Below are 144179 nucleotides of genomic sequence, written 5' to 3' on the forward strand. Positions count from 1 at the left end.
ACTTTACAGAAATAAGCACAGCACAAGGGAAAATTATAGTAAGCAAAATGTTAGCTTACCATTGCTGGCAGAGATGAATTCTCAGGTTGTGCTGTCCTGTTCTGTGTCTAAGCGATGTCAGTAGAGTTTCACTTTCCGGTCCGAAGGACCACTTTGACGGGGAAACCCAAAACTCATGGGTTTCAGTAACATTTTGACTGCTGAAGCCAGAATGAATGGTAGATGTTTATTATATAAACATGTAGCTAGAACTACATACAGTGAGAACAAAATAATACATAGTGTGGATTCAAAGTAATGTTCTAAACTGCCTTGGAAAGCTAATAAAATTTATATGTTCTAAGATGGGTGAGAATCTAGCTATCTGACTGCTTTGAAGTTACATTTTGGTTTCTGGTGGAGATTCACACAAGCATGTTACTTCTTCTAGTTCCTTTAGATAGCAGTCTTCCCAGCTGGAGGTGTAAAGCGCATTCTAACACAAGAAATACAGCTGTTACACACTAAGACTTCTAATAACAAAATATACATTCAAAATATATCCACTTAGTAAAAACTAAATGTTTGATATATAAAATGGCTGTTCCATTTTTCCTTTCACACCCAGTAAAGACAACCCTCAGTACACACACATTTGCTATGTTGATGATGCTCTGGTCAAAAAGGTCCTGCTGTCTGTCCTCCATAAAGGGGTATACCTCCTTCCCCGTTTTACAGTCGAGACAGCGCACACAGACGGGACAGCAGTGCAGAGTTCATACTCTTCCAGTCCCCTAGAAGGATCGGCCTCAAGCAGAAACCTACCTAGGTGAGGGATCAGCTGTGAGTGATGCAACCTCTAGGGGGTGCTGAAACAATATAGAAGCACCGTAAGACTTTCACATCAAAGCAAAAAACCATACCATTTTGGGAACACAGTGCTCTGTAAATTATGGTACTATCAGGGTTCTTGGAAAGGGTACTTTTCCACTACATCGACTTTACAGAAATAAGCACAGCACAAGGGAAAATTATAGTAAGCAAAATGTTAGCTTACCATTGCTGGCAGAGATGAATTCTCAGGTTGTGCTGTCCTGTTCTGTGTCTAAGCGATGTCAGTAGAGTTTCACTTTCCGGTCCGAAGGACCACTTTGACGGGGAAACCCAAAACTCATGGGTTTCAGTAACATTTTGACTGCTGAAGCCAGAATGAATGGTAGATGTTTATTATATAAACATGTAGCTAGAACTACATACAGTGAGAACAAAATAATACATAGTGTAGATTCAAAGTAATGTTCTAAACTGCCTTGGAAAGCTAATAAAATTTATATGTTCTAAGATGGGTGAGAATCTAGCTATCTGACTGCTTTGAAGTTACATTTTGGTTTCTGGTGGAGATTCACACAAGCATGTTACTTCTTCTAGTTCCTTTAGATAACAGTCTTCCCAGCTGGAGGTGTAAAGCGCATTCTAACACAAGAAATACAGCTGTTACACACTAAGACTTCTAATAACAAAATATACATTCAAAATATATCCACTTAGTAAAAACTAAATGTTTGATATATAAAATGGCTGTTCCATTTTTCCTTTCACACCCAGTAAAGACAACCCTCAGTACACACACATTTGCTATGTTGATGATGCTCTGGTCAAAAAGGTCCTGCTGTCTGTCCTCCATAAAGGGATATACCTCCTTCCCCGTTTTACAGTCGAGACAGCGCACACAGACGGGACAGCAGTGCAGAGTTCATACTCTTCCAGTCCCCTAGAAGGATCGGCCTCAAGCAGAAACCTACCTAGGTGAGGGATCAGCTGTGAGTGATGCAACCTCTAGGGGGTGCTGAAACAATATAGAAGCACCGTAAGACTTTCACATCAAAGCAAAAAAGCATACCATTTTGGGAACACAGTGCTCTGTAAATTATGGTACTATCAGGGTTCTTGGAAAGGGTACTTTTCCACTACATCGACTTTACAGAAATAAGCACAGCACAAGGGAAAATTATAGTAAGCAAAATGTTAGCTTACCATTGCTGGCAGAGATGAATTCTCAGGTTGTGCTGTCCTGTTCTGTGTCTAAGCGATGTCAGTAGAGTTTCACTTTCCGGTCCGAAGGACCACTTTGACGGGGAAACCCAAAACTCATGGGTTTCAGTAACATTTTGACTGCTGAAGCCAGAATGAATGGTAGATGTTTATTATATAAACATGTAGCTAGAACTACATACAGTGAGAACAAAATAATACATAGTGTGGATTCAAAGTAATGCTCTAAACTGCCTTGGAAAGCTAATAAAATTTATATGTTCTAAGATGGGTGAGAATCTAGCTATCTGACTGCTTTGAAGTTACATTTTGGTTTCTGGAGGAGATTCACACAAGCATGTTACTTCTAGTTCCTTTAGATAACAGTCTTCCCAGCTGGAGGTGTAAAGCACATTCTAACACAAGAAATACAGCTGTTACACACTAAGACATCTAATAACAAAATATACATTCAAAATATATCCACTTAGTCAAAACTAAATGTTTGATATATAAAATGGCTGTTCCATTTTTCCTTTCACACCCAGTAAAGACAACCCTCAGTACACACACATTTGCTGTGTTGATGGTGCTCTGGTCAAAAAGGTCCTGCTGTCTGTCCTCCATAAAGGGGTATACCTCCTTCCCCGTTTTACAGTCGAGACAGCGCACACAGACGGGACAGCAGTGCAGAGTTCATACTCTTCCAGTCCCCTAGAAGGATCAGCCTCAAGCAGAAACCTACCTAGGTGAGGGATCAGCTGTGAGTGATGCAACCTCTAGGGGGTGCTGAAACAATATAGAAGCACCGTAAGACTTTCACATCAAAGCAAAAAAGCATACCATTTTGGGAACACAGTGCTCTGTAAATTATGGTACTATCAGGGTTCTTGGAAAGGGTACTTTTTCACTACATCGACTTTACAGAAATAAGCACAGCACAAGGGAAAATTATAGTAAGAAAAATGTTAGCTTACCATTGCTGGCAGAGATGAATTCTCAGGTTGTGCTGTCCTGTTCTGTGTCTAAGCGATGTCCGTAGAGTTTCACTTTCCGGTCCGAACGACCACTTTGACGGGGAAACCCAAAACTCATGGGTTTCAGTAACATTTTGACTGCTGAAGCCAGAATGAAAGGTAGATGTTTATTATACAAGCATGTAGCTAGAACTACATACAGTGAGAACAAAATAATACATAGTGTGGATTCAAAGTAATGTTCTAAACTGCCTTGGAAAGCTAATACAATTTATATGTTCTAAGATGGGTGGGAATCTAGCTATCTGGCTGCTTTGAAGTTACATTCTGGATTCTGGTGGAGATTCACACAAGCATGTTACTTCCACTAGTTCCTTTAGATAGCAATCTTCCCAGATGGAGGTGTAAATCGCATTCTAACACAAGAAATACAGCTATTACACAATAAGACCTTTAATAAAAAAATACACATTCAAAATATATCCACTTAGTCAAAACTAAATGTTTGATATATAAAATGGCTGTTCCATTTTCCCTCTCGCACCCAGTAAAGACAACCCTCAGTACACACACATTTGCTGTGTTGATGATGCTCTGGTCAAAAAGGTCCTGCTGTCTGTCCTCCATAAAGGGGTATACCTCCTTCCCCGTTTTACAGTCGAGACAGCGCACACAGACGGGACAGCAGTGCAGAGTTCATACTCTTCCAGTCCCCTAGAAGGATCGGCCTCAAGCAGAAACCTACCTAGGTGAGGGATCAGCTGTGAGTGATGCAACCTCTAGGGGGTGCTGAAACAATATAGAAGCACCGTAAGACTTTCACATCAAAGCAAAAAAGCATACCATTTTGGGAACACAGTGCTCTGTAAATTATGGTACTATCAGGGTTCTTGGAAAGGGTACTTTTCCACTACATCGACTTTACAGAAATAAGCACAGCACAAGGGAAAATTATAGTAAGCAAAATGTTAGCTTACCATTGCTGGCAGAGATGAATTCTCAGGTTGTGCTGTCCTGTTCTGTGTCTAAGCGATGTCAGTAGAGTTTCACTTTCCGGTCCGAAGGACCACTTTGACGGGGAAACCCAAAACTCATGGGTTTCAGTAACATTTTGACTGCTGAAGCCAGAATGAATGGTAGATGTTTATTATATAAACATGTAGCTAGAACTACATACAGTGAGAACAAAATAATACATAGTGTGGATTCAAAGTAATGCTCTAAACTGCCTTGGAAAGCTAATACAATTTATATGTTCTAAGATGGGTGGGAATCTAGCTATCTGGCTGCTTTGAAGTTACATTCTGGATTCTGGTGGAGATTCACACAAGCATGTTACTTCCACTAGTTCCTTTAGATAGCAATCTTCCCAGATGGAGGTGTAAATCGCATTCTAACACAAGAAATACAGCTATTACACAATAAGACCTTTAATAAAAAAATACACATTCAAAATATATCCACTTAGTCAAAACTAAATGTTTGATATATAAAATGGCTGTTCCATTTTTCCTTTCACACCCAGTAAAGACAACCCTCAGTACACACACATTTGCTATGTTGATGATGCTCTGGTCAAAAAGGTCCTGCTGTCTGTCCTCCATAAAGGGGTATACCTCCTTCCCCGTTTTACAGTCGAGACAGCGCACACAGACGGGACAGCAGTGCAGAGTTCATACTCTTCCAGTCCCCTAGAAGGATCGGCCTCAAGCAGAAACCTACCTAGGTGAGGGATCAGCTGTGAGTGATGCAACCTCTAGGGGGTGCTGAAACAATATAGAAGCACCGTAAGACTTTCACATCAAAGCAAAAAAGCATACCATTTTGGGAACACAGTGCTCTGTAAATTATGGTACTATCAGGGTTCTTGGAAAGGGTACTTTTCCACTACATCGACTTTACAGAAATAAGCACAGCACAAGGGAAAATTATAGTAAGCAAAATGTTAGCTTACCATTGCTGGCAGAGATGAATTCTCAGGTTGTGCTGTCCTGTTCTGTGTCTAAGCGATGTCAGTAGAGTTTCACTTTCCGGTCCGAAGGACCACTTTGACGGGGAAACCCAAAACTCATGGGTTTCAGTAACATTTTGACTGCTGAAGCCAGAATGAATGGTAGATGTTTATTATATAAACATGTAGCTAGAACTACATACAGTGAGAACAAAATAATACATAGTGTGGATTCAAAGTAATGTTCTAAACTGCCTTGGAAAGCTAATAAAATGTATATGTTCTAAGATGGGTGAGAATCTAGCTATCTGGCTGCTTTGAAGTTACATTTTGGTTTCTGGTGGAGATTCACACAAGCATGTTACTTCTTCTAGTTCCTTTAGATAGCAGTCTTCCCAGCTGGAGGTGTAAAGCACATTCTAACACAAGAAATACAGCTGTTACACACTAAGACATCTAATAACAAAATATACATTCAAAATATATCCACTTACTAAAAACTAAATGTTTGATATATAAAATGGCTGTTCCATTTTTCCTTTCACACCCAGTAAAGACAACCCTCAGTACACACACATTTGCTGTGTTGATGGTGCTCTGGTCAAAAAGGTCCTGCTGTCTGTCCTCCATAAAGGGGTATACCTCCTTCCCCGTTTTACAGTCGAGACAGCGCACACAGACGGGACAGCAGTGCAGAGTTCATACTCTTCCAGTCCCCTAGAAGGATCGGCCTCAAGCAGAAACCTACCTAGGTGAGGGATCAGCTGTGAGTGATGCTACCTCTAGGGGGTGCTGAAACAATATAGAAGCACCGTAAGACTTTCACATCAAAGCAAAAAAGCATACCATTTTGGGAACACAGTGCTCTGTAAATTATGGTACTATCAGGGTTCTTGGAAAGGGTACTTTTTCACTACATCGACTTTACAGAATTAAGCACAGCACAAGGGAAAATTATAGTAAGAAAAATGTTAGCTTACCATTGCTGGCAGAGATGAATTCTCAGGTTGTGCTGTCCTGTTCTGTGTCTAAGCGATGTCCGTAGAGTTTCACTTTCCGGTCCGAACGACCACTTTGACGGGGAAACCCAAAACTCATGGGTTTCAGTAACATTTTGACTGCTGAAGCCAGAATGAAAGGTAGATGTTTATTATACAAGCATGTAGCTAGAACTACATACAGTGAGAACAAAATAATACATAGTGTGGATTCAAAGTAATGTTCTAAACTGCCTTGGAAAGCTAATAAAATGTATATGTTCTAAGATGGGTGAGAATCTAGCTATCTGGCTGCTTTGAAGTTACATTTTGGCTTCTGGTGGAGATTCACACAAGCATGTTACTTCTTCTAGTTCCTTTAGATAGCAGTCTTCCCAGCTGGAGGTGTAAAGCGCATTCTAACACAAGAAATACAGCTGTTACACACTAAGACTTCTAATAACAAAATATACATTCAAAATATATCCACTTAGTCAAAACTAAATGTTTGATATATAAAATGGCTGTTCCATTTTTCCTTTCACACCCAGTAAAGACAACCCTCAGTACACACACATTTGCTGTGTTGATGATGCTCTGGTCAAAAAGGTCCTGCTGTCTGTCCTCCATAAAGGGGTATACCTCCTTCCCCGTTTTACAGTCGAGACAGCGCACACAGACGGGACAGCAGTGCAGAGTTCATACTCTTCCAGTCCCCTAGAAGGATCGGCCTCAAGCAGAAACCTACCTAGGTGAGGGATCAGCTGTGAGTGATGCAACCTCTAGGGGGTGCTGAAACAATATAGAAGCACCGTAAGACTTTCACATCAAAGCAAAAAAGCATACCATTTTGGGAACACAGTGCTCTGTAAATTATGGTACTATCAGGGTTCTTGGAAAGGGTACTTTTCCACTACATCGACTTTACAGAAATAAGCACAGCACAAGGGAAAATTATAGTAAGCAAAATGTTAGCTTACCATTGCTGGCAGAGATGAATTCTCAGGTTGTGCTGTCCTGTTCTGTGTCTAAGCGATGTCAGTAGAGTTTCACTTTCCGGTCCGAAGGACCACTTTGACGGGGAAACCCAAAACTCATGGGTTTCAGTAACATTTTGACTGCTGAAGCCAGAATGAATGGTAGATGTTTATTATATAAACATGTAGCTAGAACTACATACAGTGAGAACAAAATAATACATAGTGTGGATTCAAAGTAATGCTCTAAACTGCCTTGGAAAGCTAATACAATTTATATGTTCTAAGATGGGTGGGAATCTAGCTATCTGGCTGCTTTGAAGTTACATTCTGGATTCTGGTGGAGATTCACACAAGCATGTTACTTCCACTAGTTCCTTTAGATAGCAATCTTCCCAGATGGAGGTGTAAATCGCATTCTAACACAAGAAATACAGCTATTACACAATAAGACCTTTAATAAAAAAATACACATTCAAAATATATCCACTTAGTCAAAACTAAATGTTTGATATATAAAATGGCTGTTCCATTTTCCCTCTCGCACCCAGTAAAGACAACCCTCAGTACACACACATTTGCTGTGTTGATGATGCTCTGGTCAAAAAGGTCCTGCTGTCTGTCCTCCATAAAGGGGTATACCTCCTTCCCCGTTTTACAGTCGAGACAGCGCACACAGACGGGACAGCAGTGCAGAGTTCATACTCTTCCAGTCCCCTAGAAGGATCGGCCTCAAGCAGAAACCTACCTAGGTGAGGGATCAGCTGTGAGTGATGCAACCTCTAGGGGGTGCTGAAACAATATAGAAGCACCGTAAGACTTTCACATCAAAGCAAAAAAGCATACCATTTTGGGAACACAGTCCTCTGTAAATTATGGTACTATCAGGGTTCTTGGAAAGGGTACTTTTTCACTACATCGACTTTACAGAAATAAGCACAGCACAAGGGAAAATTATAGTAAGAAAAATGTTAGCTTACCATTGCTGGCAGAGATGAATTCTCAGGTTGTGCTGTCCTGTTCTGTGTCTAAGCGATGTCAGTAGAGTTTCACTTTCCGGTCCGAAGGACCACTTTGACGGGGAAACCCAAAACTCATGGGTTTCAGTAACATTTTGACTGCTGAAGCCAGAATGAATGGTAGATGTTTATTATATAAACATGTAGCTAGAACTACATACAGTGAGAACAAAATAATACATAGTGTGGATTCAAAGTAATGCTCTAAACTGCCTTGGAAAGCTAATACAATTTATATGTTCTAAGATGGGTGGGAATCTAGCTATCTGGCTGCTTTGAAGTTACATTTTGGTTTCTGGTGGAGATTCACACAAGCATGTTACTTCTTCTAGTTCCTTTAGATAACAGTCTTCCCAGCTGGAGGTGTAAAGCGCATTCTAACACAAGAAATACAGCTGTTACACACTAAGACTTCTAATAACAAAATATACATTCAAAATATATCCACTTAGTAAAAACTAAATGTTTGATATATAAAATGGCTGTTCCATTTTTCCTTTCACACCCAGTAAAGACAACCCTCAGTACACACACATTTGCTATGTTGATGATGCTCTGGTCAAAAAGGTCCTGCTGTCTGTCCTCCATAAAGGGGTATACCTCCTTCCCCGTTTTACAGTCGAGACAGCGCACACAGACGGGACAGCAGTGCAGAGTTCATACTCTTCCAGTCCCCTAGAAGGATCGGCCTCAAGCAGAAACCTACCTAGGTGAGGGATCAGCTGTGAGTGATGCAACCTCTAGGGGGTGCTGAAACAATATAGAAGCACCGTAAGACTTTCACATCAAAGCAAAAAAGCATACCATTTTGGGAACACAGTGCTCTGTAAATTATGGTACTATCAGGGTTCTTGGAAAGGGTACTTTTCCACTACATCGACTTTACAGAAATAAGCACAGCACAAGGGAAAATTATAGTAAGCAAAATGTTAGCTTACCATTGCTGGCAGAGATGAATTCTCAGGTTGTGCTGTCCTGTTCTGTGTCTAAGCGATGTCAGTGGAGTTTCACTTTCCGGTCCGAAGGACCACTTTGACGGGGAAACCCAAAACTCATGGGTTTCAGTAACATTTTGACTGCTGAAGCCAGAATGAATGGTAGATGTTTATTATATAAACATGTAGCTAGAACTACATACAGTGAGAACAAAATAATACATAGTGTGGATTCAAAGTAATGCTCTAAACTGCCTTGGAAAGCTAATAAAATTTATATGTTCTAAGATGGGTGAGAATCTAGCTATCTGACTGCTTTGAAGTTACATTTTGGTTTCTGGTGGAGATTCACACAAGCATGTTACTTCTAGTTCCTTTAGATAACAGTCTTCCCAGCTGGAGGTGTAAAGCACATTCTAACACAAGAAATACAGCTGTTACACACTAAGACATCTAATAACAAAATATACATTCAAAATATATCCACTTAGTAAAAACTAAATGTTTGATATATAAAATGGCTGTTCCATTTTTCCTTTCACACCCAGTAAAGACAACCCTCAGTACACACACATTTGCTGTGTTGATGGTGCTCTGGTCAAAAAGGTCCTGCTGTCTGTCCTCCATAAAGGGGTATACCTCCTTCCCCGTTTTACAGTCGAGACAGCGCACACAGACGGGACAGCAGTGCAGAGTTCATACTCTTCCAGTCCCCTAGAAGGATCGGCCTCAAGCAGAAACCTACCTAGGTGAGGGATCAGCTGTGAGTGATGCAACCTCTAGGGGGTGCTGAAACAATATAGAAGCACCGTAAGACTTTCACATCAAAGCAAAAAAGCATACCATTTTGGGAACACAGTGCTCTGTAAATTATGGTACTATCAGGGTTCTTGGAAAGGGTACTTTTCCACTACATCGACTTTACAGAAATAAGCACAGCACAAGGGAAAATTATAGTAAGCAAAATGTTAGCTTACCATTGCTGGCAGAGATGAATTCTCAGGTTGTGCTGTCCTGTTCTGTGTCTAAGCGATGTCAGTGGAGTTTCACTTTCCGGTCCGAAGGACCACTTTGACGGGGAAACCCAAAACTCATGGGTTTCAGTAACATTTTGACTGCTGAAGCCAGAATGAATGGTAGATGTTTATTATATAAACATGTAGCTAGAACTACATACAGTGAGAACAAAATAATACATAGTGTAGATTCAAAGTAATGTTCTAAACTGCCTTGGAAAGCTAATAAAATTTATATGTTCTAAGATGGGTGAGAATCTAGCTATCTGACTGCTTTGAATTTACATTTTGGTTTCTGGTGGAGATTCACACAAGCATGTTACTTCTTCTAGTTCCTTTAGATAACAGTCTTCCCAGCTGGAGGTGTAAAGCGCATTCTAACACAAGAAATACAGCTGTTACACACTAAGACTTCTAATAACAAAATATACATTCAAAATATATCCACTTAGTAAAAACTAAATGTTTGATATATAAAATGGCTGTTCCATTTTTCCTTTCACACCCAGTAAAGACAACCCTCAGTACACACACATTTGCTATGTTGATGATGCTCTGGTCAAAAAGGTCCTGCTGTCTGTCCTCCATAAAGGGGTATACCTCCTTCCCCGTTTTACAGTCGAGACAGCGCACACAGACGGGACAGCAGTGCAGAGTTCATACTCTTCCAGTCCCCTAGAAGGATCGGCCTCAAGCAGAAACCTACCTAGGTGAGGGATCAGCTGTGAGTGATGCAACCTCTAGGGGGTGCTGAAACAATATAGAAGCACCGTAAGACTTTCACATCAAAGCAAAAAAGCATACCATTTTGGGAACACAGTGCTCTGTAAATTATGGTACTATCAGGGTTCTTGGAAAGGGTACTTTTCCACTACATCGACTTTACAGAAATAAGCACAGCACAAGGGAAAATTATAGTAAGCAAAATGTTAGCTTACCATTGCTGGCAGAGATGAATTCTCAGGTTGTGCTGTCCTGTTCTGTGTCTAAGCGATGTCAGTAGAGTTTCACTTTCCGGTCCGAAGGACCACTTTGACGGGGAAACCCAAAACTCATGGGTTTCAGTAACATTTTGACTGCTGAAGCCAGAATGAATGGTAGATGTTTATTATATAAACATGTAGCTAGAACTACATACAGTGAGAACAAAATAATACATAGTGTGGATTCAAAGTAATGTTCTAAACTGCCTTGGAAAGCTAATAAAATTTATATGTTCTAAGATGGGTGAGAATCTAGCTATCTGACTGCTTTGAAGTTACATTTTGGTTTCTGGTGGAGATTCACACAAGCATGTTACTTCTTCTAGTTCCTTTAGATAACAGTCTTCCCAGCTGGAGGTGTAAAGCGCATTCTAACACAAGAAATACAGCTGTTACACAGTAAGACTTCTAATAACAAAATATACATTCAAAATATATCCACTTAGTAAAAACTAAATGTTTGATATATAAAATGGCTGTTCCATTTTTCCTTTCACACCCAGTAAAGACAACCCTCAGTACACACACATTTGCTATGTTGATGATGCTCTGGTCAAAAAGGTCCTGCTGTCTGTCCTCCATAAAGGGGTATACCTCCTTCCCCGTTTTACAGTCGAGACAGCGCACACAGACGGGACAGCAGTGCAGAGTTCATACTCTTCCAGTCCCCTTGAAGGATCGGCCTCAAGCAGAAACCTACCTAGGTGAGGGATCAGCTGTGAGTGATGCAACCTCTAGGGGGTGCTGAAACAATATAGAAGCACCGTAAGACTTTCACATCAAAGCAAAAAAGCATACCATTTTGGGAACACAGTGCTCTGTAAATTATGGTACTATCAGGGTTCTTGGAAAGGGTACTTTTCCACTACATCGACTTTACAGAAATAAGCACAGCACAAGGGAAAATTATAGTAAGCAAAATGTTAGCTTACCATTGCTGGCAGAGATGAATTCTCAGGTTGTGCTGTCCTGTTCTGTGTCTAAGCGATGTCAGTAGAGTTTCACTTTCCGGTCCGAAGGACCACTTTGACGGGGAAACCCAAAACTCATGGATTTCAGTAACATTTTGACTGCTGAAGCCAGAATGAATGGTAGATGTTTATTATATAAACATGTAGCTAGAACTACATACAGTGAGAACAAAATAATACATAGTGTAGATTCAAAGTAATGTTCTAAACTGCCTTGGAAAGCTAATAAAATTTATATGTTCTAAGATGGGTGAGAATCTAGCTATCTGACTGCTTTGAAGTTACATTTTGGTTTCTGGTGGAGATTCACACAAGCATGTTACTTCTTCTAGTTCCTTTAGATAACAGTCTTCCCAGCTGGAGGTGTAAAGCGCATTCTAACACAAGAAATACAGCTGTTACACAGTAAGACTTCTAATAACAAAATATACATTCAAAATATATCCACTTAGTAAAAACTAAATGTTTGATATATAAAATGGCTGTTCCATTTTTCCTTTCACACCCAGTAAAGACAACCCTCAGTACACACACATTTGCTATGTTGATGATGCTCTGGTCAAAAAGGTCCTGCTGTCTGTCCTCCATAAAGGGGTATACCTCCTTCCCCGTTTTACAGTCGAGACAGCGCACACAGACGGGACAGCAGTGCAGAGTTCATACTCTTCCAGTCCCCTAGAAGGATCGGCCTCAAGCAGAAACCTACCTAGGTGAGGGATCAGCTGTGAGTGATGCAACCTCTAGGGGGTGCTGAAACAATATAGAAGCACCGTAAGACTTTCACATCAAAGCAAAAAAGCATACCATTTTGGGAACACAGTGCTCTGTAAATTATGGTACTATCAGGGTTCTTGGAAAGGGTACTTTTCCACTACATCGACTTTACAGAAATAAGCACAGCACAAGGGAAAATTATAGTAAGCAAAATGTTAGCTTACCATTGCTGGCAGAGATGAATTCTCAGGTTGTGCTGTCCTGTTCTGTGTCTAAGCGATGTCAGTAGAGTTTCACTTTCCGGTCCGAAGGACCACTTTGACGGGGAAACCCAAAACTCATGGGTTTCAGTAACATTTTGACTGCTGAAGCCAGAATGAATGGTAGATGTTTATTATATAAACATGTAGCTAGAACTACATACAGTGAGAACAAAATAATACATAGTGTGGATTCAAAGTAATGCTCTAAACTGCCTTGGAAAGCTAATACAATTTATATGTTCTAAGATGGGTGGGAATCTAGCTATCTGGCTGCTTTGAAGTTACATTCTGGATTCTGGTGGAGATTCACACAAGCATGTTACTTCCACTAGTTCCTTTAGATAGCAATCTTCCCAGATGGAGGTGTAAATCGCATTCTAACACAAGAAATACAGCTATTACACAATAAGACCTTTAATAAAAAAATACACATTCAAAATATATCCACTTAGTCAAAACTAAATGTTTGATATATAAAATGGATGTTCCATTTTCCCTCTCGCACCCAGTAAAGACAACCCTCAGTACACACACATTTGCTGTGTTGATGATGCTCTGGTCAAAAAGGTCCTGCTGTCTGTCCTCCATAAAGGGGTATACCTCCTTCCCCGTTTTACAGTCGAGACAGCGCACACAGACGGGACAGCAGTGCAGAGTTCATACTCTTCCAGTCCCCTAGAAGGATCGGCCTCAAGCAGAAACCTACCTAGGTGAGGGATCAGCTGTGAGTGATGCAACCGCTAGGGGGTGCTGAAACAATATAGAAGCACCGTAAGACTTTCACATCAAAGCAAAAAAGCATACCATTTTGGGAACACAGTGCTCTGTAAATTATGGTACTATCAGGGTTCTTGGAAAGGGTACTTTTTCACTACATCGACTTTACAGAAATAAGCACAGCACAAGGGAAAATTATAGTAAGAAAAATGTTAGCTTACCATTGCTGGCAGAGATGAATTCTCAGGTTGTGCTGTCCTGTTCTGTGTCTAAGCGATGTCCGTAGAGTTTCACTTTCCGGTCCGAACGACCACTTTGACGGGGAAACCCAAAACTCATGGGTTTCAGTAACATTTTGACTGCTGAAGCCAGAATGAAAGGTAGATGTTTATTATACAAGCATGTAGCTAGAACTACATACAGTGAGAACAAAATAATACATAGTGTGGATTCAAAGTAATGTTCTAAACTGCCTTGGAAAGCTAATAAAATGTATATGTTCTAAGATGGGTGAGAATCTAGCTATCTGGCTGCTTTGAAGTTACATTTTGGTTTCTGGTGGAGATTCACACAAGCATGTTACTTCTTCTAGTTCCTTTAGATAGCAGTCTTCCCAGCTGGAGGTGTAAAGCGCATTCTAACACAAGAAATACAGCTGTTACACACTAAGACTTCTAATAACAAAATATACATTCAAAATATATCCACTTAGTCAAAACTAAATGTTTGATATATAAAATGGCTGTTCCATTTTTCCTTTCACACCCAGTAAAGACAACCCTCAGTACACACACATTTGCTGTGTTGATGATGCTCTGGTCAAAAAGGTCCTGCTGTCTGTCCTCCATAAAGGGGTATACCTCCTTCCCCGTTTTACAGTCGAGACAGCGCACACAGACGGGACAGCAGTGCAGAGTTCATACTCTTCCAGTCCCCTAGAAGGATCGGCCTCAAGCAGAAACCTACCTAGGTGAGGGATCAGCTGTGAGTGATGCAACCTCTAGGGGGTGCTGAAACAATATAGAAGCACCGTAAGACTTTCACATCAAAGCAAAAAAGCATACCATTTTGGGAACACAGTGCTCTGTAAATTATGGTACTATCAGGGTTCTTGGAAAGGGTACTTTTCCACTACATCGACTTTACAGAAATAAGCACAGCACAAGGGAAAATTATAGTAAGCAAAATGTTAGCTTACCATTGCTGGCAGAGATGAATTCTCAGGTTGTGCTGTCCTGTTCTGTGTCTAAGCGATGTCAGTAGAGTTTCACTTTCCGGTCCGAAGGACCACTTTGACGGGGAAACCCAAAACTCATGGATTTCAGTAACATTTTGACTGCTGAAGCCAGAATGAATGGTAGATGTTTATTATATAAACATGTAGCTAGAACTACATACAGTGAGAACAACATAATACATAGTGTAGATTCAAAGTAATGTTCTAAACTGCCTTGGAAAGCTAATAAAATTTATATGTTCTAAGATGGGTGAGAATCTAGCTATCTGACTGCTTTGAAGTTACATTTTGGTTTCTGGTGGAGATTCACACAAGCATGTTACTTCTTCTAGTTCCTTTAGATAACAGTCTTCCCAGCTGGAGGTGTAAAGCGCATTCTAACACAAGAAATACAGCTGTTACACAGTAAGACTTCTAATAACAAAATATACATTCAAAATATATCCACTTAGTAAAAACTAAATGTTTGATATATAAAATGGCTGTTCCATTTTTCCTTTCACACCCAGTAAAGACAACCCTCAGTACACACACATTTGCTATGTTGATGATGCTCTGGTCAAAAAGGTCCTGCTGTCTGTCCTCCATAAAGGGGTATACCTCCTTCCCCGTTTTACAGTCGAGACAGCGCACACAGACGGGACAGCAGTGCAGAGTTCATACTCTTCCAGTCCCCTAGAAGGATCGGCCTCAAGCAGAAACCTACCTAGGTGAGGGATCAGCTGTGAGTGATGCAACCTCTAGGGGGTGCTGAAACAATATAGAAGCACCGTAAGACTTTCACATCAAAGCAAAAAAGCATACCATTTTGGGAACACAGTGCTCTGTAAATTATGGTACTATCAGGGTTCTTGGAAAGGGTACTTTTCCACTACATCGACTTTACAGAAATAAGCACAGCACAAGGGAAAATTATAGTAAGCAAAATGTTAGCTTACCATTGCTGGCAGAGATGAATTCTCAGGTTGTGCTGTCCTGTTCTGTGTCTAAGCGATGTCAGTAGAGTTTCACTTTCCGGTCCGAAGGACCACTTTGACGGGGAAACCCAAAACTCATGGGTTTCAGTAACATTTTGACTGCTGAAGCCAGAATGAATGGTAGATGTTTATTATATAAACATGTAGCTAGAACTACATACAGTGAGAACAAAATAATACATAGTGTGGATTCAAAGTAATGCTCTAAACTGCCTTGGAAAGCTAATACAATTTATATGTTCTAAGATGGGTGGGAATCTAGCTATCTGGCTGCTTTGAAGTTACATTCTGGATTCTGGTGGAGATTCACACAAGCATGTTACTTCCACTAGTTCCTTTAGATAGCAATCTTCCCAGATGGAGGTGTAAATCGCATTCTAACACAAGAAATACAGCTATTACACAATAAGACCTTTAATAAAAAAATACACATTCAAAATATATCCACTTAGTCAAAACTAAATGTTTGATATATAAAATGGATGTTCCATTTTCCCTCTCGCACCCAGTAAAGACAACCCTCAGTACACACACATTTGCTGTGTTGATGATGCTCTGGTCAAAAAGGTCCTGCTGTCTGTCCTCCATAAAGGGGTATACCTCCTTCCCCGTTTTACAGTCGAGACAGCGCACACAGACGGGACAGCAGTGCAGAGTTCATACTCTTCCAGTCCCCTAGAAGGATCGGCCTCAAGCAGAAACCTACCTAGGTGAGGGATCAGCTGTGAGTGATGCAACCTCTAGGGGGTGCTGAAACAATATAGAAGCACCGTAAGACTTTCACATCAAAGCAAAAAAGCATACCATTTTGGGAATACAGTGCTCTGTAAATTATGGTACTATCAGGGTTCTTGGAAAGGGTACTTTTTCACTACATCGACTTTACAGAAATAAGCACAGCACAAGGGAAAATTATAGTAAGAAAAATGTTAGCTTACCATTGCTGGCAGAGATGAATTCTCAGGTTGTGCTGTCCTGTTCTGTGTCTAAGCGATATCAGTAGAGTTTCACTTTCCGGTCCGAAGGACCACTTTGACGGGGAAACCCAAAACTCATGGGTTTCAGTAACATTTTGACTGCTGAAGCCAGAATGAAAGGTAGATGTTTATTATACAAGCATGTAGCTAGAACTACATACAGTGAGAACAAAATAATACATAGTGTGGATTCAAAGAATTACACCCCAAAATATATTCTGCTACTTCTACCGAGTATGAGGATACCACACGTGTGAGACTTTTTGGGAGCCTAGCCACATACAGGAGCCTGAAATCCAATGACCACTTTGAAAGCCTGAAGGTGCGTAACTTCTGCATTTCACTTCCTCACTACCTATCACACTTTTGAAGGCCCTGACATGCCAGAATAGCACCCCCCCCCCCACCCACCAAATGACCCATTTTTGGAAAGTAGACACTCCAAAGAATTTAAAAAGAGGCATGGTAAGTATTTTGCAGATCTCATTTTTTCTCACAAGGTTTTGAAATCTAAAAAGAGAAAAATTTTTTTTGTTTTTTCTTCACTTTCCAAAAACCTGTGGCAACATACGAGATCTGAAAAATACTCACCATGCTTCTTATTAAATTCCTTGGGGTGTCTACTTTCCAAAAATTGGTCATTTGGGGGGGATGGTGCTATTCTGGCATTCCAGGGCCTCCGAAACTGTGATAGGTAGTCAGGAAGTGTAATGAGGAAATAAAGCCCTTTAAAAGCCCGAAGGTGCTTATTGGATTTTGGGGTCCTATACTTGGCTAGACTGCCAAAATGTCTCTCACATGTGGTACCCCCATACTCGGGAGAAGTAGCAGAATGTATTTTGGGGAGTAATTCCACATATACATATGGCATGTGTGAGAAATTATTTAAATGACAATTTTGTGTAATTTTTTTTTTTTGTCATTTTTCCAAAAACTTGTAAAAAAATAAATTCTTCTATTGATTCAACATGCCTTTCAGCAAATAGTTTGGGGTGTCTACTTTCCAAAAAGGGGTCAATTTGGGGGGTGGGGGCATTTTATGCCCAGCATTAGAAGTTTATGCCACACATCACTCACTCTTCTAACCACCTGAAGATCAAGCCTTTTCTGACACTTTTTGTTCACATTAAAAAAAAAATCAGTATTTTTGCTAAAAAATTAAAGTGAACCCCCAAACATATATTTTTTTAGAACAGACACCCTAGTAAATAAAATGGCGGGTGCTGCAATTTTTTATCTCACATATTACTTACACAGCGATTTTTCAAACGCAATTGTTTTTAAAAATATCCACTTTTTTAAATTTTAATGCACAAAAACACAATATATTGGCCAATTATTTGGTATGATATAAAAGATGATGCTATGCTGAGTAAATAGATACCAAACGTGACATCCTTTTAAAATTGCGCATGTCCTGTGCAATGGTGACAAACCGCATACATTTTTAATATCTATAGGCAACGCTTTAAAAACCTTTACAAGCTACCATTTTAGATTTACAGAGGAGGTCTAGAGCTATAATTACTGCCCTTGATCTGACGTTCGTGGCGATACCTCACATGCATGGTGCAATCGCTGTTTCCATACTGGCACAGGGTCAACGCTCACGATCACAGGTGCGTACGAGCGAGGGTACTTTTTTTTTTCTGATTTATTTAATTATGTTTACACTGTCTCTTTTTTTTTATCACTTTAAATGCTATCTCAGGGAGGGGGGCATTTTCTCCCGCTGCTTGTAAAAGCAATCCTGCAGCTAATTAGCCACTAGGAATGCTTTTACAAGAAAGCCCATCGCCGGCTGAAAAAAATGATACCAGGATGATGCCTGCAGGCATCACCCTAGTATAACCATTCAAAGTCCAGTGATGTACCAGTACGTCGCTGGTCCTTGTTGGGTGTATATGCTATGTTCTTTTTAACTTTATGCAGCCTGTGGGCTGAATGGGGAAAAAAAAGAGAAGAAATATCTGCCAGAAAAAGTGTGTGGTATGCCCACCATTAGAATACCACCCTGCATCCACCCACTTCTAATGGTGGGCACACATGAAATGTGCCAACAAATATAAAATATACCAAAGCATAGGGACCATCCACCCACTGGCCACCCCAGGCCCCCATGCTTCAGCATATATGCTCTTTTTTTTTTTTTTTCTTTTTTTTAACTGCGGATGAAAAATCTCATCCGACAGCACTGCACACACCTACTTATATCTATTCTGAAAGCAAGACCCTATTGCTGTCAGAATAAACAAGTCGGTGCTGCAGTTTCTGCAAAGAAATCAACAATGGTTAACAATAAAACATTAACTCAATAAAACAACTTTATAATTGAAATATCTCTGCAAGGAAAAGTGTGTGGTGGTATGCCCACCATTAGAAAACCTCCCTTCATCCACCCACTTCTAATGGTGGGCACACATGAAATGTGCCAACAAATATAAAATATATATGCCGAAGCATAGGGGCCATCCACCCACTGGCCACCCCTGGCCCCCATGCTTTGGCATATATGCTCTTTTTTTTTGACTGCGGATGAAAAATCTCATCCAACAGCGCTGCCCACACTGATTTATGTATATTCTGAGAGCAAGTTCCTGTTGCTGTCAGAATAAACAGGTCAGTGCTGCAGCTGAAAGTATTCCTGCAAACAGAAATGGTTAACAATAAAACAGTAAAAGTAGAACAATCACAAAAATGACAACGAAAAAAACTATAACTATTTTTGGTTTTTACATTTTCTTATTTTTTGGGGGATTTGAACTTTTAATTTTTTTTATTTTAACTTCTTTTTTTTTCAAACTTTAACCACTTGCCGCCCAGCCACTGTAGATACATGGCGGCAGGGTGGCACTGGCAGGCAAAACCACGTTTTAAAACGTGTGTTTTGTAAACAAATAGGGGGCGTGCGAGGTGCGCCGCCGCCCTATCTGTCCCGCCGATCACCGCCAAAGATGTGAGTCGCTGGGTCACAGCCGGTCCTTACCGTCTATCTCCCGGCGATCGGCGGCAAACAGTGGCAGACAGCACAGCTGCGGTAGCTGTGCTGTCTGTCACTTCCCTGTCAGCTCGAGGATGAGCTGATCGAGAAAGAACAGTTTCTCTTTCTCGATCAGCCTTGTCCCGTCCAGTACACCCCCCCGCTTCCTAGTAAAACACTCCCCTCACTCCTATAACCCTTCCCTGCAAAATAAAGTTATCCCCTTCCTCCCCATTGCCATTAGTACAGTGTCAGTGTTTGTTTTTTTTTTTTTGCACTGATCACTGTATTAGTGTTTTTGGGGATGTCAGTGACCCCAAGTCAGTACCCCCCAATGTCAGAATGTCCGCCGCAGTCCCGCCATAAGTCGCTGGTCGCTGCCATAATTCTCTGATCGCCGCCATTATTAGTATAAAAAAAAAACCCTAAAAATCCCAGTATTTTTCCCGCCATTTGTAAACGCTATAACTTTCCGTAAACCAATTCATTTAGACGTATTGGGTTTTTTTTTTAGAAAAGACGCAGAACGCATTTTGGCAGAAATTTATGACTAAATTTTGATTTTTGCATTTTTTTTTTTACTGGACATGTTTTATAGCAAACAATCCAAAATATTGTTTTTTTTCCTCAAAATTGTCAGCCTTTTTTTTTTATAGCGCAAAAAAATAAAAACCGCACAGGCAATCAAATACCAACAAAAGAAAGCTCAATTTGTGGGTAAAAAAAAGGATGTAAATTTCATTTATGTATCGAATTGCATGACCGCGCAATTTTCCGTTAAACTAGCGCAGCGCTGTATAGCATAAAAATGGCGTAAATTGCAGTATTTATACCATAGTTTGTAGACGCTATAACTTCCACACAAAGCAATCAATATACACTTATTGGGATTTTTTTACCAAAAACATGTAGCAGAATACATTTTGGCCTAAATTTATAACCAACTTTGAGTTTACTATATATTTTTTATAGCTGAAAGTAAAAAATATTGTTTTTCTTCAAAATTTTTGGCCTTTTTTTGTTTATAGCGTGAAAAATAAGCGCGCAGGTGATCAAATTACACCCAAAGAAAGCTCTATTTGTGTGAAAAAAAGGACGTAAATTTCGTTTGGGTGCAGCATTGCATGACCACGCAATTATCAGTTGAATTAGTGCAGCACCGAGTAGCAAAAAGAGGCCTGGTCATTAAGGGGGGTAAATTCTCTGGAGGTCAAGTGGTTAAACATTTTTAAAACAGATGGTAGGGTCTCTCCAAATGCGATAGCCAGTTTCCTGACTACCTAACCTCTTTCGAGACCCTGTGTAAATGTGCCCTGATCTGTGCCATGCTGTACCCTGTACTAATAGTCCACTAGTGTATGGTAGAGGCGGAAGCAGGGCTTGACGCAGAGGCCAGGTTGGCCAGGACAGGAGGGACAACAATAGCTGCTGCCACGCCTAATTCCACGTTTGCTACAGACACAACATCTTTTTTGGGGTCTTCTTTGGGTTGGGATACCAGGAATGGTATCGGGAAAATGTCTCTCATGCAGCCGGCTAACTGCATCTGGGATGGGGGTTTGGGGCGCAGCACCTTCTGGATACAAAAGGGCCCTGATGATCTCTAACTGGAATTTTAGGTAGGATTCACTATGTCCAGTTGCTTTGTAGAGAACAAAAGCGTTATATAAAGCCAGTTGAAATAAACAGACACTTTTTTGTACCGGCGTCTGGTTTTTCGGGAAACTAAGTACGGCTTCATCACCTGTTCGTTGAAGTCCACCCCTCCCATGTTAAGGTTATAATCGTGGACAAAGGGGCTTCTCAACAGCACCAGCTGCCGTGGCAATTTGGATGGTCATATCTGTGTGAATGGAAGACAGGAGGTAAACATCCCGTTTGTCCTTCCACTTCACTGCGAGCAATTCTTCATTTCTCAAGCAGGCCTTTTCCCCATTTCTAAGACTGGATTTACAAGCCGTTGGGGGAAGCCCCGCCGATTAGATCGCACAGTGCCACATGCGCAAATTCCAAGATTGAACAAATGTCTAAATAGTGGCACGCTTGAATAAAAATTGTCCACGTATAAGTGGTACCCCAAATGGAAAAAGGATGACACTAAGTCCCAAACTATCTTGCCACTGCTCCCCATGTAGTTTGGGCATCCGGGGGGCTCCATGTGACTATCTTTTCCCTCGTAAATCCGAAAATTATATGTATAGCCTGTTGCCCTCTCACAGGTCTTGTACATCTTGACCCCATATCTGGCATGCTTGCTGGGTAGAAATTGTTTGATTACAAGGTGGCCAGAAAATTGAATGAGGGACTCATCGATGCAGATGTTTTGCTGGGTTGTATACACATCTGCAAATTTTTGGTTAAAGTGATTTACGAGGGGCCAAATTTTGTGGAGCTGGTCAAATTCAGGGTCACCCCGAGGACAGAGTGTGTTGTCATTGAAGTGCATAAAATGCATTATCGTCTCATATCTATGCCTCGCCATGGCAGCAGAGAACACGGACATATGAACAAGCGGGTCTGTGGACCAATACAACCGCAATTGATTTTTTTTTATTAATGCCCATGTTGAGGGTTGGGCCCATAAAAACTTTAAATTCGGAAACCGTAATGGGTTTCCATGCGAATGGTCTGGCAAAGTTTGAATTTGGGTTGGCGGCGATAAATTGTTGTACATATAAATTGCTTTGATCCACAATCAAGGCATAAAGATCATCTGTGAAAAACTGCTAAAAAAAAATCAAGGGGAGTATTTAAATTTGCTGTTTCCACCTGAATTCAGGGTTGGGCAGTGAATGGGGGAAGTAAGTGTGCTTCAGAATTTGTGGGCTGCCAATCGGGATTTGCAAGCACATCCGGAAAGATACTAGGGGCTCTACGGGCCTGTCTGCTAATTCTTGGTGGCTGCGGGACACTACTTGTGCTCACCACCGCACCAGCTTGTACTGCACTTATGGGACTCGCCACGTCACCAAGTGATACTGCAGTGCTGGTATGTATAAGACCAGGATGGACTAGGCCGCTGGTGCTCACCAGTTCACCAAAAGGTAGTGCGGCACTAGTACTGACACTCTGCTGCATATGAGAGTCATCATGCATTTGTACCACCTCAGCAACCTGGGAATGGGGTCGGGTACACCTGATCTTAGCAGGGACCTCTTCTCCATCGTCTGAGCTATCTGTCAGGGTGCCGCTGCTATCTACAGGTTCGTATCCTGAGCCCGATTCTGTCAGGGAGCCTTCCCCTTCGCTCTAACCTGACATGCTCAGAATCCTGTAGGCCTCTTCACTAGAGTACCTTTGGTTGGACATTTTGGCCACTAAATTTACAGGTACCTAATGCGACTCACGGGAAAAAGAGCGCCTGGCTGTCAGGGACTGCTTGAACCGCTACAAAAAATTTACCGGCAAGTGCTAACAGAGATCAGGTCTCATTCTGTGAACACTGCGGTTTTCTGTTTAATGTATCAAGTGACAGTTATCTACTGACACTGCACTTACTGGGGGAGAAGAGGGGGGGTGTAGGGGCTAAACGCAGGTGGTGGCAGGTGTCGGGGCTGATCCCGCTAACACTGCGTTTTTTGGGATACTATAGTAATGTGAACGCTGGTATAGCACTGATCTGATCAAAGATATTGATCCAATCAGACACTATACTAGCAATGGAGGTTTAGCGTGCAAGTGAGCGTGTTCCTGGCAATTAAGGGGTCAAATGTGATTACTTGTGTACTAGCGGCAATCTGACGCTATCTGGGAGGGGCGCAAACTGACACTAACACTATTGGAAGTCACCAGTGACACTAATACAGTGATCGGTAAAAATCTGTTCACTGTAATCAATGACATTGGTGGCAGGGCAGTGAAGGGGTTAACTGGGGGGGGGCGATCAAGGGGTTAAATGGTGTACTAGCGGGCAAACTGGCGCTATCTGGGAGGGGCGCTAACACTATTGGAAGTCGCCAGGGACACTGATACAGTGATCAGTAAAAATCTGTTCACTGATCAATGACACTGGTGACAGGGCAGTGAAGGAGTTAACTGGGGGGGCGATCAGGGGGTTAAATGTGTCCTAGGTGTGTTCTAACTGTAGTGTAGTGCTTTTTACTCACAATTCTTCTGTCTTCTTCTCTGTCTGGAACGGAATGTGCCCAGGCAGAGAAGGACATCATATCCTATCCTGTGTAACTGTCAACACAGGACGGGATAGGACCGGGACCGATCATCTGGTTTCAGCCAGACATCACTGGCTGAAACCGAATGATTGATCCCTCGGGGATCAAATGGTGACACCCGCGGGTCGGCAGGCGTGCGCGCCCCCTGCCTGCGAAAACCTCGGGAGAGCGGAACACGTTTAAAAACGTGGTTTTGCACAGCCGTGCCACCCTGCAAACATTTTAATGCAGTGGCTGGTCTTCAAGTGGTTAAGGGGGGATATGATCAACATGTATAAATACATCAGTGGTTCATATAGTGAACTTGGTGTATAGCTATTCACCCTGAGGTCATCACAGAGGACAAGGGAGCACACTTTACATCTGGAGGAAAATAAATTTAATCTCCAAACACAGAGAGGTTTCTTCACAGTGAGAGCTGTGAAAATGTGGAATAGACTGACTCCCTCAAGAGTTGGTTCTGGCCAGCTCAGTGGATTGCTTCAAAAAAGGCCTGGATTGTTTCTTAGATACTCTGAACATAACTGGATACTAACATTTATAGGTAAAGTTGATCCAGGGAATATCCGATTGTCTCTCGGGGGATCAGGAGGGAATTTTTTTCCCTGCAGGATCATGCTTTGCTGGGTTTTTTTTTGTCTTCCTCTGGATCAACTGTGGGTATAGGATTATAACTTTTTTTTTTCCTCTTTTTTTTTTTTTTCTGTGGTTGAACTGGATGGACTTTTTTCAGCCAGACTAATCAAATTTTCTTTTTTACCAAACACATATGAGCTATAGCAGAATACATTTTGTCCTAAATGTATGAAGAAATGTGATTTGGATATGTTTTATAACAAAGTAGAAAATACTTTGTTGTACAGTACAGTGTTGCATGACTGAACATTTGCCAGTTAGTAGCGCAGTTCTGAATAGCGTAAAATTCCCAGGTCAAGTGGTTAATTTTGGGTCCATGAATCAAAGTACCTAAATTGTAGACAACCGGCATTTTTAGAAACAGATCAGCTATGGCAGCCCTCAGGTTCTGGTTTTCTTTAACATTTCTGGTGGCAGCAGACTACTTTTTGTTGTGTAACACCTTATGACAGAAAAACTGGTTGAGTAAGTATAACGAGATGGCCTGTAGGCAAAGGTGAATATGTTTTTACACACCACCAAGGTTTTGGAATTTGTAATGATTATTTTAAATATGTAGGTTTCTCTATTGTTTTCTCCTGTAAAATACATATGCATTTTTTTATGTTTTCACAGGAAGCCTAGGGTCATTCGTTAACAACAAACTACTTTATTTGACCCTTTACCACCCCCCGAGAAGATGTGCGTGTTACAACTGGGTGTAGAGAGGTGTGGCCAAACTGCAGGTCTACAGAATGACTTCAGGACATGTGAGAAGTGTGGACACTGAAACGACTGCTTCCCAATCAAGACTTGTTCATTCTTACCATTCCCATGCAGAGATATTTATTTTCACTTGTAATTACTTTTTTGAAGCTATTTCATAAATACTTTATTATATAATTATACTAAAGCGGTTATTAAAAAAAACAGCTCATTTGTTTCATTTATATTTGTTGCCTTTTCATGATTTTTAAAATTTAAGCTTATCAAGAATCACTTTTTAAAGTTATACAACAGTTGCATAAATCCCATCAGAAACCAGCTGAGGAGATTGAGTCTGGCACATACGCCCAAAAACACTTCATCAGATTGCACGTGTAGCCAGCAAAGTGCCGCCGATCTGCGTGCATTTGTCAAAATGATTGTAAATACAGCGGTTATTACAGCCCCTGTTCTCAAAAAACAGACCTACCATCTTTATAAACACTGTTCAGATGAAGTAGAGACAGGGTGGATTTGATTTAAATCACTAGTGAAAAGGCTTGATTTTAAATCATAATTTTTAAAGAGCAACTGTCATCTTTGTCCCGCAGTGTTACGGTTGGTAATGCGACAGTGACACAACAAGGTGGGGGACGTGGCGGCAGCAGGTGAGTGGATGCCCACTAACAGGCGCTGCCATGATGAATCTAAAATGACAGGTGCTCTTTAAATGTAAGGCATTCGACTCATTCTTGCTGGTAGTTAGAATCTTTAATATTTGCAAACCAAATGAAGGTTTCCTTTTTAGAATAATAAGCTGTCAGGTTAGTAAAAAGGTGCCCCCCTGTGCGCCTTCATCCATAGTGGGGGACCTTCTTATTCGAAGGTGTGTTACTGACCCGATCACCAGGTGAGAAAACAGCGGGGGGGGGGGAAGCCTAAAAGAAAACCAATGCAGCTTTCACATCTGATTGATAAGCTGCAATACTGAGTTTTGGGTATAATACCACTTTTTTTTTTTTTTTTTTTAGACAGAGCTTTCTTTTGGTGGTATTTAACCACTTACCCTCCAGAGGAGTTACCCCCCCCCCCCCCCCCTCCTGACCAGGCCATTTTTTGCGATACAGCAAAGCCTAGATCCTCCTCATCTCAGGTCCCTCGCAGGCTCTCCTGGTTCCTCCTTTCAGTTGCCCCCATAGCAAGCAGCTTGCTATGGGGGCACCTGCTGCTCCATGTGTTCATTCACACACGGAGCCCTGGCTTGGCCCCACTCCCTCTCCTCATTGGCTGAGTGGCTGTGATTGACAGCAGTGGCAGCCAATGGATCCTGCTTGCGGTCTCTGCCAATGAGGAGGCAGAGACTGAGGCTGTTGTGCACATCGCTGGATCTCGAGCTGAGGTAAGTATTGAGAGGGCTACTGCACACAGGTTTTATTTTTTACCTTCATGCATAAAATGCATGAAGGTTAAAAAAAACCTTCAGCCTTTACAACCACTTGCCCTCCAGAGGATTTAACCCCCCTTCCCCCTCTCTCTGTCTTTCAGGATAGCACCTTGAGATCTCGGCTCCTCCCCACCTGAGGAAACACCTCCACCCAAAATAAAAGGCCTGCCTCTCCCCTCACAACCTCAGTTTCGGTGTTTCCTCTGGTGGGGAGATATGCTGTGGAAGCCAGTCCAGGTGCAGTCAGAGGACCGGGGGAGCCTGGTAGTCGGAGAGGGGAATGGCAGTGGAGGTGTGTGGGCCAGGTGCGTCCTGGTGGCTACCTCCCACGACCTTCATTGACCAGCAGGCCCCCTCCGTAGGAGACTGGGGGGGCTTCGCTTACCTATCATGCTTCGTCCCGGCCCCCACCGAGGGAGGGCTGGGGAGCCAGGCACAATCGTGTCCTGAGGGACCAGGGGAGGAGTCCCGCACTCCCTCGCTGTGCCGGTATCAGGGCCGGATGACAGGTGACGTCACTAACGGCGGAAGAGGCGGGACTTCTCCCAAGACACGGCTTCTGGCCGCGTCCTAGGAAACGAGGGGGAGCTCCTGCGGTGATATGAGTGCTGCATCCTGCAAAGGCAGGTGCCACAGCACTTCAGCGACCACCTCCTGAAGATGTCCTTTTACCCTACCTGTGGGCCCCTAGCTTCAAGGGGTGTGCCCAGCCCTCTGGTGGTCGGAGGTGCCAGGGCACTGGGGGGGAGGGAGGGAGAGTCCCAGGTTGTAATCTTCCACTCCCTGCCGGAGGAAACAGCGGGGCGGTCAAGGCATTCTTTAAGGTAATGGGTCATCTGGGTCTCCTCTTCTCTTTACGTTGCAGGTAAAGGCCCGTGAGAAGCCCAAGCCTCTGGTTGAGAACTTAGCCTTGCCTCAGACACGTACCGCACCCCCCCCCCCCCCCCACTGACTGAGGTGGGCCCTTTTACTAGTAGAGGGACGGGAGGCCAGGGGAGCAAGGTGACAGAGGGCGACCCATCCCTGGGCTCAAATTCAGAGGAGGATTCAGATGGGGAGGGCCCCTCTAGATACAAGTTGTCCCTGGAGGAGGTTGACGACTTGCTAGGAGTAATTTATGCCACCTTGGACATTGAGGATAAGAAGCCCCTGACATTACATGACCAAATGTATCAGGGCATGGAGGAGCAAAAACAGTTTTTCCCGTCCATGGGTGTTGGTGGACACTTTGAAAAGGGAATGGCAAGACCCCGAAAGGAAGCCTTTCTTTGCCAAATCCCTCAGACATAGGTTTCCATTCGACGAGGGCCCTTCTACCTTATGGAATAAGAGCCCCAAGTTGGACACTGCCTTTTCTCAGGTAGCCAGGAGGATGGACCTGGCCTTTGAGGATATGGGGGTCTTGTTGCACACAATGGACAGGAGGGCGGATTCCCTCCTTAAGTCCTGGGACTCCACACTGTCCAACTTAAAACCTGCCATGGCCACCAGGGTAGTGGCCCAGAACATGGAGTATTGGCTTACGCAGCTGCAGGCACCTGTCGTGGCTGAATCCCCAAAAGAGAAGATTATAGCCTCCTTTCAGACTTTACTGCAGGGAGTGGGCTACATAGCGGACGCTTCTGCAGAGTCTGTTAGAATGACTGCTAGGTCTGCGGCCCTAACTAATTCAGCCCGTAGAGCCCTCTGGCTCAAAACGTGGCAGGAAGACATTGCCTCCAAGGTTAAACTTTGTGGCATTCCATTCACAGGGGATTTCCTTTTTGGCCAGGTCTTGAGACAGTGCTGGATCACACTGCAGACAGGAAAAAAGCATTTCCTCTTAAAAGAAAGCTGTAGAGGGCGAAAAAGTTTTGTTCCCAAAAGAAAATTCAGGCCCTTTGGCCAGAAACACAGAAAAAGCACTGGGGGCAGAAAGGAAGGGGTAAAGGAGGAGCAATTTTCCATCTTCCTGAGCAGCCCCAGAAGTTGCAATGACTTCATTCCACCAGTGGGAGGAAGGTTGGGGGTCTTCCTCCCACAGTGGGAAGCAGAGATCTCCAGCCCCTTTGTCCTGGATATAGTGAGGAGGGGGTACTGCCTGGAGTTTTGTAGAGCACCACAGAGATTGTTGGTGACGAACCTGCCAAGGTGCGCACAAAAAGCGGCAGCCTTACTCTCTTCTCTACAGGAGTTAGAGGAGCAGAACGTCGTTGTCAGAGTCCCCATCTCGGAGATCGGGAAGGGATTCTACACGCACGTCTTCGTCATCCTAAAGTCCTCAGGATCATACAGGCTGATTCTAAACCTGAAGCCCTTGAACGAGGCCATCAGGTACAAGAGGTTCCGGATGGACTCTATCTTCACGGTCAGATCTCTTCTACCCCCCTACTCTTTTCTGGCTTTGATAGACCTAAGGGATGCTTATTTGCACATTCCCATTGTGGAGACCTGTCAAAAATTTCTCAGTAGTTCAGAGTCCTGGGGAGGATGTCACCTAAAATTCCAGGCCTTGCCTTTTGGACTTTCCTCCTCTCCCAGGATCTTCACGAAGATTATGTCCGAGGTCCTAGTGCCACTTCGGCTGCAGTGGGTCTGAGTGGTGGCCTACCTGGATGACCTCCTGTTGTTCACGAGTGCGGAGGAACAGTTGTCGTGCCGTGGCGAGAAGGTATCTGGAAGATCTGGGCTGGCTGATAAACCTGGCCAAATCCAGTTTGGTCCCGGCCCAGAGGATGGTATGCCTGGGCTAAGAACTAGATTCCACCCATTAAAGGACATTTCTGACTCCGGAGAAGATCCTGAAGTTAGATAGGGGAATCAGGCGGTTGCTAGGAAGCCAGGCAGTGTCTGTAAGGAAAGCCATGTCAATTCTGGGCCTTCTAACCTCGTCTATACCGGCGGTACAATGGGCAGGGTTACACCTGCGGCCCCTCCAGCTGTTCATTTTGAGAATCTGGGATCGTCGACTGGCATCCTTAGACTCCTTAATACTGATACCCCCCAGGGGGAAGAGAACCCTCTGGTGGTGGAGGAGATCAGCCTATTTTACCCAGGGGTTGCTTTGGGTCTTCCCCGTTGCCAGGGAAATTACAACGGACGCGAGTGCCCAGGATTGGGGAGCGCACCTGGGGGAGTTCATGGCGCAGGGCTCTTGGTCACTGGAAGAAAGGAAGGGGTCCTCAAACTGGAAAGAACTCAGAGCAGTATTGCGGGCCCTTTTGACCTTCCAGGAACTGATACAGGGCCAAGACGTATGGATCCTCTCAGACAATTCTTCTGTAGTGACGTACGTGAACAGGCAAGGAGGGACTTGAAGCAGAACCTTATGGGTCCTGACCGCAAGGTTGCTGTCCTGGGCAGAGACAAATCTAGCCTCCTTATCTGCCATCCACCTAAAGGGGGATTTAAACTGGGTAGCAGATTTTCTCAGCAGGAGGCGGCTGAGGAAATCAGAATGGGTGCTCAATGGGGAGGTCTACCAAGCCATCATAAGGGAGTGGGGGTCTCCATCCATAGACCTGTTTGCGTCAAGCCAAAACACCAAGGTTCCAGTTTTCTTCTCACTAAACCTGTGGGATGGGGCGTTGGCAGTGGATGCTCTAGCGCAGCAGTGGGATTTTCCCGTGTTATGCTTTTCCCCCAGTCCTTTTGCTGCCGGCAGTACTGAGGAAGTTCAGATCCGAGCAGACCTCCCTGATCCTAATAGCTCCGTATTGGCCCCGACGAACATGGTTTTCGACGCTGGCGGCCCTAGCGACCCGCCCTCCTTGGATATTACCATTCTGGAGGGACTTGCTATCTCAGGGCCCGGTCCTGTGTCCCAGGGTAGACAGAACCTGTCAGCTTGGTTTCTGAGGAACAGATCTTGTTCAGCAAAGGGTTCTCAGATAGGTTAGTTTCCACACTCCTGAATAGTAGAGACCCAGGCTATTCTAGCTGAAGGTCTGGAAATGATTTAATAGATGGTGTACTCAGGCTTCCATGGAGACTTATACCTTAGTTTCAGTCCTGGAATTTTTGCAGGCAGGGGCTGACAAGGGTCTAGCTGTTAGTACACCAAAAAGCCAACTATCGGCTCTGAGTGTTTATGGAGTCCCCTTTAGCCAAGGAGGTGCTGGTAGCAAGATTCTTTAGGTCCTTGACCAGAGACCCACAGAGGGTAGACCCTTTGCCAAATGGAATCTGACGACGGTTCTTAACCTCTTCCATACAGGGCACTTTTACCACCTTCCTGCCCAGGCCATTTTTCAGGTTTCAGTGCTCTCACACTTTGAATGACAATTGCACGGTCATACAACATTGTACCCAAACTAAAATTTTATCATTTTCTTCAAACTAGAGCTTTCCTTTGGTGGTATTTAACCTCCTTAGCGGTATTCCCGAGTGTAGTTCGGGATACAATTTGAGTACCAAGAGCGGTAACCCCGAGCTATACTCGGGCTTACCATGTGGCATTGCTCAGGGAGTCCCTGCAGTACTTACCTTGTCCTTCGCTCCCACAATATGTCCCCTGCAGCGTCCCCCGCGATCTCCTCCAGCCGATGCCGGCATCCGGCTTCCGTGTTCCGGTCCCTGTGACGTCGGGACGTACGGGCGCCAGAACCGGCAGCAAATTTGACATTTTTTAAAAATGTCATTTTTTAAAAAATTATTATTACATAGTAAAACATTGCTGTTTCAATGCATTTTGTCCCTACTGCTTTGTCCTGTGCCCTGCCTGCATTTTGACTGTTCTTTCTGCCTGGAAACTTACAAAAGTCCATGGCATCCAAAAAGCGTCCCTTTACGTCAAAAGCGGTTTTAGACCAGCTAGAGAACAGAGATAGTAAATCAGAACCACTTGCAGAATTGAGTGATAATGATTCGTGGGGAAATTCGTCATCAGACACTGAAAACGATTTTGCGACTTTGCTCAGCGATGTGCGAATTTGCCTCTGTATTTCAAATTTCAGTGTTTTTGGTTTGATTTTATTATTAAATTAAATTTATTATTATTATTTTTTATGATTATTTATTAAATTATAATTTGATTTCGTGTTTCAAATGTTATCCTACCCGGGATGTTTACTAGACTCTTGTTCGTACAGATTTCAGTGAGTTATTCCTAAAAATTACAGCCTACGATAAAAAACTATATATTTCCATGCAAAAAAAATGGTACCGCTTTCAGCACAAAAAATCGGAAATAATCATACCGCCGAGGAGGTTAATCACCACTGGGTGATTAAATTATGACAAAAAAACACGTTTTCTTTGTTTCTGTTATAATAGATAATAAATAAATAATTGTTCTTCATAAATTTAGGCCAAGATGTATTCTGCTACATGTCTTTGGTGAAAATAACCCAAATTAGAATGTATTATTTAGTTTGTAGAAACGTTTTAGAGTTCACAAACTATGGGATATATCTAAATATTGATCAATCCTGAAGTACTGACAGCCAATCTAATTTCTTGAGGTCCAAAAATGTCAGAACAGTACAGATATCCCCCAAATGACCCCTTTTTGCAGAGTAGACAGTCCGACGTACTTCATAAGAGGCATGGCGAGTTTTTTGAAGTTCTATTTTTTTTGTCATTTTTCGGAAAATGAAAAAATTTTAAAAATTATTTTCACTATTTTTTTTTTTACATACTGTCACCAGTGCAGTACAGAGTCATCATATAACTGGCATGGCGGTGATCAGGGACACTGACTGGTGACAGTGTGAAGAAAAAAAAAAAAAAAAAAAAAAATATTTTTAATTTTTTAGTACATTTGTTTTCTTTTAAGGTTTTTTTTTTTTTTTCAAATTTCACTATGACCAAAGTAGTACAATGTTACCATAGTAACATTGTACTACTTTGGGGAAGTGATCAGTATTTTTTTTTTTTTTTTATACACAATTTGCTTATAGCAAAGAATTAGTTTGCTATAAGCAAGCATTTACCTGAATGACATGAATTCATTCAGGGTTTTTTTTTTTTTCGTGTGCTTAGCTGTGATTTGGCCACGGCTAATCACATGACACAGCTGGGCTGTGATTGGCCCAGCTTGTGCATGTGATCACTGTGACCATTCACAGCTAGACACACTAGTATACAATGGATGGCATGAATGAAGCCATCCATTGTATACAACTGTCATGTGACCTGCTGTGATTGGTCACAGCAGGTCACATGGTACCGGCAACGGGGCCGGTACTCAGATCTGTCATCAGCCGTGTCCGAGGTACACGGCCGGTGACAGATCGCACCGCTGCACGGCTCTGCAGGCGCGCAAACTGTGCATGCCCGAAAGGACGCCATACAGCGTCCACCCGGAAAGGTGAGGGTTTTTGCCGGCCGCCATTCGGCCATAGGCCAGGCAGGAAATGGTTAATGCGCTGACAGGCTCCCCGTTGAACCTCTGGATTCGAGCTCCCTAAGGTCCCTGACTCAAGATGGTTTTCCTTGTAGCAATTACAACTGCAAGAAGAGTGAGTGAATTAGAAGCTCTGTCAATTAGAGCCCCCTTTTTTCAGGTATTTACAGATAGGTTTACATTTAGGATGGACCTGGCCTTTGTACCCAAGGTGGCCTCGATATTTCATAGAGGTCAGGATATTACTTGGCCTCCTTTTTGTGCTAACCCCTCGTGTGACCAGGAAAGGAGGTGTCACACGCTGGATATGAAAAGATGTGTTCTCCTTTATTTAGAGAAAACGAAAGAGCTCCGAAAGTCAGATTTGTTTTTTGTTTCTTTTTCAGGCATAAGGAAGAGCTACAAGGCCTCCAGATGCACTTTAGCTAGTTGGCTAAGATGGCTAGATATGCCTGACCGATTGCTGGCATTGTCTGGGTGATCCCAGAGGAAATGTGTCCCCCTCCTCACCGCCTGCAGTCTCCTGGGACACTTCAAAGGTCCTAGGAAGCTGCAGGACCACTCACAGATCACAGTGCAGCTCATGCATGCATGGTGGGGAGCCACCTGTGAAGCCGCAAGGAGTCCCAGCAGGCTTAAAACAGTCAACATGGCAGCACTTGGGACCCGAAGACTGGCAAAGAACCGGTCTGGGTGAGGACAGTGCTGGATTCCTAGACAGGGAGATATCCGTTTTTAAAAATTGTTAGCTGCAGTATTTGTAGATGCTTTTTTCTTTTTATGACTGTAGATCCTCTTTGAGAAGTTTACAAACTATAAGCCTCATCCTTTTTCGCATGCATATCACATACAATACCGTACCATACCGCTTTTCTGCACTTTGGAAGAACAGGTCTTGCTGTCTGTTCCCCATAAAGGAGTATGGAGATCGTCTGAGCTTGCTGCAATAAAACGGCCAATGGTTTCTCGCTTGTCTGGCTAACCTTGATTTTCCACCACCCTAACAACAGTGGCTGTTGTGTAAAGAATGATGGGTTCACCACGCCCATGGGAAAACCACACTTTAGGCGAACAGGTCCTGCTGTCTATCCTCCATAAAGGGGTACACCTTCTTCCCCGTTTTACAGTCGAGCGTGCACACACAGACGGGACAGCAGTAAAGAGCTTTGTAGTATTTTGAGGGGGCGTTTACTAAAAAGGGAGAAGACAGAATCTGGAGCCACTGAGTATGGCAACCACTCAGCTCCTTGTGTCCATTTCAAACCTTTACTCAACAAGCTGAAGTGAAAAGCTGATTGCTTACGATGCACAACTACTCCGGATCCTGTCTGCACCCATTTTAAGTAAATTCCCCTCGAAGGTAGCCCAAAGGAGGACTGTCTACAAGCTCTCTTTAGCCCAACGCACAGTAAATCCATGAACTTTTTTTCTGACAGGTACTCTTTAATGAAACATCTGATCTCTCCCCTGTGCTCCACTTAATGGAATCCAGTGCAGATCGCATTGCATTAGTCTTTCCCGGCCATACTGGTATACTTGTCAGATATACAGACGCCCTCATCCACAGACCTGGCAGTGAAAGGGTTAAAAGGTGTCCAGTATGTCCCCCAAACCGAATCCATTGAACAAGCTATACAGGAATTTGAAGCACCTCAAATAATAACTAGCTTTTGAAGTAAGGTGCACATGGGAGGGCATTGCACAGTACAAACAAACTGAAATTTCCCAGCACGCTTACCAGCTAGCCTTAAAACAAAACACAATTTGACCCTAAAAATATACATTACAAAACAGAGGTTTTAGTTGTACACGTATGTGGAAGCTGCACTGCCTCCCAGCATCTTCTCCTGTGTCAGGCTATCTTCGTTGGTCAGCTTGGGATGAGGCTAGATCAGGGGTGGGCAAACTTTTTGACTTGAGGGCCGCAATGGGTTCATATATTGGACCCGGGGGCCGGACCAAGAGTGGATGAATGATGTGTATGTGTCATCCATAGTAAGTATAGTAATATTCCCCCATAGTAAGCATAGTAATTAATCCCCCATATAGTAATTCATCCCCCATAGTAATTCATCCCCCATATAGTAATTCATCCCCCATAGTAATTCATCCCCCATATAGCAATTCATCCCCCATAGTAATTCATCCCCCATATAGTAATTCATTCCCCCTATAGTAATTCATCCCCAGAATAGTAATTCATCCCCCCCTATAGCAATTCATCCCCCCTATAGTAATTCATCCCCCCTATAGTAATTCATTCCCCATATTAATTCATCCCTCATATAGTATTTCATCCCCCATAGTACTATTCCCCCCCAAGTAGTAAGCCATGTCCCCCCTGTGTTAATTCACTTACCTTTGCTCCGCGCGTTCCTCTCTGGGTTCATATATTGGAGCCGGGGGCCGGACCAAGAGTGGATGAATGATGTGTATGTGTCATCCATAGTAAGTATAGTAATATTCCCCCATAGTAAGCATAGTAATTAATCCCCCATATAGTAATTCATCCCTCATAGTAATTCATCCCCCATAGTAATTCATCCCCCATATAGTAATTCATCCCCCATAGTAATTCATCCCCCATATAGCAATTCATCCCCCATAGTAATTCATCCCCCATATAGTAATTCATTCCCCCTATAGTAATTCATCCCCCCTATAGTAATTCATTCCCCATATTAATTCATCCCTCATATAGTATTTCATCCCCCATAGTACTATTCCCCCCCAAGTAGTAAGCCATGTCCCCCCTGTGTTAATTCACTTACCTTTGCTCCGCGCGTTCCTCTCGCCGTGTTCCTGCGCCGTTCCGGTCTTCAGGGCGGACTGTGAGAGGAGCCTAGCTCCCCTCACGTTCGTCACGCTGGCCCGTCTACACACATCCTGACAGCCAATGTATCACGCTCCGCTGGCCGGATTAAAAGGTCCGCCGGGCCGTAGTTTGCCCATTGCTGGGCTAGTCATTCTGGCATACAGAGACAGGCCCAGTGCTGTAAGCTGAGCTAAGTATGTGCAGCTCAGGTGACAGGACAGGGAGCAGGCAGGGGCATTGCATAAGAATGTGCAGGGGGGTGGGGTGATGGTAAACACATCAGGATTACCAGTCCCTTCCTTTCTAGAATGAAGACAGTGAGCAATCTCTGCTGTGTTTATTCATCACTGAAGCATAGTTTTTACTATTCTATGCTTCTGTTTATAAATAAACAGAAAGCAGAAGCTTCCTAATTATCTGCGGTGCACCTGAAGCTGCAGAGAAAAAAAAGTAAAGACTCCATCCTCAGTCCCTTTTTCTGTGTCTCAAAAAAGATTTTGGTGGTCTATTTGGACCCCTGATATTTATTATTATTTATTTATTTCAGGTACTTATATAGCGCCATCAATTTACGCAGCGCTTTACATATATATTGAACATTCACATCAGCCCCTAACCCTCAAGGGGCGTACAATCTAAGGTCCCTAACTTACATTCATACATACACATACATATACTAGGGACAATTTAGACAGGAGCCAATTAACCTAGCAGCATGTCTTTGGAGTGTGGGAGGAAACCGGAGCACCCGGAGGAAACCCACGCAGGCACAGGGAGAACATACAAATTCCTGGCAGGAGGTGCCGTGGCTGGGATTCGAACCAACGGCCCTAGAACTGGCCAGGTGGAAGTGCTAACCATTTAGCCACTGTGCTGCCCACTGATATCTCGCCAAAGATCCCCCAACAGGGCTGTAATAATAACATTGCAACACAAAAAAAAAAAATGGCCTTATTCACAGGGGGCATCCCACAGCAAATACCCATGAGAAGCTGTTTTAACCTGCTTGGAGATGTACAGATGTTCAATGCAGGCAGTCCGACTGCTATCCAAATGGACATCCATGAGGGATCCATAATAGATAAAACAAGTAATAAATCAAATAACAATAATAGATAATACATAAAATATTGACTGTAGCAATAAAAATTATAGGTAAAATACAAAAAAAAATTGAGAAAACAATAAAAGATAATAATAAACAATCTTAATAATAAAATATTAACAACATATATAATCAATAAGCTAAGACAATAATAAATAACAGATATAATAGTAATAAAATAGTAATCAATACTATATTAATAGATATCAATAATAATAAAATGATAAATAAAAGTCAATAATAACACCAGATATAATCAATAATAATAGATAATAAATAAAATAATAGCAATAATAAATAATCAATGCAATAAATATTGATCAATAAGCTAGATATAGATTATGTCTACATGCAATATTGTTCATTTATTTTTATGCTTTATAATAAAAAAATAATAGATATAAATATATTCAATAATAAAAATACATTAAATCAAAAATAAAATAACAATACCAATTCTCATTGGTATTGATAATGATAATCATTGATAATAACCAATAAAATTATAGCAATATTAGTTAATCAATAAACAATAATAAAATATTAGCTACAGATAAAATCAATAATAGTATTGATAAAATAAAATAATCATAATAAGTATAATCAATATTATTATTATTTATATCTTATTATTTTATGTATTGTTTCATCGCTATTTCTTGTTTAAATCTATATTGTTATTTTATGTTTTATATAAATAGCAGTTATCGCTATAATCAATATTAATAAACAATAAATAGAATAGTATTACATATAATGAAGAATAATAAAAGAATAATAGATATAAATAATAAACATCCCAATAGAAATCAAACAATAATAATAGTACATCAAATATTAGCAGTAGATAGAATCGCTAATAACAGACAATAATAAAATCCCCCCAATCACAGATAGAAGAATAATCGGAGATAGAAGGGGGGGAGCAGTGTCAGTGATATGAAGGGATGGTGTGGGGGGAGGGAGGTGAGAACAGTCTGCAGCGATATATGGCAATATTAGCCAGTGTCAGTGACATGGGGGGGAGCAGTCTGCAGCAAGATCAGACAGTTTCAGTGACGGGGGGGGGGGGGTGTTACAGTCTGCAGCGTCATTCATCTGGTAGCATCAGACAGTGTCAGTGACATGGGGGGGGACAACGTCGGTGACATGGGGGGGCAGTGGCAGTGATATGGAGGTTGCAGTGTCAGTGTAGTGACATGGGGGGGGGCAGTGTCAGTGACATGGGGATGACCGTGTGATTGACACTGCTCCCCCCCCGATGTCACTGTCCTCCCCATGTTATGACCCCCCCCCCCCACGTCACTGCCCGCACATTTTACGGCCCTCTATGTCACTGTCCGCCCCATGTCACTGACCCCCCCACGCCACTTTCCTCCCTATGTCACTGCCCCCCCCATGTCACTGTCCTTCCCATGTCAGGCCCCACACATGTCCCTAACCTCCCACATGTCACTGCCCGCCCAATGTCAGCCCCCCCCATGTCACTCATCCCCCCATGTCAGTGCTCCCCCATGTCACTGTCCTCTTCCCATGTCACGGCCCCCCCATGTCACCGTCCTCTCCATGTCAGTGCCTCCACTTATGTCACAGTCCTCTCCATGTCACTGCCCCCCCCCACACGTCACAGTCCTCCTCATGTCACTGCCCCCCCACATGTCACTGTCCTCCCATGTCACTGCCCCCCTCCCCACGTCACTGTCCTCCCCATGTCACTACCCACATGTCCCTAACCTCCCACATGTCACTGCCTGCCCAATGTCAGCCCCCCCCATGTCACTCATCCCCCCATGTCAGTGCTCCCCCATGTCACTGTCCTCTTCCCATGTCACGGCCCCCCCATGTCACCGTCCTCTCCATGTCAGTGCCTCCACTTATGTCACAGTCCTCTCCATGTCACTGCCCCCCCCCCACGTCACAGTCCTCCTCATGTCACTGCCCCCAACATGTGACTGTCCTCCCATGTCACTGCCCCCAAACATGTCACTGTCCTCCCATGTCACTGCCCCCCCACGTCACTGTCTTACCATGTCACTGCCCCCCCACGTCATTGTCCTCCCATGTCACTGCCCCCAAACATGTCACTGTCCTCTCATGTCACTGCCCCCCACATGTCACTGTCTTCCCATGTCACTGCCCCCAAACATGTCACTGTCCTCCCATGTCACTGCCCCCCCACGTCACTGTCTTACCATGTCACTGCCCCCCCACGTCATTGTCCTCCCATGTCACTGCCCCCAAACATGTCACTGTCCTCTCATGTCACTGCCCCCCACATGTCACTGTCTTCCCATGTCACTGTCCTCCCATTTCACTGCCCCCCCACGTCACTGTCCTCCCATCTTACTGACCACCCCACATGTCACTGCCCCCCCCTGCATTTGACAGTCCTCCCCATGTCATTGGCCCCCCCATGTCACTGTCCTCTCTCTGATCCATTATGCTCCCCAATACACAGCTTCGGTCCATCTTGCGGCAGCGTCGGCGGCTAGTGATCCGTGGAATCAGCTTCTGCGGTGCAGCCTGTAAGGGGTTAACTGTGGCAGTTCTGTGCTAAAGTTGGCGATCGGCTTCTTCTGTCTGAAACCGGAACATGCGCAGTTGCTTCAGGGGAGACATTTCTTCATTGGATACACGTCTTGCCGCTGCTTCTACAAGGACCCCCCCCCTCCCCCCACAGTGGCAGGGTGGACTGGCCATAGAGGGATTACTTTGACGCAGTTGGCCAGCTTAAGCATGTATTGCAATATGTGTGAACTAAATATCCCTATTTATTGCATAGTCTGCTTGAAAGGGTATATACCAGTGTGCAGTAGGGTAGCAGGCACACAGTGGCGGGGTACAGGGAGGAGTAGTTAGTAGGATAGCAGGCGTACAGGGAGGGGTAGTTAGTAGGATAGCAGGCACACAGTGGAGGGGTACAGGGAGGGGTAGTTAGTAGGGTAGCAGGCACACAGTGGCGGGGTACAGGGAGGAGTAGTTAGTAGGATAGCAGGCGTACAGGGAGGGGTAGTTAGTAGGATAGCAGGCACACAGTGGAGGGGTAGTTAGTAGGATAGCAGGCACACAGTGGTGGGGTACAGGGAGGGGTAGTTAGTAGGATAGCAGGCACACAGTGGAGGGGTAGTTAGTAGGATAGCAGGCACACAGTGGCGCGGTACTGGGAGGGGTAGTTTATAGGATAGGATGTTAGGATGCCCGGATGGAGAGGGGCTCACCTACAGGCACAGGACCCCGTAAGATAATTTGGGACTTCTCCTGTCCCCTGAGAGAGGCCCACCTGTACAGCAGGGAAGGAGCGGCCCAGCTAGAAGGCCCGGTAGCAGTCACCGGCAGCACAGGAAGGGACCAAGTGAAGAAGCCTGCACCCTGCCAGTAAGGGAAGAGGAGCCCTCTGGACGGAAGCTGGATTTGTTCTCTTACCCGGGACTGTACACTCTGCAGTGACAAGCATTGGATTCCCTGCCCAGTGATGCTCCCAGTACATGTGGATGAGGAGAGGAGTCCTCGGGGGCGGTCCTCGTGGACGCTGGCTAGCTCTCCAGAAGAGACATTTTGCTGTATAGACTTGTACATCATTGCTAAGGAATTTGCCTTCTGTTGCTGTTCCCTCGGCCATCCTATACGCCCCTCACCCCATCCAAGTTCTAAACCCCTTAATAAAACTTCAAAACGAAGCTCAAGGACTGGTCACTGCCTCCTGATGCAAGTCCGAATGGAAAATGTGTGTTGCCTGGCTGTGCAGGACTATAGGGGGACCCAAATCTATTGCAACTCCTAAGAGGGTAGTGCTACATTATGTACAAGTCAGAATGTTGAAGCCCAATGCTGGGTATGAGCTGAAGAGAAGGACCTTTGTTCTATGTGTGGAAGCAGTGGTCTCTCTGCAATGGTCCAACACACAGGGCCCCTGCTGTGTCAGTTACTGCATATGGCTCTGCAATCAGTGAAGCATGAGTGTCCTGCTGATTGGAGAGTACTGGTTCTAACTCAGCAGGGGGTGTGTCACACCCCAGGAGAGAGACCACTGCTTCCACACACAGAGCAAAGGTCCTTTTATAGGACTGCTACTCCACTCAGGCCGTGGCTGCTTTGAAAGGAAATGGAACTAAGATTTTGCACACTTGTTTCTATGAATGTACTTTCCATCTTTTTAAACTGAATGTTCAGAACAGTGTGTGCGTTTGGGGACCCGCAACCACATGTCATATAGGGCCACAGCAGCTGTATCCATGCAGCCGCGTGTCCCGATAGACTAAAATGGGACGCTGGCATGGGGATGGATGCAACACTTGTGCACCCTCATGCCTGTAAAAGACGGGACATTGAGTAATTTACCTAAACCCCGGTCACATCGGGTGCGAGTTGCATGCCAGGCGACTTGCAAATCGTAGGCCAAGTCACAGCCTATTGTCTGCTATTAGAGCGGTCATATCGGTGCGGTTCCGACTTGGTCAGAGACGTACCGATTTCTACAGTACTACATGCACTACTTTTGGTGCGATTTACATTTGTGTCAGACGTCTTGCAAATTGCAAAGAAATCAGCAGGTCACCCGACTTTGAAACCGTGCGACTTCACTGTAAGTCGCACAAATTCAAAATCTGCTTTTATGTGACCGGGGGGGGGGGGGGTGTTAAGGCCCCTTTCCACTAATGCACTTTTTCTGTGCTACAACGCATCTCTCCAGCACAACAAAAGCACATGAAAATTATTCCCCTTTAACCACTTCAAGTCCGGGCACTTTCACCCCCTTCCTGTCCAGGCCAATTTTCAGCTTTCAGCGCTATCACACTTTGAAATGACAATTGCGCAGTCATGCAACTCTATACCCATATGAATTTTTGTGAGACATAAAACTTTATTTTGGTGGTATTCATCACTGGGATTTTTAATTTTTTTTTATATATATAAATGAAAAAGTCCAAAAATTTTGAAAAAAAAGAGTTTTTCTTATAAAATTTTGCAAATAATCTTTCTTTGTAAATCTTGGCCAAAATATATTCATCTATCTTTTTAGTTAAAAAATAATCCAAATTAGTTTATAACCAAAAATTATATTTTTTCTACATTTTTTTTACATTTTTATTTTATTTTTTTATGGAGGTTTTTTTAACATACTGTCACCCTAGCAGTACAGTGTCACCATAGTGACACAGTACTACTTGTGGGGGGGTGATGAAGATTTTTTTTTTACACTGATTGCTTTTACAGCCAAAAAGGCTATAAAAGCAATAATTTCTCCTTCTCTCTGGCTGCATTCTTGCAGCCATTGATAAATACTGTGAGAGCTGTGATTGGTCACAGGTTGGCACATGGTAAAAGGCTGTTGTGAATAGCCCTGTACCATGTGATCTCTGTGATCATTCACAGATTTCACTAGTAGTAAGCAATGATGTCAAAAAGTGACATCTTGCTTACTACTATTCATGTGATCACTGATTGGCCAATCAGTGATCACATGATCGGGACCTCACACAGAGGTCCCGTAAAGCGATCAGTGTTCTGGATCGCGGTGCCTCGCGTTTCCAGGGAGAGCACACAGGCTTAAATGGTGGGTGCCGTTTATGAACGGCCACCCGCCCCTGCACTGCCACCGTCCTGCCGTTTATATACATGGGCCGGACCGGAAGTGGTTACATCGTATGTAGCTGTTCACATTAGTGTGTTGCATTTGTGCTTCGGTTTGAAAAGTCCTGCACCTTCCATAGAATTCAATGGTAACACAACAAAAAACATTGAAAATGCACTGCGTTTTTGGGGTCACATGTTCAGGCTTCATGGGTGCATTGCTGGGAGTCAGGAAATCCTGTTTTGTGCAGTGAAGAGAGAGAAAGCCATGAGCCAGCACAGGACCATGGAGCGCGGCACAGCCAGTCACCGTAACATTGAGCATGGGGAGTATGAGTACTGAGCATGGGCACCCCGAGCGCTACAATACATTCTTTCATCATTCTATGTAATATTGTGCCTAGGTAAGTCCCTTCCAAGTTTGCCAGTAGTCACATGTATATGCTGAAGCTTTTTTCAAGTGTCTCATTCTTGTAATTGCATTTGCTTTTAATTTGCATTTGCACTGAACTTTGACCTCTGTACATCTTGCATTGATTGCATTTGCTGTTCCAGTGTAGAGATATGCTGCCCTCTAGCGTCTGAATTTGTAAATGCCTGTAAATACAGTGGAGAAAATAATGATTTGATCCCCTGCAGATTTTGCAAGTTTTCCCACTTACAAAGAAATGAAAGGTCTGTCATTTGTTTTTATCAGAGGTGTATTTTAAATGACAGAGACAAAATATTAACCAAAAATCCAGAAAAAACATGATACAAATTATATAAATTGAGTCGCAGTTCTGTGAGCAAAATAAGTATTTGATCCGCAAACAAAACGTACTTGGTGGAGAAACCCTTGTTGGCAAGCACAGAAGAGGTAAGATGTTTTTTGTAATTGGTTCCCAGGTTTGCACACATCTCAGGGGGCATTTTGGTCCACTCTTCTTTAATGATCTCTAAATCCTTCAGGTTTCTTTGCTGTCACTTGGCAACTCGAAGTTTCATCTCCCTCCATAAATTTTCCATAGGATTAAGGTCTGGAGACTGGCTAGGCCACTCCAGGACCTTAACCCCTTGGCGCCCGCACCTCCCGATCCTTTAAGGGTTTCAGAAGCCGGGAGGCGGGTGGGGTTTTAGGGTCACGTGACTGCCGTGATTTGCTATCACATGATCGGGAAAGGTCCCGATCTCCTCTGTGGACGCGCGCACTCAGCATCTTTTTTTTAATTGCACGCAAATGTATGGCCACTCGGCGTCAAGGCCCAGATGTTTGCTTGCGCTCGGCGTGAAGAGGTTAATGTGCTTCTTCTTGAACCACTCCTTTGTTGACTTGACCGTATGTGTTGCATCATTTTCATGCTGGGAGACCCATCTTCAGTGTTCTGGTTGAGGGAAGAATACAATACATGGCCCCCGTCCATTGGCCCCTCAATGCGGCAAAGTCGGCCTGTACCTTTAGCAGAGAAACAGCCCCAAAGCATAATGTTTCCACCTCCGTGCTTCACTGTACAGATGGTGTTCTTAGGGTCATAGTCAGCTATTTTCTTCCTCCAAACACAGCGAGTCAAGTTAATGCCAAAGAGCTCAATTTTGGTGTCATCTGACCACAGCACTTTCTCTCAATCCTCCTCTGAATCATTTAGATGTTCATGGTCAAATTTCAGACAGACCTGGACATGTGCTTTCTTGAGGTGAGGAACCTTGCGGGCGCTGCAGGATTTTAATCCATGGCACTGTATTGTGTTACCAATGGTTTGTTTGGTGATTGTAGTCCCAACTGCCTTGTGATCATTCACACGCTCCTCCCGTGCAGTTCTGGGCTGGTCCCTCAATTTTCTCATGATTATCCTCACCCCTTGAGGCGAAAACTTGCATGGAGCTCCAGACCAAGGGTGATTGATGGTTATTTTGTATATCTTCTATTTGCGGATAATCGCTCCGACAGTTGTCTCCTCCTCACCAAGCTTCTTGCTGATGGTCTGATAGCCCATTCCAGCCTTGTGCAGGTTTACAGTCTTGTCCCTGATGTCCTTTGATAGCTCTTTGGTCCTGCCCATGAAGATGAGGAAGAAGGATATTCTGTGGACAGGTGTCTTTTATACACATAATGTGTTGTCGTTAGGAGCACCTTCTTAAAATGACAGGACTAATCTGTGAGCACATAGCCAGTCTGTGGGAGCCAGAATTGGTTGGTAGGGGATCAAATACTTATTTTACTCAATGAACAACAACTCAATTCATAACATTTGTATCGTGTGTTTTTTCTGGATTTGTGGCTGATATTCTGTTATTTAGAATACATCTATGATAATAATTATAGACTCTTCATTTCTTTGTAAGTGGGCAAACCTACAAAATCTGCAAGGGAACAAATAATTATTTTCCTCACTGTATATTATGTATGTACTTCCTGCCCTTGGTTGCTGGCTTTGAAACCCCCCAAAGGAGGAAGGGGGGAGAGATAGAAAGTTGCAGCCACATGTCCTGTCAATGCTGCTAAATGCTGAACCATAAAAGACTATTGTACACTACTAGGTAGGGACCAAAGCACAGAGTAGATAGGCTGACTCATTCCAATGCAATATCACAGTTCCTGTGGGTGAGAAGTTCTATTCCAGGCTGGTCGGACTACCCCTGTGACCACTGATCTGGTCTTCAGGTCTCCAACACAAAGACAGCATCACCCTCAGGGGCCCCTGCAACTGGACTTTGCTGCAACATTCATCTGGTGATATCTTTATTAATACACTGTGTGCACAATTATTAGACAAGTCAATGTTTTTGACCAAATCATCATTTTTATGCATATTATCCAACTCCAAGCTGTATAAACTTGAAAGCTTATTGGATGTCAGCATATCAGGTGATGCATATTTGTGTAATGAGGGAGGGTGTGGCCTAAGGAGATCAACGCCCTATAACAAGCTGTGCATAATTATTAGGTAGCTTCTTTTTCTCAGGCAAAATGGGCCAAAAAAGAGATTTACCTGACCCTGAAAAGTCAAAAATTGTAAAAAGTCTTTCAGAGGGATGTAGCACTCTTGAAATTGCTAAAATAATGGGGCGTGATCAGAGAACCATCAAACGTTTTGTTGCAAATAGTCAACAGGGTCACAAGAAACGTGTTCAGAAAAACAAAAGATGCAAATTAACTGCTAAAGATTTGAGAAGAATGAAATGTGAATCTACCAGGAACCCATTATTCTCCAGTGCAGTCATATTCCAGAACTGCAACCTACCTGGAGTGCTTAGAAGTACAAGGTGTTCAATGCTCAGAGACATGGCCAAGGTAAGGAAGGCTGAAACCCGACCATCACTGAACAAGACGCATAGGTTAAAATGTCAAGACTGCCGGCCTTTTACTTTCCAGTGCAGAGGTAGGCAACCCCAGCGCGGCGATCCACTTTAAAAACAGGGAAGAAATGAAAGATCACCATGGGGGCCATATGTTTAAAAGGGCACGGGCAAACTCAAGTGGGCGTGGTCTGTGATGAAAGGGCAAGAAGATAAAGCATGCACTGGTTGTCTGTATATCCCCCTCCCCCCACAATTAATACTTTCCTTATATTGGTGGCTAGTAGGGAGCCCCAGTAACATCCTCTAACAATGGTGGTCAGTAAGCCCTCCCATCACAGTACCTTCTTTATACAGCAACTCATCATTAAATTATTAGTAAGTACCACCAAGTGCCATCCTATCCCCTGACAGACGTGATGCCCTTCTTGCCTTTTCAGCAGCAGTTAGGGATATTTAATAAAACTGGAGAGTGCAAAAACTGGTGCAGTTCTGCATAGAATCCAATCCGCTTCCAGGTTCTATTGCCATAGCTTGCTTGAACAAGCTGAAGTTACAAGCCGATTGGCTACAATGCACAGCTGCACCAGTTTTAGTAAATCTCCTCCATAGTGCCCAACCCCTCCTTCCCAATCCATCTCTTATATCTTGTCCAGGAGTTAATATGCAACATCACAAAGTGTTTGGGATGGATGCAAGAGGAGTAGCACAGGCATGGCAGAGTATGTAGCTATCATACTGCTGCTTCTCTGAGTAGAGAAAGCATTTCCAATGGCGGGGGTGCGATAGACCTGTTGCTGACCCTCACTCTAATATTAACCTCTTCACGCCGGCTGAACACAAATGTCCGGCGTCTGGGCCTAGACAGCGAGTGGCCACACATTTGCGTTCTATTAAAAAAGAACATATGTGCTGAGAGCATGCGCCCTACGCACTCCCAGCTCACATGTCCGGTACTCACGGAAAGATCCCGATCTCCTCTTTCGATCGGGACCTTTCCGGATCATGTGGCGGCGTTTCACATGACCCTAAAGCCCGCCCCGCCTCCCTGCTTCTGAAACCCTTAAAGGGCCGGGAGGCGCCGGCGTGAATGGGTTAACACAGGGAAGGTGCTCAGGAAGATGGCAGAGTGTGGAGACCTGATTGGAAGGACTTTGTTGCTTCTGAGAATGAATGGTTGTCTGCAGCTACAGAGGTCAGTGCAGGTTTGTTTTGCTGATTGGTAAGACTGTGTAAATATTTAAAAGTTCATAGCCTGGTCATAGTTCCCCAAAAGCCAAGCAATATTCAGAAGGACCGCTCCACAAAAGGACAGCCTCTGTGTTTATTTCACAAAGTTTCCTCCATGTGAAATTTTCTTGTTTTTTACCATTTTCAATTTCAACTTCATTAAGTCATATAGGAAATTCATATACACATTGCTTTTCAATTTTAAGTAAGGAGACATTGTTGGTACGAGACACCAAGATCTAGACAGCCAGTTGCTACCATGATCCACCAGTCTAAGGCAGAAAATTCCCTCTTGAAATGCAAATAAAGTACGCTGCATCACACTACAGGCGTACCTCGGTTTACAAATTTAATGCGTTCTCCGGGACTTTTCGTATTGCAAAAAATTCGTAAACTGAAACGTGATTTCATATAGGAATGCACTGAAAACCAATCAATCCGTTCCGGAGGTCAGAAAAAAGTAAAAAAAAAAAGTCTTTTATTTGTTCAAAACTCTTTATAAAGTGCACTTTCTGGAGGGCAGCATGGCACATTCTACCTATGCCATGGCAGCCACACATGATGAGCTGGCCGCTGCTTCCCTGGGACAGATCTGTAGAGCTGTGACTTGGTCCAGTTATGGCACCTTTGTCAAACATTACAGACTCAACCTGCTCTTGGTGCAGGAGCAGGCCTTCGGATGCAAGGCTCTACAATCAGTGGTCCTGCCATAGGGGTGAGTGCTCGCTTATCCTCTCGAGGTGACACTTACGGTAATGCCTTTTCCAGGAGTCTTTCATGACAGCACCGGTTACCTACCCTCTGTTGCATGGTTTTATAAGATACGGTTTATTGTGCTATTTGTGTCTGCCCAGGTGACTGGAGGTGCTAGATCATGAACTGAGATCGTGAAGGGAGAGGCAGGCATTTTGTTTTTGGTGGAGGTGTTTCCTCAGGTGGGGAGGAGCCGAGGTCTCTCGAGGTGCTGTCCTGCAAGACTTCTGGAAAAGGCGTTACTGTAAGTGTAACTTTGCTTTTTTTGCAATACAGCACTGCGGTACTTTGACAATTGCGTGATCTTGCAGCACTGCACCCAAATAAAATTTATGTCCTTTTTTCCCCACAAATGGAGCCTTCTTTTGGTATTTGTGTTTATTTTTTGCGCTATAAACAAAAAAAAGTGAGTTTTGAGAAAAAAAAAAAACCAATATTTGACTTTTTGCTATAAAACATCCAGTAAAAAAAACTTAGAAAATCAAATTTCATTATAAATTTAGGCCAAAACATATTCTGCTACATGTCTTTGCTAAAAAAAAAAAAAATTCCCAATACATGTAAATTAATTGGTTTACGTGAAACTTTTAGCATCTACAAATGGTGGTATATATACTGTAATTTAAAAAAAATTTTAATACTAGTAATAGCAGCATTCAGCAACTTATAGCGGGACTGCAGTGGGCATTCATTCTTCAGAAATTTAGGGCAAAATGTATTGTTACATTTTGCTGGTAAAAAATAATCCAACTCAGTGAATATTATTTAGTCTGTGTGAAAGTTAAGAGTCTATAAACTATGGTGTGTGTACATATACGTATATTTGAAAATTTCTCAATCCTGCTGTACAGACTGGTATCTCATTTCCTGAGCACCTAAAATGCCAGGACAGTACATACACCCCACCACAAATGACCCCTTTTTTTGGAGAGTAGACAGTTCAATGTATTTAGTATGAGGCATGCAGCGGTTTAAGTTTAGTCACAATTTTTTTGAAAAAGAAGAAATTCAAATTTTTTTTTTTTTTCACAAAGTTTCACTTTTAACAAGTTATTTCTCATACATAGAGCATGAGCATACTTAACAATTAAACCCCAAAACACATTCAGTCTAGGTTCACAGCTAAGCATTTTGTGGTACATTTTGCAGAAATGCACTAAAGTCCATTTAACATGATTTCCTATGGGGCACGTTCACATCGCATTTTCACCCAGTGCATTTTTTTGGAAAGGGTCAGGGACTTTTTTTTTTTTAATGCAAAATGTTGCATTTTGGTTCAATAGACTTCAGTGGAGATGCTGCAGAAATGCATGTAGTGTGTTTTTGATGTGTTTTAATCTGCCCAGGAACAAGTTGGCAAAAAAGGTGAGAAACTAGCCTCCAGGAGCACTTTCAGGGGTATAAATTACACATCTAATTTTTTACCCTGGGGCACCAGGACAAGAAAAACACAGACAAAATTACCCCGTTTTAGAAAGCAAACTCTCTAATACATTTTTCAGAGGCATGTTGAGTCTTTTGAAGATCTCATTTTTTGCCAAAAGTTTTTGGAAAGAACTTTTTTTTTTATAAAAAGTTGGCAATTTAAGATATTTCTCACAGCATGGACATACTTTTTATTATACCCCAAAACACATTCTGCTACTCCTCCAGTCTATGGCAAGACCACGTGTGAGACTTTGTGTCTGGACTGATTATGTACCAGATATTGTATCTTGTGTATCACACAAATCCACCAAGTGCTGCAAAACCAGTGTACTGTAATGGTTGTCTCAGTCTGAATGATCAGGGAATTTAGCTTAGTGCAGCATCACCTAAAGCAGTCCTAGTTCCTATAAGCCAAGCAAGCCTAGCTTACTGGTACATGGCTGCCCTCAGAGATGCCATGTACACTGGTCAGGATGTACTGGAGGCTGGAGAAAGAAAAGAGTTCCTGTTCCAGGAGTGTAGTCTGCAGGGGATGGCTGGGACTGGTGTCTCACAAAAACATAGCGGGATATGCAGATGGGTCAGTGCAGGCTGCACACAGACACAGTTAGCAAGCAGGCAAAGGATTGGTCCAAACAGCAGTCAGAATTGTGATCAATAAACAGGCTGGGATTGGTGCAAGCAAAGGCAACTCTCTAGTGATTGAGTGGTGCACCAGTGATTAGTAACACTGAGTTTAAAGAAAAAAATTATTAGTTTTTTTTACAGTCTTTTATAGTGGCAGAGTACTACTCTGGTGAGCCAGATTTTTTTTTTTTTGGGATTGCCTTTACAGCTATGATTGCTGTAAAAGTAATAATTTCTCATTCTCTCCAGTCATTGAGAAATACTGTGATTAGCCACAGATATCATGTGGTACAGGGCTACTGTGAATAGCCCAGTACCATGTGATCTCTGCGACTGATCACACAGTAGTAAACGATGACAGAAAACAGCATATTGTTTACTACTGTCCATGTGATCTCTGCATAACTACAGCGATCACATGGTATCAGGGCTTCCCACAGCAGCACACTACAATGAGCAGTGTTCCACTGTGTCCAGTGGACACAGCACGAAGTGGCAAATCCATGGGGATGTAGGAGTACATTCATCCGCAACGGTACTGCTTCCTTACAGCCATTTATGTACAATGGCCAGATGAGAAGCTGTTAAAGCAACCTGACAAAAAAATAAATATTTAATAAAATGTGTTTCTATTCTGTTTCCCTACTAAAACCTAATAATGCCTCATCTAAAAAGGACTGGTCTGTTAAAGGAGAATTCCATGTTTCAAAAGTTTAAACTTTATATAAATATAAAACATATTTGCAGAGAAATGTGCTTTTTTTTCCCCATAGGAGCCTGCAAAACATCCATTAATTGTGCGTGCAAAGCCAGGCTTCTGCAGACTATGCCTTCAGTTCTCTGTCCATACTGAGGGAGAAGCTTTCAGTTGGAGAGCTGGAAGAAATGTCAATAGACTGAATGTTATGAATACCACGCTCGTGTTCGATTGATTGCTGTGCTAGAAGATGGGACTTGTAGTTCTTTTCATTCCCAGATCTCTCTAAATGAGTGATGCAGCTGTGTGGGTGAAGCCCCACGGGAGGAAAAAAAAAATAAAACCCTCAAATGCTGTCATGAAGGGGGGAGAGAGGAGTTCACATTTGCACCATGTTACATCCTTAATGCAGATATAACATAACATGGTGCCAAAAGGTACATTAAGCCTTTAACCACTTGCCGACCACAGATAGCCGAATGACGGCTTCGCTGCGGCTGGCCAGTTCTGGGAGGGCGTCATACGGACACAGCTGATCAAGTGATGTGGTAAAATGCCACTCACAGGGGCCTTTTACCACGTGATCAGCCGTGTCCAATGACAGTTGATCAACGGTAAATACAGTTGCTGGTTATCGGCTGCACTTTCCTCACGCTGCACTTAAAGTACTGCCAATAACCGGCAATTGTCAGAGGAGGGATCAGTGCCCTGCAGTGCTGCCCACGAGTGCCCAGCAGTGCCAGCTCATCTTTGCTGCCTATCAGTGCAGCCTCATCAACACACATCAGTGAAGGAGAAAATTTACCTGTTTGCAAAATTTTATAATAGAAACAAAGAAAATGTTTTTTTTCAAAATCTTTGCTTTTTTGTTTATAGCGCAAAAAAAAAAAAAAAACCACACACCAAGCGGCAAGTACATACCACCAAAAGAAAGCTCTATTTGTGTGAAAAAAATTTCATATGGGTACAGGGTTGCATGACCACGCAATTGTCAGTGCGACAGCACTGAAAGCTGAAAACTGGCCTGGGCAGGAAGGGGGTGAAAGTGTCCGGTAGGCAAATGGGTAAAGTCACTTTAACTCGCGGTCACGTGACCACAACTCCCAAGTCTTCTCTTTTGTTTACTTCCTGCTTGGGATCCTTCTTTAGGTGTCCACATCACTGCCTTTGTGACCTGGACACCTTCTATTGCCTGCTGGTGGGTCATCTGCAAAAAAAAAAAAAAGACAGATGTTCAGCTCCTGGGGACAGTAAGGGACTAGTAGTCTTGAAGTGCCATCGCATTGCTGGATTAGTGGTCCCCTAATTCATGGAAAAGGGTCCTGAAATGGATGACTTAGGTCAGTATTGCTGGCTTCACAAGGTAAGGGGAGGGGGGTTTGGGGGAGACTGTCAGAATAGGTTAGAGGTTGGTGGTAAAAATTTATATTTTTAAGAAAAACGTATACAAAAGACTTTTTCAATGAAAAATTTATTATTCAAACATTTGTTCTGTGATTGTCTTCACATTTGAACATTGTCATATAGGCTTTATTACAGGAGAGATGAGAACCATATGATCAATGCACAACTAAACAATACATTTCTCATAGTCATGCCTACTATCTATGGCAAATTAGATTGTTTTAAGGAAGCCATGTAACATTTGTATATCACAAGATGATCCTACTAGTCAGACTTGCTTTTGGGATTGGTCACAACAGGCTTTACGGCCTTCTTAGTTGCCACTCCCAGGAAGCATCAAAATATTTCACTGTGCTACAGCCAGCTAAATAATGTTTTCTTAAGTAATAGTTTCCTAATCTATAGTGCAAATTTTACTTAAAGTGTATCTAAAACCAAAACTTTGTCCTGTAGTTTTGAATTGAGTAGGCAACTGTTTAAAAGCAGTCAAGTGTTTTCACTGAAAGACTTCCCCTCTCTAGTCCTGGCGACAACCTGAAATTCAGGATTTTTTCCTTTACTTTCAGCCCCAGCAGTCACCAGGACAGAGAGTTTGAATATTCCAAGTTGGTTAACAGACAGAAACACAAACCTGACAAGGTCTATCAACCTGAGCACTTTATCCAAAATTAAAAGGCTTTGGTCACCCTTTACCTGTCATCTTAAAGCTCTGTTGCTTATGGATATCCATTCATCTTAAACTGGTTGTAAACCTCAGATATGAATTATGAACAAAGCACATCCTTCTATACCATGTACTTTTCTTTATCCAAAGCTCTGAGTGTCATTTCTCTTTGCAGCCTTGTTCCTCTGTTACTTCACTTCTGACAAATTCTGTGTGTTGGAGAAGGCTGTATATGACAGATGACCGCAGATAAACAGGTACAACTTGTGTATGAGAATTTGTTTTAGGTCTGTGTATCACCTGAGGCTTGTTACTAGTTATACTGTAAGGGTTTTCAATCGCTCTAACAAACCTTATGGGACAAACCTCACCTGTAAGGGTTTTTTTTTGTTTTTTTTTCTAAGGCTGCCTAAGCCACATCTTCCTTCCCTCAGGATGTTTTATGGAGTACATTACAGTGACTGAATAGGATATGTAATTCAAATGCTTTGTACTGTGCTCTACAAAACGGCCATATGCACGAGGAATGACTGTTGTTTGATCTCAACAAAGCCTGATGCAGGCAAGGTCCTTCACCAATAAAGAGATTGTCTATTACAAAAAATGTTTTGCAGAGCTTGTATAATTAGAGATCAATTAAATCCTAATAAAAACTGACAATAACTTCATGGTGTACTGTAATAATAAATGATCATTAAAACAGGCCAACCATACAAAAAAGAAAAAGACTTTCCTTACCATCATGCAACAGAGTCAGAGCACTGCATTATATGTAAGCATGGGCCCTGTCTGCTGGAAGCCGATATACCTACTGCTGAGAGAAAGGCCCCAGCTTTGACTTCTATGGAACATCAGACCACAGGCAAGAGAGGAACTGCTTCCACAGAGCAGCCGTCAGGCTCTTCTGAATGATGGTTGTGTACCTTTGAATGACAAGACTTTATTCACTATTAGGGCTCGTTCACACTATGGTGCAGAGACGGCAGTTTTTATGCACGCATTCTGCAAGGGCACAACAAAATCGATTGTTCTCTATGTGCCCTGTTCACATAACACATGCATCAAGTGCAGATTGTTGTGCAATGTGTATAAAAAACTCATTGAAGTGTGATGACTGATGCATATTTCACTTGCAGAGACATCTGTTTTCACGCAGTTTCCCTGCACATATAGTGTGAACAAGGCGTAGTGAGTATTGTCTGTTTTATACTAGAGTTCAACTAGGATTTAACACACAAGGAAAAAAAAATTCTCCAAGGTGTAATCTAATACAGAACCCATAATAACCAACCAGAACCCAGATTCAGCCTATATTAAGGACTTGAGAGCAAGCCAATCTTCTGAAAAAGTCAGCTTGACACAAGTCATTTATAGTCAGTTGCACTGATACTATCTGTAGGCATGATTGCAATCCATATCTGCGGTATATAAATGACCAAGTGTAAAGGTGCCTAAGGTCATTTGAGAATGTACCAACCAGCTTTAGCTATAAACAGCAACACTTAGGTGGTAAAAGCAGAATTGTGGCTCACAAATTGCAAAAACTGCCAGCATTTTTTTTATTTTTTTTAAATTGTGACTTCATCCCCCAATGTCACTTGCCCAGACACTCAGAAGCTGTTCAATGGCATGAGACAATTTAATCTATATGGGAACTTTTTACAGACGAGTGCTGGTAAATTTAAATCTATAGGGCATAAAGGTTTGCAGAGCTTTGCCTTAGGTGACACACACAGGCAGGCAAGTAGCCTGATACAAAAGGGGCATTGGTGTTTCCTGAGGAGCTGATTGGTTGCTATCAGTTCATCACATCAATGGCGTCTGCAAAATTATGCAGAGGTTAAATTATACCTTTTTTTATTTGATGTACATCACGTAAGAGATAAACATGATACTGTCTGTTGAGTATTATTACATTTGCAGTAAGTATCAATGCAACCAAAATTGATTTTTTTTTTTTTCAAGATACTAAGCCCAAAACTGGGTTCTATTGCCCCTACCTTAACCCCCTTTGTGGCCCCCACTGGCTGCATGTTACACTTTCTTGCTTTTAGACTCAAGACCAAAGCCTTCAAGTAATGATGAGGGCAATCCTTACCAAAGTTTATCCCATAGTTGGGCTATGGTTTTCTTGGAGACCACAGTGGTGAGACCTCTGCAGGCCTGGTGCAGTTATGCATTTGCTTCAATAGAATCCATGGAACAGAGCTCCAAGGCACAGGGCTCAAAACTGGGGCATGGAGATCTCACCTTTGGAGACACCAAGAAACCTAAAACAGCACATAACTCAGTCAACTTGACTTACAACATAAACATCTTTATGGGGTAAAGAGACCTTTTTAAAATATTTGCTCTGAAAAGTTGCCTACTTGCTGAAAAAAAAAAAAAAAAAAAAAAGTATATATATATATATATATATATATATATATATATATATATATATATATATATATACACACACACATACATATATATATTATACACATATTATACACATATATACACACACATACATATACATACACTATTCTACATTCTGCCGTGGCAAACAAAAATAGAAATTTGCTTTTGGATGGATGACAAAAGAGAGAACTGTTGAGTAAATGATAATCACTTCACTTCTTAATAATTTCTATAAAAATAATTCTTAGGTTGTTAGGCTCATATGGTTAGTAAATAAATCACTATAAAAGCATTTCAGCATTAAATATTGCACATTAACTTCTTTGTGCTATGAACACAATATCAAACGTATAATTCAGACTGTACAAAAGTTTACAAAAAAAAGTAACATAAAAATTTAAACACTCTGCATGTCAACAGAAAAACTGCAGTTAATATTCAAAATCCAGCACATAAAACAAGAGGAAATGTTACGACATGTTGTAGTTTTCACATTTTACAAGCAATTCAAAATTAAAACGTCCTTTCGTACAAATCTATATTCCCATGTCAATACACAAAATATATATATTAAATAGGCACAGAAGCAAAGCCATATGAAGATCAGAGAGGTCACATTCTACAAATACAGGTGACTAAATTTATTCTCGTTAAGTTTAACCTAAAGCTTAGAGTAAAATATTTTATATTCACTGGAGTGTACTGTATGAAAATCTGACCTTTTAGTGCCTTGTCTGCAAATGTGGAGACAAACTTGGAAGTAGTTTTTAATATCCGGGCTTGTATTCTAAAGCTAAACCCATCACAAGCAAAGGCCACAGATCCTTAACAAGTATGTAAGGTCTCTAAAGCAGAATCAAAAAGGAGAAGATATATATATATATTTTTTATTTTTAAAAGAAACATTACAATAAAAAGAGGTTTTCCAGGGTAACTGCTGATGCTAAACTATTTCCAGACCCCTCAATGACAATAATGAGGGATCTTTGTGCTTCTCTGAGAATGCCAGTTTCAGAAGTACCAGTAATGGCAGCTGGTAGTGAGGTTCAGTAACTGGGAAATGCCAACCCGTCACCAAAAGGTAAATGCTAGGTTAAGGTTAGGTTCCCAGCTGTGCGCGGGTGGTGCTGCTGCTGTGGGACTCACACAAATTCCCGTAGCTGCAACCATCCACACATTGAAAGGTGGGTGCCATTAATCTTAATGACACGTTGCCCACACAGGAAACTGTATCCACACTGGGAACCTCAGTTCCCGTGCGGGCTGCGATTTCCAAAGTCGTGCAGGGACTTCTTTCCTGCATTTCACTGGGCATGGCAACCCATTCAAATGAGTAGGCTGTTGTGCACATGCAAACCGCAGGCATGGCCACGTAGATGTGAAAATAGCCTAAGTGCAGGAAGTAAATATGTGGCGAGCAAGACACCCCCCCACCCCCCCCAATTACATACATATAAAGATTTTATATGGGAGACAGTCTCTTTCTAATAAGGTTTTTAGGGTTTGCCAGCAGAGAGAAAACTTTAGTTTACCCTGGGAAATTCTGCAGAATACTACAGCCACTACTCTAATAGGTGTTCAATTAGCATACATTCTAAAATCGTCGTCTTTGACGGTCTTCAGATTGCATAGTTGTGGCACCCTTGAAGCATTATCTTGGGAAGCCCTTGTTTTGCGTAATTATGATAGAATTTACCCATATGTCCTGAAGAGGTGATCACTCAGAAAAGATATATGTAGCATTAGTGAGGTTTCTCTAAGCTTATAAAGCTAACAGAAACTCTTACAGAAAGATGAAGCCAATCAATTAATGAATATTAAAACTATGGGATTAAGGCATGTAGTCATATTTTACATATGCTGAATGGGGCTGCCATGATGGCATCTCTTAAAAGCACATCCAAGCCAAAAACAAATATATTATACTGCAGCTTACCAGACCTTAGGGTGTGATGACTGCATTATCTTACTTTTTTCATGTTTGTTTCCTTTACAGTCTCCTGGTGATTTTTCCAGAAACACGTTGGGGGAGATTTACTAAAAACTGGGGCACTCTGCAATCTGGTGCAGCTGTGCATGGTAGCCAATCAGCTTTCGACTTCAACTTGTTCAATTAAGCTTTGCATTTGGCAATAAAAACTGGAAGCCGATTGGTAGCCAGGAGTAGCCAAAAGAAACCAACATTTTTTTTAACATTTAATTTCAGTGTACAGAAGGTTACACTGAAATGTGCAGGAGTGAAGTCATTGCAGCTCAGCCATTTACGTGGCTGAAGCCTGCAAACCCAGAAGGAAGACTGGGTAAAGATGTAAGCGCCATGATAGCACGCTGCTGGAGTGCTGCAGTTTCAGTTAAGCCTGTCATAATGTGCTAGTACTAGCACATTATGACTAAAACCACCCAGGGGCCCATTTTTTTTTCTTCTTTGGTGCAGTTTATTACTGCTTTAAAGTGATATTAAACCCTCCATTAACAAAAAAATAATAATAATTCCCTGCATCTGGATTTAATTAGGGTATGATTATGCAGCTTTTTATCTTTTAATCATTGCCTAGGTTTCAGTTTAAGCTGGTGTAATTTCCACTGCCCCAGGTTTTCAGCTCCTTTCTCTTGTAGCATCCTATGGAGCCACCCTTGCATACAGGCACTCAAGTTGTGTCTCCCTACCTGGTGTCCATCAATAGAACTACATAGCCTAGGACGCAAAGTCCCCACCTCCCGTTTCCAAGCTAACAGACTGACTGAAGACTGCACCAACCACTGTTAACTCTTCTCCAACAAGAACAGAATTTCAGGAAACCAGCACTGAAACAGCATAGAAAGTTCCAATTGCTTGAGTAAGAATTTTATCAGTTTACTGGAGAATGTTTTTTTTTTTTCTTTACTCAATTATGCTCATCTAGAAAAAAAAAACAAAGGTTTAATACTACAAGTCTTGGCTATATAAAATTTAACATTTTTGAAAAAAAGGCTGCTGCAAACAAATAGTATACAAACAAGGCTCCCAAAATGCCTGTAATGTGAATCATTTTTATACCAACATTTTCTGTTTATTAATCAAGAAAGATCTTACTAAAGACCACAAAAACTTAAACCAGGAGTTGGCTTATGTCCACTTCTACCGTGTAGCGGTGTAAAATCTTGACTTTCTGAAAGGCAAAAGCTGCACAGGTCCAGCAGGTTCCTCACCATTCCATGTGAGGATTCTGGGGCCCAACAACTGGTCAAATAAAGACCCAAAATTGAATTTTGAAAAGGGAGAGGAAGTGTGACATCTCCCCACATACCTTAAGTACAAGGTATTTCTCAGGATTCTTGCAAAGAACTGGGGCTGCAGAGGAGTGTGTGCAACGTAAGGCCCACCTAGTGTGCCTCCTATGTAGCAGACCTGTTATTTTGCTTAGCATTGACAAACAGGTTCACTTTAGAAGGGGACATACACTCTGATAGGAAAACTAACTTTAATTGTAGATAGAAGGCATTAAGGCTGTGAATGTTATCTTGTCATTATATCATATCTAATACCACACCTATTGTGCCCAGTCAAGATCTTTAGAGGGACCCTAGTTGTGTTAACCAGAAAATGTATGCTCAGGGGCCTTATGACGTCTAATAAGTCAGTGTGAAAATGCCCACTGCTCACCACTGACAGCTATGACATGCTGAAGACAAAGAAGTTTGCACTGCTTTTGTTGTTCTATTATCACAGCAACATCCATTTTCACAATTTACCCCTTTGTTTTTCCATTCAGGTGATGACATTTTTCCCTCACAGGTTCTCAATAAATGTAGTTTTCTTATCACAACTAGTAGTGACCTATGAAATTGTGCATTGTAGACAAATGTTGGGTATCCCCACTCTCCAAAGAGGAGTTGTTTTCCTAAACTGACATGGAGTTACCTTGTTACACTGTCAATTTGTAAGCAAGACTTGCTTCACATAACATCTCATCTGGTGAGCTTTTATACCAGTCATTCTCAAACAGTTTCTGTGGAACCCCAAGGTTCCTCTAGCGGTTGCTAGGGGTTCCTTGAGCTGTGGATGACCAACCTTTAAATTGAATGGTGCCAGTGAGACATCAGCAATGACACCAATGATCTTTTTGGCTGTTTGTATAGGTGGCACTCTGACCACCACTGTAAGGAAGACATTCTTCCCATTGACCCACAATGACTATGTTTTCCCTGAGAACTATAAATTATTTCAAGGGTTCCTCTGTGGTAAAGCAATTGAGAAAGGCTGATCGATACTATGTATGTGTAGATTATAATATAATGCACTTATATTTTTACTTCCCTAATAAAACTTACGCAAGCCAACTTGAGCTTTAAGTTTACTGGTTCTTTCATTTTATGTATTTCACTAGGAGAGTACACATGTTGAAAGCTCAAAAAAATAAATAAAAATATATAAACAGGTAAAAAGGTTAGATTTTTTTTTATCAGTTTTGTCATCTGTGGCTCTGCTGGGGAGAGGGGGTTAATGTGACCGGAAGGCACAAACAGCAATAAAAACCTGATATTGTGTTTGGCTGGCGTTGGGCTTTAACCAGTTGCAGACAAGAATGTGTTAAACACGGTAAAGCACTGATTGTGTAACATTCACCCTCACCGATTTACTAAACCTTATTCCAAAACACTGTCTTTGGGAGATCTGCAGTACATGGAGGAAAATCACTACATTACTCCAAGCTGAATTCTTGGCCAAACCTCTGTGAGCCTAAAGATTCAAGGATGCAGCTTTAAGTCATACCAATATGAGAAAAAGGTGCTTTTTTTCTTTTTACAAAGAAAGAGGGGAATTGTATAGATTTTCACAGCAGTTAGATTTAGAAAACAGTGCATTAACATTTTCTAAGACATTTTATAAAAGGAGGTAATAAAACTAGATTTTTCAAGTCATGGACATTAAAGCTGAACTCCAGGCAGATAGAAAAGACGCAAACAATGCAGCTCTGTATTCAACGATATATCCTAAATGTTGTTTTTTTTTTTTGTAAACCAAGCAGTGTAAGTACCTGAATTTGGCATCAGCCTTTTACAGACTATTGTACAGCACACCTCATATTAGGAGAAAGAATCTTTAAAAGTTTCCAATCTGTTTTGGTTTGGAGTGCAGTGAATTTGCTTATAGGATAGAGCAGAGTGACAGAGATGGGATCAGTCTGCTGCTGTTCCTTGCATTAACCAGTCACTGGCTGGGCAAGGAACAAAATTTGTAAGTTTTGCTTAACTGCAGCACAGAAAAATCAGGTATTCTGCCAAACAGGACTGTGCTGTGTAAATCTTAGGACTGCATGAACTGAAATACAAATCCTCTAGCAGGTAAAGCAGCTCCAATATGTGTATTTAGCAGTTTTCCTGGAGTTGAGCTTTAAGTGGGTCCTGTCATGATTATTTTCGAAAGAGCACAATTTGTGCTTGCATAAAATATAGGCTGTCATAAAACAGATCAAACCATTTTTGAGAGTAATATACCCTAACAGTCTCCCAAAACCATAGATATCATAGGCTTTCTTGAGTAGCAAGCAAATACAGGTACACTTTTGTGTACATAAAGTCAACCCGTTTTGCGTTTTCTATTCTATATTTATTTTCTAGATTTAGACATTATATTCTACTGCAGAGATTTAGTATTTCATATGCTATAGCTGTGCTTTTAATAGAATCTTGAAGTTCATGTAAAAAAAATACAAAGTCTTTAAAAAATTTAAAATAGAGAATTTTCTTTACCTGGATTAATAACAAACACATATATCTATATATATATATATATATATATATATATATATATATATATATATATATATGTTGTGTGAATTACCTGATTAGAGAACTAGTGGACTAGATTTTGTGCATTTTTATAATTAGTGTTTCATTTAATGTGAGCTCCAAAGAGGAGAAATTAAGTTTCCTCCTAGTTACCTATAAACAAAAGGAAATTAAGTGACCTCTCTCTGAACGCTTTGACCGTCTACAAAACAGTTACATGTATACAGCTATTGTCAAAATCAGCATAAAAGTACAAGATACCATTAGACCCAGGCAATGTGCAAAGAAATACCAATATGTTATGAGGAAGTCAGGAGGGAAAGTTACCAAGTAAACAGCTTGTTTAAGTAAGCAGTTAAAACCTCATCTGACTTGACTTCATTCTAGCATCAAAATGTTTGTTTAAAGCAAGTGTACTGCTCCCCAGAGCTGAGCTGAGCTGGCTCTGTCCTGGATATTATCCAAGCTGACCATTTAGAACACTCCACCTGGAGTGTTTCACCATTTCAAAAACGCAAGGCCTAAATGTCTATCTATTACAAGGTACACTTCCATATGACATTTTTGTTCGTAATATTGTGTTATGACCATTATCCAAGGTTCTAGGGTAGGAAGGTTCCATGAAAGATTCTGTAACTTGTAAGTGACCAGGGTCTCGGTGGAATGCAGTACTTTCAGTCATATATACCTTTGGCTTCTGGTGGTATTTTAGCCTGTATGTGTCAGTCATACAGTTGTCCACAGAAAAGTATGTTGTGAGTGAAACTGTATCATTACCATGGGAAACCTGATCTAATCCCAAAGGCTGCTGAACCATCTTTGACCGATAGTCGTACGTTGAGGAACCAGACAAGTGTGGTGTGTGCATGTCTAGGTCGCTCCTGTGAAATGTATCTTTTGCTGGATAGTAGTCTATATCAGAGTCGGGCCTCCCAAAATCACCAGATGAAAGTCTCTCAGTGCTAGCTGAATGAACATATGACAAGGTTTCTGAAAGGGCAGTAGTGGTGGCAGGTGCAAAATTTTGCTCAAATCGTGAAACTGCACTCCGAGAGTATTTCTTTGGGGGCAAAGGAGGCGGTAAGCTGTTAAAGTCCTGATTTTCTGTGCAGCTACTGTCATCTCTGTGGCATGAGAGGTTTTCATTAGATGCAAAGAAAGGCCCATTCATATACTGTATTCGGTTGCCCTTTGGGATGGGCTGTGAAGGACTGACAGGTGCATGGATCAGCAGAGCATTGGTTAGCCCATTGTGCTGTGACACTGGTGACACTGGTGAATAGTCACGGTACAAGCAACAATTTTCTGAAGATGATGAGGTCAGACGAAGAGAACAATCCCTCGAATTTTCCTGTTTGTTCACAGGTGTCTCTTTAACACTGTACTCTTTTGAACCTCGAGCTGAAAGCGTTGGTGAACGAACATCTCGTTTTACATCACCAGTATGTTTCCTTTAACGAAAAAAAAAATAATACAACTGTTGTTGATTGAGGTGGAACTAAAGGCTATATTATTTATACATACATATTAGAAGCCAAAAAAGTATCCCCTTTTAAAGTGCTTGTGAACTACACCTAAACAAACCAATTTTATGACAACACACAATCAATGGAATATAAAAAGGGGTTCATATTCTATTACTCTATCATTTTTCTCTTGAAATTTTCTCTTTAGCTTCACAATCCTGCAACTTGAAAGGAGTATGGCACTCTGCACCAAACCCTAAGGAGGGTGCCATTATCAGATTCCACTAAACATTTACATTTAGAACTACATCCAAATCTAGTTCTGACAGTTTTTTTTTCTCCTTGTAAAATACCTTCGGCCAGAGGGGCTAAGCGATGGCTCTCGAGGACCTGGAGACAACCTATCTTCATACCTACTACGTTCCAAACCATTACATTCTTTGCTGAAACCTTGAAAAGAAAGCATATTGATTACTTTAGATACTCTTACATATAGTTCACATAATACTTTCCAAACATATATCTTTTTATAAAATGTTACCTGCATCTGCCTAGTCTATGAAATTTTGGAAATTAAGTTGCAGTAAGAAGGTGGCTGGTTCATATACAGTCTCAAATATAAGCCTCAGGAGCGTCGAAATTTTTTTCAAGAGCATAAATGGCAAATGCAAGCTCCATATAAAGCCCACTTAAAACAAAAAATGAATCACATTATCCCATGGAGAGTCTTAGATGCAATTATAAAGACATCACAACAGATGGCAGCAGTGAACCATTTTACACACTTGATCATGTGAAAGTCATGCTTCCCAGGGAGTAACATTCACCAACACCAGAAGGGTTTGTCTTCAGGATTCCAGCCCATTTAAAAATAGAAGCGTTATTTTTCTCTTCTGCTGACACAGAAAGCCATGCATGGCTAAAACTAGCTAGTGATTCGATTGAGAACCTTGGCCCAAGGCTCTTCACAAAACTAAATATGGCAGATGTTCATGTTCAGACCTGTACATTCACTGCAGTGTTATTAAGGGCAATGAAGCAATTTTATTACTTTTTGGTTTGTTTTTTTTAATTCTAATACTCTATAGAAATAGAAGAAATAAGTCCACTTCCTAAAATTACATACAGACACGCTCTCTCTTCAAAACAAATATAAACACACTGAGCTGCTCAACTTCCACTTACAAGAAATAGAGGAATGGCACAGTTCAACAAAACAAATTATTAAAAAAACAAAGCAGCTTACCGTGCAATGGACTTCTACGGTGTGGAGAGGTAGAAAGGTACCCATGTGCTGGATGTTGGTCACTTCGAAACAAAAAAAAAAAAAAAAATATATATATATATTCTTCAGTATTTTAGAATGCATGTTGCTTATTAACAACATCAAGCAGTCCGAGTATGTTTATTTGAACTGTACTAACAAACATACATTAACAAATTATATTTATATATATATATATATTTATATATATATATATATATACATACATATACATATACATATATAAATATAAAATCGTTTACACATCTCAGCTCCTCATTGCATATACAGCTCTCAGAGCCGCTTCATTATTTTTGTTGGAGAAGATAAATGAATATAATACACTATTATTGGCCACAACGTGTAGTGCGAGGACAAGTGAGATTTGTGCCCATGATAGATCAGGGGCTCAAATACTTCTCGATGAACTTTAAAAATAGAAAAAAAAATAGGCAAAAAAAAAAAAAATGTGTGAAACATGTAACCAAGTGTATTTGTATAGTCATAAATACACTCTAGTACAAGTGTCACAGAAATGTCTTAATAGGAATAAAAACACAATTTACAACTTGTAACTCTCACATATGCTTTGTATTAAACGTGTTATTTTTACTGCAAATCACGTGGGCTGATATTATACTAGGGATCTAATGTAGGGATATGCCTACACTAGACAAGGAATATAAAGGAACACAATCCCCCAAACATTAAGGTAGGTCTGTTTTGTTTTTTTAGGGGTTAAAAAGGTCCCTTCCCTAACATTTAGATGCCATGGGCATGGTGATTTTTCAGGTTGGTCCTGAATATGTACATTTATTTTACTGGGGTTGCTAAGCAGTGACAGAGCAAAGGATTATAATTCCTTTACTTTGTCATTACATCTCAGCTGTTTCTCTCCTCTCCTTGTTATCACTTCTGGAGAAGCAGGGGAGATAAATTGCACAAACGGCCAGTCAGGTGCTTTCATCACATCTTACCAAACTAGCCATTGGTATTGGAGTCACTGGCCGCTTCTCCCTGTGCTACAATGAGAGGCAGAGATCATCATTTTCATCTCCACATCACATCTTCATAAACTGCTGAACAGTGGAGATAAGCCATGACAGTCACTAGTGCATCTTATCTCCGTTTTATAAACTTACACTATAGTATGCTATAAGGTTTGCATGACCCCTAAGAGCATTTTCTATGATATCAAAGTACAGTAATATCTCGGTTTACAATTTTAATTTGTTCTGCAGGACTTTTCATATGGCGAAAAATTTGTAAACGCCGTTTCCCATAGGAATGCATTGAAAACCAATTAATCTGTTCTGAAGGTCAGAAAAAAGGTAAACGCTACTAAAATAACGCATGAGTTATTTTATTAAGTCATGCGGTATTTTAGGGAGGATTTTGGGAGTTCCCCTCAAAATTCATAGCAGACCTGAAGGGCTTGGTATGGATGGGAGAGGGGACCCCACGCTGTTTTTTTTTGTTTTTTTTTTTAATTTATTATAGTGCCGGTTTTTTTTAAATGGTTTTTTTTTTTCTTCACTATAGCTCAGAAATTCAGCTGTCACTTTCCCCCCAGCTAAAAGAAAGAAAGTTTTCTTTTAGTTTATTACCTGGAGTTAAGAGAAATAATGTTTCCTTTTAGTTTCTTAAATGAAACAAAGTTTGTTACCTCCAGGGAAAGTGACAGCTAATTCTGTAAGCTATAGTGAAAAAAAAAAAGCTGGCAATTGCATTTAAAAATCGGCACAGACATGCACTTCGTATTGCAAAAAAAAATTTCGCAAAAAATTTGTAAACCAAGGCATTCTTTTCATTTGTAAACCGAAAATTACATTAACCGAGGAGTTTGTAAACCGAGGTATTCCTGTAATAACCACTATATTGTGACGATGCAATTTTTGCAATCTAGGAAATAATCAATTATTCTGATTGTGAAAACCTAAAACACTTCTGGTCATTTTGTGAATTAGAACGGTTACTCAATGAAACTGCATTATGTGCAATGTCTATGTGCATTTTGTGTGTGGAACACAAAGAAAGCAGCACTTTGTCAGACTTACTAAACTTCTCTAAACTAGTTTCCTTCCCAAGTGGTGTACTCTAAAGAAACTAAAGAATAAGTTAACCATCTTTTTGAAGGTAAAAAATTGCATTTATGTTGTTAGTAGCCTGAAAAGCATCTGTTGATCGAGAATGCAATGCAAGGCTCCTGCAGACTGTCAGTGTAGCTATCTGCTCATACAGGCAAGCAGTTATTGAATGACAGGAAAAAAATCAATGGACTACCTACCTGCTCATCAGTGCCCTGGTAGTTCCTTAGGAACTAAAAGCCGTCAACTGCAATGGCTGAAGGTAGTTATAGTTATCCCATTCACAGAACTCTGTAAATAAATGACATGGCGGGGTGGGCAGAACCCTACGCAAACGTGTTTTGTTTTTTCTTAAATTGTGACAGCAGATGCGGGGAGAAGATCCCTGGCCCGCTGTCACAATGGGGGGCTCTGCGGGGGGCTTGCGGAACATGTTATAAAAGGTTAACATATCCTTTAAAACATGTAAAAGCTATGTCACACTGCATTTAAATTGAATTTGTTGTTCTCTTTGTCAATCTCCAGTCTAGTTTTAAAGCGGAGCTCCACCCAAAATGGAAAGCTCTGCTTTAAGGACTGCTCCAAATTAAGGATTGGCACCTTTGGAGGGCGGGCGGAGCGGGCAACCGAATTTGACAGGTACCCGCTCCCATGTCTGATCGCCTAGGTCAGCGGTTCTCAACCTGGGGGTCGCGACCCCTTTGGGGGTCGAACGACGCTTCCACAGGGGTCGCCTAAGACCATCGGAAAACACATATTTCCGATGGTCTTAGGAACCGAGACGCCGCCACCGCCGTCTCCAGGTGTGGGCGGGATGACATGCCGCCCCTGTCATCTGGACACACCTCGAGATCAATCCTCGCCTGTGATTGGCCGCCGGCACTGTAGCTCAGGAGAGGCACACAGGCGGCCAATCACCGGCAAGGAGGTGGAGCTTGGAGAGGAGGAGCCGAGCGGCACCGCGAAGATCGCGCGAGTGAAGAGGAGGAGAGCGGCCGGAGAAGGAAGACATCTGACAGGTAAGTGTCGGTACCATGGGAGAGGGAGGGAGCGAGCGAGCCCAGGCTGGAGCAGGGGTCTGCAAGGTAAGTATCATTGGTGTCAGTGGGAATAGTGCCCCATCATTGGTGTCACTAATACCAATGATGGGGCACTATTCCTCCCACTGACACCAACGATGGGACACTATTCCTCCCACTGACACCAACGATGGGGCACTATTCCTCCCGCAAATGACACCAACGATGGGGCACTATTCCTCCCCCAAATGACACCAACGATGGGGCACTATTCCTCCCCCACTGACACCAAGGATGGGGCACGATTCCTCCCCCCACTGACACCAACGATGGGGCACAATTCCTCCCCCCACTGACACCAAGGATGGGGCACTATTCCTCCCCCCACTGACACCAAGGATGGGGCACTATTCCTCCCCCCACTGACACCAAGGATGGGGCACTATTCCTCCCCCCACTGACACCAAGGATGGGGCACTATTCCTCCCCCCACTGACACCAAGGATGGGGCACTATTCCTCCCCCCACTGACACCAAGGATGGGGCACTATTCCCCCCCCCACTGACACCTATGATGGGGCACTATTCCCCCCACTGACACCAAGGATGGGGCACTATTCCCCCCCCCCCACTGACACCTATGATGGGGCACTATTCCCCCCACTGACACCTATGATGGGGCACTATTCCTCCCCCCACTGACACCAATGATGGGGCACTATTCCTCCCCCCACTGACACCAATGATGGGGCACTATTCCTCCCACTGACACCAATGATGGGACACTATTCCCCCCCACTGATACCAATGATGGGGCACTATTCCTCACACTGACACCAATGACGGGGCACTATTCCTCCCACTGACACCAATGATGGGACACTATTCCCCCCCACTGATACCAATGATGGGGCACTATTCCTCCCACTGACACCAATGATCGGGCACTATTCCTCCCACGGATACCAATGATGGGACACTATTCCTCCCACTGATACCAATGATGGGGCACTATTCCCCCCCACTGACACCAATGATGGGGCACTATTCCTCCCACTGATACCAATGATGAGGCACTATTCCTCCCACTGATACCAATGATGAGGCACTATTCCTCCCACTGATACCAATGATGAGGCACTATTCCTCCCACTGATACCAATGATGGGGCACTATTCCTCCCACTGACACCAATGATGGGACACTATTCCTCACACTGACACCAATGACGGGGCACTATTCCTCCCACTGATTCCAATGACGGGGCACTATTCCTCCCACTGACACCAATGACGGGGCACTATTCCTCCCACTGACACCAATGACAGGGCACTATTCCTCCCACTGACACCAATGACGGGGCACTATTCCTCCCACTGACACCAATGAAAGGGGCACTATTCCTCCCACTGACACCAATGAAAGGGGCACTATTCCTCCCACTGACACCAATGAAAGGGGCACTATTCCTCCCACTGACACCAATGACGGGGCACTATTCCTCCCACTGACACCAATGACATGGCACTATTCCTCCTACTGCAAAATTACAGTTATGAAGTAGCAACGAAAATAATTTTATGGTTGGGGGTCACCACAACATGAGGAACTGTATTAAGGGGTCGCGGCGCTAGAAAGGTTGAGAACCACTGGCCTAGGTGAATGGAAGCGGAAGGTGTCCTCCCTCCCTGTAGTCTTTTCGGACACATGACAGGTCCCAGAAGACTACAGGACCATTCAGGAAGCGCAGCGCTACTTGCGCATGCACAGTGGGTACCCGACTGTGAAGCTGCAAGCTGTCACAGACAGGTTCCCACACTGAAGATGCTGGCCTCCTGGAATATAGGACGCCCGGTGAAACTGGCTGAGGGGGACACACCACAGGATCGAGGGACAGGTAAGTGACTGTTTTTTTAAAAGTCAGCAGCTACAGTTTTTGTAGCTGCTTCTATTTTTTGACAGGGTGAGTGGAACTCGGTTTTAAGGCATAAGAACAGTCCCATGGCTGCTTAAAAATGTGATATATATGATCACTTTTGGGTGGTAGCACATGTCAACTAATCAGCCATATTATTACAACATTTCAAGAGATCGGATTCATACTACATACTATAGACCTGAATGGAACTCAAGGGGAAAAAGTTACATATTGCAGTCACTTTACAAAGAAAAAAAAATATTAATTCTACATTTTTATTGGTTGAACAAAGAGCTCATTAGACCTTTATAGACCTTTTGGAATTGTTTTTAAAGAACAAAAAAAAAAAAAAAAGAAGGAAGAAGGTTTGTCTGAAATGAAACACTTCGTGTTGAAAGTTTGGTTTTATACAATTTGCTTGAGACCAATGCTGCATAGTCAACAGGATGATGAAACTGACTGTAGAGACTAAGTCACAGTGGCAGGCTGCATACTTTATGGTTGCTGAAGCATCCTGAACTATTAGAAATTGCACCCACTGTTTAGTGCAGAGGTAGGCAACCTTTGACAGGTGGAGATCCTGTCTTCCCTCTCCCATGGTGTTCTCCTCTGGACTCACTCTCTCAGGCCTAGTGGACAAAAGGAGATGGCGTTGGAATCTTCCTATCCCCATTCACCTCCTTCTCCTCATTTGAAGTTCACTGTATTCGTTTGTTCTCTCCAGTTTCTTTAACCGTCTCCCACACGCCATATAGTGAAATGACGGGGGCAAGGTGGTTCTCTTGTTCTGGGAGGACGTCATATGACGTTGTCCCATTCTAACTGCGCATGCACAGCTCCGGGAGTGCACAGTGCAGAAATTGGTGGTGCGCTGTGTCCCTTGGACACAGTGGATCACCTTTCAACGGAAAGTGCCGAAGATGTCGGCTCGGTCATGTGATCAGCTGTGTCCAATCACAGCTGAACGCATGTAAATAGGGAAATGCCGGTTATCGGCATTTCTTTCCTCATGAGCGGTCACGCTGAAAGCTTGAGAGGAGAACAGAGCCGGTAATCGGCATCCCTCAGAGGGGACATGTGCACTGAACATGATGATCAGTGTGCCCTGATAATCTGTGTAGCCCCAGCAGTGCCACCTGTCAGTGCTCATCCATGCCACCTGCCAGTGCCCATCAGTACCACATTAATGCCACATATCAGTGCCCATCTGAGCTGCCTTTCAGTGTCACCCATCAGTGCCAGTCAGTGCCGCCTATCAGTGCTGCCCATCAGTGCCGCCTAACAGTGCCCATCACTGCAGCCTCATTAGCGCACATCAGTGAAGGAGAAAAATCACTTATTTACAAAATTTTATATCAAAAACTAAGAAATTTTTTTTTTTTTCAAAATTTTCTGTGGTTTTTGGTTTAAGAAAAAATAAAAAACCCAGAGGTGCTTAAATACCACCAAAATAAAGCTCTGTCACAAATGATAAAAATTTCATATGGGTACAGTGTTGCATGACCGCGCAATTGTCAAAGTGCGACAGCGCTGAAAGCTGGAAATGTGCCTGGGCAGGAAGGGGGTATAGGTGCCCTGTAAGCTAGTGGTTAAGAATTGCTGTGATCTATCGGCCTCCGGGACTGGTATCAAGATTCCCTGATGACTTCTCTGCCTGACAGCCTTACTTTCCCTCTTCTGAAATTCCCACTATCATTCCCGGTGACTTCAACATCTCTGTTAATCTTAACACTCCTGCTACTTCTAAACTTCTGAGCCTAACCACTTCTTTTGATCTAAAACAATGGACACATGCTTCTACTCACACCAATGGTAACGGCCTCGACCTTGTATTCTCCTACCTATGCACTCCTTGCAACCTCACCAACTTTCTTTTTCCTCTCTCTGATCACTCCCTTTATTAGCTTCACTCTCTCCTTGGCTTCCAACTACCAAACCGTTACTCGTAGAAACCTTCGTTATCTTAACCCTTCTCTTCTTTTTTCGGCAACAGATTGTCTCTATGACAAAAAAATCAGCCCTGCCTGCCCCAACCTGGCCACTTCTATCTACAATAGTTCAACTGTCATCCACCCTGGACACATTGGCCCCCCTCACTACACACAGAATCAGGCCCTGACCACTACAGCCGTGGCAAACAGACAATACCAGATGCCTCAAAAAACGTAGCCGTGTTCTGGAGCGTTTATGGAGTAAGACGAAGACCCAGAAAGACTTCGACCAATCTAAATCTGCCCTTCAAAAAATACAATTCTTGTCTCCACACTACCAAACAGACCTATTTTATCACTCTCATTAACACCCTCTCACGCAATCCCCATCAACTCTTTTCTACCTTTAACTCTCTACTTCTTTACCTCTACCCACTAACTCACTGCCCAGGAGATCGCTAATCACTTCAAAAATAAGATTGATACAATTCGTGACGAGATCTTCACTGTACAGATATCTCCCTCACCCTACACTCCTTATCCACTTCCACTTGCACAATCTATACTTCCCTTTAACCCAGCTACTTTAGAGGAGGCTGGTAAACGGTTTTCTAAAGCCCACCTAACAACCTGCCCCCTGGACCCTGTTCTCTTGCAAATACTACTGTCACCCTCTGGCTCTATCCTTCATTCTTTAACTCATATCTTAAATCTCTCCCTTTCTACTGGCATCTTCCCCAATTCTCTAAAACATGTGCTAGTCACCCCCATACTTAAAAAATCCTCACTGGACCCCACCAATCTTAGCAACCTTTGACCCATCTCCTTACTCCCTTTTGCCTCCAAACTCCTTGAACTTCTAGTCTACAACCGGCTGAGCTGCCACCTTATTGAGAATAACCTTGATCCCCTTCAGTCTGGATTTCGCCCACAACACTCCACAGAATCTGCTCTCCTAAAACTCACAAACTACTTACTAACTGCTAAGACCAATGGTCACTATTCTGTACTCTTGCTCTTGGACCTCTCCACTGCCTTTGACATAGTTGACCACCTCCTCAAAAAAAAAAAAAAAAAAAAAAAAACACAAAACTATTTACTTGGTCTCCGTGACTGTACTTTCCGTTGGTTCGAATCTTACCTATCTCACCGCACCTTCAGTGTCACAACTCTACTTCCTCCTCTCCTACTCCTCTTACTGTCGGGGTCCCCCAAGGTTCTGTCCTTATTCTGGACCTACACTTCTTCCTTGGGTCAGCTGATAGCTTCTCATGGTTTCCAATACCATTTCTATGCTGATGACACAAATCTCTCTACTCCTCAACTCACCCCATCAGTTTCCTCACGTATCACCGATTTACTAACAGACATATGAGACTGGATGTCACACCACTTCCTAAAACTCAATCTATCCAAAACTGAGCTCATAATATTTCCTCCCCCACGTGTCTCTTCCCCTGATTTCTCGGTCAGGGTCAATAGCACCACTATCAACCCATCCCTGCATGCCAGGGTGCTAGGTGTAACCCTGGATTCTGAACTATCCTTTCAGGCCCACATCCAATTTCTGTCCAAATCATCCCGCCTCAACCTATGCAACATCTCCAGAATACGCCCTTTTTTAAGCAATGATACCACAAAGATCCTAATTCACTCGCTGGTTATCTCTCGCCTTGACTACTGCAACTGCCTCCTCATTGGCTTACCTTTTCCATCATGAATACTGTTGCCAGGCTCATCCATCTTACCAACCGTCAAGTGTGTGCTACCCCTCTCTGCCAAGCCCTCCACTGGCTTCCACTCGCCCAACGAATAAAATTCAAAATACTAACAACTTACAAAGCCATCCACAACTCTGCCCCCAGCTACATCACCAACCTGGTCTCAAAATATCAACCAAACCGCTCTCTTCAATCCTTTCAAGACCTTCTCCCATCCTATGGAACTCCCTACCCCAATCTGTCCGGCTGTCTCCTAAACTATCCACCTTTAGATGATCCCTGAAAACCTCTCTTTAAAGAAGCCTATCCTGCTTCTACATAGTAAACCGCCATTTATTTCCTCCATCAGCTCATCCCCCACAGCTATTACCTTTTGTATCACTCAACCCTTCCTCCTAGATTGTAAGGTCTAATGAGCAGGGCCCTCGGTTTTCCTCTTGTATTGTAACTGTAATGTCTACCTTCAGTTTGTAAAGCGCTGCGCAAACTGTTGGCGCTATATAAATCCTGTATAATAATAATAATACCTGAACCACATGAAAGATCAAAGACCTCTTGTTTTTGGCAATTTTAGTGTTAATGAAATTAACTAGCAAGGCCTAACTATATAGTAAGGGTCCAGGGCTCAACTGTTCTTACCAGTTAAATCTATTTTTAAATCCTAAACTCAACTGTCTGGTCTATTTTTAAATCCTGGGCTCAATTCTGATCTCTTGGGAGGACTGTTTTGGTGCTCTCACTGAACTATATCTATAAATGGATTCTCACTCCAGGACCTGTTCACACTAGACCACAGCCTAGAATGTTGCTGCCTGCATACTAAATCAGTGTTTGGGCACCAGCATTTTGAGCGTCTACTTTAGGAGTGAATAGTGTTAGTCAGCAGGGCAGCGTGTAGACGCCCCAGCAGGGCAGTGGGCGGCGTGTAGACGCCCCAGCAGGGCAGTGGGCGGCGTGTAGACGCCCCAGCAGGGCAGTGGGCGGCGTGTAGACGCCCCAGCAGGGCAGTGGGCGGCGTGTAGACGCCCCAGCAGGGCAGTGGGCGGCGTGTAGACGCCCCAGCAGGGCAGTGGGCGGCGTGTAGACGCCCCAGCAGGGCAGTGGGCGGCGTGTAGACGCCCCAGCAGGGCAGTGGGCGGCGTGTAGCCGCCCCAGCAGGGCAGTGGGCGGCGTGTAGACGCCCCAGCAGGGCAGTGGGCGGCGTGTAGACGCCCCAGCAGGGCAGTGGGCGGCGTGTAGACGCCCCAGCAGGGCAGTGGGCGGCGTGTAGACGCCCCAGCAGGGCAGTGGGCGGCGTGTAGACGCCCCAGCAGGGCAGTGGGCGGCGTGTAGACGCCCCAGCAGGGCAGTGGGCGGCGTGTAGACGCCCCAGCAGGGCAGTGGGCGGCGTGTAGACGCCCCAGCAGGGCAGTGGGCGGCGTGTAGACGCCCCAGCAGGGCAGTGGGCGGCGTGTAGACGCCCCAGCAGGGCAGTGGGCGGCGTGTAGACGCCCCAGCAGGGCAGTGGGCGGCGTCAGCAGTTTTTTTTCTGTTTTTATTATTCCTTTAAATTTTTTTACAATGTTGTTTTTTACAGTTTTTTTTTAGGAGACATGTTATCGTGAAATACCGGGGGTCTAAACAGACCCCTGATGTTTCATGTTTGAGACCGAGAAAGACACTGAGGACAGAGATTCCCCAGTCCCTTTCTCTGCAACCTCAGCTGTACTGGAAAGTCAATGAATGGGAAGCACTCTGTCTTGAGCAGTTTCCTGTTCATTCACAAACTGAAGTAAACCGTTTACTATCCTGCAGTTATGAATTAATACAGTGAGTGATTGGTACCAATCACTCACTGTGTACATTGAGAAATTAATTACATTGAGAAAAGGAAGGGGCGATTAAATTACATTTACCAGCCCCTTCCCCCTCTCTCCATCCTGAAACAATCCCCCACAAGTAGCCGTGGGAAAGGAGAGGAGGGGAAGTTGGCAGAGCTGCATGGGAACCAAGGGAGCACACTTGGTGCCAGGCAGCAGAAGGAAGGGAAACATGGACAAGAGGGGTGGCATTCACTTGTAAGCAAATCTGTACATTTGCAATAAAGCCTATTTCTGTTCAATCAACAGTGAATTACATAATAATTTCATGTGTCCTCTAAGATGTTTCCCTGCCAATTAAAAAGTAAGGGTCCTGCCATTTAGAAATTTCCTTAAGCCTGGGCAAACAATACCAAGATCTTTAACTAACAGAAGATTGTAAATGTCTCATGATTAGAGACTGCAGGTTCTTTTTCAGACAGATACCAACTTCTAACCTTGCAAGTAGATAAGAGGATCAGCAAGACACAAGAAGTAGAACTTTTATATGTAATAAACGAATATTATGGTTGTTTTCATGTACATGTATCTGTACAAGATATACACACTGCCAGATTTTTAATTACAAAAAAAAAACTATACTTTGCCAAATTGCACAAGATAACTCTGAATGGTCTAGGGTTGTCAGTGGTGTACCCCAGGGTTCAGTGATGGGACCCTTACTTTTTAATATATTTATTAACGATATAGGGTCTGGTATTAAAAATCCCATTTCAGTCTTTGCAGATGACACCAAGCTGTGCAGTGGAATAATGTCCTTACAGGATGTCTCCAACTGACAAACTGACCTCAATGCACTGTTTAATTGGGCAACTGTGGAAAATGAGGTTTAATGTTGATAAATGTAAGGTTATGCACTTGGGGGCTAAGAATATGCATGCATCATACATACTCGGGGGAGTACAACTGTGGGAAATCAATGGTGGAGAAGGATCTAGGAGTTCTGGTAGATCACAAGCTTAATGCCAAGCTGCGGTTTCTAAAGCGAGCAAAATCCTCTTGTGTTAAAAGATAGTGAGAGAGATCATTCTACCCCTGTACAAATCATTAGTAAGACCTCATCTGGAATATGCAGTTTAGTTTTGGGCACCAATTCACAAAAAAAACACTGGGGAACTGGAGAAAGTACAGAGAAGGGAAACCAAACTGATAAGAGGCATGGAGGAGCTCAGCTATGAGGAAAGATTAGAGGAACTGAATGTATTCTCTCTTGAGAAGAGGAGATTAAGGAGGGATATGATCAACATGTATAAATACATCAGTGGTTCATATAGTGAACTCGGTGCAGAGCTATTCAACCTGAGGTCATCACAGAGGACAAGGGGCACTCGTTACGTCTCGAGGAAAAGAAATTTAATCTCTGATCACGAAAAGAGCTGTGAAAACATGGAATAGACTCCCTCAAGAGTTGGTTCTGACCAGCTCAGTGGATTGCTTTGAAATAAGGCCTGGATTCTTTCTTAGATATACAGAATATAACGGGATACTAACATTTATAGGTAAAGTTGATCCAGGGAATACCCGATTGCTTCTCGGGGGATCAGGAAGGAATTAATTCCCTGCAGGAGCAAATTGGATCATGCTTTGCTGGGTTTTTTGCCTTCCTCTGGATCAACTGTGGGTATAGGATTATAACTTTTTTTTTTTAAATGGTTGAACTGGATGGAATTTTGTATTTTTTCAGCCAGACTAACAATGCAACGATAACAGTCCTGACAATTTTCAGCCATGACTCTCCCCTGCATTCTGAAAATGCTGCCCTTGATGGTGTAGTAACCAGCCATAAGGCCTAGGGCTAACACACAGGGGAGAAGGGGTCCTTGGCTCTGGGCAGGCCCTGGCCAAGGGCAACATGTGAAGGGGGAAGTGTAACAATACAAGCAAGGTAAGAATCTGCTCTTTACCATGCCTAGGCAACTAACCTGTTACTTGGCCTAAACGGGGGAAAAAACAGTTGCTTTAAAATGCAGTGCCAAGGTTATTTATATTAAGCCAATTCACATGAACATGGAAAAATCACTCAGATGGAGCATTTAAGAAAGGATGAAAACTGTTCATGAGTAATCCATTTCTGTGTGTAAATTACAATTGTAAACAAAAGCCTTGTACATATACACATATATATGAGAAAACATTTTAAGATTCCTTTACCGGCTAAACGGGAATTAAATATATGCAGTTTCATATTTACGTTACAAACATTTTACAAATATTTAGTTATAACTACAAGTAAAGAAATTATGAATAAAACCTTATACTTTTTTTGTTGATTTAAGGAACACATAAATGGGTTCATTGGAGGTCCCATATCTAAAGTTCAGTTTTAATATTTAAAAACTTACCTGCACTGGCTCATTTCCTGAATAACTTTCATATCTGCAAAGCTGGTCCCTTCAATTACAGGAGAATCTAGATTACTTGAACCGCTGCTGATGTGATCACTACTTTCATAGCCAGACTCTGCTCTTTGCATGTGCCAGCTGTCAAAATGGTACAGCTTAGAGTCTGGGTTTGGTTTGTTCCTTTCAGCCTGACTTTTTCCTACTGATTCCAGAGAACTTCTACTGCCAGATTCCTGTTTTATCTCATCCTCATAAATAGTCATCAGAACCTTTTTCTTAGGGCTCTCCTTTGAGCAGTGATTAAGGCTTTGATCCTTAGCAGTATGATGTTTTCCATTAGTGTTTGCTAAGTGCCGTGGACTGGACTGGCTTTTCTCACCATCATTAAAAATACTGTCCACATTGAGAGTCTCTCGCATGGGCCGCCAGGTCTTTTTGGTTCTACCAGTTCCTTTCTCCTTGTACTCCTGACTACTGTCTGTATCATAGCCATTTGAGGTACCATTCTTCACTCGAGTTAGCTGCTTTGTTTCAGGTATGACAGTCTGTCCTGCATTAGAGGATGGTATTTGTCGTGGCTGCTGGTCAGACCTTTGTTGCTTATATGGACCTTTGCCTTGACTGCTGAAGAAGTGAGGATCTGGATATTGTCTGAAGCCGTTCACTGGGATAGAAGATACAGGTTTGAGCTGCGTTCCAGAAAATGACTGTGAATGGTATGGAACACCTCCAGATGTTGCTGTGTAAGAGACAAAATATACAAACGTAAACCAACCAGCTACAAAAAAACAGCAGGTAGTTTAGTAAGCAAGAGTCACATCAAAACTGAGTACTCTACACAGCTGTGTTTTCACCACAATACAAGTCATGTAAGAAGTCATTCACAAAGAGGCTGTGCAAAAGTTACAGTAATAGCAAGGCTTCATAAAGTTTTCATGTACACAGGCAGAGTGATCAACAAGAAATATAGTTTTAATACCTTTTGGTCTAGCAAGGTCTTTCTTCTGGGATTTATCCACAATTTTTCGCTGTGCGGCTGTGCTTTTTAGATTATGTGCTCTTTGGGCACATTCCCGAGACAAATCTTTTAACTTTTCCTGCTGATCATTTCGTCCTATTTTAACTTCAGGAAAAAGGGAAAAACAATGAATGCTTATAATTCACCTCCCATTCTATTACTCCTGTGTTTGCAATTCCTGTATGTCTACTTGCTCATGAATCACTCTTATCTGTAGAATACATGAACAGTAGTGAAACCTACCAAACAGATCAGTTTGCAGATGTCGTTAATGATTAACTTTCAGCCTTCTTGCTACCAAATATGTAACATTTTGCTAAAAATTCATATTCATGCAATAGACCTCTTCCTTTCCATACATTATTGCACCTTACTGTAGCACTGTGCCACATAACCCGTAATATTTTTCAGTCAATCTGAAACAAAGCTCCCCTACACAACTACTTTGTACAAGATTATGTGAGTAAAGAAAATCAAAAGGGAGTAACTGTGCAAATAACAGCAATGAGATTTGCTTCCTGGATATGTAACATAATAGATTTGTCTGGTTGATATACGTGACTACACATTACTGTGCTTTGCATAAACTTTTTGAGCAAGCCCGAAAGACTACGGTGTAGGCTCCAAAACCAGATATTAGCTGATGAGCATAAAATTAATAACAAATTTCTCTGACTTTAAAAGTCACAGCAGCTGTTCTATTAGTGCTGTCAAATTCCGAGTTTAAAAACTAAAGCCAAAACATTTTGTAAGTTTTGGATAGAATTGAAGTGTTAAAACCCTTACTTTTTTTTTTTTTTTACCCTATTCTGTGTCTCTGCTGGGGAGATTCCCCTCTCAATTTTTCCTTATAAATCACTGTAACCAGGACAGGAAGGACACATGAAACCTAAAATATCACAGTTTTCAAGCTCTACATTTAAACATATTTTAACATCCAACAGGTGGTAGCCAAACAAAGCTTTTTTTATAGACAAAAAAAAAAAAAAAAAAAAACAAACTTAAAAAGTTAAATGCCACATGTAACATTGACAGACATGCCACCAGAGATAATCTCCCCAAAACCATTTCCTACACAGTGGGGGTGTTAATAAAAGTATTAATTACTCATCTAGTTCTTGGGATTGGTCTAGCAAAGCTTCATATGTGAGCCTGTGTAAGCATTACTATGCTTCAGCTTTTTCTATATCCATTTTCATTCAGGCTGACAGTTGTTAATATAATTACCAATAAGCGTGTAGTATCTATAGTGGTGAAAGGTTGATCAACAAAAGGATGTCTGCAGCAAGCTATACAATACAGTGATCACTTTATAAAACACGTCATTAAAAGTAAACCTGCCATGTCCACTAAATTTAGAACATATCTACGGTGCGGCACTTGCAAATGATTGGGTTTGTCTTCACATCCATTGCAGTGTTCTAGGTAGTGTACTAAGCTCCCACTGCCTGTAATTTAATGTCAAATGCCAGGACATATGCCAGCCAAAAACCCCAGGAGTGGGCCTAAGGTAGGTTCACATCTGTGCGGGTGGTGCCGTTGCAGATCCGCATGAAAATCCGTGCACCCACGCCACACACACAGAAAAAATGTGGACCCGTGGGTGGGTGCCAATAATTCTAATGGCACGCCGCCTGCACTGGAAGACGCAACCGTACTGGGAACCGAGGTTCCCGTGTGGGCTGTGTTTTCAGAAGAAGTGCAGGGACTTCTTCTCTGCATGTGAGGGGGCACGGGAGTCCATTCAAATGAATGGGCTCTTGTGCCCGCACAAAAGTGGCCCGTACGGCCACATATATGTGAACCGGGCCTAAGTAATCAGATCGAAACTGTATGCAGGGTCCCAGCTTTTCTTCAAAGATGCAGGGCTTTGGCAGGGAACTTACCAGGTCCTCGACCAGCACTTGATTGAACAACCCCTCGATTAAATCCTGTATCATCTGCCTGATACCTATAACCACTGTTCTGATAAATATTCTCTCCAATCTCGGAATCTCTGGTATATTCTGCCTTTTTTTGCTCTGTAAACAAAGAAAAAAAAAAGTTAGATACAAATATTTATTTTCTCGGATTTAAAGACACTGTACTTACAAAACCTACCTGAACGTACCTTTCAAAGTTTTGCTGTTAGGGTCAAGTATTGGGTAATCTGGCTAGTGTCAGACATTGCCACTACCTCCCACCCCCTACGTCTATTTGCCAATGCTATTACAGGTATCTTCACTGTACAACAGGAGTGTGCAGAAGGCAGGGGCAGGCAAGCTTTTGCAGTGCTAAAGCAATACCTCTCAGCCCTTAGATTTCAACCAACATGTGGCTATAACTACAGAGCTGTGAAGGCCACTGAAAGTATGTGCAGACACCTTTGGGTGCCTGACTGTTACAAAAAAAGATAGCAATCCTTTTACTGCCTACACAAAAGGTCACCAGACTTGATTGGACAATCGATATTGGCATGCAGTCCATGAAACAATTTCTAGATTTCTGATCTAGGGCAGCCCAAGGGAACTAAAATTCTGCATGTAAAATGGAAGCTGGCCAAAATCAATCACGCCTTACAGTGTATGAGTTTATACTCATAACAGAAGAAATTAAGCGGGGAAAATGCTCAGAAGATAAAAGTTCACCATAGAATTCTTTGAGAAAGACAGCGGTCTGAAAAGCATCCGATTTATAGATCATTCTATGTATAATTAGCATTTGTGAGAAGTATATTCATCTGACTTTTCAGCAAGTTGGGGGGGAAACAAAAAACAGATCCCTGCATCAACATTGCTTATTCTGACAGAGTGGACCCCTGGATTCTGTTGAACAGACAGTGGTACACACATGCCGAAATTCAGGTGATTACTGCTGAACCAGCCAAATTTTGGTATGTGTGTCCCTAGCTTAAGACCTCAGCTGAACTTTTTGTCAGTATACATATTCACAAGTAACTCAAAACTCAATTAATGGTATGAAAAGTGTACAATCATATCCAGAATATACAGATTTCTTTTCATTGTATTTTCTCCCCATGTTCTCTATATTTTAAGACACACAGTAAATCAAGCATGCTTATTTATTAGTATTATCAGTGATAATTTCAAAGCATATATGTAGCAAGAAACTTGGGATTTAACATCTAGCCACCGCACATATGCTTCCACGGTGGAATGAGGATGTGTGCATTTACCAACCAAGCTGTTACTGACAGCTCTTGGTCAAGGTTTCTCATTGGGAGCCAGTGGGATGGGCTATGGATCATGCAACTTTCATGTGCCAATCACAGCAGACTCATGATACAGACTGCAGGGCAGTAAAGCCCTACTTAAAAGGGCTGCCAGGAGAGGTGGCGTTAAGGTGGTACTAAACCCAGGACCCTGCATTCACTATATCTGGTCTCCCCCAGTACAGAGAACATGGAAATGCAATTATTTTAGTAAATATAAGCTGCTAAATACCTTATCTCAGCAGCAGTTAGAGCAGTCTTGTGACTTCTCTCAGTGTCCAGCAGAGCACTAGTTAAAGCTTGTAGGAGTTTTCATTTCACTATGAGGCTGCAGGACCCCTGACCTTCTGCCTGGACAGTGCTGACTGGCCCTGTGCTGATCACATGCACTATCCCAAGGGAAAAAAAAAAAAAAAAAAACTCTCTAGCAATACACACTAAACTCAGCATGTGCAGCTTGTCCCCAAGGCTCTGTTCTATCAGGACATATATTGGGGACAATAGAAGAAGGGAAGGATCAGAGAAGACAGGATCAAATATCCTTTTTACACAATGCAGAGGATTAACCCCTTAGGTTCCACAGTGAGTATAACAAGCATGCTCAGACTGATTTTACGGTTATTGGTTTAGTAACATTCATTTTATTCTGAGAATTCTCCTTCCATGATTCTAAAATTATGTAACTAGTAAAAAGCAAGTGAAGTTATTTACCAAAAAAATAAATACTTAAATAATTATTGCAGGAAGCTATTTAGAACTTATTTTAATTACATTTTAAACACTGAAGCCTGAACCTCTCTGTACAGCAACTGGTGCAGAACAGAACCCTGACCAACTTTCTCAAATCCAGTCCTGGCAGTTAAATCCACAGGTGAATGTCTAGCAGGGAAGACACTAGGACCTGCAGAGTACAACTTAACTGCTAAAGAATATGAAGTCAAAGTACCTGTACCATCATTGGTGAAGACTCTCTTGTATTGAGACCAATGAAGGACCTGCCGCAGGGCATCATCTGTGGTCACTGCTGTGCCATCAGGATTGGCATAAAATAGAAGCAAAGGCTGGTAATGACACCGAATGCACTTAGTGACTACATCTTTCCATTTGGTACCAACCTGAAAAAAGGAGGGGACATGAATTACAGCCATAATAGAAAATTTTAAGAAACCTTCCACATGCCCATATATAAAAAGGAGATAAGAACTCAACTTAAGTCAATCCACAATTCACCATTTTCAGTAAAGCATTGCTCTCACAATGACCTGTAAATTGTCTTGTAATTAGAGGGCAGCAGTTATTACAAGTGTAATCCTTACAAGTGTCTAGAGAAGGTTCCAACTGTTATATGTGTATTAATCACTTAATTAACTTGGTTCCTGTGGGTTACATTCAGTCACTGTCACAGCCTTTTTGCATTCTGATCCGTGCATTGGACTCACACGGGTGTATGCTCTGGGATGTGCATGCAGATTCGTCCAGACGACAGCCTGTCATTGTTTTGAACAGACTGCCTCCACATGGCTACATGGAAAATCTGTGCATCCTATGCGGGTGAATATGGCCCTTCGCAGAGATGTACGGATCAGTAGGCCCATGTGAATGAAGTCTACATTATGGAAGCAAGCAAAAAATAAAAATATGAAGTACATCTCTACAATACATGTATATTTACCCATTTTATATCCAGATTAAAACACCAGTACAGAAAAACACCTGCTGATCTGCCAGAGAGATTGTGTGTTCCACACTTCCCATTGGTCTTCGTTTGCACTTACAGTTGTGGGGTGGTAAAAACAAGCACATGAGCCATGTTTTAACTGCCCCCTTTCTCCAAGCTGCAAAGGCAGCCATTGCTTCACTATAGTACTCCACCTATCCCTGCTCTTCATGCATACGCCCATTTATTGCCCAGCAGAACAATGCTGCTTCCTTGACGCCCAAGTTTTTGCCCAGGACACCGGGAGTAAGATTAATTAAAAAAAAAAAAAAAAATAATAATAATAATAATAAGTGCACTTAACTGGTGCCTTTGCCCTTAGCAACCGAGTAGCTTTTATCTTTTTTTCCTTAATGTTTATTAACACCCTTTACTAGGTAGGTAAAGTTTCTTGCGAGATATACAGCAGTTCTGGGGGCAATAGAAAGCTAGAAACCGAGTTCCCAGGCAGATTCACCTGCAAGACTTAAAACCAATGGATGCTGGGACATGCTCTAGAGAAATAAGCGGGGACGGAGATAAAGATGAGTCAAAATCCTTTAACCCTTATTCTGCCACCAACACAAGGCATACATCAGCAGAGGTCTTTACAGACATGGAAAGTGCTGATCTATGATCTGTGCTTGATTAGATGCTGTGGAGTACCAAGGTGACATGATGAGTCTAACAGACCCCTGATGTCTCCCTAAAGAGAACCTGTCATCAGTAATATGCTTGTCAGTCCCCTATGCAAAAGAAAAAGTTATTAAAATGTTTAAAAAATGTTTTAATGATTGTGTAACTCAATTTTTAAAGCCCCTGGCCCCTTGTACATGCACACTTGAACGGAAACCCGTGCATTTACATACATACTCATATACACATATTAGATATAGCCACGAATGCTGGAGTGAGATCAATCATTTTAAAGCCCTCATTCACAGTTAGCTCGACACTTATGACCTGTACGGGCTTTTAAAGTGTAATCTGTGTACAATTTGGGGTACTGAAGTTTGTCACAGTTTCATGACGAGTGTAGTTTTAAGGCTTGACCTTTGAGAGGTGTATTTTCTTGACACAATCTTTTTATATTTTACCAAAATGTTGGTTAATGTATTGTGTTTGTGTGCACGACAATTAACATGAGTTTTTTGCTGAAAATATGTTTGCTAACCAATGTGGTAATATGCAACAAAAATATTGCACTACCACCATTTTATTCTCCATGGTTTCTGCTTTCAGAAAAGATGTGGCCTAGATATTTGCCACAACTTCACTACAACTAGCTAGTGAAGGTACTGCATATAACCAGCTATAATACAAATATAAAATGACAAAATTACTATTTCAATACTAACATTCAAACATACATTTTAGCTGCATTTCCCTGCATTTTAACAAAAGGCAAACTTACCTCTTTTACTGAAGCATCATCAAATAAAACCCATCTGGCACTTTTTGTGTGATAGGCGAAGGCACAATAGTGTCGGCTTGTGTAGCAGATCATGCCCACAAGGTAAAGTCTACTTTCTTTCGCTTGTTCATCTGTCACTCTAAAAAATAACTAACAAAAAAAAACCAAAACATTATAACAACTTGCCATCTTGTTTTGATACTCGAAAAGGCTTGATGTACCTGATTTTGAGGCTAATCTCCAGCTACCCATCCTGCTCATCCCAAAGAGACAGCATCAATTCAACTTTAAAGACATGGATTTACATTGCTTGCTTTTATTAAATGGGCAACACATTGCAGCCACCTAGAGTGTGTGTAAATCTGACAAGCAGATTGTCGGCCGTGAGATGGAAGTGATCCAGTGGCTGTGCAGCCGCCAATTCGCTTCCACGCACCTTGCTAACTCTATAACCGTATAATTACTTTTACAGGACTGGGAAGTACAGATGCTGAACATGACCAATTTCACTGTATGGTGAAATTACTATTTCAATACTAACATTCAATTCTATTGTTTAGTACTTTAGCATTACTCCAGTGTTTTGGTTCTTTGAAGAAGAAGCAAAACTGTAGCTAAACTGAGATTTCCTGCGTCTTAAATTAGTGTGCCACCGGGCTGCTTTTTTGCTCGCTATTGACACTTCTGATTACCAGTACCTCCTGTAGGAAAAATTGCACTTTACATATACCCTCACCAATTACTATGTGCTTGCATGTAAACAAATGGCTAATGTGAATGTCTGTGCAATGCTTATCCGATTGGTGCACGCTCACAGCATATTCACTGCTAGCGGGCGGCAGCCGCAGGCTTGGCAACGTACTTTTACATCGCTGCCCTCTTCTGGGTTTTAGTGCAAGTGCCCCCTGCTGTAGACAGAGCAAGAGTTTGGCAGCATGTTTCAGCCAAAGATTTTGGCAGAAAGCGGATGACTGGCTATATACAATCATAGCAAAGTTCTATGTTTTACAAACACACAGAACTCTGTAACCAGAGCAGCGTTCTGGCTGTTTTTCTACCTGAAAAGAAGGGAGGAAAATAAACTAGATCTGTGAGCAAAAGCAGCACATATTACACTTGTAAGCATACAGTTAACGCTCTCATTATTTTAAACACCTCCCACCCAGTGTCATCACTGATCACTATTAGTGTGACTAGCGACATCAATGTCAGTTAGTGTCTCTCTTGGTGTCCCTCCCAGCCAGTGTCTGTTAGCATCAGATTGCCTGCCACACTATCACAGTCACACTATAAAGTACCAATTACAGCCATTATAAGTATAGCGTCTATAGCTGAGTAAATTCCAGCATATAAATATATACACACACACCATAGTTTGTAGACGCTGTAGCTTTCACACAAACCAATTTATAAACATTTGAGATTTTTATTTTTTTTAACCAGACATGTAACAGAATACATTTTGGCCTACATTTATGAAGGAATGTGATTTTTTTTTATCTTGGATATATTTTGTAACAAAAAAAAAAAAAAGCATATAAATTTTGTTTGGGTACAGTGTTGCATGACCAAGCAATTGCCAGTGTAGCACAGTGTTTAGTAGCGAAAAAATGCCCTAGTCATGAAGGGGGTAAAACCTTCCGGAGGTCAAATGGTTAACATAAAATACAAAAAGAGCATTGATTAAAAAAACAAGGTTGATTTCCCCTGCCTTGAAAACTATGTAGACTTACTTGTGTTCTGTAAAGGAAAGACAAGAGAAGGGAAAGAAAAAAAAAAAAAAAAAAAATTACCCCCGGCAAGTAAAGCTGTGTGGCCAAATTCCGTACAACATCTTCTGTCAAATCAGAGTTTTCAGAATCCCAAACCAGACCAATAGTTACTATTTCTGGACAGTTCATTAGCACTCTGCGGATTTTGATCTTTTGACCACAATTGCTCTATAAAAAAAAAAAATTAAAAAATTAAAATGTAGTTAAAAGTTGAATATTTCAGTAAAATCTTTAGTTTCAAATATATAGATTTCTAAATGTCTTGTAGCTAATGCTTTATATAATTACTTTCATTTTCCAGTGGACCACAAAAGAAATCTGAAGCACAGAATATGCTTTATGCGCATGTAGCATTTAGTTGGAGGTGTTTGAAGCAATGATTGCTAGTAATCTGCACTTCAAAATAATGCTATTTTTAAAACGTGTAAATGCAGCGCAACAGCACTAAGCACTTCTATGTAAAGGAAAATCCGCAGTAAAATGGCATTAAAACAGTTTACATGGTTAGTGAAGGCGTTATTGAATAAAATATATGGCTCATAACTCAAATACACAATAGTGGAATATTAACCTTTAAGTTACTTACAGGGCATTTTCTAAAGTCATCTGCAGTATTTGCAGCCTGCAGTAGTTCTGCAAACATCTCAGGCTTCAGACGCTCATGTCGCTCCAGCATTCTGTCAACTTCATTACTAAATTAACAAAGAGGATTAGGTGTTAGAGGTTCCAGCACAGACATGTTCACTGTAGAACACTCAACAGTCCAATACCCTTCTTGCACACAAATACAAGATTCCCTAAGCACTGAAGATCTTTTGGGGCAATTTCCTCAACAGTTTTGCGCTGTCCATTTTAGAATCTGGGGTTTAGAGGAACCAGACAAGAAACAGGAACTTTCCTGTATACAAAGTTTATATTGCAGTTTTTACTGCCCCACTTAAGCTGCAAAATCAGCAGACATGAGTGTACACGTGCTGTGCCTATGTTGTGGTGCAGGTTTTTAGGGGTTAAAATAGACGGTGAGAAGGCAACATAACACCTTCTCAAACAACCATAATGGCTCGCTCTTCAGAGTGCTAACACAAGTGTAAACTAGCCCAAAAAAAAGAGGCAGGATGAACAAAGTGAAAGCAATTAACCAATTGCTGCCCGGCCTATATCCAGACGGCGGCTGGGCAAACAGCTCGTCCCTCCGGGTGGACGCCATATGGCATCCTTTCAGGCATGTGCAGTGCGCCTGCCCGCAGGGCCGCTCTTCAGCACGATCTGTCACCGACCGTGTACCTCGGACATGGCTGATGACAGATCTGTGTACTGGCCCCGTTTCCAGTACCATGTGACCTGCTGTGACCAATCATAGAAGGTCACATGACAGTTGTATACAATGGATGGCTTCCTTTCATGCCATCCATTGTATACAAGTGTGTCTAGCTGTGAATGGTCACAGCGATCACATGCATAAGCTGGACCAATCACAGTCCAGCTGTGTCATGTGATTAGCCATGGCCAAATCACAGCTAAGCACAAAAAAAAAAAAAAAAAAAAACCTGAACGAATCGATTTCATTCAGGTAAATGCTTGCTTATAGCAAAGTAATTCTTTGCTATAAGCAAATTGTGTAAAAAAAAATACTGATCACTTCCCAAAGTAGTTTACTTTGGTAACATTATACTACTTTGGTCATAGTGAAATATGAAAAAACAATCTTAAAAAAAAAGTAATAAAAAATAAAAAAAATTATCAATTTTTTTTCGTACTGTCACCAGTGTCCCTGATCACCGCCATGCCAGTTATATGACGACGCTGTACTGCACTGGTGACAGCATGTAAATTAAAAAAAAAGTGAAAATAATTTTTTCATTCTTTTCATTTTCTGAAAAATTACAAAAAAAATTACAACTTCAAAAAACTCGCCATGCCTTTTATGAAATACGTTGGACTATATACTTTGCAAAAAGTGGTAATTTGGAGGATATATCTGTACTGTTCTGACATTCTTGGACCTCAAGAAATTAGATTGGCTGTCAGTACTTCAGGATTGATCAATTTTCAGATATATACACCATAGTTTGTGAACTCTATAACTTTCCTACAAACTAAATAATACATCCTAATTTGGGTTATTTTCACCAAAGAAATGTAGCAGAATACATCTCGGCCTAAATTAAACAATTATTTGCAAACTTTTATAACAGAAACAAAGAAAACGTTTTTTTTTTTTCTCAAAATTGTCTTTTTTTGTTAATTTAGCAAAAATAAAAAGCCCAGTGTTTATTAAATACCACCAAAAGAAAGCTCTAGTTGCGTGAAGAAAATGATAAAATTTTAGTTTGGGTACAGTGTTGGATAACCGCGCAATTGTCATTCAAAGTGTGAGAGCGCTGAAACCTGAAAAATGGCCTGGGCAGGAAGGAGGTAAAAGTGTCCTGTATGGAAGCGGTTAAAGTGGTTGTAAACCTAAAAAAAATAAAAAATCAATCTAATCCTACAGTTGAATAGATTTTACCTTTACTAAGCATTTGAGCTTAGTTTAGTATCTTGAAGCAATCCCCCTTCTCCAAAAATCCCCCCTGCTCTTCTGAACAGAATAAATCCGACACAAGCAGAAAAATGGTGTCACCACTCCCCTTCTCCAGTAAGTGACAGACTGTGCTGAATAAGAGACCAGCAGGAGACTCCACGTAATACACAGCAAAGGGGTTGGGGAGTGGGTTTCCTCTCCCTGCTGGTCTCTGCCGTCACAAGATCGAGAACTCCGACATAGATCGGCAACACTTCAGTAATGCTGTAGTTATCTAGATAAGTCTGCTGACAGCCGATTATTGTCCTGCTCTATTCACAGCACCTAGCTTATGAATTGCTGTTTACAGAGTTTAACATGAGAATGTTTTCTGGTCCACACTGCCACTTTAAGCTGCAAGATTCCTAAGAATTTTAACATTAGCCCATTCCTACTAGCCTTCTCCTGATTAGCACAGCTGACAGTCACTGGCACCTGTGTATTCCACTGAATGCAAGTTCTTGAGCCCAGGCTGGAGGGTGTGTATAACTGAGGGATTGAGTGACATCACGTCTCCGCCTACTATTCTCTGGTAATAAGCCACGCCCACAGACCAGCAGTTTTTGGAGGGCTGAGACAAGCTAAGGGAGCATTTTTCTGAGGTAAAAATCACAGCTTTATGTATGTTTACAGTAAAATGTACTCATTTATGGCAAAACGTAAATTTTTTTTAGATCTGCGGTTACAACCACTTTAAGTCACTCTCTGTGCCTCTGTTCTCCTCACTGATTGCCGTTGTGTGCCTGTAACCTTCCCCTCATCTTGCTCCCATTATTCACTTACGCATATGCAGTATTGTGTGCTTTAAAGCAATCCTAAGCTCACAGATGTAAAATAACCGTAAGTAATAAATTTCAATTCACAGTGGCTAAATGGTTAGCACTTCCGCCTGGCAGTACTAGGGTCATTGGTTTGAATCCCAGCCACGGCACCTCCTGCCTGGAGTTTGCATGTTCTCCCTGTGCCTGCGTGGGTTTCCTCCGGGTGTTCTGGTTTCCTCCCACACTCCAAAGACATGCTGGTAGGTGAATTGGATCCTGTCTAAAATTTGGCCCTTGTATATGAATGTGAGTTGGGGACCTTAGATTGTTCGCCCCTTGAGGGTTAGGGACTGATGTGAATGTACAATATATATTTAGAGCGCTGAGTAAATTGACGGTGCTATACAAGTACCTGAAATAAATAAAATAAATTCAGTAGAAACTGCTTTCACAGTCATGCAGATGAAACAGGAATTTTGTTCTCACACGATTGGCTAACTGAAGTGAATCAACACACAATTTATTGTGTCAACATTCCCAATTTCTTTAGCAAACCAGTCTCATTGTATTACTATAATGCAGTAAGGCAAGAATAGCCTTTACACGCACATGAACTTTAATGGCATCCCGGTCTTGGTCTGTAGGGTTCAATATTGAGTTGGCCCACCCTTTGCAGCTATAACAGCTTCAACTCTTCTGGGAAGGCTGTCCACAAGGTTTAGGAGTGCGTCTATGGGAATGTTTAACTATTCTTCCAGAAGCACATTTATGAGGTCAGGCACTGATGTCTGACGAGAAGGTCTGTGTTGCAGTCTCTGCTCTAATTCATCACAAAGGTGTTCTATGGGGTTGAGGTCAGGACTCTGCAGGCCAGTCAAGTTCCTCCACCTAAACTCTCTCATCCATGTCTTTATGGACCTTGCTTTGTGCACTGGTGAGCAGTCATGTTGGAACAGGAAGGGCCCATCCCCAAACTGTTCCCACAAAGTTGGGAGCATGAAATTGTCCAAAATGTCTTGGTATGCTGATGCCTTAATAGTTCCCTTCATGGAACTAAGGGGCCAAGCCCAACCCCTGAAAACCAACCCCGCACTATAATCCCCCCTCTATCAAACTTTACACTTGGTATAATGCAGTCAGGCCAGTACCGTTCTTCTGGCAACCTCCAAACTCAGACATGTTCATCAAATTGGCAGACAGAGAAGCATGATTGGTCACTCCAGAGAACACATCACTGCTCTAGAGTCCAGTGGTGGCATGCTTTACACCACACGACGCTTTGCATTGCACTTGGTGATGTGAGGCTTGGATGCAGCTGCTCGGCTATGGAAACCCATTCCATGAAGATCTCCACTCACTGTTGTTCTAATCTTAAGGCCACATGAAGTTTGGAGGTCTTTAGCTATTGACTCTGCAGACAGTTGGCGACTTTTGCGCACTTCAGCATGCGCTGACCCCCGCTCTGCCATTTTACGTGGCCTTCCGCATTGTGGCTGAGTTGCTGTTGTTCCCAGTTGCTTCCACTTTGTTATAGTACTGCTAACAGTAGACCGTGGATTATTTAGGAACAAGGAAATTTCACAGATTGGACTTATTGCACAGGTGGCAACCTATCACGGTACCATTGAACCACGCTCTCCTGAGAGAGACCCATTCTTTCACAAATGTTTTTAGAAGCAGTTTGCATGCCTTGGTGCTTGATTTTATACACCTGTGGCCATGGAGGTGATTGGTACACCTGAATCCAATGATTTGGAGGGGTGTCCCAAAACTTTTGGCAATATAGTGTATATCCCAGATTATAATATTATATTTATGTCACTCTGGAGTTCATCTTTAACAAGGGGACAGTTTTGCACACAGCCATTTATGATCCAGATACCTGTGCCAGAAAGCAAAGCCAAATTCTCAACCTCCCACTAGACCAGCAGCTTGCTCGAGAACTGATCAGGAAAACAAAATTACCAACTGAACTAGCACAGCATGACATTATTTTTCTATCCTAAACATACATGTTAAAAACACAAAACAAAACCCAAAAACCTCCACATGTCAAAACATGTCAAAACTACATATCCAAAATATCTGCACCAAATGTAATCAGTTCTGTGCTACTTCTCAATTTTGAACAATGATCTACAAGATGATTGAGAATAAAGAAACTATTTTGAAAGAAACTGAAATAATGCATTTATAAGGCTCCATACAATTATATTACATCTACTCATTTCTACCAAAGGTTAGAGCACATTAGTGAAGGCATGCAGTAGCTAAATTACAGAGAGATCACATAATCAGACATGCAGTAAAGTAGTTTTTGAAAACATTGACAGTAAATGATTTGCACTGTGGAGGTCAGGATTTATAAGCTAACAGCTCTTTGTAGCTCTTACAGCAAATTGAGGAAGGAGCACAACGAGGCAGCACAGCAGCTCAGTGAAAGAACATCTGCTTGTGTCTGGAACCCTGGGCCCAAATAACATGGTGCACTTTCAGACTGAGTCACAATTGAAAAAGGCTGCAATTTAAATAAAACATTAACATGCTAAAAACCTCCCACGCCTCTGTAACTGTGCATTATTTATCCGTAGACTGGAAAAACTTTTCCTAACAAAAGCTTATAAAGCCCATGACTCACTTGAAATAAGAGTGTAGAGTGGAGTAATTTCCTGCCACTCATGGCTGAAACACAAAGAGAAATGTTTTTGACTGTTGCTTTAGTCTAACATTTTCATATTAATACTCTTTGCTTTTAAAAATGCTAGCATTTAGAATGAGCGATATTTCAAAAAGCTGGTAGTGCTCGAGCTTTTAGGGTCGTATTCACACATGTTCATGCTAAGGTGAAGATAAGGTTGACAGTTCAGATGTCCACCTTGTAAATATGAGGACCACCTCCTTGTGGGTGAGAGTAGAGAGAATGTCTCTAATGGCCTCAAATGGTAGGTTTTTGAAGCAGAGAGAAGCAAATTCAGAGATGCCCTCTCTCAGAAAAAGTACAGAGAAAACTCCATTGGGACTTTAAGGGTACTCCAAATATCACCAAACAGAAATCAATAAAATTTGAAATATTTATTAATCATTACATGAAAATCATTGGACTACCAAAAAAACCAAAACAAAAAACACACAAGTGGCTAGTGCAAATCACTGGTCTCATGTATATAGTAGACAGTTTTAAACTTGAGCTAATTTGTTCTCATATTGCTATATTTACTGTAAGTGTACTAAGGTTTGAATAATTCATAATTGCACTATATTTGGAATTTAGGCTTCATTTACACGAGTGCACCTATCAATACAATCGTGCAAAGGGCCGCCTTCACCCGTGCAGGATGCACAGGTGTTCTATGCATCCGGTGCAGGCAGTCCCATTCATGTCTATAGGATATAGTGGATGCTTGGACACAGCTGCTAGTCCCAATTTAGCAGCCATGTGAGTTGTATGTCCCAGAATTCACACTCTGTTTGGAGAAATGCCACCTGCATGGCTGTCAAATTGGAACCAGCATCTACCCATGAAGCTGCTTCCCAATAGACAGGATTAGGACAGCCTGCATACAGCTGCACAAAACACCTGTACATCCCGTGCAGGCAAAGACAGCCCTTACCACAGGCGTACAGATAGACTCCCATGTGAATGAGGCCTTCGTCAATAGTAATTGTTTGTAGGGAGTTATAGATAATTTCTCCTATGATTGTGGACTGTTTATGCCCACAAAACTGGTTCAGAGTTTTTCTTCATAAACCCTTCAGTTTTTAACATCAAGAAAGCGTGACCTATGCAACAAGGACTATTGTTTTTATTCTGCAGTGAGGTTATACATATAGAGGGGATGCATTAAAAAAAGGCAAATCTGGAGAAATTAAGATGATTGTAATGTCCTCAACCTCTCTCCTGTGTAGCAGGTGAGGAAGAAACTTCAGGGAGGGGAAGGGATAGATTAGGGTGTACTGATCACCCAGAGTTTCCCCCACAGCAGAGATAGGCACCCTTGGCACTGCACCTCTGGTGAAACTACAATTCCCGTCATGCCTCTGCCACTGGGAGTCATGCCTGTGGCTGTCAGTCTTGCAAAGCCTCATGGGGCATGAAACAACAGCTGAAGTGCATATCCCTGCACTAGAGGATCCCTGACCAACAAATTAAAGCAAAAATCTGGGTTCAGAGAGATTGAAGTTTCTCCTTTGCACTGTCTAGGACTAGACCCATATGCTCCAAATAATAATTTGATTCCAGTGATGATTTCTGAAAGTCCATAATCCATTCAAACCTTTGTATTGTCTGGGTAGTCAAAAGACATATTGACTGACTAGCCTACGCAGATTGTTCCCTCAGCAGGAGGTTGTCCAAGTATCCCACAGCGGGAATGCCACGAAAGCACATCAGGGGTAGTACTAAGGCAAACGTTCAAAATGCAAACAGGATGAATGGAAGGGCCACAAACTGAACGTACAAGTGACCCACAGCAAAGATTAGGAAATGCTAGTGAACTGGAAAGATGGGGACATGGAAGTACATGTCCTTAACCGCTTCCCCTCCGCCCTACAGCAGAAATACTGCTGCAGGGGTGCGCAAAATCACATATATTACTTGCCGGCACCCGGTGATCGGCAAATATCTCCGAAGGGGAAAAGACCTGTGTATAAACAAACACAGATCTCTCCCTTGTCAGCTCCTGCACACTGCTTTGTATGGCTCTGCATAGCACAGCCATACAAAGGAGTGTGCTTACAGTGGAAATCATACACAGCGCATACTGTGAAACATCACACAGTTAGCCCTTTGATTGACCCACATGGTAACCTCTTCCTGCCCAGTGCCATTAGTACAGTGTCAGTACTTTTTATTAGCACTGATCACCGTATTGGTATCACTGGGGATGTCAGCAACACTAAGTCAGTTCCCCCCAGTGTCAGAATGCCCACTGCTGTCCCGCTATATGTCGCTGATAGCTGCCATTACTAGTGGAAAAAAAAAAATCCAGTATATATACTACCATTTGTAAGCACTATAACTTTCATGTAAACCAATTAATTTACACATATTTAGATTTTTTTTTTTTTAGCAAAGACATAGCAGAATACAGTTTGGCCTAAATTTATGACGAAATTTGATTTTTTATTGGACATATTTAATAGCAAAAAGTCAAAAATATTGACTGTAAATTTCATTTGGGTGCAGTGGTGCATGACACTGCAATTGTCAGTTAAAGTAACGCAGTGCATAACACAAAATATGGCCTGGTCAGGAAGGGGGGGGGTAAAACACTGGAGGGCAAGTGGTTAATGTTCACAGAAGCCAGAAAGGATCCTCCACATCAGAAGATTCTTGCCCGCTTTGTTTTGTTGATATCAAATAGACAACTGGTAAGCAGAAATCTTGTAAATGGGGGCCATAGACAACAGAAATTAAATGTTCACAGAGGTTTTAATCCTGTCACACTATCAAATAGATAAAACAAAAAAAAAAAGTTTTGGCTGGATGGGCTGTAAAAGGTTCTGCAAATTAAAAGTAAAAACAAACAAAATTAATCTGTGCTAAACACACATCTAAACCTATACAAAATGTGTATATCCATTCAACTAAGAAAATAAAAAGTAAATCTATTACCTATAGAACCTACATGTAAACATTTTGAATATTTCAACTTAACACTGGAGAGATCTGTCATATTTATGAATTTCTACAATGGAAATAAAGCGTTCTCAATTGCAATTACAATTCAGCTTATCTTTACTCAAAACTTATTATTTTTAAGTTCTGGAAAGAGCAGGGAAAGGTTAGACCCTCTCAAGTTTTTATTGCTGTTGTCCCAATTAGAGACATATTTGTACTGATCATTATTGTTGCAGGAAAAAAGTGAGGTAAAGAGTTGCCCCCAGAACAAAAACAGAAGGGGAAACTTCCTTTAACATCCAGCATCTCCATTTTTTTTTAAAGCCAACTATGTACAGATAGATTACTTTGGCTGAAACTTCTCAACAGCCTTGTCTGCAAATAATCTGGCAAACCACAGTGATAGCCAAGTTTGGAAGGCAAGGTGCAAACCACCTATATCAACTTGGAGACAAAGACAGCAATCCCTCAAGAACTACATGCATGTATCAATACAGTCCTCGAAAGACTGCATCTTTCTTTCAAGTATTTTAACATCAGTGTTACTATCTCCCCGCATAAAAAGATAGCAATTAGCGATACCGGGCTTGATTTTTAGGTGGTATAGTTTTAATACCAGCATGTCTTTGCTCAAAATATTCCTGTATATGGGTAGCTTTACTCTCAGATGGTTAGTTCAATGCAGGTTTCTTTCCCTATTATGTTTTCATATCAGAAATACAAATTAGACAAAGCAAACTAAGTGATCAGGTGAGGACCTAGAGCTGAACCTTCTAAGCTCTTGTTGGTGTTTGCACAATAAAGCCCCTTGGGCTCTTTAGATAAATCTGAAAGAGCTGAATGCACCTGATGTAAACTCCAAATACAGAGCACAAGCAACAAAAGCATTACAGGGTTGTTTTAACTAAATTTCCAGAGATTACCAAAATAATCTCAATGTGGATTTTATCAGACACCGAATGTTCTTGGGGGTTCCTAAATGGACAACAGTATCAGAGATATCTTGAGAGCAAACAGCAGCATGCTTAATTAGCAGAATACATTTCTTAAGCAGTCCAAATAATTTTATCTTTAATTTTTTTTTTAATCTTTTCTGCCTTTCATTAACCCATATTCTGAGGGAACTCACAACAGGAAAGCGTACCTGTAAACAAACATTCTTTTATTGTCTTTTCACTGCTCATACCATTAAAATGCTTTACAAATTTTTACTTAATTAGAAGCTGGCACACAGGCAGAAAGTGAAGGAGCATATTGCTGACGAGAACAGGAAAAGTGTGAGCCTCTTCTGAGTTGGCAGTCAGGCATTCCAACCAATCAGCTTCAAGCTTTCATTTTCAAAGCTTGAATATGCTAAGAATAGAAGCTGCTTGTTTGACATGCACAACTGCACTAGATTTTGCCATCTATTTGCCTTTAGTAAACATATTTTGTTAAAATCATCCAGCCCAATCCCCCCAGGCAAGTGGTTAAAGCCAATTTAGCAGATCATTATTGAAAGTTGCAAAAAAGAAAGTGCACCCAAAAACACTCCTTTTTACTGTACTGTAATCAAAGAAAGTACATTTTACATAATTGCAAATTACAAGTCCTTAAATATGGTGGCTGCAATTGTTTTCATATTTTTTTTTTTTAAATGATTTGTACACTTTATTTTCACCTGGTAATCGTGCTAGCAACGCTTCCTATCCTAGAATGACGATGTTCACTCACAGTACTGCATATCTATGGAGGAGCAGCATAGTCACCCTAAGCACAGGATGGGCATTAAACAAAAACATTTAACAAAAGGAGGAAGGTTTTTAGTCCACAAGAGAGAACTGGGCAGGGCCAATAAACACAGCTTGAGACCTCTGTATCAGAGGCAGAGTGCCCTGCATTTCTGGCAGGATTCACAGATATTTTTCTGTACTCACAGTGGGTTTAAAATAACAAAACAATGGGGAATTGTGCATGTACTGCATAGTTGTACTGATTCTTTGCCAAGATATACACTAAGGTTTTAATCAGGTAAAATCTGCAAATGTATAAATGAACATTACTCCACAAACAGATGTACAATATTACAAACATAACAGAAAACCTTACAAGCTTACCAAAGTGCTGTAGTGGAAATGTAACGCACAAACTCTGTAAAAGGCAAGGGATCAGATGATGCTCCGCAGCTTCGACAAACACACTAAATAAAAAACAAAAAGAAATATCATTTATAAGGCAAGGTAATAAAGACAAATATGTGTAGTCTTAAGGTGCAAAAAAAGGTTCTTACCTGTTCATAAAGAGTCATTGCAAACTTCTGATGGGTTATGCAAGACTTTGAAGTGCACATGTCACCCTCACTATTTGGCACTATATGGAAATGAATTCTTTGTAGAATGTTTTCCTGAAAGTCACAATACATAAATAAGCCAAATTTAGGAAAGAACGAAAGAAAAAGCTAGGAAAATAATTGGTATTGCACTGTTCACATTGTATCACACTTATTTAGCTATAATGAACTGGGTTTTAGATCATTTGCTATAAACTGCTAATACAAAAAGCTGTGTACCATACTTGTAATAATGAAAATAAGGTATGCTAAATCCATAACACTGGTTACTGTGTTTTATAATATATCACTAAAGTGAACTTAACCTTTTCTACTACCTCTGTTCTCTGTTCATTGTGAGCCTGTCAATAGTACCAGCTTTATACACAATAGTCGAGGAGCAGATGCAAAACAGCAATTATAAGTTTTGTTTAAATTTATCCTGAGCATGTACATCAAAACCCTTTAGACTTTTTTTTTTCCCCAAACAAAACTAAGCTATACCTCTCACCTCTTAGCATTCTAATGCCAGAGCTTTTATTGGTTCCTAAGGCCCAACTACTAGATTGTTAAATGGCTAGGGCCTAAATCCACCAAAAATTTTTATTTCAAGTCAAAGAAATTAAAGCTTCCAGTATGTGGACAGTGGGCTAGGGATCTGGAGGGCGCCATGGCACAACAAAACTAGTTGAAGGATTTAAAAAAAAAAAAAAAAAAAAAAAAAAAAAAAGTACCAACAAGTTTGTTTCTTTTTTTTTTAAATTATTGTGCATACTAGTACGCGTGAGGGTTTAACCATGTAAGAGAGACCATTGAGTATAACTGTCATCAAGTTTTATAAAAACTTAGTGCAGTGGTATTCCACCATTACATTTTAGGTGGGCTCCCTCAGGAGTTTACACTTGTGTTTTTTTTTGTTTTTTGGAGGGAGGGGCAGTTGAGCTGCAGTTTTACCACCGTAAGCTGCGCTCCCCCCCCCCCTTAAGCTACAAAAGGCATGCAGACAATGTTGTACATATGCCAAGACTTCTGTCTTGTTCAGCAGGCAGTATGTGGCCCATGCAAGTCAATGGAGTCCTGTGTCCCAACTGCACTGCAACCGCATACAATGCACACAAGTATGACAACAATGCAGGCCTTTTGGGGTTAACAAAATGCAGTGAGGAGGTGATATCACCACCCAGCTGTCAACCACCCCCTGAAAAGCAATCCACTGGATCCTTCTCAGATAGGCAGCAAGGGCTGCTGCATATGTAAATGAGCCCTCGTCCTCCCATCTTTGAAGGCTCAGTTATAGTAGCAAAAATGTAATGATAATATTGGCAAATAAAAATGTATCTGGTCATCAAAGCAGTTAGCAGAACAAGATGAATGCTATATGTATAAACATTTTTGTTCTGATTGATTGCTTATTTCCACAGTAGCACATGAAAAAGGAATCTGGCACTATGAACAGTGTCATGTATACTTAAACATGGCCAAACATCAGCAAGGCAAGTTCTGAACTCACAACAAGGCAGGTAAATCAATATTAAGACAGTTTCCCCATAAACCTCCTGAGTTTGTAATATATATTTTTACAAAACAGTTATTTGGTTACAAATCCAGTTAAAAAACTGCATTAAAAAGTAGCAAAGGACAAGTCTCTAAATACATGAGTGTACTCACAGCCACAATTATACTTTCACTGCTTGTAAATCATTGTTCAAGGATTAGTGTAAAAGCAAATGAATCAGAACATTCTACTCACAAAACATTCTGCAGCATCATCCATGAGGCCAAGCTGAAACCGGTGTTCATCTTTAAAGCTCTCCGCAAGGGCAAGCCTCATAGCATCTGATGGGAGTACTTTTTCCCGACTTGTTTGGAACTGTGCAAATAATGACTGCAGACAAATCACCGATAATAGTTATCAGCATTTACTAATATTGTAAACATCAACAAAATCCACACCCTACAAAATCTAGTCTATTTAAAAAAAAACTAACAATGTAAAAGCCTATGTAAAAGTATTTTTTTGTGAATTCTAATATGGATTTGAAGGTCACTAAACCCACATCATACAAAAAAACTTTCAATAAATGCTCTATCACATGCTGTTCATACTCAGTCACTATGAGATTGGTTTTCTGTATTCTGCAAAACAAAAATAAAAACTTGTTGATCCTGCTGCTCTATCTCCACCTTCTGTTCACGTCCCCATTTCAGCTAGGGATTTTGCAGCTGTAGAGGCAACTCTGCACATGCTCAGTTTTCAGTACGTTTCTATGCTGAGCATTTCCTCCCAATCACATCTGAGCAGCCCATTTGAGTCACATTTGTGCGTATACACAGTGGTACATGACAGCCCACTCCCTCTCTCCTCCTCCATGCCCACTAATCAGTAAACACAATGGCGGTGGGATATTACATATAGATTAATGAAAGAATCACCTCCCTCTTATTCTAGGACACAATCCGCCCACACCATGTTATTTCCACAAAATAATAAAGATTTTATTTTATATAAATATTTGTATGCCAGTTTTTACTACTAGACAAAGGTCAGTCCATCTTGGACCACCAAACACCACTTATAACTGACAACATAAGAATTCCAGATGAAGAATCTTAAAAATGACAAATGTCACTTTATGTAATGCAGCACAAAACAGTAACTTGACATAGTAACCAACAGCAATGATATTCATTCCCTTATTTACTTCACCATCTTGACAATGCTGTCTTCATTTTTTCTGGTGGAGGGATCGTGAATATCCTTAAATGTATTTGTATATTTTTGCTATTTCCCAATAAAGACCTTTCACGCACATTGCCCTATGGTAACCATCAATAAGACATGCTTTATTTGGTTATTGAGCTATGGGTAAGTGCATCAAATTCTCTGCACTGATGCCACACAATGGGATATTACTGCTAACAAATTGAATGCAAGAGTACACAATTTTAGTTACCTTTAAAGCACAAAATATGCAGGCTTCTCCTAAACAAACATGTCCAGTCAGTCCACGTAAACTGCGTCGAAATATATCCAGCTGCCACAAAACCTGCAGAATAAACAGATTTCTGATTGAGATTTGAAAATCAAAATATGTCTGCTAGAAGGTAAAACTTAACAGAGGAACATATTTAACAAAGGTTAGATCACTACTCATTGTGAAGTGTCAGTTGTGTCTGTATTTTAGGAGAAGTTGCAATATGGTTCAACCTGGCAAGTCAGCAATTCACCTAAGGCACAGGATGCTTACAGCACTGAAATATAAAATTTCCAACTAGAAACTGGACAATGGTAACAGGTCCACATTAAGTGAAAATAAACTAAAGGATTCATTTTGTGTGGAGATTATGTTATGTTATTTGTTATTTATCCAGCCTGATGCTGACCCTCTCTCCCAGTCTGTGTTGTGTAGGAAACTTAAAGACCGTAATATAGACTTAGATTACTTGCACATATATACATAATGATTGTTAATAAATACCTTGCTGGATTAAATGATTTGCTTTTAGATCTAGGAGGCATTTAGTTCTCCAACTCCCCAATAAACCATAAATGCAGATAGGCTTGTAACAAAGAATTTAAGGAAAACACTAAACACTTTCAACTTTAATCTCATAAAGGAAAAAGGAAATGTATTATGAAGTCAATTGGAGTTCAAAACCATTTCCTTCCTTGTCTGAAAGGTCCCTTAGTGCCTTTAATCAACAATTCAGTTTGTGTGTGGAAAAGAAACATTTTTATACTGGACGACAACAGACCTTTTCAACACCTAACTTAATATGACTTAAAATGTACAAGGAAAATCCTACTACACACTTCCCAATGAACAGAGCAGATCTGTGAATTCCAATAATAAAAAAAACATGTCCATTTCTACATTTTGCTTGCTAACAATAGTACAATGCCAACAATTACAAACTGACATACACTCACAGGCCACTTTATTAGTTACACCTTGCCAGTGCCAAGAAAATATCCCCTACATCATTACACCACCACAAGCCTCAACTGTTGATACAAAGCAGGATGGATCCATGCTGTTTACGCCAAATTCTGACCCTACCATCTGAATGTCACAACAACCAATCTGCCCATTCTTCTCTGACATCAACCAGGCATTTTCATTCACGCAACTGCAGCTCACTGGATATTTTCTCTTTTTTTGGACCATTCTCTGTAAACCATAAAGATGGTTGTGTGTGAAAATCGCAGTAGATCAGCAGTTTTTTAAATACTCAGACCAGACCACCTGGCACCAACAACCATGCCACATTCAAAGTCACTTAAATTGCTTTTCTTCCTCATTCTGATGCTCAGTTTGAACTTCAGTAAGTTGTCTTCCCCACGTCTAGATGCTTAAATGCATTGAGTTGCTGCCATGTGATTGGCAGATTAGCAATTTGTGTTACTAAACAATTGAAGAGGTGTACATATAGCTACACAGCAGATTTTAGAACTTTAATGTCACTTCTAAAATTGCTAGTTAATAATCACCAAGTGGCCAGTTATAAAGGCAGCTGCTTGGCTTTATCAAATCCATTCCATTACTTAAAGAGGTTGCAAACTCTGTTTATTTTCCTTAAAAAAAAAAAAAAAAAAAAAAAATATGGTCATACCTGCTCTGTGCAAGGGTATTACACAAAGCTGCCCCGAACCTGGTCTTCTGGTCTACCAGCTAGGCTCCGCCTCTTCATTTGCTACCACAAGAAGCTGCTTCCTATGGTGGCACACCAGCAGGCTTGCAAACGAGCCAGGCTTTGTTTGCCCATTGACAGGCACAGCGAGGCTCAACCCAGCCCCTGATCTCTCCTCACAGGGTTTGACTGACAACAACAGAAGCCAGTGATTCCCGCTGCTCTGAGCCAAGCCTGTGAGAGAGGGAAGAAAAGACCTGCAGACAGGCACAACACTGAATCGATACAGGACTCAGCTATTTTGGAAGGTTGGGAACAGCTACTGACCACTTTAAAGTAGACATGCCATAGAAAATGGACCCCCTGCTCCCCAAACACAAAACCTTTGTTCAAGAAAAATGTCAACAATGAACCTATAAAAGAATTCAGATCAGTTTTCATTTTAAATACATGCTTTTAACATTCGTCACACACACTCACGGAGACCTGCATTTTAGAGATAGTAAAACCAGGCAGTTGAGACACGTTTTTACTGCCCTCAGCCTTCAACCCTTAATCTGCAAAGGTAGCTGGATCAGGGAGTATATGTCACAGCAAAAAATATCCCCTCAGTCACACCTGTTTGCACCATGGTGGTGCTGCATTCACAGTGTTAAAACAGGTGGCAAGTAGGCGGCATATTGCCTCCTCACTGCTTGTCAAAAGCCTCTGAAAAGTGATTCCATCACTGATCAATTTTCAGAGAAGATAACAGCCATACATCTAAACATAGACTGAGGGATTACTATAGCACTAAGAATTACCTAAAGAGAGAAAAGCAGAGGATCTTTGTCTTCTGGTCCACTCTGTCTGACAGACAAACTCATGGCTGCTACAGTCCATCCTAGGTGCTCAGGACTGTCATGGTAGGAATCAGCCAAAAGTGGAGGGAGATGAGCAAACATCCATCTGCTGATCTCTCCTGTGAAGAATGACACCACTTCCCCGAACCAAACATGTCGATCAGGAATTCTGACTTGACCGTGATTTGCATGCTTTTCAAGATCAGTGACTCAAGATATAAAAGATATAAAAAAAAATAAAAAATATTAAAAAGATATAAAAGACAGAAATTAGCATTTCCTGCATCAATGGCATGCATTCTCCTAGATGTTTTCTTCAAAAATGTATTGGTCCCAACAATAATAGTATTTTCATGAGCATTAATGCCCTCCAATGACCAAGGATTCTATCCGGCATAACAGAAAAAAAAATTTTTTTTCTATTAACTAACCATTTAATTACCATTTGGTGAGTTTACATAGAAAATGATTTTCTAGCATGACAAATCATTGCTACCATAATTGTTGCAATTATGTTACAAAGATCACTAGGCTGTCTAGACAAAAGGAGCTGGTTAGCACCAGCTGTAAGTAGTGCAAGAAAAACGTAGCTGCGCTGATTTATCACTATTGCTATGCAGCTCTGTGCATATTTCAGAATGTGTCATTTTACAAAAGTTTCTTATAGGAATCATTCAAAATAATACATTTTACACTTTAGAAAAAAGAAAAAAAATTGTCACCATGTGAAAAACTTGAGAGAATATACCATGCATGCCATCTGCAATATATGTCAATGGCCCTGGGCACAACAGATGGATTTTATTCTGCATGGCCATGTTCAAGAGCCCTAAGGCCAGATGCACATCTGAATTGCACAGAAACGATGTCCACATTCCTGTGCATTCTGATTCAGTGCAATTTTGCAGACCATTCATTTTGAATAATTCAATAACTCAACGTACCAAATGCCATGTGATCCGATGCCCGAAATCACATTGCATATGGGTTACCATTAAAATTACACTGGTGCCAACAACAGACCACAGAGGTAGTGCATTTTGAGTATGGTGTGGGACTTTTCCCACACCACATTCTGGTGTGAAACAGCCTTTAAAACACAAAATAAATACCAAGTTCCTTTTTTTTATCATCATGAGGTGTTAGTATGATGGGCCATAATACTACAATACAATTTCCAGTTCCCACCAACGCAACAAATTAGGGGTCGGTTCACACCAGAACATGGTGCAGGAAAGGCGCATTGCATGCACCACGTTCAAAATGCACTGCCTTTGTGATCTGCTGCATGTGCCTATGTAATGTTAATGCCACCCCAAATGCAGATCACAGACAGTGCATTTGCAGACAGCAGGTCCCACAATACTGCAGTAAAATGCAATTCGGTGCAGAGTGTTTATGAAAGTTAGTGCATGGACTACTTTTCTGCATTTTGGTGCAATTTGCAGCCCATTCACATGAATGGTGCACGTTCCTGTGCGACTTAGGTGTGAACCAGCCCTTAATGGTATAGAAACAATTCAATCCTTATTCAGACTCATTAAAAATAACCTCAGTACCTTATTACAATAAATGTTAAACGATTGTGGCTTGCTGCTGAATCTAGAGGCCTAATCTGAACATCACAAACTAGGAGCTGGGTGGAACAAGCAAATCCTTTAAGTAGAGCTCCAGGCTCCTACACAAAATTAAAAGTCAGCAGCTACAAATACTGTAGCTACTGACTTTTAATATGACACTTACCTGTGCAGGGATCCAGCGATGTCCTCACCTGAGTCGATTCGTTAATCGGCTTCGGGCGCAGGTGCCGGCATCTTCAGTAAGGCTAGATTCACACCTAGGCAGTTTGCATTTCAAGCGTTTCTGCACTGCGTTTTTGACGCATTACACTTTTTTTTTTTCTTTAACAGATTTAAAATGCAAAACAGAAAAAACACAGCAAAAAACACACATGCTTTTCAGCAACATTTCTACTAAAGTCTATAGAACCAAAAACGCAACTTTTAGCGTTCAAAAAAAGTCCCTGATACTTTCCAAAAAATGCACAGGGTGAAAATGCAGAGATGTGAATGTGTTCCATAGGAATCATGTTAAATGGACTGTAGTGCATTTCTGCAAAATGCTGCGGAAACCGCTTAGGTGTGAACCTAGGGTAAGGGAAAATGGAAGTGAAGCTTTGCGGCTATACACCTGGTCCCCTACTGTGCATGTGCGCTGCGCTTTGTGAATGGTTTCACAGGGACCTGTGAAGTGTTCCAGAAGGGTGCACTTCCGTCTTGGAACACCGTGGTGCAAAACAGGTACCCCCCCACCAAAAAAAAGTGCCAAATGTGACAATGGAGGGAGGAGGCAAACAACACCTCTTTTGGGTGAAGTTCCACTTTAACTGGATTTAGGAAATGATTTTATTTCAGCTTTGTTGAATTCTCACATGGATTTCTAAACATTTTAACCATTCAGGAGAAACTACTTGCTCGACAGCATAAATGAGTAAATATAATAAACATGCACAACATACAAATATCTATTAGAATGTTCACATAAAGGCATAGTTAAAGCTTTAAAGGTAACTTCACAGTTCTGTACAAAACCTACAGGTAAGTAACGTGTTCTTTGATACAATGCTTTGCAAACGTTGCAACACAATTACTGACAGATGCGTAACACAGCGAGATCACATAAAATGCAATGCATTTCTGCAACAATTAGTAGACCCATCATGCATTCAAAAACAACATCTCTGCTTACACAATTCCACACAAAACTCTTCTTGTTTGAATTTGTACACTTTATATACAATGTGTTAGGGAACACAAGCTGAACACCACAAATATCAGATAGCAGGACCCGAAATGCATTTATTGTGTGCAGACAGACATTTGGGGGATTTTTCTATACACTGTATACACAGACATAGATCTGACAGCGACCAGACACAACATGACACAAGGATATGCAGAACACTGTGCACCACTGACTGACATACTGCAGCTGATTTATGACTGTTGAAGCAAGGAAGTGCAACTATTGTCCAGTACGATTCCACATCTCTAGTGTAAAAAAAAAAAAGAAAAAAAAAAGCACAATGCCAAAACCTTGGACTGCTATGAACATTTATCAAGATTGCCGACATAAGGTTCAATTTACAAAGCTTTAGTATCATTCTCAAAGCTTAAAAGTAGCTTTTATTTAGTCAAGTGACTAATTTGCAAATCTCATCGGACTCAGCTTAATTTAACTGTCACTTAAGCATAAGCCATTGCAACAGTTAGGCTGCTTTCACACTGCTCTGCATATGCGGTTTTGCAGCATTTAACACCTGTGAAAAAAAAAAAAAAAACCTGCACCATTCATTTCAATTAGGGATGCATAAATACCATTTTTGGATCGGCGAGTAAAAGTACCGATAGTTTTTGGTCAAGCACTTGCAGATACAGATACGAGTACTGATACTTTGTGGTGCGATTTGCATCAATATGTATATCAAGGTATACATCCACACACTCCCTTCTCTCCGCTCAGCATGGGATTGGTGCAGGGAGATTTCCCGAACCGCTCCTATGTGAACACAGGAGCAGTGGGGAAATCGCATGAGATTTGGACAGACATAGCATTCCTGTTCAAATCGCATGCTATTCTTTGTGGTGCAAATTGCGTCCATACATTTTGAATATATGCAAATCGCACCGCAAAGTATCGGTTTGAGTATTGGGAGCATTGTCACGAGAACTCATGAAAACACTTGGTATCAGCACCGATACCGGTTCATTCCTAATTTCAATGGGGAGGTGTTTTTTGTGCTGTTCTTTTACTGCACCAAACATGTACCAAGCAGGGTAACGCAATGGACCCGCAACTGAGCAGTGTTACGAATGCCATAGGGTTTAATAGTCCCGCGTTTGTCTTCCACTTTTTTTAAATGCAAAAACAGAAGAAAAACGTAACCGCGTGAAAAAGCCTTACATTCCCAGCACGTGCCAGGAATGTAACTTGTTATTTGAAACTTAAATCCATGGGTTTAATTCTGCTAACTAAATAACTACCATTGTCCTGGCGTGTTAGCTTTGTGAACTCTGCCTATGGTATAGTTAGGTATATGGATAAAGCCAACTACAGTTAATACACAGCAGCCTTTCTTAAAGAAAAACACAATGCTCACTTGGCCAGCATCTTCTGCTTTGTTCCAATCTTCACTGGTCACCACAGGATGATGTCATTCCAGTACACAGGGTCAGTGACAGTACTGTAAGCCAAGCTGAGCATGTGCAGCTCAGATAACATCAATGGAGAACACAGTGAGCAGGCAGGTAGGTGCATTTTATTGCAGAAGAGACATTGCATACCTATTCTGCAATAAAAAGCCCATCTACTAGTTTGCTACAGCACAAACTTTAGTTCTACTATACACCAGAGGAAACTTCAAAATAATGTGCAGATCTCAGGGAATCCCTGCTAAACTAATCTGGAGTCTTTCAGAAAATGCCCCTTTACATTGTTGGTTAATGAGAAGAATGCTATCCTTACGGCCAAATAAAAAAAGATTAGTGTCATGCAGGTGCCAAGAGATGAGAGGTCAGTCACAGCTCCAGGACCCCTAGCAACCTCTGGAGGGAGCCCTGGCTGAGGCTGCTATACAGTGAGGTAATAAAAACTGGAGCAGACAGAATCTGGAGCAGCTGTGCATGGCAACCAATCAGCTTCTATCTTCAGTTTAAATTAAAGGATAAGTTCACCTTTTAGTAAAAAATAATAAATGCATATTTTTTTGCAGGTAAAAAAAAAGTGCATTTATTATTTTTGTCTGCAGGAGCCTATAAAACATTGCACCAGCAAGCAGCAGATGGCTGGTGCCATGCAGGTCTTCTGCAGATCAGTCAGTATATTTGCTTGCCCGTACGGGATGTATGAGCATGCAGGTACACTGGCAGAAAGAATGAATGAAACACCACGACGTTCCACAGCACAGTGGTAGTTCATTGAGAACTACAAACCAACAGCCGCTAAGACTGTTGGGACAGTAGTCTTACATTATGATTTTAAAATTTGACAGCTAGCGGGGGTGGGGGAAGATCCCCCACTAGCTGTCAAAGGGGGGAGCGAAGGCCAGTCTGATCATAACATGTCACAAGTTACACTCTGAACATGGGTGTAACATGTTATGAAAGGTGAACTTATTCTTTAAGTTTTCGATATGACAGCTAGAAGCCAACTGGTTACATGCACATTCCCCTCAATGTATGTAGGTATATGAATGCAGCCATCATACACCATCATGAACCCAGCTATCACCATACAGCACCGACACTACAGAAATACACCCGCACTGGGCCGTGTGTATGAGAAGACTCTGAAAGAAGAACTGCATGCTCCTAGCAATCAGAATAGTTTTCCCATCTGGACTGGGCACATGAAAAGCATTAATGAACTTGTTGCTATGAGCAATACTTACTTCAAACATAATATGCAAGAATTACAGCTCATAGCATAAGCCAGCTTTTCTCAAACTTTGTACCCCAGAGGAATCCTTGAAATAATTTTCTGGTCTTGTTGAAACCCTGCTAAAACCAATCTATTGATAGCTAGCAGGAACAATGCCCCTTACACTGTGATCAGTGGGAAGAAAGCCCCCCTACAATAATTGGTGCAACATAAGTGGGGAAAAGCTCCCTTACATTGCTGGTCAGCGGGGAAAAATGGTCCTTACATTGGTGGTAAGTCAAGTGGGAAGAATGCCCCTATGTCTCCATTACACTGGTAGCCACATTCCCCTGTTAGAGTGGCAAAGTGCTATAGTAAACTCTCAGTTTAAACGTATACCTACAGGTAAGCCTACAATAAATAAAGGCCAATTCAGGCAGCGTGCTGAGCTACCGTACCTTGTTTGTTCTATGATCACTAGCTAGCGTCATATATCTGCGTCTCTGTGCCGCTGTCTTTGTGCATTTGAATGGACATTTGCATCTATGTGAAACTCGAGGGGACTTCAACCCTTTTTTTTTAATACGCACCTGCAGGGCAGACACATGGAACTGTATGGAGTTTTGGCACCATGCAGTTTTGGGCAGCCGAAAGCACGCTCCCCCCCCCAGACACGTGTCTGAAAAAAAAAAAATGTTTTTTCGGCTGCCCAAAAGTGGAGACCTAGACTTAAGATGGCCATACACGTGTAGATTTTTGGCTGAGAACATTCATAAAAGTCATACAAAAATTCTTTGTACATTCGATGAATGGACGAACGTCGTTCAAAAATGGTCTTTTAATTTTAACATTCGATTTTAAAAGGAATGTAATTTAAGGATAACTACATACACCGGCCGAAAATTTGTTTGATCGAGAAACGTTTTCCTTCCTGCCCCTTCACATTTTTCTGTCACCGCGGTCAAAAACAAACATCGATTTGACCACACTAACAAATAGAAAATCAAATGAATTTTCTTGAAATATTCTCAGCCAAAAATCTACATGTATGGCCAGCCTTACACTGTACTTGGTCCATCTCTCAGCCCCGGTTCACATAGGCAAATTAGATGCTTTTTGAACCACATCCGATTCACATAACATGTGAACCAAACCAGCTTTCTATGGAGCCAGTTCACATAGGTGTGGGCTGGCTGCAGTGCGATTTTAAAGAGTCAGGTGGGATTTTCATACCGGTTTAGGTGCAAATTCAAGTGTCAGACTGGGTTCACACTTGTGCAGTGTGGGATACCGCAAGTGAATCGCACCACACTCTTGTGCATATCACATGTGAGGTCTATGTGGTGGTATTTGAGCCATACATTTACACCGCAGTCACATCAAGCTCGACTTTGAAATTACTTACAGTGAAGTCGTACAATTTTAAAGTTGGGTGAGATGCCGATTTCAGGTGCGATTTACAAGACATCTGATAGATGTCTATTCAAAAATCGCACCTAAAGTAGTATATGTACTACTTTAGAAATCTGTGCGGCTCTGACCGAGTTGGATGCGCACCGATTTGACCGCTGTGATTGCGGAAAATAGGGTACACCTTGGCATACAATTTACAAATCACATGCCAAGTCGCGCCTGATGTGACTGGGGTGTGAGTGTTGGCTCAAATTGCATCACATTCGCACCAAAATGGTGCAGGACCCTTTTTCCCCGCACCTGAGGGTTCACACCCATGCAATCCGACTCTGGCATTCGCACTGCGTTTTGCAATCTGTTTCAGGGTGTTAATTTAACATGGACACCCACAGCAGATCACATGGATGCCCTGTGAGTGCAATGCAGTGTGGGAAATTCACAGGATTTGCTTCACTTCCCTCAATCACATCAGTGTGAACCAGGACTCAGACTTTAAAAATTTGCACCTATACCACTGAACAAAACTGCACCCGACTTCCTTGCACAGAAACCAGCCCCACGCATGTGAACCCAGCTTCAGGCAATGTCACATGGCTAGCAGGTATCATAGAAGGTCATGGGCTAGCCAGGTGAAAGAACCCATAGCAACCACACCTCCTGCACAGTAACCTATAACAACCAGACTCCTGCCCAGTAACCCACAGCAACCAGCTTTGTGCATGGCAACCAGACTCCTGCCCAGTAACCCACGGCAACCAGACTCCTGCCCAGTAACCCACGGCAACCAGCTTCGTGCATGGCAACCAGACTCCTGCCCAGTAACCCACGGCAACCAGACTCCTGCCCAGTAACCCACGGCAACCAGACTCCTGCCCAGTAACCCACGGCAACCAGACTCCTGCCCAGTAACCCACGGCAACCAGACTCCTGCCCAGTAACCCACGGCAACCAGCTTCGTGCATGGCAACCAGACTCCTGCCCAGTAACCCACGGCAACCAGACTCCTGCCCAGTAACCCACGGCAACCAGACTCCTGCCCAGTAACCCACGGCAACCAGACTCCTGCCCAGTAACCCACGGCAACCAGACTCCTGCCCAGTAACCCACGGCAACCAGACTCCTGCCCAGTAACCCACGGCAACCAGACTCCTGCCCAGTAACCCACGGCAACCAGACTCCTGCCCAGTAACCCACGGCAACCAGACTCCTGCCCAGTAACCCACGGCAACCAGACTCCTGCCCAGTAACCCACGGCAACCAGACTCCTGCCCAGTAACCCACGGCAACCAGACTCCTGCCCAGTAACCCACGGCAACCAGACTCCTGCCCAGTAACCCACGGCAACCAGCTTCGTGCATGGCAACCAGACACCTGCCCAGTAACCCACGGCAACCAGCTTCGTGCATGGCAACCAGACACCTGCCCAGTAACCCACGGCAACCAGCTTCGTGCATGGCAACCAGACACCTGCCCAGTAACCCACGGCAACCAGCTTCGTGCATGGCAACCAGACACCTGCCCAGTAACCCACGGCAACCAGCTTCGTGCATGGCAACCAGACACCTGCCCAGTAACCCACGGCAACCAGCTTCGTGCATGGCAACCAGACACCTGCCCAGTAACCCACGGCAACCAGCTTCGTGCATGGCAACCAGACACCTGCCCAGTAACCCACGGCAACCAGCTTCGTGCATGGCAACCAGACACCTGCCCAGTAACCCACGGCAACCAGCTTCGTGCATGGCAACCAGACTCCTGCCCAGTAACCCACGGCATCCAGCTTCGTGCACGGCAACCAGACTCCTGCCCAGTAACCCACGGCAACCAGCTTCGTGCACGGCAACCAGACTCCCGCACAGTAACCAGCTTCGTGCACGGCAACCAGACTCCCACACAGTAACCAGCTTCGTGCATGGCAACCAGACTCCCGCACAGTAACCCATGACAACCAGACCCCAGCAAGGCAACCAGACTCCCGCACAGTAACCCATGGCAGCCAGGCTCCCGCACAGTAACCCATGGCAGCCAGGCTCCCGCACAGTAACCCATGGCAGCCAGGCTCCCGCACAGTAACCCATGGCAGCCAGGCTCCCGCACAGTAACCCATGGCAGCCAGGCTTCCGCACAGTAACCCATGGCAGCCAGGCTCCCGCACAGTAACCCATGGCAGCCAGGCTCCCGCACAGTAACCCATGGCTGTCCGCTGACCCACACCAGTCCCAGTAGTGGAGTTTATCGATGCTCACCTGCACGGCACTGTTGAGGAAGCAGCTGTTCTGGCCGGGCTCGTTGAACAGGCCCTTAGTGGGAGCCAAGGAGAGGACGCTGCCCGGCTGGTAGACCTTCCCCAGGTTCCCCCCCGCCTGGCGGCGGAACAGTTTCACCCAGGCCATCGTCCTCCGTCAGTTGAAGGAGCTCGTCCAAGGCACAGCAGGTGTAGAGCGGTGTCGGCTCACACTGGGCTCCCTCGGTATGTCCGAGCTGTGTCCATCCTTCCCCCGTACACGTGCCGCCTCTCTCCGCTCCACTCACTACACTGCCAGCAGCACAGACGTGTGAGGAGAAGAGGCGGCGGGCGAAGGAGGGGCCCCAGCCGCTCTCTCGCCCCAGGAAAGCAAAGGAGGAGCTCCTCGGTCTTCAGCTCCGTCCAGGCACAGGCAGCCTACTGCCGAGCACCGCACAGTCCTCCGTGTCCGCCGTCTCTCCTGCTTCCCCGGCCGCTCAGCCTGTCCCTCAGACGCACGTAGCACGTCACGCCGCCCCGTTGTTGTTTTTTGTGTTGCTCCTTTTCCGGGAGCTCACCTGTACGTGACGTGTAGGGCGGGGGCTGTCCATAGGGCTTCTGTCATTGGCGGGGAGACAGTCCTTGCAGGTAGTGGGCGGGACCGGTGGATGCGCGTGCTGTGGGGTCAGACTGGTTGGAGAGGTGTTGGGGGCGGGGAGGTGTTGTGTGACCTCCTGCTCCAGATATGGCTGAGTGTTGAGGACAGGCCCGGGAAGGGAGCAGCTGATTACATAACATCTTCTGACCTGTCACTCATTCTTGGTTGTGGGTAGCAAAGTAAAACATTGGCTTCGCAGATAGTAATTCCTGAGGTAATAGGATGGTTAGTGGGAGTCGGAATGTGCTGCACTGGATGAGTGATTTATAATCATTTGTTTTCCTGGTTCTGTGGGTAAATGATGGTGTTTGTCTTCCTTCGGAGGTATGGCTGCTACCTTACTAGTATGACTGCAGTGTCAGAGGTATTCGGATGGAGGAGCGCCAGGCTCCAGAGGGAACAGTTGCAATCTTGTATTGAAGATAATAGATTTCCAAGTTGAGCCAACACGTTTTGGGGACATTGGTTCCCCCTTCTTCAGGGCTAACATGAAATTATAAAAGCAGAATAATAAGCAGTACGTAGTTGCCTCTGTTATTTTGCATAATTACTAATATTCAAGGCAGGGTTTTTCAACCAGGGTTCCGTGGAACTCTAGGGCTTCTCCAGAGGTTGCCAGGGGTTCCTTGAGCAATTGTTGCCTCTTAGGTAAGTTCCCACTAACACCATTGATCTTTTTAGCAATCTGTAAGGGGTCATTCTTTAAAATCGGTCCCGCAGTGTGTCCCCTTTAGCCAGTTTCACCGGCCGTCCTGTATTCCAGGAAGTCGGCATCTTCAGTGTGGGCACCCACTGTGCATGCTGCGCTTCATGAATGGTCCTGTAGTCTTCTGGGACCTGTCACGTGTTCCAGAAGACTACAGGGAGGGAGGACTAGGCGATCGGACCGGAAGTGGGAGCGGGTACCTGTCAAATTCGGGTACCCGCCCCCCAAAGGTGCCAATCCTTAATGGGGAGCAGTCCTTAAAGCGGAACTTCCCCTTTTGGGTGGAGCTCATCTTTAAGGAATCAAGAACAATGAACTTTTTTGATATCCAACTCATTTAACTCTTATCATTGCGATTGGATCTCATAATTTATATGCATCATATATTTATTTGTTTATTATAGGTAATTATATAGCTCCATCAATTTACGCAGCGCTTCACATATATATTGTACGTTCACATCAGTCCCTAACCCTCAAGGGGCGTACAATCTAAAGTGGGCAATTTCCTCTGACCTTGTAAGGGTATAGAAATATGTATATATACAGTTGTGCTCAAAAGGTTGCATACACTGGCATAAATGACAACGTTTTGGAATTGATATTGAGAATATGACTGATCAGGGCAAAAACAAATCTTTTATTTAAGGCTAGTGATTATATGAAGCCATTTATTATCACATAGTTGTTTGGCTCCTTTTTAAATCATAATGGTAACAGAAATCACCCAAATGGCCCTGATCAAAAGTTTACATACCCTGGAATGTTTGGCCTTGGTACAGACACACACAGGTTAAAATGGCAATTAAAGGTTAATTTCCCACATCTGGGGATTTTAAAATTGCAATTGGTTTCTGTGTATAAATAGTCAATGAGTTTGTTAGCTCTCACGTGGCTGCTCTGAGCAGGCTAGATACTAAGCCATGGAGAGCAGAAAAGAGCTGTCAAAAGACCTGCGTAACAAGGAAACGGAACTTTATAACAGATGGAAAAGGATATAAAAAAATATCTAAAGACTTGAAGTACTGTTTAATCACTTAAGAGCTGGAAAATTTGGGGATTTTTTTCATACTAAGCCAAGGTCAGTTAGATCAAGAAAGATTGCAGCCTTAACTGCCAGAAGAATTGTTCAACCCATAGGTAATCTCAGGAAAAATACAGACAACAAAAGATGTGAATGCAGCCTTAGTGCTAATGCCTTTCTAGTAAGGATGATACTGCATTTGTCTGGCCAGGGGCTGGGCTGAGTGGCAGTTCTGGTGTGCCAGAAAAAGTAACTGTGTGTTTTAAGTATGACACCTAAGTTACAGCAGCCTAGCATACTGTTTTCCATACCTGCCTCCTGGGATGGGTATTTTAGGTGAAACCGAAGGAATTTTTATACCAGCTGGAAGGCCAGCTAATGTCTTGCACTTTGGCACCCAAGCACTTATTTTCTTTTGTACATAGCACTTTATTCTCTCATGATTAGTAGGGTATAGGTTCTTGAGCTTGCTCTGAAAGTTTGGGGGGGGGGGGGGTCACATGGCCTTATGGTCAGGTTCTCCCTTTTCTGGGAGGTCTCCCTTTGGGACAGCCCCACCTAGCACTTGGGTGGACCTTGCCTCAGCAGGTCTCCTGGAGAATAGGGTCCACATGATTTTGGCTGGGTGGACCATGAATACCTTGTCCGCATCAGGAGTCTTGCTCCCTGGGTTTCAGGGCTAGGGCCCTTTCTCTTTAGAGGAGGACCATGTGTTATATCCTGTGCAATTTTTTTATGTGCTCACTTTTTTATTGCTCCTGGTGTTAGTTTTGTGTGTGCACACCACAGAGCGTAAAAAAAGCAAATCATTCTGTTGCCCAACTTAGTGCTACCAAGGGATTGTAGAATACAATAGAAGTAATAGGATAATAATTAGGAGGCCTGCTACCAGAGACCCACAAATCCTATACAAATGATACAATGAGCAGTGATCAAATACTGGCCGTGCAATCTGATTGTACAATAATTACAATTCCCTTAGGCGCTTGTTCATATCAGCAAGCCATACAGAATGCTTCAGCTAGTTTGTGCTGTGTGACACAGTGATGATGTGTCAATCACAGCTCAGCCTCGTTTATTTACATCCACCTTCCCATAGACCTAACTTGGGTCAGTTTCAAGATGGAGGGAAAACCTGAACGGACACAGATGTGCAAAAGTGACATGCATTCCTTTTGGCTCTGGTTCTCCAGTAGATTTGTTCATGGATCCCTTGCTGATTGGAGTGGATACTCCCGATGTAGAAGGACCTTAGCTTTGTGCAGGCTCTGACATTGGAGAAGATTTTAAAACATCTAGGCAAAAAATCCATTTAAATTTAAAATGTGAAACTACAAATGGATGGCAATCACAACTTTAGTGAAAACTTTTGAATATCTGTCATTCATTCTTCTGGGGTTCCAAGTGTTAAAGCTCAGTGTTATAATGTATTGGTTTGAATCACAGTCAGCTGGAGTGTAGCTGAAGCTACGTGACCAGAGACCAGCTATGTCTACCACTGAATCATATTTCCCCTCTAGTACAGTAATACTGTCCTACAGTTACAAGACACCTGAAAAGTGTGATGGGGCAATCTGCCTACTGTGTAATGTTACTAAATAAAGCTGTCATTCTCATCGAAGGATGTCATTTCCATATGTAATACAGTGCAAACAAAGGGTATAATCTTTATTTGCCTAACATGACACTGGAAGGCAAAAAAGAAAGTGATGCAAATTTAGTGTTAAGCAGGCCAAACACACTTCTTTCATTCTGCCTATGGACTGAAAGAAAAACAATTAGCAGGATCCTCCATCCATGCTATGCAGTATCTCCCATCAAGCCAATTGTATATTAACAGCTGGCCCTGCCAGCTGTCAAAATACTTGAACAATGGTTGCATCTGATTGGATGCAGACACTTTTTGTTTGACAGTTTTCTGCCTGGCTCCTTTGAATTTTAAATTAAGGTATCTCAGGTGACAGGTAGCCAAAAAGGCCACCTACTGAGGGAATTACGGCTGAATCTTCAGAATCTTAAGTCTATTACCCCGTCATGCTGCCTCCCAGTGGCACTTTAAGTGGACTTTAACTTTGGGAGGCAGCATTGCTTCTCTATCACAAGACAGCTGCGATTGGCTCTCATGCGATCAGGAGCCCATTCCACTGGTTCCAGAGCGAAAGCCGTGATGGAAAGCTGTTGGAGATTGCTTGGTCTGTGTGCTGGGAGCGTGCATTGATTGAGCTCTCCACACACAGCCTTAAACCACCGTGTGGCAGCTGGGTGTTAACGCCCATTTTTCCTGCTACCACATATACATTATATTGCCAAAAGTATTGGGATGCCTGCCTTTACATGCACATGAACTTTAATGGCATCCCAGTCTTAGTGAATAGGGTTTAATATTGAGTTGGCCCACCGTTTGTAGCTATAACAGCTTAAATTCTTCAGGGAAGGCTGTTCACAAGTTTTGGGGGCCTGTCTATGGGAATAATAGATAAATCACTACCAATACCCAAATACTCAATACTCAATCCCCTTAAAGCATAATCTCCACCTCCACCCTTGGAGATGCAAACAATATTATAGTAAATATGCCAAATAAATAATCAATCAATGATAAATATAAAATCCCCCTACCCTAAATCACAAACATAATAAATTCCAATTAAAGTCCAAAAAAAAAAAAAAATTAAAGTCCAAAAAAAATATATACCACACAAATATATCAAATGTCCCTCTTGTGTAATAAATTAGTGCATCCAAAATTAAGTCCAAGTGTATAGAGCCTCCCAACGGCTTCCACAGGCTGGATTACCTCAAAAACAAAAAAAAACAATACATAGTGCATTATCCTTTAGTAAATCATAATAACATGTGAGGTCACTCTGGTGATAATCACACAAGTGAAAAAAAAAAATTAAATAATAATATAGTAAAAAACATGTATGTGATTCACTCTTCAGTGCCACAAATCATACAACACGGTGTGCACTTCTAATTAAAGTAAGGAGTGGGTACCCTTACCAATATCACAAATAAATCTCGCCTTAATGTTAATCCAAGAGCTACACGATGGAATAAGCCCTCCTGCAGATATCCACAAGGATTACCATGACTTCATAACACCACCTAGGTCCATCCACGCTAGCACTTCAGATGTCTTCCCACAGTGTACTCCATCCAGATACCCATATATAAGGAACAAAAATAGTGTAATACTGCCACACACTAAAATCTTTAGAGGGACATTTGATATATTTGTGTGGTATATATATTTTTTGGACTTCAATTTTTTTTTTCATGAAGCTCTCTATGCACTGTTGTGCTAATCTGAAGGCCACACAAAGTTTGGTGGTCTTTAGCTATTGACTCTGAAGACAGTTGGCGACTTCTGCGCACTGTGCGCTTCAGCATGCACTGGCCCTGCTCTGTCATTTTACGTGGCCTACCACTTCGTGGCTGAGTTGCTGTTGTTTCCAGTTGCTTCCAGTTTGTTATAATACCACCAACAGTTGACTTAGTATCGAGGAAATTTCACGGATGGTCTTACTGCATAGGTGGTAACCTATACCGGTACCACACTTGAATTCACTGAGCTCCTGAGAGCGACATTTCTTTCATAAATGTTTGTAGAAGCGGTCTGCACGACTAGGTGCTTGATTTTATACACCTGCGGTCATGGAGGCCCTCGAACCCCTCGTGTATTGAGTTGTATTGTTACTGTACTGTCTTGTGTACTGTCACCCTTTGTAATGTACAGCGCTGAGCACACTGTTGGCGCTATATACATCCTGTATAATAATAATAATGGAGGTGATTGGAACACCTGAATCCAATGATTTGGAGGGGTGTCCCAATACCTTTTGGCAATATAGTGTATGTGTTATGCGGTCAGCAAGAGATAAAGACATCACATCACCTTTCTAAAAGTCCCTAAAACCTTCATAGATAAAGCAGTATTAAACCGAACAGCATCATTTATTATATTGCAGCTTACCTATTCTTAGATGTTAACCAGTAGGTCTGTTTTTCAAAAGAATAAGCTCTCTTGCAGATGTATCAGTTACAGGAATGATATATATTTTTCATTGCTGGTCAATCCACCCAGTGATAAATGGTTTGCATTTACCACTGGGTGGATTGACCATCATTGAAAAGTCTATCTTGATTCCTCCAGATTAGAGCCACATTGCAGATCGTGGTGATTGTGTATGCACGTTTTATAATTAAAGCAACAACTGAATAAATGTGAGACTATCATAGGGCTCTTTAAGTAAGAAAACAACAAACAGTAATAGCAGTAAACGAGTGACTAATAACAGAAAATTCCTGAATAAACGGCAATGTCTGTATCTGGAGGCCTAAAAATATCAGACGTTTATGATTCTAATAAATGTTAATCCACATGTCTCACAGCATGTGATGAATACAAGTCTTTGTAATTACAAAATAAATTCCAGTCATTTTGTGAATGACTATTTTCACATTTACAATAACAGGTGCTTATGAAAAATATAAACTTGTTAATGTATTATTAGGATTGCTGTCAGTTGTGTACAAAAACTTTTAGAGAAGAATGCCAGGCATGAATATTTTGACATAGTTACATTGATCTAGCTTGGACCTATGTTACTATGTATATACCATACCTGGTAGAGCCCCCTAGAAGATGGAATTCGCTGTAGTAGACACTGCTACTCCACTGATCTCCACCAGTTTCTGTGTCCCATGCTGAACGGCTGCCCTGCTGGTGGGTGAACAGAGGAGATCAATTTCAATGTGAAAATGTTCACTGAAAGCAAAGTGTTTTCTGATTGGGGGAGGTGGAGATTGTGACATCACCACCCTGCCTCTCCACCTTGCCCATTGAGAATACGCTAAGTGTTATCTGAATGGCGCCCATGTCAAGTGAGCAAATTCCTGGGTTTACTAAGCATCAGGGCAGCTGCTCGGCACAGGACCAAGAAGCTAGCAGAGACCACTGTAGTTGTAGCGTCTACATTAGTAATTTCCTGGTTCCACGGGGATCCCACAGGCATGGTATATACATACTTGCATACATACAATAGTCTAAGTTGGACCAACATAGCTACAGTATATACTGTAAATATAACCATGCCTGGATTTCAGCTTTAAAGAGTAACTCCACTTTTGTTGAGAAAAAAACACCCCTCTCTGGGTGATTAATTTACACTGCAGGGGTAACAGCATACCTTGTCACAGATTCCTACCTTTTGTTGCATTGAAGGAAAAGCAGTCTGTTTGGGGTTTATTTACTAAAGCTGGAGAGTGCAAAATCAGGTTCACTTCTACAGAGAAACCAATCAGCTTCTATCCTAAGCTTGTTCAATTACGCTTTGGAAATAAAACCTGGAAGCTGATTGGTTTCTCTGCAGAAGTGAGCCTGATTTTGCACTCTCCAGTTTCAGTAAATAAACTCCTTTGTGTCAATGTACAGAGTGAATCTGAATGGGCTGACTTTTCATTATCAACCAGCTGAAGCACACTTGCAGTGTTCTAAGATGGAAAGTGGCAGGGTCTGAATCCCTTTAGACATGATTAACCCTTTGTAGGTATTTTACTAAAAATGAAATGTTTGCTGCAAAGGATGCCTAAAATCTGAATAGTGTCTTAGTGCAGGCTTCTGAAAATCAGTAAACAAATCACACAAGTGGAAAATGACAATTCTTGGGGGCTTTCCATACACCAGCTGTGTACAGAATGCCTCCAAGATGCCATATTGCATTGAATTTTAGAGAAAATTACAGTGCTGCATATTGAAAAGGAAAGGTCATTTTTTTAATAGTCACTTACAATATGGCTTGTGCAGCAATGGTATACCCTATATTATTTTTTTTTTTATTAGCAATTATTTTCCCACGAAAGTGGAGTTTCCCTTTAAAACCCAAATCCAGAAATTAGAAATCAATATAAATATGCAGCATGGCCTCCCTGCCCTGCACAAGTTAAATGTTCGTTATGTGTAGAAACAAACAAGACTACTCGCCCTACCGCCTGTTCCAGCTCACTCCAGTGATGCTGTCTTCTCCCCAAAGTTCTGTCTGCAGGTGGTCACTCAGCGTCATCACGTACAGGGCTGTTGAGAACACCAAATTACTACCAGCTTCCCAAGCTGGCCAGGGGCATCTCCCTTCTTCTTGGGCTAGGGTACACACACACCTGTAAAGGGAGGAACTCCTCCATGTTGTATTCACATTCTCCTGAACTGAGAACCATCTTCACGAATAAAGGAATGTCCACACGAGTAGCCTTTTAGTGATTTTTTTGGGAAACTACATATCAACAACTCTGCACAGAAATTTTTTAATCTCCACATTCCAGATCACTAATACAGGACATAATAGTGCAATAAACTTAAACTAAGAAAGTCCAGCCAACTTCCTGCATTGTCCACCATGAGTCCCCTTCCAGTGGGTCCTTACCTGGACTGTCTCTGAATGTGGGCCCAGAGGGCCCTTTCTTATCCAAGTTACAGACGTACATTGTATGTGTAAGCAGCAACCTGTTCCTATACTTCTGCGCAGGACTTCACCCACACCAGATTATAAAGGGGTACAGACTCCATTCACAATTACACCCAGTGGAGCCTCTGTGAAAGGGGTTCTAAGCCATACTTACAGGTCTACTAACCCTGCATTATACATGGTGGGGTGAGCATGTGACTGCAGTTGTGAAAGGCTTCAGAGGACTTCTAACATCGCTGTTGGGTCACTGTTGGAGCATGGATAGAGGCATTTCTCCTTATTTTGGCAATGCTAGGCACAACAAGCGATTAACCCTTGCATTGCATGGGAGACTTCAAGGCTGTATGCACTCAGCCATATTGTTTTTTGTTTAATTTTTTTATTTAACGGCATCCACTAGATAAAAATAAAACATTTGTTTTTTATAGCTGTCAATTGCACATTCCAGGTCGAAAGGCCTATAAGGATCCAATAGTGGAATAGTGGTCACTGAGAGCGCATAAAGCATCCTACAACTAAAAAATGAAAGTATGCAGAAGCCATGTGTATCCACGCCATCCTGGATCTGTACGCACCAAAAAAGAATTATTTTAGGGTTATGCAAGAAAGGAGATGGATAAGAAAGATAAAAGGGGGAATAGGGGAGTGAGAGAAGAATGAAAAGAAGATAAAAAAAAGGGGGAGGGGGTGGGGAACCATATTGTTTTTACACAGGACTTTGCTGGCACATTTGTGCTAATGTTTACATGTGTACAGCATAAATAGATTCTTACTGGCTGTTCTGTATATCATCATTGTGTTAAGTTCCCTTCAACAATAACAGGAAGTGTTTCGTGCTTGTTAAGAATAAAGATTCCCATCCACCAATGCAGTTCCATTTCAGCTTCTAGAAGAACACCAGGGAAGGTTTCCTCCATTCTCCCTTTGATACACACATGCCTGTAAGTTCTTTCATTGTGTTTGTTCAAGTCACATACATAGCTACTGTAGGTCACATTTTAATATATTTAATGTGATTTGTAGGTAGCTGTTTGTAAAGAAAATGTGTTCATTGTCAGCATTTGTGAGAGACATGTCTACAAGCATATTGTAATTTCAGGTTATGTGACTGTAATGCACTTTTACAGAACTATTCGCAGAAGTAAATTCAGTTTTGGAATGAAACACAACATTACTTCTGTCAGTTTTGTTAGCTAGCTGTCGGCTAACCATTAGTAGGACAGCACACTGGCCATGCAATGGACTCAAACGGACATGGAAATATCAAAATGTCTAGGCAGCGCAGCTGATGCTGATTACACACCATTGATGTTTACATTTCCCTCAGAATTAGTCATTCAAGCAGACTTCAGTCATTCTGTGCATGCAACACCAGTGCATAAATTACCCATTCAGGAAGAGATGGAAACATCAATAGCATATATTCAGAAGCAATAGTGTCCATTTAAGCTGTACACATGTAAATGTTAGCAAAACATTTCCATGCATATTGCACAAAATATAGTTCAAGCCCAGGACTGTGAACACATATTTTTCTAGTTTTACTCAGCTAAAAGCTGTTTACCAAAATGGAGCGATGTGCATGGGCCCATAGCATACAATACTGCTGCATTCAGATCCATATAAATGACAACTCTGAGCACAGAATATTGTATGCCTGTGTGAATGAGCCCTAAAAGTACAAAGCACACCAATTATGCTGTTTTACATATATATATATATATATATATAATTTTTTTTTTTCAATTAATATCTACTGTTTAAAATGAAAATCCTTTTTAGATTGTGATTGAAAGTAGTAGCACACCAGTAATGATAGGGAATATTTTTTCTAGCCACGTATCCTTGTTCCACTGTTACACATTACATGTTGGTTGCGCCTGCTCAATATATCATGTGACAGATTACAGACACTTATCCTATCTATCATAGCAGGAAATCTGTATTGTTTGTTTCATCTACATATCCTCAGGCCTACTTTGAGCTCAGTATTTGTGTACGTCACAGCCAGTGATGTAACTGAAGCCAGCTCATCTTATGTGGGACTCTCTTTGTTGCAGTTCTGCATACACATAGGAGTAACAAAGACAGTTGTTGCAGCCTTGGAATAAAAAAAATGATCAAGTCCATGTAAGTATTCCAATAAAATCACACATAGGAGGTGCTCCAACACAGGTGGTGAACCACACAGGCACAGTAATCCAGGAGTCAACTAGAGTAGCGTTTCTCAAACTTTTTTTCAGTTGTGGCACTCTTTAAAAGTAAAACCTGAGCTTTGGATGATGCACATATCCGCCTTGCTAAATTTGGGTTGGCCCAGCTCTGGGCAAATTATATAATATCCCAAGGATCAATTGTTCAGTTATTCTAGACTGGTCCCTGCAGCTTCTACATCTCCATCCTTTAGCGGTCTAGAGTCTTGACACCATCAAGACTAGAGCAGTGTCCATAGCCCTGCTCTGGATGTGAGGGCACTGATAGACAGTCCACCGCTGGATCCGCCAGGAGTGCCACTTGCAGGGAGAGTGGAGGATCAGGTAAGTAAAAACTGTTTTTCCTCTCCCCTGACAAAATTAGTTAATAACCCTTATAGTGCGGGCACAGCCCCACTGCAGCTGATAATTTTTAGCTGCATTGAGTTGGGCTTTAAAGAATATGTAAACCCAACATTATTATTATTATACAGGATTTATATAGTGCCAACAATTTGCACTTTACAAAATGAAGGTAGACATTACAGTTACAGTACAATTTGGTACAAGAGATGTCATATTCTTTATATGTGCCTGCTGCACCATGTACATGAATGAAAAAGTATCCTGTTCTCTTTGTATTGCTTCCTTTGTGTGAAATCTCTGGTGTTCCTGCTAGTCACTTTGCTTTACTATTAAAAACTGACCACACTAAATAGGGGAGCACAGCCTGGTTAGTTCTCTAGCTGTTCTGGGAACTCAGTGAGCTCTCCTCCAATGATCAGACTTTTACTGACGTACCCTCTGCACAGCCATTCACTGCCATAGCCATTCAGTGTCCTGCTGTTTCTCCTCCCTGAGCTCCTTATGCAGCTGAGAACAGAGTATGTGATAACTTATAAAAAAAATGGAAAGTAAAGTATTTATAATGTTTTTTTATATCTATATACAAATGTTTTGCCTTTCATTTCTATTTTAAACTGAATTAGTTATTTTACAAGACAAGGGTTTACATATACTTTAACAGCTTCCCTGACTCCCTATAGCAGAAATAGTGCTACAGGGTGGCAGTATACGTGATTTGCATTTCCAAGTAGGGGGCACGCCCTACCCACACCGCCACTGGTAGTTACAGATGTCGATCACTGGATCCCAGCCAGAGATTCCCTGCTGACACCTGGTGATTGCTGAGTAACACTGACAGGAAAGAGACCTGTGTGTAAACAACACAGATCTCTCTCTTACTAGCAGTAACATGCACATCAGAGAAATACACAGCAGCATGTTTCCCAAGTAAAACACACACAGCACATGTTAAACAGCACATAGCACACAGTTAACCCTTTGATTGCCCCATATATTAACCCCTTCCTGTCCAGTGCCATTAGTGCTTTTTATTAGTACTGATCACTGTATTAGTGTCATTCGGATGCAGGGGCAGACTGACAACTAATGGGGCCCCCGGGCAATAGGGGATCATGGGCCCCTGTGTCCTTGCCCAAACTCAAAAAAGCCTATGAAAAAAGTACCAGGGGCATCTCATGGGGCCCCCTACTGACCCCGGGCCCTCGGGCAGTGCCCTAGTTTCCAAATGGTCAGTCCGCCCCTGTTCGGATGTCAGTTTCCCCCCAGAGTCAGAATGCCCGCCGCAGACCCACTATAAGTCGCTGATCGCCGCCATTACTAGTATTAAATAATGAAAACAAATTCCAGTATTTATACCGCCCTTTGTAGACACTATAACTTTCACGTAAACCAATTAATTTACATGTATTGGGATTTTTTTTTGCAAAGACATGTAGCAGAATACATTTTGGCCTAAATTCATGAGGAAGTTTTTTACTGGATATGTTTTATAGCAAAAAAGTCAAAAATATTGTTTTTTTTTTCAAAATTGTTGGTCTTTTTTTGTTTATAACGCAAAAAATAAAAAACCGCACAAGTTATCAAATAACACCAAAAGAAAGCTCTATTTGTGGGGGAAAAGGACATACACTTCATTTATGTACAGCGTTGTATGACCGCACAATTTTCAGTTAAAGTAACGCAGCGCCGTATCGCAAAAAAAGGCCTGGTCAGGAAGGAGGGTAAATCCACTGGAGTGCAAGTGGTTAAAGATACACACCATCTCCATTTCATTTTAACAAATTTTGAATAAAACATTTACTAACAAATAGGTAGAATGCTGTTCCCATTCATAAAGGTAATGGGGATCTCATCTTAAGTTAAGAAAGCACTTTTCAATTTGTAAACTACTAGGCTCCATGTACACTACAGCTGATAATTTCACATTTAGGAGCTTTTCTGCGTTTTTTTTCAGCAGCCCCTGAACTCTCCCTAATGTTTTCCTATGTGTTCATGTACACTATGTCGTTTTCAGGCAGTTGAGTTTACAGTCGTTTTTTTGAACGCACCAAACTTGCATTCAGGAGTAGATTTTATCAGCGTTTCAAACGCCAAATGCTTGTAAACGCGTGTAAACGTGGATAACTGCATTTATAAGCATTTGCGTTTGGAACTTTTTTTAACTCTTCCATTTCCAGATGCTGTCCAGAGCCTTTTATCATCATGAAAAATGCATGCAAAGCGTTTTCCCAGTACTTAAATGGACCTGGTACACCATACTTTGAGGTTTCGCATGAAAGAAAATATGTTAGACACTGCTGCAATAATTTCTGCACAGAAATGAGCTGGAACACATCCAAACATCTCAAAAAAAAAAAAAAAAAGCTAACCTCAACAATTACTGCTCTCTCTGCTTCTGCTCTCTCTATTTCTCTCAAAATGTCTGAAATAGTTGTTTTGTCACTGTTTTTCAGTGCATTCTAGGCATTTTAGAAGGTCTCCTGAGGTTTTCTTTAAAAAACGCTTCTAACCGCAAACTCTCATAAACGTGCTTAAATGCGGTATGCAAACGCTGCTAAACAGACGTTTTTTAACCTACATTTTCCAGCAGTCAGTTTCCATCATTCAGAAGTGTCCCGTGTACATGGAGCCTAACAGTATCTACCTAGTTGAGTATTAAAGTAATCTTTCTATGTTATTTTATATACTGTATATCTGATGTATATGACTGATATACGAATGATTGCATCTAGGTTCCAGGTTTTGAAAATACTTTGCAGTAAAGTTAGCAGGTGAAAAGCAGTTTTGACTTGGTTTTGCATATTTTAAGTGCAAGAAGCAGGTCACGTCTGAGGGCACATTCCACAGGCCCTAACCAATCCTGCTCCAAATAATACTTCCTTCAAGCTAGCTTGTTAAATTGGGATAAGCTTTTACAATAATGACCCTGTCAGCTTAATTTCCCTAATGTTCCTGTAAAAGTGTTTTTAAATGAGAACTATAGTACTTTTAAAGTTTCTAAATATGCATGTGAAAGATCAACTCAAAGTAAATAGTATGTCAATGAATTAAAAAAATTATTTCACTGTATTGGGGATAAACGCGTAGCTAAATTTTTTTTAGTTCAGGACAGAGTAGGGAAAGGTTGAAATTCCTGTTTTTTTCTTTCTGGGTAGATTCACTTTCATTATTTGTACTGGTGACCACTGTCACTTGTCAAGTGACAGGAAATCCAAAATAGTATAGAGGTTCTTGTATTGAAAACTGAGGTTAAATCTTCCAATTTGGACATCTGTTCTGGTGGCAACTGTCTGAGGCCTCATTCCCACTGGCACTGACATATTGCACTTATACTGTATGTGTCTATGGGATATTTAAAAAAAAAACCCGCATGTAATGATTTTAAATTATACTGTATATTTCATGCTGTCCATTTAGCTGCATTCAGATTACTTGCATTTATTGCCCATTTACACAGCCACAGAAGGCGGTAGACTATAAAAGGAAGTGTTTTTTAGGTCTGAGAGTTACAGGTATTTGTGTACAGCCACCTATTAACATCAATGACAGGCTGCAGCTGTAGTCTAGTAACTGCATATCTGAGTCTTTACATGCCTACAGGGATGGATGTGCACTCCTGGGTGCAAATAGTTCATTCAACCTTGGGACCATGTAAACACTCAGATGTGCGTTCACCAAAAATATCTGTATTCCCAGGCAGAGAAAGCTTCTATTGATGGTGTACAGCCCTCTGTGGCTGTGTGCCTAAACCTTTAAAGAAAACAGAGCTTCCAGAGGGGGCAGATTAATCGTACAGAGGTAGATTAGATTATCCGAAAATGTCTAAACACATTTAAACACGTTTTAACATAGGAGAAAGTAATCTGAGAAGCATACTTCTCAGATCAATTTCTCTGCATATAAATAAAATTAATACAGGAGACCTGTGTGAATATACTCAGGGCCAGTGCTAGACTTTGAGATTCTGCGCCCTAGGCAAAACCAGCTACTTGCACCCCCCCCCCCAAAATAAATAAATACAAAATTTAAAAACAAGTAGAAAATATTAAAGCACCAAAACTGCTAAATTTCTTTTAATTTGGAAAAATAAGTGCCATAAGATGCCACACTGTCTCTGTGGCTGGCAGTGGGAGGGTGACAGTTGCAGTAGGTGGGGGATGATGTGTCCACACTCTGACAGATCCCAGGTTTGAATTCCCCAGGCAATGGGGGGAGATAAAACGCTGTGACAGCCCAGCCCACACACACACACAGGGAACACCTGAACTGAGCAATCCCACCCAGTGACAGATCCGACACAACACACCACCAACACTGACACAGATCAGCAAGCCCAGAAGAGACTAGAAGAGCAGGCTGTGGGATTGTGATGATGTCATCACTCACTGAAACATTGCACATGTGATGAATGTCTGACTGGGTCACTCTCACACAGACATGAGACATCAGAGTCAGACATTACTTTCCTCCACAGGCGCAGCTCCACCTCCACTGATGAATGGGAAGAGAAAGGCTGGAACTCCACAGTGATCAGGAGCCACCAGTCGGCTTGCAATAAGGGACTGCGTCTGAGAGGAACACTGGAAGGAGCTGTAGCTCAGCTGCTACACTGGCCCGAGACACCTGGCATCTTCCTCTGTCCTTTCTTCCTCCCCTCTGCAGCCCCTCCTCTCAGCTGAAGGATCCTTCATGACATGGCAGTGTCTCACACAGAGAGAGTGCCGCCTGTGCTGTGTCCAGGTTCCCTTAGGTGGCAGTGTGCCCTAGGCAGTTGCCTAGTTTGCCTAGTGGAAGCACCGACCCTGAATATACCCTAATACCCTAAGAATCTTCTAATGGTAACCCTAGTTCTGGAGTCAGTTGTCCAAGAGGATCTCTCTTCAATTTCTCCTCTCACTTCCTGTTTCATCCTCAGAACAGAAAGGAGAAAAAAAAGGGGGTTTTACCTGACAGGGGTTTTCAAACCTTCCCTATTCTAGTCAAAAGGGGTCACATGAGAAACTTTAACTGCTGTGGGGGCCAAACCAATAGGCTGAACTTAATTCTGCTCAATTAAATATCTAGGTATATAGGTGCACATAATTAGACATGATATCCCCATGATATAAAATATAAATGCATCTAGTAAACCAACCTTATGTACAGTGCTTTTAAAAAGTATTCATACCCCTGGAAATTTTCCACATTTTGTCATGTTACAACCAAAAACGTAAATCTATTTTATTGGGACTTTATGTGATAGACCAACCAAATGATAAATAAAATAAATACATTTTTGCCCATTCTTCTTTGCAAAATACAGTTGCAAGAAAAAGTATGTGAACCCCTTGGGATTACGTGGAGGTTTGCATGAATTGGGCATAAAATGTGCTCTGAACGTCATCTAAGTCACAACAATAGAAGAACACAGTCTGCTGAACATAATACTACACAAACATTAGATGTTGCCATGGTTTAATTGCACATAACATGTAAACATTCACAGTGCAGGGAGGAAAAAGTATGTGAACCTTTGGACTTAATAACTGGTTGACCCTCCTTTAGCAGCAATAACCTCAACCAAACATTTCCTGTAATTGCAGATCAGAACTGCACAACGATCTGGAGTAATTTTGGACCACTCCTCTTCACAAAACTGTTTCAGTGTAGCAATATTCTTGGGATGTCTGGTGTGAATCGCTCTCTTAAGGTCATGCCACAGCATTTCAATCGGGTTGAGGTCAGGACTCTGACTGGGCCACTCCAGAAGGTGTATTCTGTGCTGTTGCAGCCATTGTTTTGTTGAATTACTTGTATGCTTTGGGTCATTGTCCTGTTGCATCACCCATCCTCTGCGGAGCTTCAGTTGGCAGACAGATGGTCGTACGTTTTCCTGCAAAATGTCTTGATAAACTCTGGAATTCATTTTCCCATCAATGACAACAATCCGTCCAGGCCCTGAGGCAGCAAAGCAGTCCAAAACCATGATGCTCCCTCCGCCATGTTTTACAGTGGGGATGAGGTTTTGATGTTGGTGTGCTGTGCCTTTTTTTCTCCACACATAGTGTTGTGTGTTCTTCCCAAACAACTCAATCTTGGTTTCATCTGTCCACAGTATATTTTGCCAGTAGTGCTGTGGAACATCCGGGTGCTCTTTTGCAAACTTCAAACGTGCTGCAATATTCTTTTTGGACAGCAATGGTTTCCTCCGTGGTGTCCTCCCATGTACTCCATTCTTGTTTAATGTTTTCCTTATTGTAGATGTGTCAACAAAAATGTTAGCATGTGCCAGAGATTTCTGTAGGTCTTTAGCTGACACTCTGGGATTCTTCTTTACCTCATGCAGCATTCTGCGCTGTGCTCTTGCAGTCATTTTTACAGGACGACCACGCCTAGGGAGAGTAGCAACAGTGCTAAACTTTCTCCATTTGTAGACAGTCTGTCTTACCGTGGACACATGAACATCAAGGCTTTTGTAGATACTTTTGTAACCCTTTCCAGCTTCATGCAAGTCAACAATTCTTGATCGTAGGTCTTCTGAGAGCTCTTTTCTGCGAGGCATGGTTCACATCAGACAGTGCTTCTTGAAACCAGTAAACCCAAAACAGGTGTGTGTTTTTTAAGGGCAGGACAGCTGTCAGCAACACATCCAATATCATCACACTGATTGGAGTCAAGGTTGGCTCACTCCTGGCTCCAATTAGCTCTGGGAGAAGTCATTAAGCTAGGGCCTCACATACTTTTTCCTCCCTGCACTGTGAATGTTTACATGTTATGTGCAATAAACCATGGCAACATCTAATGTTTGTGTAGTATTATGTTCAGCAGACTGTGTTCTTCTATTGTTGTGACTTAGATGACGTTCAGAGCACATTTTATGCCCAATTCATGCAAAACTCCACGTAATCCCAAGGGGTTCACATACTTTTTCTTGCAACTGTAGCTCAAGCTCTGTCAGATTGGACGGAGAGCATCTGTGAACAGCAATTTTCAAGTCTTGCCACAGATTCTCAATTGGATTTAGGTCTGGACTTTTACTGAGCCATTTTAACACATAAATATGCTTTGATCTAAACCATTCCATTGTAGCTCTGGCTGTATGTTTAGGGTCTTTGTCCTGCTGGAAGATGAACCTCCGCCCTAGTCTCAAGTCTTTTGCAGACTCTAAAAGGTTTTCTTCTAAGAGTGCTCTGTATTTGGCTCCATCCATCTTCCCATCAACTTTGACCAGCTTCCCTGTCCCTGATAAAGAAAAGCATCCCCATAACATGATGCTGCCACCACTATGTTTCACAGTGGGGATGGTGTGTACAGGGTGATGTGCTGTGTTATGTTTCTGCCACACATTGCGTTTGACTTTTAGGACACAAAGTTCAATTTTGGTCTCATCTGACAAGAGCACCTTCTTCCACATGTTTGCTGTGTCCCCCATATGGCTTCTCCCGAACTGCAAACGGGACTTCTGATGGCTTTCTTTCAACAATGGCTTTCTTCTTGGCACTTCTTCCATAATAGCCAGATTTGTGGAGTACACGACTAATAGTTGTCCTGCGGACAGATTCTCTCATCTGAGCTGTGGATCTCTGCAGCTCCTCCAGAATTACACGGCCCTCTTGGCTGCGTTTCTGATTAATGCTCTCCTTGAGTAAAGGGGGCTGAATACAAATGCATGTCACATTTTTCGGATATTTATTTGTAAAAGATTTTGAAAACCGTTTATCATTTTCCTTCCACTTCACAATTATGTGCCACTTTGTGTTGATGTATCACATAAAATTCCAATAAAATACATTTACGTTTTTGGATGTAACATGGCAAAATGTGGAAAATTTCAAGGGGTATGAATACTTTTTCAAGGCACTGTAATATTGTAAGCTAGCACCTCCTTGGGCCAAACATACATACAGTGCTCAGCATAAATAAGTACACCTCATTTTCTATGGGACAACATACTACAAAATACTCCCACAAATGCGGACCATTGATTGCAAACAAGATTTGGTAATTTGCATACACAAATAAGTATTTTTCCTAACTAATTAATTCAAGACCATGTTGCAAAACTGAATACACCCCAAAGAAAGTCTTAGGAGCAAAGCTAAATTTTAGATAACAAAATCCTAACTAACAAGAATGCAACTACTGGGCATCACAGTGGCTAAATGGTTAGCACTTCCATCTGGCAGTACTAGGGTTGTTTGTTTGAATCCCAGCCATGGCACCACCTGCCTGGAGTTTGCATGTTCTACCTGTGGCTGCGAGAGTTTCCTCCGGGTACTCCGGTTTTCTTCTACACTCCAAAGACATGCTGGTAGGTTAATTGGATCCCGTCTAAATTGTCCCTATTATGTTTATGTATGAATGTAAGTTAGGGGCCTTAGATTGTACACCACTTGAGGGTTAGGGACTGATGTGAATGTAAAGCACTGCGTAAATTGACGGCACTATATAAGTACCTGAAATAAATAAATAAAACTACAGGTGAGTCTAATTATGCATTAAACAGGTGTTCAGCAGACGGTTGATTATAAAAGGGCATTACTTAACAAAGAAAACCCCTCCCATTTCATGCTGTCAGCAATGGCACCACATGGAAGAGAAATGTCACGAGGCCTGAGAAAGAAAATAATTTCTTTACACAAGAAAGATGAAGGCTACAAGAAGATCAGAAAAGCTTTACTTATCAATCAGAATACTGTAGCAAAAGTGATACAAAAATGTAATAGAACTGCAACCATCTCACAGACAGCCAGGCTGTCCACAGAGGTTAACACCTCGACTGGAGCATCTTCTGGTGAGAAGGGCTGAAGAAAATCGCCTCATCTAATTTAAGTAAAGCTGAAGATTTTGTAATCTAAGTTATATTATTAACCTTACTTTCATGTAATAAGCCAAACAGATGTTCTATAAAACTAAAACTCAATTTTGTCAAAATTTTGTAAACTGTCCTTGTGTTCATAGAGATAATGATTAAAATCTTACTTTTCAAAGGGGTGTACTCATTTATGCTGAGCAATGTAGATTCAACAAAGGAGCCTCTCTATGGGAACTCCATGAGGGTATTTATATGTTCCATCCATTCTTATACGTGCCCCCAGTGTGTGACATCACTTCCAGAACAAGGAGGAAGTTAAGGCCAACTATTGGGGCATAGGCTCTGTACCTTACCTGTGGGGTGGAGAACAGGATCTGGCAACACTCCCTACATGCCCTCTCCCACATCATACCGGTGTTGCCACCTCCAATAGTCCACCCTATGGGGAGTGCCATCCCACCTACACAGCTGAAGTCGTTTGGAAAGGGTGGAAGTGTGACCACTGCCATCTTGACAACAGGTGTGTGGGCAGGGTCATCTTCGCCCATGCATGTGGGGTACCATTATGTATGGAACACTCTCACCAATGCCTGGGACCAGGCAGAGACTGTTCTCCTGTAAAATATCCGACATTAAAGCAGTTCCCCAACTTAGAGGTGAGCTTACACTGCGTGCAGTAAAAATACAGAGTTCCTTTGAAACATGTTGCCCTATGTGACTACGCACTGTAATTTTAGTAGATGTTTAGATGTTGCATTAAGAGGGATGCGCTGAGCCTGTCTAGCTTACCTCCGTTACCTTACTCCCAGTAACAGAACGAAGTCCCACTGAGCACATAGCGTGGACCTCATGCGTACTCATTTTGCTTCCCATACCTTGTGGCTAAGTCATGGATCTCTGTAATGCTGGTCTGATCCTGGTTGCTATTGGAGATGGACCGCTCAGGAGGGAGCCAAATATTGACCCCCCTCATTACTGGAGGACCTGCCACCTTACTGGGTACCATACCTAAGCCTACAATTGGTTGCTTTATGTCTTGCACTTCTGCTTGATTATGCTTAGCAGTTGCATTTCTCTTTCTTGGCTTGTTGAATTAAACCACTTCGCAATGTAGTGTAATGTGACTTCATACCCCGTATGTGCTTTACAGAACCTGTTTTTTTGGGATACAACAGAACCAACATGTACCCCTTTAGTAACTTCAGACTAGGCTGAAAACAGTTAATATAACTTTACTGAAGAACTTCAACATCACAGTTCGATATGAACAAGTCCGTTCCTAACCCTAACTACAGTACATGGCAACCCAGGCATACCTCTATAAAGTGGTAGCCCATGCAGGCAAAGTCCATTGTTGGTGATCCCCCAGAATGCTTGGTGGATCAGACTGTAAGGTGTAGCAGTCCCTCCTCCAACCTGAATCCAGGTGGGAATAAAGAGCCCTCTGTGAAATAGCTGGAGATTATGCCTTTAGGCTTGTCTCAGTCTTCGTCTCATGCAGACAGCTCTCTGTGCAGAGCCCTTCCCCCTTTTTATTTACAGCACAGAACAACACAGAAAACTTCAGAAACAGGTTTTACCCCTTCCCAGCCTGGGCAGCCTGCCTCACTTCCTAACATAAAACATTCGCCCTGTAGGCAACCTGCTTACAGGAGGACTAAGGAGGGTCAGTGGACTGCTGTTGCCATCTTGTTGACTGGCTGCCCTGGATCCAGGGAACCCACACTCCTTCCCCAAAGCCATGGAGCAGTGTCAAACACCCCGGGGAGCAGAATTTCAGCTGCCGCCATCTCTTGTAGACACCTGCTTGCCAACACTTTACTTTGAAAGTGTGTAGGTATGCACTCACATACATCAATTGAAAAAAAAATAGCAGCCACTTCAACATAAAAGCAATGCAGTTGTATTGTGTTCATTGCATACACGTATTTACATTTAATTTCTAATTTCCGATTTACCTCACATGGTTGGAGAGGGACAGCCAAAGGGCTGGTAAAATGCCCAGGTCTGGCTTAGATGAATCCAGGATAATGAAGCAGGCTTGTTTATAAAACCTTTTACCTCTCTTGGCAGCTGTGTTCAGGTACAGTGAGTATGCTTGATAGATCCAGATTTCAGAAATCAATATTTGTACAGCACTTTCACTACAACAGACCTTACATGTTTCCTATCTTGCCCTAAATGGCAGCTGCCAATACCACAGTGGTTAGCAGCTCAGAGATCAGGTTCCCAGAGTGACTGAAATACTTTTTTGTGCTGAGACTTGTCTTTATTCTGGTCAGCTATGAGTATGCAAGTGGGGAATATGAGATAAAGGGGGCTGCTGACAGAAGGTACTGTATATGGTGTACAGCAAAGGGCCCAATCTATCCCTGGCAACATGTAGGCACTTTCCTGGCAAAAAGGTCCACCTGGGCTAAGGTGGAGTCTCTGGGTGTCCTATGCATATACGGTATCCCCAAGTATCTTTGTGTGACTTGACAATGCTTGCAAAGTGAGCAGTGAACACCGCTGACATGGCAGTTGCATAGCTGTGAACTGTCCTTCCTTTTGAAAGATTGTCCCTCTTTTGAGACCAAACCCCTTGGCCCCTCATGCAGTCTAAGTTGTCCCTCTAGTTGGTATGATGTGTTTATCTCTACAGAATAATTTTGCTATTAAAAGTATTATCCTGCACTAAAACTTATATCCAACCACTATATTACTGCACTTGTTATTTTGAAAAAACAACATAAATTAAAAACACAGGTAAAAAAAACACCTGTGGGGTTTAGGGAACCATTTTCTGTGAGCTAGATCTTTTTTGGTACTTTGGTAACCAGGGCCGTGGCAGGGATGGGTCCTTTGTCTACGTGCTGTGTGCTAAAAGGTGTCCCTCTTTATCATTTTAGAAAGTTGGGAGGTATGCAGACATGTCATCCTACCCTGCTTCCCTGCTGAATAATGGTCAATTCATGATAAAAACTAAAAGTCACCGCAATACCAGCATATGTATATGTACAGCCTCATATTGAGGAGGTTATACCAGGATGATGGTTGTAGCTACAACCATGATTCTGGTATCATTTTTCTTAGCTGGTGATTCTCTTTTAAGTAAATGTGATCTGAGCAGCTATACAGCTACTTGATCACTTTTACAAGTGGCAGAAGGCAGTCACCCCCTGTCATCCCCCATGGTCTTTCCTGGGGTTTCCTGTCCCGCCAGTTGCATCAGATGCATTGTGAAGAGTGGAAAGAATGGAAGACATCAGATACCGGAAGTAACAAGGATTTCCGGTCTCTGTTTGTTTATTAGATGGCTTGTAAAGCAGCCAATCAAACCAATCTCTATTTGACTGGATGCTTTGGAGGGCAGGGGGGAGATCTAGGGTCTAATAGGCCTAGGTCTAGCTTAGGCTAGGAGAAAAAAATTACATGTACCAGTTCTCACAGCTTCCTGGAATATGCATGCCACATGGCAGCTGGTGGATGGGCCTGGCCATGTCGTCAGGGACTGGCTGCTTGAACTCGAATGAGACAGCTGGGCATTCAATGACATCAGAGGGAAGGATGGTGACACTGGAGCCAGTCTGGGGCACCTGAGCAGAAGATTGCAACAGGATATTGCTGGATTTGCTGAGAAGGTCAGTATCTGAAATAAAGACAATCCTGGATAACAGGTAAGAGAGGGAAAAAAAAGCAGTGGTGGTGGTGCTCCTAATAGTGAAGCTTCTCTTTAACTTGTTAACCCAATAACCTGACTCTCACATAACCCTGATACTTCATCAAAGCCTTAAAGTAAGCTTTAAATGTTTAACTACCTTCAACACTTAACATCCCCCTCCAAAGCCTAAGGTTAACATTAGCCCTAATGTATAAATTAAATCCCAACATCCCTGGTCCTATCATAATGTAACCCTTAAACTACGCCCTAGCACTACAACAACTTGTTTGTATACGTATTTCCTGCTGCACAGCTGTTTCTAATCCTTGCAGTTTGATCCTGAGAGTTCCGATAAGTCCTGAGCTGAACCCTTGTATTATGAGTGCCATATATTAGACAATAGGCCAATGCAGCCAGGCAATATAACAATTCAGTTAGTGTTGGAATAGATTTTATTGCCACTGTGCCGAGCTGATAGGAAAGAAGGAAGTATGGCCAACAATGTGCATATATATTTCTCTTATTCAGCCTATGGAAACCCTAACAGAATGGAAGAAGAACTCTCCCCTGATGGCTGTTATATTCTGACAGCACCCGTAGATGTCAGAATATCCAAACATTGACTGCATCTTGGGTGCAGTTGCTGCTTGGCTGACATTTTCCCATCTAGCTTTTTAAATAGAAGTCAAAATTGAAAAGTCAGCTTTTAGTGAGCTGGGTGCTGCTGAGGGGACCACACATAAACTCAAATTTCCTGCCTGGATTCCTGTTAAATCAGCTGAAATTAGACCCCTGTATGGCAAGCTTAAAGGATATTTTCACCTTTCATAACATGTTATATGTTTTATTTAAATATATAAAAAAATATATATATATATATATTTATTTATATATAAATATTTATATATATATATATATATAAATGTATATAAATACATAAATCCGGTGAATTAACAGACAAGTACCCAAAAAGTGAACTTATCCTTTAGGGCTGTGATAGTAGAACGTATACAGTACAGTGAAGGAAGCAGAGACACAGGGACTGAGTGGGTCTGAAGGAGAAAAAGACTTTTAATAAGAAAAATGTTGTGAGAGAACAAATTCAACTGACTTTCACTTTCCCCTGCATATCCTTATCTTTGATCCCATTCCATAAAGTCATTGCATGCATTTGGTTTGTTTTCTTTGGTGTAATATACATTTTTTTTATGTAAAACAGTTTCAGTTGCTGTAGCTTGGATTGAAAAGAGCAAGCAGAGGGAGTCACAAAGGTGTGCAATAGTAGTTGATATACCTAGAGGTGTCTATAAGATGGAACATGATTTGGCATTACTGTTGCTGGAAGATGGTCGAAGCAGTGAAAAATAAAGTTCATTGTTTCTAAATGCAAAATAATGCACCTAGGAAAAAATAATCCATTGACAGAGTGCAACCGTGGATGTACAGTGTTGGCCAGTACCACAGAGGAAAATGATTTGGAGGTTCTTATTTCAGATGACTGCAAAAATGAGCAAACAGTGTGGCCAGGCAGTCGGAAAAGCAAATAGAATTCTAGGATGCATCACTAGAGGGGTCACCAGCAGGAGGAAGGCGGTCCTGATTCCTCCTATATAGATCTTTAGTGGGACCTCATTTAGAATACTGTGTTCAGTTCTGGAGACCTCACTTACAAAGAGATATTGATAAGATAGACCGAGTCCCGAGATTGGGTAACAAAAATGGTGAAAGGTCTGAGGGATAAAACATATCCTTCAAGAACTTAATATGAAAAGTATGGAGGAAAGAAGGGACTGAAACCTTCAAATACATCAAGGGGGTGCATAAGGTTCAGGAGGGCAGTATTTTCAATATGAAGCCAAGATCAAGAACACAGGGACATTACCTCAAATTAACCAGAGGAAAGTTCAAAACTAATCTTTTGCAGACTACACCTCCGCAACATCGCCAAAATACGCCCATTCCTAACCCCAGAAACCACTAAGCAACTCATCCACTCCCTCATCATATCACGACTCGATTACTGCAACTCCTTCCTCACTGGCCTGCCTCACCACAGGCTATCCCCACTTCAGTCGATCCTGAATACGGTATCCAGACTCATGCACCTTACCAACCGCTCCGTTTCCGCCACCCCCCTCTGCCAATCCCTCCATTGGCTTCCGACTGCCCAACGGATCAAATTCAAAATGCTAACACTGACGTTCAAAGCTGTCCATAATTCTGCCCCAAACTACATCACCGACCTAATATCCAAATACCACCCAAAACCCACTCTCCGCTCCTCACAAGACCTCCTTCTCTCTAGTTTACTGGTCTTCTCCTCCCATGCCCCCCTCCAGGACTTCTCCAGGACATCACCCGTCCTCTGGAACTCCCTACCCCAATCCATCAGACTATCACCTACTCTCCTCTCCTTTAGGCGCACCCTGAAAACCCACCTCTTCAGGGAAGCCTAGCCCACCCTCTGCTAATTGCCGATCTCCTCCACTCTTCCTACCACTCCATCCCCCACAGCTTTTCCTTCCGTACTACTATCCCCTCCCTCCTAGATTGTAAGCTCCAAGGAGCAGGGCCCTCTAACCCCTCGTGTATCGCACTGTATTGTTATTGTACTGTCTCATGTATTGTCTCCCATTGTAAAGTAAACCGCTGAGCGAACTGTTGGTGCTATATAAATACTGTATAATAATAATAATCTTAGAAAGTATTTTTTTACCAAAAGAAAAGTTGATGATTGGAATAGACTTCCAGCAGAGGTAGTAAGGCAGTCAACAGTAAGTGGGTTCAAACATTCTTGGGACAAATATACATCTGTATTTATAACTATATGCAGACAAAAAAAAAAGTAAAAAAAAAAAAAAAATGAGACTCAGTGGACCACTTGGTCTATGTCTTTCAGGCAATGCAGAAGAATGGGCTCTAGATTTCATCAGTGGATGGAAAAGGACAGTAGGAGTGGGAAGTAATGGAAGGAGAAGGTAGATTCCCCAGAAAGACAGAAACAAACAGAAAGTAGCAAACATATATATATTTTTTTACCCGTATTTGCATGTACAGAACAAGCTGTCTAGCAAAAGAGACATTGCTAGTGTGCTACATGTGGATAGGTCAAGGCATGGTGTGTATAATTTTTTGTTTTAGCTAAAGTAAGAAAAGATTAGAATCACTTTGGTGAGATTATTCTCTGTATTTTCTTGAAAGAGATCCCCCTACATACTGCATCCGTAGCAGATATCACACTAACATATCCAAAATTAAAAGGAAAGAACAAAAACCAGTTTTACTAGAGTTTAACTTCAATGTCTAAGGTAGTTTTTTCTGTCGCTCAACCCAGCAAGCTGAACCAAAACTAAAAACGTAGGAACTTGCCGTATTAACTATGCGATGTTAGTACAGCGATGCTGATTCTCCAGCATGCCAATTTGACAGAGTCTGAACGTTAGGCTAGATTTTGTCAGATAGGCTGCTGTACACACTGGTCAGCTTCTGTTTAACCTGCTGATACCGGCTGATATTCAACCAGTGTGTACTAGCCTTTAGTCTTGCAACACTCATTATCCAAAACGTTGGGCCTACCAACTGGTGTCAGACAGATTTCTTTGGTTTTGTTATCTACCCCCCTTCCCCCTCCCACACGTTCATACATACCTTCTCCACTGGCGATGGCCTCCTGCACCGTCTATAGCTTGCCCAGTTAAAATCTAGGCTACCTACCTATTTACCAACATCCCACAGATCTCAATGAAGACTGTAGTGCAGGTATGTCTCTGTTACCCTAAGGGATGTTAGTGCGTAGATCCTTGCAGTCTGGCACTAGATTTTAGTGCACGTGTGTGTATGTAGGACATTTTTTACAAATTCCTTCAGCCCTGGTTCACACTGATACAGTGCGGAATTTGCAGCGTTTTCAGTGCGAATTTTGCACCGCATCAGAATCGCACCCCATTCATGCGAACCGCTGCGGGTGTGTATGTTAACTTAACAACACCCCGAAAGTGGTCCACAAAACCCTGTTCGATGTAGAGAATCAGATCACATAGGTGTGAATACACATGCGATCCGATTCTAGTGCGGACCAAAAAAAGGGTCCTGCACGTTGCGAATAGAGCCATACCAAATTCATTATATCCCTTCCTCTCTCTATACAAAATGCATGTCTCCAATCGCACCGCACACAAATCGCATGTGATTTGTGCAGGAATGCTGTGCGGTTCCTGTGCGAATCACATGCGATATACTGCACAGCACAAGTGTGATCCCAGGCTTCAAATACCAGAACACAGGCATAGTTTGATTTCCATGTGACATTGCACTGCATTAATCTCCCCACTGGACAGTGCTCAGCAGTGATGCCCTTTAATTCTAAACGCAACCTGATAAAATCAAGTGAATATCTGGCAGTGTTAAAAGTTCTTAATTTTAATTAAATATCCAGGGCAGACAAACAGATGTGAACTTTTTAAAACATAAATATTGGAGTAAACTGTATCAATAACACTGATAAAAATATTCCTGTTTTCTCTGGAACCAACATCTAGCCAGTTCATAAAGGGTACATTGACTTGTGTACTGCACTGCACTCACATGGCTTTCAGCAGCTGGTTTGGATGTGGGTTTAGATGACACTCCTGACATGACTCACCAGCAGCCAGAATGAAGCACATAGAAGCTCTAGCTGTTCAGTGTCACTGAGTGCATACTCTATTCTAGGTAGGCAATGCATAAATATTCTGCTCACAAACTAATATAGAGGTTACTATTAAATAGTTTGTAATGCACTCATATTTTGTTTTACATGTCAAAAAATTAAAAATTGAGGTAACTTTAAAAGTTAACTCCAGACGCAAACAAACAAATTCTGAAATGAAAAAAGTTACCCCTGGGCAGATATATATTCTGTTCTAGTCTATTTCCTTTGCAATTTAAATGTTTTTTTATTCTGGACAATACAACTATTGCTGTACTTTCATTGGAGTGGCTGATAGCTGCAGCTCCCATACAGGGAACTTGTCCTGTCTTTCAACTGCTCCATCCCCTCCCCTTGTCCATTAACAGAATGCCTTATATTCAGTGAACAAAATAAAAGGCATAAGAGTTGTGGCTGTGAAGTGGTCCTGATGTTTATCCACCACTCTTCTCCCCTTGTCCATTCACAGAACACCTTGTATTCTGTTCACAGTGTAGTGCTACACACAGAGAAGCCACTGAATTATTTTCTGATTTTTCTGCACACCTGAAGATGACACACCTTGCTCATCCAACACTAATTAACACAGCTTGAGGTATTTAACCACTTCCAGACCGGACACTTTTACCCCCTTCCTGACCAGGGCAATTTTCAGCTTTCAGCACTATCACACTTTGAATGACAATTGCGCAGTCATGCAACACTGTACCCAAATTATTTTTTTACCATTTTTTTGAGACAGATAAAGCTTTATTTTGGTGGTATTTATTCACCGCTGGGATTTTTAGTTTTTTTAATAAAATTTTGCAAATAAATAATATTTCATCATAAATCTTGGCCAAAATTTATTCCTTTGTCTTTTTAGTAAAAAAAAAAAATCCAAATTAGTTTATAACCAAAAATTATAATTTTTAAACATTTTTCTTTTACATTTTTCTTTTAATTTTTTTATATTATTATTTTTTATTTCTTTTAACATACTATCACCCTAGCAGTACAGTGTCACCATGGTGACACTGTACTACTTGTGGGGGGTGATGAAGATTTTTTTTCTTACACTGATTGCTTTTACACCCATATAGGATGTAAAAGCAATCATTTCTCTTTCTCTCTGTCTGCATTCTTGCAGTCATTGAGAAGTACTGAGTGAGCTGTGATTGGTCACAGCTTGTCACATGGTACAAGGCTGTTGTGAATTGCCTTGTACCATGTGACCTCTGTGATCATTCAGTTTTCACACGTAGTAAGCAATGATGTCACTAGTGACATCTTGCTTACTACTTTGCAAGTGAGCACTGATTGGCCAATCAGTGATCACATGATTGGGACCTCGTACAGAGGTCCCGTCCGACGATCGGTGTTTCACTGTGTCCGGAGGACACAGCGGGCACCGGATCGCGGCGCTGCACGCTCCCAGGGAGCGCGCACAAGCAGGATGCGGGGAGGCCGTTTATAAACGGCCACCGGACCCTGCACTGCCACCGTCTGTTTATATAGAACGGCTGGTCCGGAAGTGGTTAAAAAAATTATTAGGCAAAGCATATCCTAAAAAGTCCAATAACGTTACTCTTTGTGATATGGTTAAACACCTGCAGTATTCTGACTAACAATAATTAACAGAACTGAACTGCATTTACCTTCCAACAGTATATAAATACAGTTCTAAATTTCTATAACAGTCCCCCTTTTATCCCACTGTTGGGGCCCTTGAAAAAAGCACAACAGTTTCCAGAAGACAATAGATTTAATTGTGCAATGATAGTCTCTTGCCAAACCCAGGGAATCTCTGGAGACACGTGTACTGAAACAGTAAAAGTCAAGTTTTCCAGCAGGGATAGGAGATGCTATGATGTCTCTCTTTCAATCCTGCTGAGACAGTCTCTCTTTTCCTTCCTTACAAGCATTGGGAGAGCTCTCTGGTACAGTCACACACCCTCCCTGGGAGAAAGTTCCCAGTCTCTGAGGCAAGGTCTTGCACGATGAGCAGTTTCTTTGCTTCTCTCACTTCCCACTTGTGGTTGTGGTCAGCTTTGCCAGGCTTCCATTCAGTCAGGAGCTCCATCTTTTTCCACACTTCTCCAGCTTCTCCAGCTTTAAGACTGTCCTGTCTCTTTTCCTCTCAGCAGGTCTTGCAGGTCACACTTCTCCTTGCTCTGTTGCATCAGCCAATCACTATCCTCCAGACCCAGCCGAAATGGCTTCCCCCCTGCACTGGAGACACTCCATGGACAAGCATTGCAAAGTGGTCTCCTTAAAGTGGTAGTAAACTTGAACAAAAAAAGAAAAAAAACTTTTCCCCTGCAAGGCAAAGTTAAAATGTGCTAGTATGTATCGCTTACTAGCACATTATGCGATACATAAAACAAAGCCCACCACTGACAGGGTCGATCTTTACTTAGTATTCCTTCCAGGTTGTGGGCTCCGGTCCTTTGAATGGCTGAGCCGTGATGACATCACTCCTGCACATGCGCATGGGAATCACTGTTTATTGCACACAGCTCTGAAGGAACGGCACAGGGATGCCATTCCTTCAGAGCGCATGCATTGGCTGCTACACAAGTAAATATCTCCAAAACAGTGCATGTTTGGGAGATATTTACAGTGCCTGGAGGTAAGCCTTAATATAGGCTTACCTGTAGGCAAAATTTAAAAATGGACTTTTCTATCAGTTTAAAGATAGTTGCTGCACTTCTGCAACAATGAATATTCAGTTTAACCCTGTCCACACTGCAGAAGGATAATGCAGCAGCAGCAACAGAAGAAGTTACAGTCCAGGTTATAACACAATACTGTACAAGTTGTTTCATGAATGGACAAGGGAAGCAGATGTGGTGACTGAATAACAGGATCTCTTCTCTGTATGAGATTTGAAGCTCTTACCCTCAGCATCAGAAGTGAAGTGATAACTGTAGTCTCAAGCATAAAAAAATGTATGAATTGCAAAGAAAAATAACATTGTCTTGCATCATTTTCAAACCTGCCCAGTGGTAACTTCTTTTATAATTAATTTGTAAAAATGTATGTGTCTGGAGTTCTGTTTTAAGTTTTTCCTCTTCCAACTAATTCGTATCCCACACTACTCTGCCTAATCAGTCATATTTCAGCAAAACCTTGCCTATTTCTTGTTACAGCCCACCTCTCTTAGTTTCTGAGGAATGTGATTATCCAGCCACTATTGCAACATTTTAGAGATGTGAATAAATATTTGGGATCTAACTAAAATTATTATATATACTGGTTCAAAGTGAGACATAAGACGTAAGTCAGACGTAAACAGCTAAAAGCCATCTTCAATCAGAACTACAGTTTTTAGTTGCCATTCCCCAAAATTATTTTTGACCTTTCGAAGGCTCCAATGACGAGGGATGAGGTTCAGCTTCACAGCGACTTTGGTTTCTCTGCAAATCCCGTTAGTTTCACAGCGACTTTGGTTTCTCTGCAAATCCCGTTAGTTCAAGATACTAAGTCCCAGTGAATTTTTTTTTTTGTGTTTTACAAGACAGATTTTTTTAGAAAATTTAATGGTTTTCATGGGCATTGAACAATGGCACACAAGCTTAGAAGGGCCAGTACAGGGAGCACAATAGTAAGGTCATCACTCTGCTAATGTCAGTGTTAGAAGAACAGTGTTGTACAATAGAGTCTGACTGCCGTGATGCAAAAAAGACTGAAGCACTTTGACAGTTGTAAATATACAGTACATTTTTTGATCTTTTATGTTATTCAGAACTAGATTAACCACTTGCCTACCGGGCACTTATACCCCCTTCTTTACCAGGCCAATTTTCAGCTTTCAGCGCTGTTGCACTTTGACAATTGCGCGGTCATGCAAGATTGTACCCATATGAAATTTTTACAATTTTTTTCTCACAAATAGAGCTTTCTTTTGGTGGTATTTAATTGGGCACTTTACTTTTTGCGCTATAAACAAACAAATTGCAAAAAAAAAAAAAGTTTCTTTGTTTCTATTATAAAATTTTTCAAACAGGTAATTTTTCTCCTTCACTGATGTACATTGATGAGGCAGGACTGATGGGCACTGATAGGCAGCACTGATGGGCAGCACTGATAGGCGGCACTGATAGGCAGCACTAATGAGGTGGCATGGATAGGCGGCACTGATAGGTGGCACTAATGAGGTGTCACGGCTAGGCGGCACTGATAGGTGGCACTGATAGACAGCACTGATATGTGGCACTGACTGGCATCACTGCTGGGCACTGACTGGCGGCACTGCTAGGCATTGACTGGCACAACTGCTGGGCACTCACTGGCACAACCGCTGGGCACTGACTGGTGGCACTGACTGGCAGCACTGCTGGGCTGCACTGATGGGCACTGGTGGGTGGCACTGGTGGGCACAGGTGGGTGGGCACAGGTGGGTGGCACTGCTGGGCACAGGTAGGTGGCAATTCTGGGCACAGGTGGGTGGCACTGCTGGGTGGCACAGGTGAGTGCACTG

General features: G+C 42.1%; 1 protein-coding gene across 2 annotated transcripts; it reads right to left on the reverse strand.

Moving 5' to 3' along the window:
• Positions 1 to 56355: 56355 nt before the first annotated feature.
• USP53 (ubiquitin specific peptidase 53) lies at positions 56356 to 111899 on the reverse strand. Of its 2 annotated transcripts, none has more exons than XM_089691776.1 (15): positions 111203 to 111899; positions 99606 to 99698; positions 98402 to 98536; positions 96613 to 96726; positions 96440 to 96522; positions 85989 to 86094; positions 85424 to 85570; positions 83631 to 83780; positions 81473 to 81635; positions 79196 to 79330; positions 77271 to 77414; positions 76292 to 77030; positions 63397 to 63458; positions 62504 to 62600; positions 56356 to 62135 (listed from the first exon to the last, which is right to left on the reverse strand). In XM_089691776.1, exons 1-15 carry the CDS (start codon positions 111347 to 111349, stop codon positions 61214 to 61216), a joined length of 3237 nt encoding a protein of 1078 aa, XP_089547902.1. In that variant the 5' UTR covers positions 111350 to 111899; the 3' UTR covers positions 56356 to 61213. The 2 variants fall into 2 exon arrangements, with proteins under 2 accessions (XP_089547902.1, XP_089547901.1); XM_089691775.1 differs by having other exon boundaries at positions 81467 to 81635.
• Between the last annotated feature and the right edge of the window lie 32280 nt (positions 111900 to 144179).

Source organism: Staurois parvus, unplaced genomic scaffold (assembly GCF_062004578.1).
Source record: "Staurois parvus isolate SC_StPar_1 unplaced genomic scaffold, SC_StPar_1.0 ptg000572l, whole genome shotgun sequence".
Classification (NCBI taxonomy): Eukaryota; Metazoa; Chordata; class Amphibia; order Anura; family Ranidae; genus Staurois; species Staurois parvus.

Coding starts and splice junctions, on each gene's coding strand:
- USP53 (XM_089691775.1), bottom strand. CDS start 111,349: ATGGCCTGGGTGAAACTGTTCCGCCGCCAGGCGGGGGGGAACCTGGGG. Junction 96,523..96,612: donor CAATGACTCTTTATGAACAG/GTAAGAACCTTT, acceptor TTTTTTATTTAG/TGTGTTTGTCGAAGCTGCGG. Junction 77,415..79,195: donor AAGTGCTGGTCGAGGACCTG/GTAAGTTCCCTG, acceptor TTTTTCCTGAAG/TTAAAATAGGACGAAATGAT.